The 144,179-nt window shown below is 40.8% G+C and overlaps 8 protein-coding genes and 1 long non-coding RNA gene across 12 annotated transcripts in view; 1 reads left to right on the top strand and 8 right to left on the bottom strand.

Moving 5' to 3' along the window:
* Positions 1–9,904, bottom strand: part of vaspb (vasodilator stimulated phosphoprotein b) — a 25,249-nt gene extending 15,345 nt beyond the window's left edge. For both annotated transcript variants that reach the window (XM_083913455.1, XM_083913454.1), the window contains exon 1: positions 9,463–9,904. In XM_083913455.1, the coding sequence (XP_083769581.1) occupies positions 9,463–9,467 (5 nt within the window). In that variant the 5' untranslated portion in view covers positions 9,468–9,904. The remainder of the gene's footprint in view (positions 1–9,462) is intronic.
* A 12,036-nt stretch (positions 9,905–21,940) lies between these two features.
* On the bottom strand, positions 21,941–25,730 carry snrpd2 (small nuclear ribonucleoprotein D2 polypeptide). The gene is made up of 3 exons (XM_083913527.1): positions 25,616–25,730; positions 23,657–23,836; positions 21,941–22,378 (listed from the first exon to the last, which is right to left on the bottom strand). Coding segments are annotated over exons 1-3 (357 nt in total). The 5' UTR covers positions 25,618–25,730; the 3' UTR covers positions 21,941–22,203.
* A 5,518-nt stretch (positions 25,731–31,248) lies between these two features.
* On the bottom strand, positions 31,249–32,469 carry foxg1c (forkhead box G1c; the record flags this gene model as incomplete). Its single annotated transcript, XM_083913777.1, has 1 exon — positions 31,249–32,469. The coding sequence occupies one exon, from the start codon at positions 32,467–32,469 to the stop codon at positions 31,249–31,251; it is 1,221 nt and encodes a 406-aa protein (XP_083769903.1).
* Positions 32,470–35,616: 3,147 nt separating this feature from the next.
* pglyrp5 (peptidoglycan recognition protein 5) lies at positions 35,617–37,017 on the bottom strand. Its single transcript, XM_083913364.1, has 4 exons — positions 36,971–37,017; positions 36,652–36,847; positions 36,346–36,464; positions 35,617–36,197 (listed from the first exon to the last, which is right to left on the bottom strand). The coding sequence occupies exons 1-4, from the start codon at positions 36,981–36,983 to the stop codon at positions 36,031–36,033; spliced, it is 495 nt and encodes a 164-aa protein (XP_083769490.1). The 5' UTR covers positions 36,984–37,017; the 3' UTR covers positions 35,617–36,030.
* A 688-nt stretch (positions 37,018–37,705) lies between these two features.
* polr2i (RNA polymerase II subunit I) lies at positions 37,706–41,169 on the bottom strand. The gene is made up of 6 exons (XM_083914435.1): positions 40,675–41,169; positions 39,626–39,680; positions 39,415–39,488; positions 38,775–38,849; positions 38,119–38,170; positions 37,706–37,936 (listed from the first exon to the last, which is right to left on the bottom strand). The coding sequence occupies exons 1-6, from the start codon at positions 40,734–40,736 to the stop codon at positions 37,874–37,876; spliced, it is 381 nt and encodes a 126-aa protein (XP_083770561.1). The 5' UTR covers positions 40,737–41,169; the 3' UTR covers positions 37,706–37,873.
* An 847-nt stretch (positions 41,170–42,016) lies between these two features.
* LOC310946981 lies at positions 42,017–43,587 on the bottom strand. Its single transcript, XR_014593197.1, has 3 exons — positions 43,520–43,587; positions 43,129–43,198; positions 42,017–42,457 (listed from the first exon to the last, which is right to left on the bottom strand). It is a non-coding gene; the product is annotated as an uncharacterized lncRNA (long non-coding RNA).
* Positions 43,588–57,731: 14,144 nt separating this feature from the next.
* On the top strand, positions 57,732–60,199 carry c5ar1 (complement C5a receptor 1). The gene is made up of 2 exons (XM_083913550.1): positions 57,732–57,763; positions 58,070–60,199. The coding sequence occupies exon 2, from the start codon at positions 58,082–58,084 to the stop codon at positions 59,129–59,131; it is 1,050 nt and encodes a 349-aa protein (XP_083769676.1). The 5' UTR covers positions 57,732–57,763; positions 58,070–58,081; the 3' UTR covers positions 59,132–60,199.
* LOC310946949 (dapper homolog 3-like) lies at positions 60,199–71,089 on the bottom strand. The gene is made up of 4 exons (XM_083913549.1): positions 70,690–71,089; positions 64,129–64,261; positions 63,636–63,746; positions 60,199–63,061 (listed from the first exon to the last, which is right to left on the bottom strand). Exons 1-4 carry the CDS (start codon positions 70,918–70,920, stop codon positions 61,551–61,553), a joined length of 1,986 nt encoding a protein of 661 aa, XP_083769675.1. The 5' UTR covers positions 70,921–71,089; the 3' UTR covers positions 60,199–61,550.
* Positions 71,090–75,679: 4,590 nt separating this feature from the next.
* Positions 75,680–141,551, bottom strand: gramd1bb (GRAM domain containing 1Bb; the record flags this gene model as incomplete). 3 transcript variants are annotated; one of them, XM_083913536.1, is made up of 23 exons in its annotated part: positions 75,680–76,941; positions 77,154–77,274; positions 77,904–78,011; positions 78,468–78,765; positions 79,356–79,459; positions 79,668–79,810; positions 79,922–80,040; positions 80,159–80,302; positions 80,487–80,679; positions 80,794–80,956; positions 81,387–81,502; positions 81,590–81,670; positions 81,934–82,029; positions 82,123–82,226; positions 82,770–82,854; positions 88,851–88,874; positions 89,534–89,554; positions 91,746–91,769; positions 93,309–93,329; positions 96,972–97,182; positions 131,369–131,395; positions 134,956–135,047; positions 141,144–141,551. In XM_083913536.1, 23 exons carry the CDS (start codon positions 141,549–141,551, stop codon positions 76,852–76,854), a joined length of 2,793 nt encoding a protein of 930 aa, XP_083769662.1. In that variant the 3' UTR covers positions 75,680–76,851. The 3 variants fall into 3 exon arrangements, with proteins under 3 accessions (XP_083769662.1, XP_083769660.1, XP_083769661.1); XM_083913534.1 differs by lacking the exons at positions 91,746–91,769; positions 93,309–93,329; XM_083913535.1 differs by lacking the exons at positions 91,746–91,769; positions 93,309–93,329 and having other exon boundaries at positions 134,956–135,035.
* Positions 141,552–144,179: the final 2,628 nt, after the last annotated feature.

The raw sequence follows: 144,179 nt of genomic DNA, 5'->3' as shown, positions 1-144,179 counted from the left end.
TGAGAAAGACACACGAACTGCAGACAGAAGTGAGAAAAGAAAGTGTTAGGCCTAGTACACACGCACACGGGTATTTTAGTAGACAGGGTTTCCCCTCCTTTGTTCTCACGAAGCATGCACAAAAAAACTCTGCCAAAATGAAAATGTAAAAACATATTGAAGGGCTGTCAAGAGCATGTGAAACCAACAGACGGCAATACGCTAAGCCGTGTTTGCCCACATTGCAAAGAAGAAGATGTTTACCAACCAGAAGCCTGAACAAAAGCTAATACTGGAAGGCTACCTGGATGCTAATCGATTGCTTCATAGCGTAAAATACCCACCCTCAACATATGGATGTTCAGGTTTTTTGGGGGGGGGGGGGGGGGGGGGGGGTTTAACAACACAATGCCTTTAATTAAACTGAAAGACACATGTTGCAGCCCAGTGTTTGCATTTCATCTCAGTGTGAGATGCTTTACGGCCTTTTGCTTTCATTTAGAGTCTCTTTTCTCTCTTCTTACGCTGGGGCTGCATGCACAGCCGGAAGCTGCAGGACAGCCGTTAACTTGTTGCTCTTTCTACCAATATTAGCTGGCCTGTTTCAATAATGTTAGGATTGAAAGACATGCATGCAGGCTGAAATTCACTGCGTTACTCGGAGCAATTACTACTAGACGCTAATTTATTAATGCCACTGAAAAACTGCAGTGCTGTGCTGTCCCTCTCGGCTGGGAAAGGAAATGATTTAATGAAGATAAACAAAAGAGTTTTCTGAAAGACCCGTTCTCAGTGACCATAAATGTAGTTTGCGTGTGGAAGTAAGGTTAAAACGCATAGAAAAGGCTATATTTACAAAAATACCCATGTAGACAAGGCTTTGGTTGCAAAGAGGCAACATGGGAAAACACATGTGCCAGCACGAGAACGCTCCCAGAATCAGCACATTCGCCTGTTAGTTCTTTCCATGCTGTAAGAGACCACATTTTCCTTTGAAATAAGGGTTTTGCTGCCTCATTGCACACACTGGACAGAGGTCATGATGGTGGTAAAGTACTTGACCTCCGATGCTGACTCGGACATGGAAAGTCCACACACAATAGCCTGTTGACGCTGGCATGGTCATCTGACAGTGCAGTCCTCAAACCACCCGCGGCCATGTATACGGCTGTCAGTGATGTTTTGCAGGGCCCACATGACTCTGAAATCAACCTCTCTGAACAACATACATCTCATGAAACTTGTTTGTGTCTCGTGTCAGTATTTAGGAACTATCACAGACTGTAAAAGTAGGTGCGAGATAAGCTTTCAAACGGCAAAGTGCAGTTCCTGTTGAGTTGTGAGAGCCAGCTGTCCCGTAAATGTTAATATGTAGCCCAATGCACGGACTCAGAACAAACTCCCCATTGATGAAGCTGGTTTTCTTCAAATGTAAAACACAAACAGGAACACAAACGCCAATTATTTTGAGGAAAAAGGACATTTTAAAAAGGTAATTAAAGAACAAATTCAGGGCGAAACAGGAATTTTTGGAGGTCTGAATGAAATTAATTTAAGCAGGTTTGTTCCCTATGTTGTACCCACTACAATGAAGGCTTAATAAAAATGACAAGCTTTTAAAACAAGGTTAGGGCTGGAAAAGGAGATCTTAGTCCTTCTTAGCCTTATTCCTCTGCTAAGTTCACTCTCTTTTTCTTAGTTGTTCTCCTAATGCCCGACAAACAATCACACAGGTTCTAGCACACTGCTTAAGTACACAAATAGACACACACACACATATATAGTTGCTGCAGGCTACTGCTTTCTCCCTCCACGAGTCAGTCACACTGAAACAAGGGTCCAGGCTATCTCAGCTATTCTTAAGCTCTTCCTTCTCAATATCGCTGTTTGAATGGAGTCAGACATGTTCAGCTGAAACTCCTCTACTAAGAAAACCCCTCAGCATTCTTTGAGCGCTGACTCATCCTTTGCCTGGCACAGCTTATCTAGCATTGAGGAAAAGTTGAATAGACGTTTTGGCCAAGAACTTTCATTTTGTTGTGTGACCACACCACTTCAAGAGCGGAGATGAATTCCTTCCTGCTTGTGAGGCAGTGTGGGGCGGTCCTGTGTGTGTGTCTGGGGGGAGGGGGGGGCACTAGTGGCACACTCAATGCCCATATTTGGAACCATCTCACCTCTGTCCTCCTCGCTGAGCTCAATTCCTTTTACAGGTTGGAGCACATCCTCCTCGACTCAGCACAAGGAGGAGGCAGGCCTACTTTTCTGGAGGAACAATCCACTTTTAAAAAAAACTCCCCCTTTCTCAGCTGCCCTGACTTGTACACTCTTTCCTTTGCACTAGAGAAGAAATGTCCAAAGATGAGAAAAAGTTGTTTTTTTTAAACAAGATGGCAAAACCTAATCATACTTCCTGCTTCGCATTGCCCTTGAGTGCCATGAGTGTGTAGACTTTGACCTTACATTAGTCTACTTTGCAGATAGTGGCTACTTGGATAACAGTCATGCAATCTATTACACCAACAAAGCTAAATCCTCCAACATGTACGCCAAGTTTATGACAGCAAACACACTTTAATAAAGAGCTGGAGCCCTATTGAAGAACTTTACAATATTTTTTTTAATTCTCACATGTGAAAGCATTGCTGCCAGTGAGAAATGAGGCCTGATACTAGATAACTGAACTGAACAACCCTCACCTGATTCTTTGCACTCAAAGCAGAAACCTGTAAAACATAGAAACGTACATTTCTATTTTTCTATATATATAATATACGGAATCTGTTTTTTTTCCGCTCGTATGTGACTGATATCTGATTTGCTTTTGACAGTGTGAAGAGCACAAGTCGCATTGAATCTGACATTTTAGAAACAGAATCAGGTGACTTTTAAATGTGATACCGAATCGGATACGTATCGGATTTGATCGAATTGGATTTGAGCAATGAATCGTAATTGTGCATTAAGACCTGCAGTGTGAATGTAGCCTTAGTTATGTTCATCCTCATTCAGTTACTTTCTGTCTGAAACTTTGTACAAACACAACAGCAGAAGTTACATTCAGGCCAATATCCACCCATGATTGAGCGCCTTAACTATTTTAGCGTTTTAATCTTTAACAAAATAATAGTCCTTTTTTGACCACTCAGTTGACCTAAACATCAAGTTCCTAAATGATACCAGTCAAATAGAGCAGACGGTCTCTAACTATTCTGTCAAATTGGCAGAATGGGAGCTTCGTGCAGCATCTAGGACAACAACAATCAAACAACAAGATTATGTGCACCGCTAATCATGCAACAAAAAAAGGTTGTCGCCCATGCAGAAAATATTTCAGTCTTTAACTGGAGATGTCAAAACAGGTGCTCCCTTTAAGCTAGGACTTTTTGGTTTAGTTAAAAACAACAATGCAGTGTAAGAGGTGCCTCATGATAATGTAAGGAATCTGCTGCCCAGCAAATCATCTGCTGGGTTCCTCCAATACGTTTTATCTAATGCAACCTTTGTGTATCAGCAATCCCCATCATCCCAGATAAGTGAAGTTAAGATCCGAGGACGTGAAAGATAGGAATGTTTAAGACGGCTGACAGCATAAAGCAGTTTTTATACTAACTGGCATCCATTACGCTCCATTAGGAGTGGACCTTTGATGAACCCGATGCATCTCTGTGCCCATTAGCAGTGCTGACCATACAATATATCGCTACAGCATTTCTGCCCACAACAAGCTTCGGTTTCACTACGTTGTTAGACCCAGACTCTCCATCAGCTGGGATGATGTCACTCAGTCTGGCTAATGCAAAAAGACCACATGTTTTGTAGATGTGTCTTTAACTTAATTTCAGCCACTGTAGAGCAGTTTATTCTGTTCGATTTCACATTGCTGTTGGGTAGAAGTGAAAGTCCTCCAAGCTAAAATCCAGAAATCTGCCCATATATTCTTATCCTGGTTTCAGACATCTGAAACATGAAGCATATTTTTTCAGCCAATTATACAGTATGTCTGGTGTTGTGCCTACTGAGGGAGACAATCATCCAATCAGATCTTTATAGATGAGATGAAGAATGGTGGCGTCATCTTCCTTCATTTTAAGATGGCTACCTTGCTGCGTTTATGAAAAATGGCTGGAATGAGATCAAGGCAGCTGTGCAGACTGTTTTATGTCCAACAGATACAGCCTACAACTCTTAAATCAATACCCTTCTAAGATAATCGCTCCTAAAAAAACGCTAGCACGGCTTCCCTGGTGACAGGAAATGATCTCAGCAGATTAGTTGCTCCTCATTTGTTAAAGCAAAACCAAACAAAATATTTCCCCTCCCGACAAGAAATCAGCAGACATAAACACAACGTCATGTGCAGGCGTGAGTACAAGGCCAGTATATTCTGCCTATAACTTCTATGAACAGCAACCTCAGTGTAATGGAAGGTGAAAAACACCCAACTTGGCTTTGAGATAGACAAAAGAGTTGCTTCAGGCCGTGCTTATGTTTATGTTTAAGTATTCCGCCCTGACCAGCAACAGAGAGGTTTCCATATCATTTAGAACAAGATAGTTATCCATTTAATGTATCTGGTAGTATCAAACCAGTCAATGAGGACCACTTTATGGCCATAGTGGATTCATTCACCTCAGTTTGATGAAGAACCATGATTTGTCTGGAATTTACTGTGTTAGGCATAAGCACACTCTGTCCAACCTGGTTATTTTAACCATGAAATGTTTCCAGAATATGTATATCCCAACAGGGCTGCAGCTAAGAATTATGTTCATTTTTGAACAAATGTATCAGTTATTTAATTATTTTGATTTCAGTTTCAAAACAATATGCAATGTGTGCAATATGCCTTCTGCTTTTTGCACTATTTGGACTTATTTAATAATTTTTATTCACTCCATATCACATTTTTACAAACAAACAAAACAAGAACAACTGCACTACATCATGTGAATATGTACATATGTCTATTTCTATTCCTTCCCTTTTTAAATTTAACTTTATTGATTATTTTTGCTATTTTTTTTATCTATTTTTGCTATTTTTTATCTTATTTTGTCATATTCTGTTGCTGCTGTGACAAAAGAATTTCCCCGTCTGCGGGACATTAAAGGTTTTCTGATTCTGAAAACACCAAGCTTATTAACAAGGCTACTTAATTAAGTGAGGCCACGACCAACAAGCTAGTGAGGTCAAGTTTACAACAGGCGATCACAGAAGAAACAATGCTATTAAAGAGAGAACATAACAGCACAATTACAGAAGTAAAACGGCAGCCACCACCAAGGGACCTGGATTTGTCGCCAAGTAGACAATAGTAGGTTTTGTATGTTGAGCTACTCCTGTAGCAAAGCGTCTAATCCAAGAGGCAGGCCGGCATAATGGCCTATTTATGAGAGGTGGGAGGACCCAGAGGGGTAAATTGGTTCAGGGGAGGGGGTTGCATTGATTGGGTGTTGTGGGAGACAAACTCTCAAGGCAAGACCACTTCAATAATGAAGAGCATGGAGTGATGAAGCGTACAGGCTTTTGTGATCGTTTAGACACAGTCACATCAGCTGTGCAGCGAGTCTTTTGAAGTGCATATCAACATGCAACACTTTATGATGCATGAAATAAAGCCATTATAGTTAATTCATTATAGATAAGAATTCCCACAAGCACAACCCAATTACATCAAATGGTTATTGCTTCTGGGGTGCAGGGGTAAATGTGAATATTAGGAGGTCTTTGTTTGGAAAACAAATTTAAAGACGCAATTTTTCTTCACACTAAAAATGCAATCACTTCAGGTATGCAGGATGTCCTCCGTTTATTTGGATCAGTTAACAAAAGGCAATGAAGGTGAATCAGAAATGTGTCTTCACAATGCAGTTTTACATAGCTCTGTGCTTTTAAGTGAAAATCTTAGCTACAAGTATTTCTTTGCTTGATATTTTGAATTTTAAAATAGATTTTAGGCAGTAACATTTATTGCACACAGGCTGAAAGTCTGTTTACATTCTGCCACTGAATTCAGACTTCAAGAGAAAAAAAATGGCTGTTCAAGGGAATTAGGAGAGCAAGTAGAGACACGAAAAATCAGCATCAACACACCACTACAGTGAAAATTACACAACACTGTGGCATCGCAACAACGATGAGTTTCATCTTGTTATCCTTACATGGACAAATACGCAATGATATTGCTAAATTCCTTAAATAACAACTACTGAGGCGTTGGGACATGAGGTCAAGACATTGAACGTCTTGATAAGAGGAAGTGGATGTGACAGAAAAACTGCAGAGATCACCGTTAGAGTTGCATTCCTTTCGAGTTACTGCCATGGCAGAAAAAAACAAGCTGGAGCCGACACACAAAGGAGACTGAGGGGGAGGCCATTTCCCTGCTTTTAAGGCTGATCAATAAAAATCTCATGTAAGAGCGTAAGGAGAAAAGCAGAGGAGCCCAGATTGGCATTGCTCTCAGGCATGTCTAGCTTCTAAACTGAGTGCAGGAAACTCGTTAGGTTGCAAACAGAGTGTGGTGAGCAGATGCATTACACCTGTCTGCTCGCGTCATGCGCGTTAACTCTTGAGCCTGAGGCGGCCATACTGCTGGTGTTTGAAAGGACGAGTCTTTTAGTCACAGAGACCCAGTCAGTGAGTCATGGTGGGAGGCAGGAGTCACCTCTGACAATAACAGTGAATCATTATGCAGATGGATGCACCACCTTAACAAAAGGATAAGTCTGAAAAGCTGATACGGTGCTCTCTTAGCAACAACTTTCATTTGGGAGCATCTGCTTCTTTGTACAGATGCATGAACACTGCAACACTGAATGTGGTCAGCGGAGATAACGCTGTAGCCTACGACTGGAACAGCAGGACGCTTCTAATGACTGTAAACGTAGCTTTAAGTTATGATGCATTACTGAAACATTTTCCTCAACTGGGTCAAATTGTTGAACTTTTGACCAACTGACTGCACTTCTGTCAACATTCACATACCACAGGGACAAATGACAATGAACATGAGTGGAGCTGCATTCCAGTCTTTACCTATTATACGGGGTGACATCACCGTTTAGGCCGCAGTGGAGGACCAGCAGTATCCAGATAAAGCAAGACCTACAATTTTCAAGGTGGTTGTCACCTATCAACAGCATGGAGAGACCATTCTGAAGGATTTAGACTTTAATATTTACATTGTGTGTTTTTGTGCAGTCTGATTTCTGCAGTAGTCTATGGTTGGGGAAGTATAGTTTGAGCGCAGCTAAAGCAGTTTGCTTACCTTATTGTATGATGTGTGAGAATTCAAATACGTACCATAGTGATGTAATAGTTTTATTATATACCATAGTGGCTAGACCGGTGAATTGTTGGGGTGTCGTATGTGCGTTTGTGTCTGGGAATAACTCTTACGCCGCATGAGAATACAACATTAGATGCAGCTTCTATTATTGTGTCTGCCTTGCTTCACATCGAAGTGCCTATGAGTATGTTAACAGTAATCTTTGCTGATCACTGCATTAACTTAATTAATGGCCTCGCCAGCAGGGTATTTTTGATGCATTACTGTGATTGTGGCAGGCTTTCAGGCAGCTGAGGTACCTCCTGTTCCGGTTGTAATCAAAGTTACTATGGAGAAATATGTGAAAAATAAACACGAACCCTGGACCAACCCATGTGCCGGGCTGAGATATATATCGCTACAGAAAGGGCAGCGTAATACGTTTGAGATAAAGAACTAGTCACACAGGTTATCAGCCCTGCACCAACAGTACTCAGCAGCACCTCAAGGTTCTAAGCTTAACTCCCATTTGTCAAGCTTTCCAATGACAAAAGGTGTTCCTTGACATAATTGGAGTGCTTCTCTGTTTAATGTGAAGAAGTGAGGAAAAAAGAAGAAAAGAGAGAGAGAAAAAGGCACAGCCAAAAGCGGTGGATTCAAAGCATGCAATTACAAACTGCACAGGCTGTGACAGGATGTGGAATTTGTGGACACGAGCCTGCTCCCACCGAGAAATTTGGTTCTCGGTGTAAAGCCTCTCTATTCTCAGAGGGAGAAAATAGTAGAAGAGGGATCGGTTTAATGTGTGGCCGTGGAATGCAAGACACGATATAAACAGCAAGCGTATTTGGGGCAGCAGGGTGGCTGAGTGGGTCATTGTGCTGCTGAAAGAGCCGCCTGAACAGAGGAGGATCCACCGGGCTGAAGTGCCTCTGAGCAAGACACTGAATCCCTTTCACTTGTTCTACAAACTCCCTTGACCTCTGACCTCAGTTATGAAGACACTGCTGTTTACCTGTGTTATTTCTATATCATCGTTTTTGCATGATAGTGGTTTAGTTTGGACAGTCCTGGAAAGTAACCAAACATTTACTCAAGGACTTCTCTCAGTATAATTTTGAGGCACTTCACTTGAATAATTCCTCGTTATGCTACTTTATACTTTAATTTTCTTACTTTAGAGATTCAGATAATTAATACAAAATGTTATCAACAAAACTCAAATAGAGTAAGCTACACAGCAGTTCATTAAGTAAACAAAATTAGCCCCACCTTTATGAGCTGCAACATTAAAGTGATATTTACATTAATCTATCATTATTAATAATATAATATTTTAATATGCTTCATTAGTAAAGTGGTAGCTGCAGCCATCAGAAGTAGGAAAAGTATAAAAAGCCAATATTTTGGTCTAAAAAATGGTAGTATCAATCCAATATGAAGTTTTCAGTACCGTACATGGTTAAAAACTGTAAAATCTTTGTTTTTGATCTATTTTTAGTGGTTTTGGGAGCATTTACAAATTGTTATGTTTGAACTGATCATTCTGTATAATGAGTCATTTTACTTTTTGTGCTCTAAATACATTTTAATGCTAATAGGTGTTGTAATTTGAATTAAGTACGGTTTTGGATGCAAGACTTTTATGTCTACAGTGTGGTATTACTATTTTTACTTGAGTAAAAGAGTACTTCCTCACCGCTGAGCTTAGATACATGCACAGTACAATACTGAAGTGCTGCAGCCAAATGAGCAACACAAGAGCCAACATGGAGTGTTTGACACAGATACAAAAGTGTGTTTTTGTCATCTGACCGGCTCAACAACAGCCCCAACCTGGTGGGGACTATTTTCCCACGGACAGACACACTTGAGCAGGTACTTTCTCATACGAAAACCATCAAGTTAATTCACCAACAAAGGTCACGAAAGCTGCTCCTCCGCAGCGTCATGTTGTGTGTGCCCCCGGTAGTTAAACAACACCAAAAACAGCCAGAAGCTCGACTTATTTCTGAGTGTGGGGGGAAAAAACACGACATGTTGTGTTGGAAAACAACTGCCGTGGAGATTAAACTGTTATGCGGACTCCAAAAAGAGACATTAGAGGGTCAGAAGTGAACAGTCGCCTTTGTGAAAACCAGTGGCCGAAACACAAAAAATGTAGTCTGGAAACACAATGAAGATGAAGGGATTTGAGCAGCTTTACCCACCTCATTGTCCCAGAGTGGAGATCCTCTCGAAAAGGCAAGTTTGGGCCGACTTCAGAAGTGAAGCCCGGGCTTTAAAAGTCAAACTAGTGAAATAAAAACGGGGGGGGAAATAGGCGAAAAAAGGGCGCATCTACACCCGCAAACGGGGTAGCCACTAGCGGTATAAAGAAAGCACACCTCGACGATTTCCTGGTTGTGTGGAGCGGGAGAGGGAGGAGGAGGAGGAGGGGAGTAGATACAGTAGTGAAGCGGGCTTGTCAACTCCAATCACTACCCCACACTGGAGGTGAAGCCGAGAAGAAGCCGGGCTACACCACCACAACCAGAACTTCTTCCACACTTTGCGTTGGTTTGACCGCTCTGTTTAGTGGAGATTAAACCCGTGTGTCTTCGCCAGACTTTCCTCCGCTCCCTCGGTCGGTCGCTCGGTCGGTAGCTCGGTGTGAATTCATTGGAGGCTGGCCCAACCCGCCAGCTTCAAAGTAGGCTACGATCCCACGGTGCGTTCACTGACGACTCGTAAAACTCCCACCAATTCGGGAGCGTGTGGCAGACTCAGACTTTTCTTTATTGATCCCTTTGGGAAGGAACTTGAATTTAAAGCAGTATACACAACACTTGTGTAGAAAAAAAGGGAGGTATAAAAAAATAAATACAATAAACAATAATAACAATAAACAATAAACAACAACAATCAACAAACAACAACAATAAACTCTTAGATAAATAAATATAAAAAGTAAAACAATAAACAGGAGCCAAATAACTCTTAGTTAAATATAGCATGTAAACAACAGACTCTTAGTTAAATATATAAAGTAGAGAGAAGAATACAAATCAAATCAAATGTATGGATCGGCTCCAGCCCCCCACGACCCCGACAAGGACAAGCGGTTGAAGATGAATGAATGAATTAATTAATTAATTAATGAAATTAAATCAGACAAGTTAAGTGTAGAGAAACGTATAAGATAAAATATGTATGCAGAAATTAGTAGGAAGATGAAATTATTGCACTTAAGTAGTGGATTGCGTTGTTGCACAGAAAAGCAGGAAGGTGTCCAGGTATGCATGGATTGGATGATGGACGTAGCAACAAAATAGATACATACATAAATAGAGATAAAAAATAATAATGATACTTTTTTAAAAGGGAAAAAAGTATGATACATCAGGGGACATGAGCAATGAAAATAAGATTGAATTAAAGGTATTACTGTGGGAGCAAAGATTTATAGTTTTAATTGCTTTCTTGTTATTAGCAGAGAATATTTTACTTGAAAAACACCTCCAGTTCTTTCATGAAAACACAAAACATGGGTTTTACTTTGGCTATGCATTACTTTTCAGATATCCACAATGTCATTCTTTCAAGTACAAATGACGTCACCTTTGCCATTCATGTGTATTGGGTTTTCAATTTTAGATATCCACAATTTCATGTTAGATGTCTAGAATTAACATTCTGGATAACTGTAATGTCATTCATTCATGACTAGTAACAGCTGGATTGTAGATATCTGAAATGAGAGTTCTTCCGATTAATAATTACAGATATCCAGAATGTTCATTCTAGATATGAAACATCTAATTGTGGATATCAAGAATTAAAAGCCTAATACACATGAATGTAAAAACTGTTGTCATTAGTACTAAGAAGAATGAGGTTGTGGATATCTAAAATGTTCTTTTTGACTAGGTAGAATTAAATAACAAATATATGCAATACACATCTAATCTAGCTGTCAAATGTTAAAACCGCTTGCCATAGGAGTATGAGTTATGTTTCCATTTAGAAAGATGATGAAGCAGTGTTTGGGGAAAAACATTTACTAAAGCACTGTACCTTGATAGATGTGTTCTCGTTTTACTGTCCTGTCTACGAGGACATAAGCAATGCCTACCTTTTACTAAAATGACCTCCATTTATGTTGATTTCCTTTGGTTGGATGACAGATTTTACTTGTAGAGCCAGACAGATAAGGACAAATATTTTGTTTAAGACCACGCTGTAATATAACTCTGAAATGCAATTAAAGGTAACATAATATTTGAACACTGCAACTGAAATTTTGGTGTCTTGTAAAACCCATGAGGGTTGGGCACTTGGGTACATGATACCAAAATAAAGAATCTATTAATTTAGAATATATTTATTATATTTCATGTATTATATTTTTACATTTACTGTTTTCTTTAATTATATGTTATTATATTCTATATTTGCCTTGCATCTACCTTTAACTGTTTATTTTGTATTTTGTTCTTCTATAATTGAGCCGCTCAGTATAAGAATTTCACACATTTGTTCTAACATTACATTACATTCAATTCATAAATGATCAAATAGGCGAAACGGCTTCAAGTGCTCCATTTATTTTTGACTTGTATATCCAGAGTGACAATAAACATCTTAAATCTTGAGCACATTTCCATTTTCTGCTACCAAGAGAGACATATTGTATATTTTACTCCATTACGTTCATTTGGCAGCTCTAGTTGCTCATTACCTTGATGATGAACAGTCTACATAGGCTATAAAACAGCTTATTACAGCTATAAAACCACGCTATGGTGCATTGCTAAACTGCCCAACAGTATATAAAGTAGTTCAAATGAGCATCTCCTTGACCAGCTACAAAAATATAATACTACTCAAATATTAATGTATCTAAAATGATCTGACAAGGGTCATACTTTGTGAATCTGTTGCTTTTGATACTTTGTATATTTACCGTCCAATAGGCTCCACTTGAGTGTGGATGAAGCACATTTACTTGTAATAGAGTCTTGCATTGAGGCATAGCTACTTTTTAGCAACCGATGTAAATAGCATAATACTTTGACACTTTAATAATAATACAACATTCAATTCTTTGACATCAGCTGTTAAAGCATCAGTCTTTGATGCTGCATATGTGCCAGAGGCCACACAAACCAGTGCCCCACTTTTCTCATCATTCTTAGAGGAGCTAACTTAATAGATACAGGTTGGTGGTTGGTATTATTTAAATGTCCTATAGCACTTGAAGGCAGCATCTCATCCATGCCAGGGGCCTAGCCAAGCCCTCCACCTCGCCCTACTGGCTGTCTGGGTAACTTCAGGTTTCTACTTTGGCTTCATGCCATTCACACAGTCTGTAGCATTAATATGTAATGTTCATGTAATTAATACATTTTAAAAAGATAAATAGCCACAACTTTTAGTCCAAAATAGATATTAGGACAAGAAGTAGCAGTACCAAACTATTGAAATCTTTTCTTAAAGGTTGAATAATGCTTTAATTCTGTTAAAGATGAAAGGAAAAATAAGTCAGATGCCTCACATGGCCCAGTTTTCAACACAGATATATTGTACACACTAAAAGCCCTCCTTCTTCCTAATGGGGACAGAAGTGGAAGAGAGGATGAGAAAGGAATGCATTACGTCTGCATGGCATGTGTAAACATTCAGAAAGGCAACATGCCTTTAGTCTCACTACACACACACACACACACACACTTAGACATACAAGCTGACAGCTCTGAGCAACTGGTATTTTGGTTTTAGCCATGTGTCCTCTGTTAACTCCGCTGTCTGAAGCTCAAACTGTCAAGTAAGTAAACCCCCTTTTTTTCCCTCCCATCGCTGAGTGTGCACTTTTGTAGATATTAACACCAGATCGTGTGTGTGAGCTTGTGCTCAAACATGTCTGGAGGTGTGATTTGCATTGGCTCAGTCTCAAAAAGTTGGTAACGTTCCCAGAAAGTAGCCCATAAAGAATTAGAAACAGTCATGTGGTAATTTTAGGTTCCTCCTGTGCTCCTCCCCTTTATACCACCGCTTTATTTCCACAGTTTGACGTCAGTTGGTCACCGCCGTCCACAGCCGTCCACAGCTGGCAGCCTGACAGAAGACCTGCTAGGCACTCGGGGCAAAATGGCTTCAGAGGTGAAGTTTGAACTAAATGAGAAATGAGTGTGAGATGGAGAAAGTGAAAAATGAAAAATGTGGATGTGCTTGGTCAACCAGGCTGAATTACACCTCTATCTCTCTATCCCTGTGAGTGCTATTATGTAAACAGACTGCACTTATACTATGTCTAAGTCCAGGACTTGTCGAAGCATAAGGTCCCAGGGCAGCGTCTGAAAGCCTGAGCCTCCACTGCTGGTTGAATAGCAGACGAATAAAGAGAATTACACAAGCGAATTTAAATCATGGAAACAAAACTGTCCGTCTTGATCCTGAAGTTGGCAGCAGTTAGCCAGACAGGGGTAAATAGTAACAGTATAAGCTATTCCAGATGAGACAATGTTTTTATATTCTCAAGGAAACTAGGGGAATGAGTGTTGCCGTTACTCGAGTCTCTCCATCTTTTTTTGACAGGGAAGGAATGTGACTGGAGGAGGGTAAAATCTGTGAAGAGGAGCGAGAGACAACTGTTCCCTAAGAGGTCTGGGCTGGAGGCCAGCTTAGCAAAAGGCAGCAGAAGGATTTTAGAGAAAGTCCAAATGACATGTCCTGAAATGTAGGCCCTGAACTCCTCGTAGGGCAAATCAGGACCATTACAAACCGACAAACTTAGCGGAGGAAGTATTCAGAGCCTTTACCCAAGTAAAAGTACCAATGCCACACAGTAAAATACACTGTTTCAAGTTAAAACCCTGCATTGAAAATGTTACTTTAAGTATTTAAGTATAATTGGGTAAAATATTTACTGTCGTTTGTTGAGGTGGAACTCGTTTTTTTCACTTCGGACTGCAACTAATAAATATTTCATTATGGATTTATCTGCTGAATATTTTTTCGATTAATCAATTGATTGATTGTTTATAAAAATTCTAAAAAAAAAAAAAAAAAACGGGATAAAGGCCAACCGAATGAACTAACAAAGACTAAAGTGACAGTTTCATAAAGCTTGTTTTGTCTTTTACCAAAACCTCAAAATAATTTAAAACAAAATAAACATTATTTAAACTATAAAAGAAAAGGCAGAACATCCACACATTTGAACTCATCCATTAATGTTTTCAGCTGTACTTTTATGTTGGATAGGTTCACTTTAATTTATAAGAAAACGTCATATTTTGTAAGTTTATTTTTTGTCTGTCAAAATCCTAATTTGTGAAGCAAGAAGTGACTTAAGCTGTCAAATATTTGTACTGAAGTAAAAAATACAGTATTTCCCTTTAAAATGTAGAAGTAGAAAATGATAAAAGTAAAGAAAAGTACAAATACCTAAAACACTTAAGTAGCCTACTATGAGTAAATGTACTTAGTTATTTTCTACCACTGCCAAGTATAGTGCATTCTCTCCAATGTCCAGCAGGGGGAGACTCCACTTAAAGCTGCATTCTCTCTAATGTCCATCAGGGGGAGACTCCACTTAAAGCTGCATTCTCTCTAATGTCCATCAGGGGGAGACTCCACTTAAAGCTGCATTCTCTCCAATGTCCAGCAGGGGGAAACTCCACTTAAAGCTGCATTCTCTCCAATGTCCAGCAGGGGGAGACTCCACTTAAAGCTGCATTCTCTCTAATGTCCATCAGGGGGAGACTCCACTTAAAGCTGCATTCTCTCCAATGTCCAGCAGGGGGAAACTCCACTTAAAGCTGCATTCTCTCCAATGTCCAGCAGGGGGAGACTCCACTTAAAGCTGCATTCTCCCTAATGTCCAGCAGGAGGAAACTCCACTTAAAGCTGCATTCTCTCTAATGTCCAGCAGGGGGAGACTCCACTTAAAGCTGCATTCTCTCTAATGTCCAGCAGGAGGAGACTCCACTTAAAGCTGCATTCTCTCTAATGTCCAGCAGGAGGAAGACTCCACTTAAAGCTGCATTCTCTCTAATGTCCAGCAGGGGGAGACTCCACTTAAAGCTGCATTCTCTCTAATGTCCAGCAGGGGGAGACTCCACTTAAAGCTGCATTCTCTCTAATGTCCAGCAGGGGAAGACTCCACTTAAAGCTGCATTCTCTCTAATGTCCAGCAGGGGGAGACTCCACTTAAAGCTGCATTCTCTCTAATGTCCAGCAGGGGGAGACTCCACTTAAAGCTGCATTGTCTCTAATGTCCAGCAGGGGGAGACTCCACTTAAAGCTGCATTGTCTCTAATGTCCAGCAGGGGGAGACTCCACTTAAAGCTGCATTCTCTCTAATGTCCAGCAGGGGGAGACTCCACTTAAAGCTGCATTGTCTCTAATGTCCAGCAGGGGGAGACTCCACTTAAAGCTGCATTGTCTCTAATGTCCAGCAGGGGGAGACTCCACTTAAAGCTGCATTCTCTCTAATGTCCACTTAAAGCTGCATTCCTTATTAACGTGTGCTCTGTTCCTCAGAGCGTGTGTTGGTACGTCTGTGAGCTGGAGCAGACCATCGTCTCCCTGAGACATGGGAGTTTGGGGTGCCATCGGTACGACGTACGTACCCCCCCCCCCCCCAAGGTAAAGAATACAAAATGAAATAAAGCATTTTTTCTCAATTTAGATATTAACAGTTTAAATGTTAATATCTGAGCACTGAACATGTAAATAAAATCTGTACTTAACAGACAGATTTCTATGATATGGCCCAAAAAAACACTTCCATTTCGAATCAGATATTATATCTACATCTGATAAGAAGATGCTTTCAAGATCAAGGAAATGTGTTCCAGTTTTTAGGAAACACTGTATGAATACATTCAAACGTCAGTGAAGCTAAAGCATGGTCTCTGTTGGAAAGCATTACTTTTATAATCCACTAGATGGCAGTACAACCTTAGTGCAGCACACAGTACATACAGTATAGTACAGTATGCAATAGACACTTCAGCAGTAAAAAAAACAAACCCCAGTGTGTTAAAAACTATCCTTTTTATTTATGTTTTTTAGATGTCACTAGATAGATGTAACTAACAGGTCAGAGAAATATAGATAAATAAAATCAAAACTGCAGGCCGTATGCCTTTGACGTAGGTTGTAGATTAAACATAGAAGGTCATGTCCTCTCTGGGGGTTTGCAATACATGAGAGGATTTTACATACTTCTGTTGCATATTCACACGGATTAAGCATTTTGACTTCTGTAAGCCTGACATCCTTAATCCTAAATATTTGATCAAAATCTGACTTTGACAAGCAAAACATAGAAGAAATGCTCTAATATAATATGATATATAATATATAATATAACATAACGTTAGCCTGATAACAACTGATGTCTAATCAACACAATCGGCAGAAAGAAACATTGGCATTTGGACTGAGAAGAAACAAAGAAAATAAATAAACGTGTTTATACACTGGGGATCAAAATTAGAAAACAAATGTTATTTGATTAAGATTAATACTTGATTTATTCTGAAACGCTTATTTTTTACTGTTCAGAATGTGATCAGCTGTATACCACTGCTGTTCTAGCATGTTTTTTTATTTTTATTTTAATAACCAAAGCACTTCAACAAAAACCTTAATCTTGACTCTGGGCTGGCCATTTCATTGTTTCAGTACTCTTAGACTTCGACTTAGACTTCTCTTTATTGATCCTTTTGGGATGACTCCCGCAAGGAGATTGAGTTTCCAGCAGCTTCAAGGAATTGCGTAATGCGTTTTGCAGTGTGACAGGGGGCATTGTCTTGCATGAAAATTGCAGCTGATTGGGAGACAATTGCAGTGAAGGTATTGCGTGTTGCTGAAGGAGGTTCACATAAACATTTGCATTCACCCTGCCATGTAGCTGTACCAGAGGCCCAACTCCTGCTGCAGAAAACATCCCCCAAAACATTACATGACATTGTTTAATTAATTTGGGTCTGATGGGAAACATTATGTTCGGTGTTGAACTGGGAAAGACTAAACTCATAGTATCTATAGAGAAGTTAAATTTGGAGGAGGAAATGTCAGAGTCCAGATCTAAACCTCACAGAGAATCTCTAGGAAATCGTTGGCAACAAAGTAATGTCTAAGAAACCCACTACAGTTACTGAACGGACCAAGATCAAACCAGAGCAGTGTGAGAAACTAGTGATGTCCTGTGAACGCAGATGTGCCTTGCCAAAGCAAGGGCCTCTACACTTCCTGTTCATTGTTTAAATCTTCTCTTCTTGCACAATGAACACTGTTCTCTAATTTTGCAAACTGTTTTTTTCAAAGAAGGGTTTTTGATGAAGTGCCATGGTTATTTAAAAAAACATGCTAGGACAGCAGTGGTATAGCCACAGCGGATATTCTATCAACTATTGAACAATAAAAAATAACAGTATTTCAGAATAAATCAAGTATTAATAATTTGTTATCTTATTTTGATATTTGATATTTGCATCTACTGTATTTTAGTTGTTTTGCGTTCTTCTGTTTGTAGTCATTACGTGTATGTTTTTTATCGATTTGTTCCAACCACTTAGCATATCTTCGTGCTCATTTTGCATCTCTGTGGTCATTTTGGATTGTTTGTAGTTGTTTTGTGTGTCTTTGTGGTAATTTTGCATCTATTTGTGATTGTTTTGTGGGGTTTTCAGCAACATTTTGCGCCTAAAGGCCTCTGACCCTGTGGGCCTCTGGGCCTGTGCCATTAGGCCCGTTCAGTAATCCATCCATGGCCACAGACAGAATGAAAAGCCAGTGTATGCTGACGAGTCTGCGTTACTTCATGATGTGAGTGATACTAAAAAAAACTCTTAGTAATGGATTAGAAAGTGAGTGGCTCAATGATAACAAGCTTTCAATACATTTGGGTAAAACTGAGTCAATCCTGTTTAGAACTAAGAAGAAGCTGTCACAAAGAAATGCACTGAAAGTCCCCTGTAATGGAGCTGAAATAGTATCCTCGACCAGTGTCTCATATTTAGGGCTGGTATTAGATCAGTATCTCTCTCCTGTGAATCTACTGCTGTGTAAGTGTTATTACCTAAGTGTACCGGTAAACTCTAGTTCCTGTTTCGCAGAACACGGCTTTTTGACTTTTCTGTTGAGAAACTTCTCGTGTCTTCATTTATAGAGTGCCATTTCAGTTATGCATGCTTTGCTTGGTACAGTGGGTTGTCAGCTAAACCTAGGAACAAACTGCAGGTGATGCAGAATATTGTAATCCTGTATTTATTAAATGCATCCTCTCAAACTCATTTCGGTAGTGATGCGTTTAGAAGAGAAGGACTCCTGACAGTCCAGCTCAGAGTAGAACAAGAGAAGCTGCATCATATGTACAATATTATTAAGATAATATAAGACACACTTCATTATCCTTGGAGGGAAATTGGCTGTCACATAAAGCTGCGATACATAAAATAAATAACAATAGAAATGCAGGCAATGCATACATATAGGCCACACATATCAAACAGCATACAGGAAACAGTGCAATTCACACACACACACACACACACACACACACACACACACACACACACACACACACACACACACACACACCCTCCTCGCCCGCTGTATTACACCATGGGTCATGGTCAGTAGTACTAGTGCACTATTTGTTTGGCCCTGGGGGCATTTAGGTGCCTTATTGAGGTGGGCACAAATGAATTCCTAAAGCAGTTCAGCCTGTTAGTGGGGACTCTTCTGCCTGATGGTAGAAGCTGGTACTCTGTGTGCAGAACATGTATCTAATCAGATAATATTTTCTCAGCTTGTCTGAGCACAGACTGCTCATAGATGGACTGAAAGGGTAGCTTTTCAGACCTCCCCATTACCTTCATAGCACAATGAATCAGGCGCCCAATTTTTTATTTCTGCTGGACAGAAAGGTTATCGTACCGAGCCGACATCCCATAGCTCAGAATGCTCTCAAACACTGCCTGATAAAATACAAACATGACTTTCTGATTAACCCCAAACACCCTGAATTTGCGCAAGAAGTACAGTCTTTGCTGGAGACAAGAACACAGGTAATCCACATGAACATGCCAACTGAAAAGGTTATCCAAAAGGATGCCAAGATATCTGTAGGAGTTGACTTGGTTGATTTTTACACAGTGGACTACGCTCCCCTATTGATGTTGGGCTCAGCACCATTTCCTCTGTCTTTTTAATGTTTATGGTGAGGCAATTCTCATCACACCACTTAAGAAAACTCTGTATTTCAGAAAAGTAGGATGAGGGGGCAGTGTGCTGGTACTACAGGTTAAATTTTTGTATTTGTGTGTAACACCAGGGCCAGTGTGTTCATGTAAAGTGCCTCGAGTGAATAATAATGTAGCAAGAAGTCCCTTGTTTATGTATATATATAGTGGTGCCATGTTTTACAAAGTCAGGTTAGGACTTTTTCATGGAACAAGGTTACAGTTTTGCAATGAATTCTTGAATGATATTATTCTAGCTGTCCCAGGAGTGTGCTTATTTTAGATTCTATGATCAGTGTCTTGTGATTCTTTGTGCTTTTTTGTCTTGTCTTCTAACGTCTCAGGGACCATGTTGGAATCAACCACTGAATGGGTTATTGTGCAGCTTCATAATAATAATCCTTATCATCTCCGGGTAAAATTCAATTCAATTTAGGTGTCAGTTAATCCCACTTTTCTTTGCTACTCCATAAGTCTTGTTTGTAAATAGGCCTGGGTCTACATGCAGCAGCTCGATACACCTGATCCCTCTTGTTTTGGCTGTCACTGACTGTGTCCTTGCGTGCTGTCATTCACACTTAAAGAGAGATGAGTGAAGGCAGTGTTTGTGTGTTTACAGAGCTGATACCCTCTCTTCTTCCTCACACACCACCCCCTTCATCTTCTCACTCCACCTGGCCTGCCAGCTCTGACACCCGGATCGCGGCTCTGCTTGAAAACAAACTGCGGCGGCGGCTCCGGTTACCGGGCCCCGATCGATGCTCTGCGCGGTGTCACATTGCCCGGAGGCTCGAGTATCGATGCACGGCCGATCGCTATCATAATCACACTTCCCCCCTCTTATCGCTTACCTACTGAATAAAACATCTGCCTTCCTGCTCATGGATCACTGACCCCCCCAAAAAAATCTGGAGGAAAATAGACTTCTTGAAGTGTCTTTGAGATGAGCGAAGTAACATGAGAAAAGTGCACGATGATACCCAACAAATGAGGACTCGAAGGTTGTATTTATCTCAAGAACCTCCAAATAGACCCACCACCTATTTGACAGTTTGTCCCAGGACGCTGCAACTGTGAGGGGGATTATTTTGAGATGGGATTTCATTTTCCAAAATAGCCGACAGATTGATAAACTTTACTTGAAGTGAATTTACTCAAACATTAAAAAAGAACATATGTACAATAAGATGAGGTTAAAATGAATATTTAAACTATGGAAGAAGGAAGCAATTGACTCATTTTGGGGCCTCCCGGTGGCCACAGTGCCCTAAGCAGCTGCTATTTCCTAACGCCTTAAGCTGGCAGTGCAAAAAACCCCCCAAAAAACAGTTTTCCGGCCCTTGCAACATGATCTTCTTAAACTTTTGGTTAATGTCAAGATTCGCCTGGAGCAGGAGTGCAACAGGAACCATTACATTAATCATAGAAAAGTCAAAAGTTTACTGCAATTCAAATTCAGCGCTCAGAAGGATTCACCTGGTGGTTTCGTTCTACTTCGGACCCAGCAGGCTTCACCTGAGAGCTGTAAATCAGTGAGGCCTCATTGCCCACACAGATCTACCACAGGCGCTGGCCTTAGGCACGCTAGGGTCAATAGTAAGAGTACTAATGCGCTGTGTGGTAAAGGAAAAAGTGAAAAAGATATGACAACATTATGGTGTAACAGGAAGGAAGGTTAAGGAATAGTGAAGTCGGTTTTAAAATGGGAATATAAGATGCTTTTATACACAAAAATGACGATATGTTCTAATTCTAAGCTTAACCAAAGATATTTCAACGCTGACTCAGAGATCAATGCCATTCAGCTCTCCAAAAAATGTAGAATACTTAGACAAGCTTTTTATTTACTCCCAAGATCCTGTAGACTTGACCACTAAATTTGAGAGCGCCGAAGAATGAGAGGTTAGGTGCCAACGGTTAGAGAGATGTAAGGCGAGACTATCTGTCAAGCTATTAAGACAATTAACAAAGTGGTCAGGAGGGGCTGAGCGGCAGAGTGGAACAGCCTGAAATGGGAGCGAGATGAGGGTGTGAAGTGACAGTCAGCACATCTGGTCTCATCAATAATGCAGCAGGCCTTTAAACGGCAGTTTGTCACATATTGAGCGCTGCTGACTGAAATCAAGCCCGACACCTTAGATGCTGTCAGGGGAGAGTGAAAGGGTGACAGCGGGAGGAGGAGGAGGCTGGCAAGGATACCCGGGGAAAAAACGGAGCAAAATGAACTTTTCACCGAGGCTTTCTCTGATACATCTGATGTAGTGTGCAATAGATGAGAAATACAATCTCAAAGTATTAAGTAGTGATAATATATACAGATCAATGAGATTATTAATACAAATATATTACAAAGCACCATTTAAACTAGTCTGAAAAAATGTTTAAAGGCAGGAGAAACATGGAGGCTTAAAGTAAAAAAAATCAGTCACAACACTTAAATCTATTCATCACTTTTATTATTAAAATGAAAAATACAGAGGACTGTTGACAACGCAAAACCAGATTTTCTTCTGACTAAATGGCTCTCCAAAAATTACAGACGGCATTTTGACACTGTATATTACCCAATAGTGACCGCAGTGATTCAATGACAAAACAAACAGGTTTCTACTAATGACAGTCCGCTGCCTTCAAATCATTCAACAAAAGAAAGAAAGAAAAAGACAAGAAAAGGGGCTGTGTGAGCGATTCAGCTGGGCGCTTATAAAGAGTTCATTTTCCTGTGATCAGAGGATTTCTCAGCACGATGATGACGGAGTCCCCCCTCAGGAACATTTTAGAAATGTAGCGGTCCTTATTCACTGGCTTAGACTTCTTCTTTCCCTTCCCGCTCTTGGGAACTTCTGTCCACATTTCCTTCACGTTCTCCAAGACCATGTTGCAGTGCCTGAAATGATAACGAGGACGTAAAAGATGAAACACAGTGTCACTGAAGGAAAAATAAAACTATTGTACAAACGGATTAGTTCTTAAATGGCAGGAATGTGTAATACAAGATTATTTTGTTGTGGACAAAAATCAGATCTGCTATTTGACCTTTCTCCACAGAGGAAAAGCAGTTGATTTAGGATATATAATACCTTAATCTGAGTTAATTTTGAGCTTAAATATGAAACTGAAATAAACTAAAACATACAACTCAGGCAAACTTAACGCCAATTCATATTCTGTTCACACTATCATCATATTCACGGCTTGCAAATTTTGTTTAAAAAATCTATATGTTGTGATTTTTTTCATTAGCATTCTTTGGCACAGCAACTTACAGCTCAGTCGTTGTTTTGAGAATACTCTAAATTTAACAGCTGTCTCTTGGTCTTCGGGTCTTCTCTGTTCAGTAGTATCACTCTCGAGTGTTGTACACAGTGCAACATGACATTCTGTAGGCTACAATATTATCTCGTCTAATATCTCTGTGACTGTGACATCCAGTAATCCACCTCTTATATTAGTCGTTGACCGCTTTCCTTTAGAAAGATCATTCTAGCATCCAATTTCATGCCAGACAATTAAGAACAATTATTTAATATTAATATTTTCTACCACTACTGACACTGCTGCTACACTTTTCATGTTGTCACCTGCTGATTTTTGACAGCAAGACCTGAGGCTATGAAAGCTCTCTTTTTAAGCTTTGTTAACATGTTTGTAAATGAAACGTGCCCACACAGGGAGTGACCATGTAGCCTTATGCGGAAATTAGGGGACATCATTTATGTGAATGAACAAATCTCATCCTGTGTGTCAGTCTTCAGCATACGGATAAAGCTGGGGCAGAATGAAAATGCATCAAACCTCAAAAAATTAATTTGATAATTTTCTAAAAAATCATATATTACGTAGTCTGGGCCCATATTGAGACAGAGTGTTCAGTAATAAATCAGGACATGTGCAAAAACATTCAGATAGATAAATAATAAATAAACAATAGATACCGGTAATAGACTTCATAATTTGTTACCATCATGGTTATAAAATCACAGCTAGTAAAGCTGGTGAAAGTAAGCACATGGAAATATCATAACAACATCAAAATGACCATAAAGTTTATGGTCATTGATATCAGTACAAATACCATGTTGAATTAAATGTATTAATGTTGTGAATTAACTCATATTATCCTCTCAAACTTGTCCAGTAATAGGTCAGTGACCAGGCTCAGTACCTGTCAAAAGCTTTGACTCTTCCAAGCAGCTTCTTGTTGTTGCGACAGTTGATGAGGACCTGTGTGTTGTTCTTCACAGACTGGGTGAGCACCGACAGAGGGCCAGTGTTAAACTCCTCCTCCTCTCGTTTCTGGAGCTCCTCTGGGGTCATCTCTGACTTGGGCTTTGTTAACAGACTCCTGAAAACGACAAAAAATAAAACAATTTCATTTAAATGTTGATTGGAACACATTTAATAACTGAGTGACTTTTTACTGTAGAGTTAATTGCCTTTAATAATTACATAACAAAATATACTTTAATTCAAATTAGATAGAGCGTTTCAACACAGTATGCCAGCTATCTAACAAATTCATCGACTTGGATTTAAACTATCTACCTTACTGTACGCATGAAAAAAGTAAATTACTTCACTTTACCTTGAAAACTATGTAAAGAATATATGAATTTATTCACAGTGCTCGTTTCCATGAGCACAAAGACCTAGGTGAATGGGTGTTTGACCTGTAATTTTCAGTATGTTGTTTTTAATTACTAATTTTAACTTAATTCTGTCAATTTAAACTAAGGATATGGCACTAGCATTAAGGCAATACGATTAAATGTCACCTTATATTATTTTTTCTCTCAAAACTTTATTCGCAAATTTAAGGCAGTCATTTTTCCTCTCAATGGACATTTCAATCTTACAATAAGATGACATAAGTAGATTGAAGAAGAGAGAGTACTATAATACACAATAGATAAGGAAGTAAATAAATACAAAAAAAGGATTACAAGGTAAGCTATATAATCATGTTTTCTTGAAAAAAATGATTGTAGTTTATCAGATGTTTAACTAAACCTTTTATTATAAAATAAATGATTACAAGCTGTAAGAAGGCAAGTTAACACATCCTCAGATCTTTTTACACAGTGCTTCTGATGGTTTACAAAGCACTGAATGGTTTAGGGCCAAAATACATTTCACATCCTCTGCTCAGCTACGAACCATCCAGGCCTCTCAGATCGTCTGGGACAGGTCTGCTCTGTGTCCCCAGGGTCAGGACTAAACATGGAGAGGCAGTGTTCAGTTTTTATGCTCCACAAATCTGGAACAAACTTCCAGAAAACTGCAGGTCTGCTGCAAATCTTAGGTCTTTTAAATCAAGACTGAAGACTTTTCTATTTGTTACTGCTTTACCGTAAACTGCACTGTAACTGTTACTGTTTATGCGTTTAAATGTTTTAAATGAATTTTTATGTGGTTTAAATTACCTTTTGTTTTAAAACTTTAATATGTTTCATTTGATGTTTTTTTTCTCCAGTAAACTGCATTGTAACTTTTGTAACTGTAACCATCTGTTATGCGTTTTAAATGACCGTTTATGTGTTTTAAATCTTAGGTTTTATTTGTTTTTTCAGTAAACTGCACTATAACTTCTGTAACCATCTTTTAAATGTGTTAAAATGTAAATCTTTTAAACGTTGTGTTTTAAATTTATGTTTTGCGCAATTCTACCAATGCTTTTAGCGTTTTATGTAAAGCACTTTGAGTTACCTTGTTGAATTGTGCTATAATATAAATAAACGTGCCTTGCATAGCTTAAAAGACTAACGTTAGCATAGTGATCGACTTTAGCATGTGGCTAACTAGCTTATATCAATGGTATTGTGTGTCTTCTGACTCGTAAACATTCATCTTTGAACCACGGCTGTTAAGAAAGAGTTGTGTTTTTATATTCTAACATTACCCTAGTTGTAACATAATGTAAGTGGTGAATATATATCATCGTAAAGACTTAAAAAAGGGTTTATGGAGCCCAGCTAACCGGCATTGTCTCCTTCATGACTCCCTAACATGCTAACCGTGTTAGCATTGCTACTGTTAGCTGTTAGCTTCTGTGATTCAGAGTTCAGACTCTGAGACTGAACATGTCCACTCTCCCAAAGACTCGTTGAGCACTACAGTTACTTACATGGTTGCTGGTGTATAAAAACAGTCTTCTCAGATGATATTCCGCTGTTCTCCACCGAGTGTCTTCGTATCTGCAACGATTCTGCAACAGACTCGCGTGTCTCGAGCTACTTCCGGGTCAACAAGTGCGCGCTTCAAAGTTTAGTAATAATTTCCGGGTTACAGTCCCACGACGTATTTTCCTTTCTTTATTTTTTATTGAAAATATTCAATATAAACCTTACTTTCCTTACATGTTCCAGAGACGATAACAAAAATGTATTCCTAAATGTAAAAACATTAATAACTGACATTTACTAAAACAGTAAAACAGAAAAAAGGAATACGGTAAGATATTCCTTTATTAGTTAGAAAAAAATAATAGAAGAAATAGAAACAAGATAAACAGAGTGAAATATAAAAAACATATACAGTGGGTACGGAAAGTATTCAGACCCCCTTAAATTTTTTACTCTTTGTTAAATTGCAGCCATGTGCTAAAATCATTTAAGTTCATTTTTTTTCCTTTTAATGTACACACAGCACCCCATATTGACAGAAAAACACAGAATTGTAGACATTTTTACAGATTTATTAAAAAAGAAAAACTGAAATATCACATGGACATAAGTATTCAGACCCTTTGCTGTGACACTTGTATATTTACCTCAGGTACTGTCCATTTCTTCTGATCATCCATGAGATGGTTCTACACCTTCATTGGAGTCCAACTGTGTTTAATTCTAATGATTGGACTTGATTAAGGAAGCCACACACCTGTCTATATAAGACCTTACAGCTCACAGTGCATGTCAGAGCAGATGAGAATCATGAGGTCGAAGGAACTGCCTGAAGAGCTCAGAGACAGAATTGTGGCAAGGCACAGATCTGGCCATGGATACAAAAAAATTTCTGCTGCACTTAAAGTTCCCAAGAGCACAGTGGCCTCCATAATCCTTAAATGGAAGACGTATGGGATGACAAGAACTCTTCCAAGAGCTGGCCGTCCAACCAAACTGAGCAATCGGGGGAGAAGAGCCTTGGTGAGAGAGGTAAAGAAGAACCCAAAGATCACAGTGGCTGAACTCCAGAGATGCAGTGAGGAGATGGGAGAAAGTTCAAGAAAGTCAACCATCACTGCAGCCCTCCACCAGTCAGGGCTTTATGGCAGAGTGGCCCGACGGAAGCCTCTCCTCAGAGTAAGACACATGAAAGCCCGCATAGAATTTGCCAAAAAACACATGAAGGACTCCCAGACTATGATAAATAAGATTCTCTGGTCTGATGAGACAAAGATAGAACTTTTTGGCCTTAATTCTAAGCGGTATGTGTGGAGAAAAACCAGGCACCGCTCATCACCTGCCCAACACCATCCCTACAGTCAAGTGTGGTGGTGGGAGCATCATGCTGTGGGGGTGTTTTGCAGCTGCAGGGACAGGACGACTGGTTGCAATTGAAGGAAAGATGAATGCGGCCAAGTACAGAGATATCCTGGACGAAAACCTTTTCCAGAGTGCTATGGACCTCAGACTGGGCCGACGGTTCACCTTCCAACAAGACAATGACACTAAGCACACAGCTAAAATGACGAAGGAGTGGCTTCGGAACAACTCTGTGACTGTTCTTGAATGGCCCAGCCGGAGCCCTGACTTGAACCCAATTGAGCATCTCTGGAGAGACCTCAAAATGGCTGTTCACCATCCAACCTGACAGAACTGGAGAGGATCTGCAAGGAGGAATGGCAGAGGATCCCCAAATCCAGGTGTGAAAAACTAGTTGCATCATTCCCAAGAAGACTCACGGCTGTATTAGCTCAAAAGGGTGCTTCCACTCAATACTGAGCAAAGGGTCTGAATACTTATGTCCATGTGATATTTCAGTTTTTCTTTTTTAATAAATCTGTAAAAATGTCTACAATTCTGTGTTTTTCTGTCAATATGGGGTGCTGTGTGTACATTAATGAGGAAAAAAATGAACTTAAATGATTTTAGCACATGGCTGCAATTTAACAAAGAGTAAAAAATTTAAGGGGGTCTGAATACTTTCCGTACCCACTGTATAAAGAATCATTTTAAATGTTTTAAATTTACACAAAGCCACAGAGGAAAATATTAGTATTGCACCTTGAGACTGAAATTCACCTGAGCAGTATTTCGCACTGTGAATCGAACTCACTTGGTGAACATTATAGTGCAGTTATTGTCATTATTTATACATTTATGTTTTTTTTAATATTGTATTTTATATTACTGTTTTGATGCGCCTGTGTGTTGTTACTGTGTGTAATGCTGCTGCTACACTGACATTTCACAGCTTGGGATCATTAACATATTTCTATCTATCTATCTATCTATCTATCCTATCTATCTATCCATCTACCCATCTATCCATCTATCCATCCATCCATCCATCCTGCTATCCATCCATCCATCTATTATTGTTTTGGTGTGTGTGTGTGTGTGTGTGTGTGGTGTACTGGGAGCAGTGCTGGTTGTACAGTCTGACAGCTGCATTAACGCTCCTTCACACACTTTGGGTGAAGCAGCCTGGTCACTGAAGGAGCTCTCCAGTGCTGTTATAGTTTCCTGCAGGGGTTAGGAGTCATTCTTCATAACAAAAACAAAAAGGTGTGGGATCTGCTAAAGTGAGGAAGTACATTTGAAATGCCTTTAAAAAAATGCTTTTTGCCAATTTACTATTTTTTACGGTTTAAGTTTTCAATATTGGTTCAAATATGATTCAAAATCTGAATGTTTAATGACAATACTTAAGCATTTATCGCAATAATTTTGAACGCAATAATCTTACCTGTGTGTAAAGGAGTAGTTTTACAGTTTACAGGTGTTCATCTGAATACTAGTGATAAGAGGGCGAGTCTGAAGAATTGGGTTTTTGGAAGAGAAGATTATTAAATGAAAAAAAAATAAATAATAATGATATATATATATATATATAATTAGTATGTTGTTGTTGTTTGCTGTTTCAGGGTGTGGTGTTCATGACTTACAGTGTATTTAAAGCCCTTTTAATAAATTGTCACAGGAAAAGCGATGGCAGTGGGAGCAGCCAAAGTGATACCACAGCAGACCCAAACAGATAAGTCTTTGTTTTGCTCTTTAACATTATCTACACAGCAGCAATGAGACATTGAGAGATTGGCTTTCTGGCAAGAGACGGACAGACGCCTGGGGGTGTACAACCCAACCACCTTATTTCAAAGGGTGGCAGGTCTACCTGTGGAAGCCACTTGCTGCGGATAATGGCAGCCTGTGTGCTGCTAAGAGAGGTGAGTGTGTGGGATTGATTTCCAGAGCTGTACTATATCTTCATGAAGCACATCTAGCTCAGCCAATAGACTTGCTTCTTTAACTGTGGAGAAAATGAACATTAGTCTCCATGTGATGTTGCCTAATTAGGAGAGCAGAGATTAGCAACCAGTAAATCAAAAACTGAATAATGGGTACATTTTAAATGCACTTTACATAGCATTATGGTCAAAGACATTGCTTTCTTTAGGGATTGTACAGAAACTATTGGATTTGAGAGAATCTTACGTTTTGTTAAAACAATAAAAAATAAATGCCAAGTGGGAATGAACATGTTGGCTATGTGTGATGCTGGATTAATTATATTTTAGATGACGCATTTTACTTTTCTGCTTTTGTCTGTGATGCAATGCAGTGAATGTGGGAGATGCTGCCTTGTACTCTGAGGGTATTTTACAATCTCTCAATGGAAGAAAAAAAATACTAACCTGTGAAAAATAAACACTACTCTCCTTTCATTAAATTAAAAAAGTACTACACAAATACAGTCTCTTACATAATCTTACTATAAACTGTTTCACTTTATTTCTGATTGGCAAAAATCCACAAAACTTAGTGAACACAATCGAGACCACACCATCTCATCAGCACATGATCAGCGGGAGATATCAGCACCAAACGAACTGTCTCAACTGTGTTAAACTGAAAGCACATACTCATTTATCTGCAGGGTGAATTTGAGCTCTGTAGTTATCAGTAGAGCTGTCAAAAAAAGTGGTTATTTATCACACCAGCAGTAAACAGTATCTTCTTACTCCTGCCTCGGGGTATACACCATTATTTTGCACCATAAACCTGTTGATTCACTGCTGCCCTCTGCTTTCTAGACCACAATTACTCATACCAGTAATGAAAATATTATTATCTTAACATCTATCTAGACTGTGAGTTTGCCAACAGTGAAGTTACCCGATCCAGCCCAGTCTGCTTTAACCACAGGCGACTGTGAATGTGGCTGGGCTTGGAAAGGTGACTGGCTCAGGTCTTATGATATAAAGAGTCTTTTGTCTCACGGAGGGAGGCAGACGTCCAGGAAGCTGCTCTAATCTGTATCCGCATGCATCTATTTTTCTTTATGAATTTATATGTCAGGCAGAGGTGAGGGAAAGTTGAACATGCAGTGATGTCAGCGCCTGGTGAAACACAATATCAAAGATCATTAAGATGAGCGGGACTGGAGTCTACCTGTTGAAGTTACATCACAGTCTGCACACTGTTTCAACACGATGTCTCCTCAAGGAGGCTTCAGGTGCACATTTGAACTCTTGATCTTAAACAGGAAGAAAAGTAGGAGGATTACAGTATGTCCATGAAGAGGCCTCCCCTCTGTCATTCTTGTTGTGTGGGCTCAAATCTCCAGAGTGAAACATTTAGTAACACAGCACAAATCAGAACAATCAGCATCAGTATAGGTTTTAATGAGGTGAAAAGAAAACACAATTAAAAATGCATTATTTATCGTTTAATTACCTGTAAGCTAATAATGTCATATGTTTAATTGCAACATTAACAAAATCGAAGAGGAGAAATGCAGGAAGTTTAAAGTATTTTTTCGCTTACACTACACATTTTCTAACGATTGCACCACCTTCACTAAAAATAATTTCATATATTTTTTAAAGACTTGTCCATGTAACTTCAACACAATTTGAATAGCTTACTTTAAAAAGGTCAATATGCTGACAAATTAATAACTTGCAGAGAGAATGATAATTCGGTATTTACTTTATTCCCTTATTTGTATTTAGCGGATCATTTCAGTTGATGACAGGCCTCAAATAATGGCATGCGCACAAACATCACTTCAGTTTCCCTACTGGCAAGTGCATACACGTTTGTGGATAATAATTCATGAGGATCAAGACGCCATAAATTACATTTTTATGATAAAATGATATTTCGAGCCCTTCCTGTTTTAAGAACAGTTAAGGATGTGTTTTAAAATAGCTTATGCGCAAATACATGTTTTTGCACATTTTTGAAAAAGTGTGTCAGAAGAAGCCTTTGTTTAGATGTCAATGTGTGTGAGACCCTTACTCATGGTTTTAATGTCTGAGCTATTTTTTGTTAATTGGAAACAAATTGCGCAACACGCGTTGTGGTGAAACAATACACATGCAAATTTTTTTCCCATTTCCAGTTCAGATGGATTTTCTGTAGCACAAAAACATTAATGGGGACATACGGCGGGATCCTTTTCATTGACCAGGCTTTTCATGAACTCAACAAACTCCAAACTGCAGGTATACCTTTTCAAACACCAACTTTGTTAATCTAAATTACACAGCAATATTTTAAACCTTATATATCGACCACTAGGCCTTTCTCTCTATTTTTCTATATTCCAAGACGAAGGAGGGCTTGAACTGACTTGAGGGCAGTAATTTGGTAAGTCATTATAGAACCCCCCGAGGTTTGAGTGGCCGCTCTTGGATAAAAATGGTCCCGGAGACGTCTTGGACATGGCGCACTCTTCTTGGCACGGACTAAACGTTGCGCCACATGGTATTTGGTGAGAATAAAAGTAGCTGGCTTGTCCGGAGATCATATTAAAAGAGTACGGATCCGACAGCGGCAGGGTGCATGCGGGGATGGACGTAGAGAAAGCCGTGCAAGCGGTGCCAATCTGATGGCGCCGTGATTGCGCGCAACTGAGTCCAATGTATGACATCTCCTGGTGCGTCTGCACAAACCGGTCGGCGTCTGCAACACTTGTTGCACTCAACCGGGACCGCTGTGAAAGCATCGATGTAGCGTGGTTTGGAAAGCGGGGATGAGCACTCAGATAAGTCCCTGCACCAAGGTGGGTGCGCACTGGTGTTTGGAGAGGCAGAAACGGCGGAACCGGCCAGTAAAAGGAACCTGCTGCGGCCAAGGTCACGCTGGTAGCAGCGCTGGAGGACATCAGGCGACCTCCTCCCCTTTTTAGTGCAAGCTTGGTCCTGGAGCCAGCCGCGGCCCTGCGCCGGAGTTTTCCTGATGCTCCACCTATGAAGACGTCCTCGCTGCAGGGGTCCAGCATCCAGTAGTTGCCTTTCCCCGGGTCATCATAGTGGCGCGGCACTTTAACGAAACACTTATTCAGACTCAAGTTGTGCCTGATGGAATTTTGCCATCCTTGTCTGTTCTGTCTGTAGTATGGAAAGTTGTCCATGATAAACTCATAGATGCCGTTGAGCGTGAGCCGTCGTTCCGGGCTCTGGCGGATCGCCATCATGATGAGCGCGTTATAACTGAAAGGAGGTTTCTCAGGTTTAACACTTTCTTCTGCTTCAACACTTTTCTTCGATTCTCCCTTATGTTCTTCTTGTTTTCCGTTTGCAGTCACCGGTTTGGTTCCTGCTTTAGTGCACACTTTGGCGTTTACGCAGTTCTTTACTCTATCAACGTTTTCCTCTAGACCGGATTTCTCTGGATGTGCGGCGCGCGGTTTCTGGGACGGAGAAGGAGACTCCTGGTCACCCGTCACCCCCTCTCGTCTCAACAACAGGCTGCTTATGCTGAATGGGGACTTGTGGAAAAGTCGTTCCGAAGTTTTTAAGTCATCCATCTTAAAAGATTAAAGTCAAAACTAAAAATCCTCAAAGGCGTCCGGTGATCAGAGCAGAGCGCGTCACTGAACGCACGGGGCAAAAATGCACTGATTCCAAAGTGGTGAAGAGTCAAAGGCGCACTGGCCAGACAGCATGACAACAAATGCGCATGATCACAGCGGCTCAGCACTCGTTACCTACAAAAAGTAGTGCATTACTTTGAGCCTGGATCTAAAAGTGAAACATTTGGGGAGGTCATTTGTCCATTGTTATTTTTATAAAACAGAAGAAGTAATTTAACCCAATAAAGGTATTTAATCAGTTTTCTTGATACAAAATCAAAGCAACAAGAAGAACATCATAGTGTTGCTCAATGTTTTATTGGCTTCGGTGTTTTAAGGCCGTTTAAGAAGAAGAAAAAAAAACTAAAAATAATAATGATTTAGCCCAATCCGTGCCAAGATCCGTTTGAATCCGCAATGAAATGCTGTCAATCTGTGTGTGACTGAACGGTGAACTCTGGGGTTCAATTATGACACTTCCGTGACTCCTGAAACTTAACACTTCCACACGCGCCTTGCCCTCTGGGCTGGCCTCATCACTCCTTTTCCCCTTTCTCCCCCTTTGGTGATGGTTTGGTAAAATGCCTATAAAAGTAATAAGTAGGTGTAGCCTAAATTCTTCTCTCACCTCGTCGGTAATTGTCCTAAACAAACCAAATTTGAGAAACTAGGGAAAGGTCGTTTCCTTTACAATATTTCTTAACCTGCTATTGCAAAATTCAAACCAGTCTCACACTTTGAAATCACTTGATAAACTTCTCCAAATAAAAATGCATGACCGTCCAGACAGAGAAACGCCCCGGGCCCATGTCTCCTCGGGAGCCACATTTTAACTCGGGGGTGGATTTTTGCCATGTTGCTTTGTAGTAATCTGAATTATTGTTTTGATCATCATTAAAGCACAGTTGCTGCAGACATCATGCATGCCATTCCTAAATTAATTAGAGTAGAGTTAAATGGTGTCCTCCTGCTAAGATTGTAAAACTACTGATATTTTACAACTGCAACTAAATGGTTTGACTAATAAATAACACCATTAACAGTCTATTATATAATAATAGCATATAATTAAGTAAAGCAAAATAAATGTGTGTGTCTGTGTGGGTGAAAGGAAGAGAGAGAGAGAGAGAGAGATAAGTTATTTATCTCACTTTAAAGATGGTGATTGATCCCACCATATGAATGAGGATTAAGACAGCAAGCAAGATTATGTGATATTGTCTTCATGATTGTGCAGTAGATATAAATGACAAGACAGTTTGGGGCCCACTTAATGACACAGTAGAAACTTTACACTCAGGTAGTCTTTTTTTTTTTAAAGACCCAACAAGAAGAGTGTGAAACATGATAGAGTCGAGTCAGGGTCTTGTGTGATAAAATGTTCCGTGTCAAACAGGATTGGTTTAAAGGTCACAACACACACTTATTGTTTTTGATAGTCTGATGATATTCATATAAGAACAACTCTGTCACGGACTATTCCAGCATTTGAGCACACTTTTTATTTTCCCCAGTGATGCTGAAGCTAAATGTCTTCACTTCCATTAACAGAAAGTTGAGAACTATGAAAAACAACATAGAAATCAAGCATTGCACTACTAAACAGTAAGTAAATAACTCATCCAACCATGTTCCATGTAAATCTTTTTGTGCATTTTCATTTATATGTTTTCATCATCCTGCAGCACTTGGAAGCAGAGGACAGTGTTGTTATAGTATTTCCGAACCCCAAAGACAGACATGAAAGGGCAGTCAGTGCAGTGATTTCTGTTCTTATACTCAAATTTACAAAAAAATAACCAAAAGCTCAATTTGACCATAATTGATTTGTTACCCATGGAGAACAGAATGCTCTGTAAGGGGCAGAGGGAAATTTGGTAAATTAAAAATGGCATAAACAGGCCTTTTGATTGAGATATTTTCAAAAATTCCAGTTTTGGGGAAAAAAATACAATATATATTGTTTTTCTGACTGCTCATAGAAGAAATGATTATTATTCCATTTAATCTATTATGAAAGACATATCAAAAGACAAAACCCCTCTATCGCAACACAATTTTTTTGTAATATTCAATTCAGTTCAATTTTATTCTTAGTGCCAAATCATAACAAAAGTTATCTCAGGACACTTTACAAACTAGGTATAGACCACACTCTATGACTTATTTTTGATAAACATAGACCCAACAATTCCCTCATAGAGTACGGTGGCAACGAAAACCTTCACTATAACAGGCAGGAACGTTGGACAGACCCAGCTCTGTGGAGGACGGACATCTGTCTGCACCGGTTGGGAAAGAAGAAAAGGAGAGAGAAAGAGAGAAAAGACAAAAGACGGACAGAGAGAGACAAAGACAGACACAAAGACAGAGACAGACACATTTCCAGTAACTATAATAATATCTATAGTAATGTGAATATGACTTATATGTTATGGTAGTTAATTCAGGAGAATAGTAGAAACAACCACAGCTAAGGTTATAGACTATAATATATTACAACTATTACACTAATGATTGGCCTCTACATCATAATGCCATGTGAAAATGCCAAATACCTACTGCTACTATACTGACTACTATCGAGGCAATAATGAATTACAAAACAAATCTAATTAAATCAAGTGTAATGCTGGCCATTTTACATCAGACTTGACGACCGGAACTACACATATAATCTGTTAACAATATACCTTCTCTTAGTCAATTTGATAGGGGCCTCCCTTCATAATCCCTGCGCTGCACAAGTGAGCACTTGTTGGGAATGTTTCAGACACGGCAGAAAGCATGCTCTGTTGCTTCGACACTTGTAATCACCCTGGTTCTTTTTTTTTTTTATCTCCAAAACATTTGTCTTGTGTTGTTTACAGTGATTTTACAGTGGCACCCTGAAGACATTTGCATGAACACACTTCCTCTGCAAAGACAATTTGTTCGCCCATATGCAGTAAAGCATATTTTCTGATTGTTTAAATTCTGTGTGGAGGATTCATGTGACGCAAAATGGTGAGACCCAAGCAACAAGCGCTACTTTGTTCTCGGAGAGAGAGGATGAGCAAAAAGAGAATTCTTCATCAGTAAAATTGAATCAAGTAGTTAGAATATTGCTGATAATGGTATTTATTTACACAAAAACCCATAGAATAACATTAGAACAGGTTACTTCCATGTGAATGTTTAGCTTAAACCAAGGTTCACTAACAACAATATCAAGCAAAGTATTCATGCTTAATGTGTACAGCCCAATGTACGAGAAACAAAGAATGTATTCAAGCTAAAATTACCGTGACAATTGAATTTGAATTAAAGTGCAATGACACTGGCATGTTGCACCCTTGGCAGCTAAAGGGGGTTCATTTTATCCCATGTGATGCTCCCTCTGCTGTAAGAAGAGAAAGTATGACAGGCTGTGAAACCTGCAGGAAACAAATCTTCCCTTATTTCAGAGGACAGCCACGACAGAAACAAAAAGAGAATTAGTGTTTAATCTAAGTTCTTCTTCATCCTGTCACCCTTTCACTTCAGTTGTGCTAGTGCAGCATACAGTTTTCCTCCTGGACAGTCAGTCTGTCCCAAATCTCTGTGTCCAAACAGGGCAAACGTCGGGCTCAAAATGCCCTGACAAACGCCAGATTTCAGCAGCTGTTTGACTGACGACATCGCCTCTGCGCTTGGCGCGTAATCTGAAATCAAAAGCAGCAGCATTATCATATCTGACATCCTAACGTCATTCTTAAGGCTTATAAAAACGACACATTTTTACCCCTCTCCTGTTTTTTATGGTCTTTATAACTTTAATGCACAATGCAAAAAGGCAATAAGTGCACTTACCTTTGAAATTTCCCATGAAGGCAATCCCAAGTGAGTCATGGTTGCACCCTTTGGCATGTGCCCCTACCACACCCCAACCACGGCCTTCATACACTGTACCGTCTTCTCCGACGAGAAAACTGAAACCATAGAAAGTATTGTTGATATTCATATAGCATCGAAAACCAGCAGAAACTCATTAAAAAGAAAGATTTCATTAAATGTCCTCCAATATGTTCATATAGTACAAACAGCATTATATAAATATCAAACACAAGTGACATTGGCCTGGACAGGTTGAACAGTGAAAGCAAAAGAGTTACTCACTTATATCCGATGTCATCGAAGCCTCTTTCTGTCATATGCCCTCTCTGAATGCTGACAATGCGGTCCATGCACGCTTTCTGGCCTTTGCAGCTTGGGAGGGCGGTGTGGTGTATGACGACTCTCTGGGCAGAGCCTTTCAAAGTCGACTTTTGTTTAGGGGCAACTGCTCCCCACTGCTCCCTTGAAACAATGTTCACTGAAAAGCATTTTGAATGACTATCAAAAGCATATTTGAAACAAAAAAAGCCAGCTTATGTTATTAACTGCAACAAGATTTCCAAGTGTAAAATCTGTAGTGTAAGGCTGTTTGTTCTCATACCGTTTTGGGCCATACCTCCGTACACAGATGCTTCTGACTGCAGCGGACTGCGCAGCTGCCTTATTAAGGAACGCGTTTCTGGAGGTGTGGTCACGGCAAGTACACCTTCCTTGTTCTTTGTTGTTCCATGTGGAACAGGTTGTTTGGAAAATACATTTAAAAAAAAAAAGGAGGAAGTGACAGTGACAGAAATATTAAGTTAAGTGTCATGGGGGTTTTGAGGGGAAATGAGTAGTACGTGTTTTGCAATATCAGGTATGCTCTTACATGACAAGTATACCTTCTGTGTTCTGTGTTATTCCACGTGGATGCATGAACACACAAGTTATATTCCACTTGGACACGTAGGCTGAGTAATAGTCAAGACTCTACAGTTGCCCAACAGGTTGTTTGGAATAGTTTTGAAAAAGGAGGAAGTTAAAAATGCACGGTTTACATTACACACAGTGACATGAATATTATGTTTAGTGTCATGGGAGTTTTCAGGGGAAATCAGTAGTACACGTTTCGCAATATCAGGTATGCTTTTACAGCAGGAGGAAACATGGTATAACCCTGATATGATTAAGTAGTCTGGAAATTGAAGAGGCCCATTTAGTGTTGGTCTTTTTTACATGTTTTCATTAAATACTCAGAGACATTTGAAACATTGTATTCTTTTAATCTAAAAAAAATCATATTTGACAAATGACAACTGCTATAAAAACTATTAATACATTATATTCACAAGATGGTGTCTGACAAACTGCAAGTCATCAGACGAAGATAATTTCAGGGTCTACAAACATTGGCAGCTCTGCTGTTTGACAAAACAATGCACAGTAAGAGTAAAAAAAGAACTCTAGCTACAGCTTTTTGTCAACAGCAATATGAAAATGTTAGACCTCTTCATTATCACCGGCTTTACTCTGTCCATCTGTGTCCACAGTGAGGGGCCGTGCAGACGTAGTACAGTCTCATAGCATCCTGTCAGGACAAACAGAACACATGCTCAAAATATAAGACTTTTGTAAATTTGTTTCTTAAAATCCAAACACAAGATGTGTGGAAAACAGCACCGACCACAGAAAAATAGCCAACTAATTCATAGAAGAACAATATTGAGACTACAGATCATCGATTTGGGTTTCATCATCAATGATAATTACCTCAGCCTTCATACTGTGAGACTGGAAGAACACTGCCTCCTTGTGACCACATCTGGGAAGAGACAGAGCGTGGGCACAAAATTAGAAACGATTACAAACACAGCCGCTCAATGTTTCAACGCCTCATTTCTCAACCAGGAGAGGATTTTTACTGTAAAAGCAAAAAAAAGAGTTCCAACCCCGCTGCCCGTCTCGAGCTTTGGATAGCTGGAAACTGTGCACTAGTTGTCCTGCTCATCACAAGATGGAGAAGCAATTAAGTAACTGTTTGGCTGGTAAAAACTCATACAGCAAGCTAAATATACAGTTTTATTGTAAAAGCATGGCTGGTCAAAAGTGGTGAGGCTGCCAGTAGATACTTGCCGTGTATTTGTCAGGTGGTGAGACCAATAAGACAGCAAGTTTGCTCTGTTTCTGGTACTTGTCAGTGCATAAGACTATATAAAAGCGAGTTACTGTGAATAAGGAATTTAGTTGTCAAGTTTATGCCCTCTTGAGGCCAAAGTTTTTCAGCTTTTCTCTGCTGAAATGAAACGGCACTGAATGAATGTTACACCACATTAACAACACAAGAAATGTTACCTTAATTAAACAGATGAATAATAAGGGGTCTCCAGAGAGAATGAGTGAGGATCACATATTATAGTCAAACTTACTTCGGACAGGGGTGGTCCTCTGTCCTTGGTAGTGTTGGATCCTGAGATACATCAGCGATGATTTGTGTCAACTCACTGGAGAAAGACAAGAGAAAAATGCTAGATGACCTACCAACAATTAGCCCCCAAATGACTGAAATTACACACATGAAATGCATAATGTACTGTGTACTAAACAAATGTTTAGCCTTATGTGTAGTCATTCAACATTTATTTATACCATATACCATATTTATACTTTCTGCAGTCTGGATGTGCAGAATTAAAATCCACTGATTCTCCTTTACTGATGTTAAAAAGATCCTATAAAATGTCAGGTGTGTTGTAGCTGAAAGTGCCTGAATAATGCATTTAACTTGATTGGTCAGTGACCATATTTGGTGTTAAAGGGGTAAAGTTTAATAGTTGTACAAAAACCAGGAAACAACTTCAACCAGAATGAAAAGTTTGTTTGAGACAGACAGAAATAAGCTAATCCTGTATCAGTCCCAAAGGTAAAAGAACTGGAGGGCATTAAAAATAAGGTTTTCAAAGGGTGTTAACGTATACCCTTTAAAGCTGAGATGAAACTGCAGTGAGACATTAGTTAATTCAAAGCAAATGCGAGATTTTGTCCATTTCTGTGGCTTCATTTACTTACTCAACCTCGTGGGTGATCTTGTTGACGTAGATGCAGCTGTTGTCTGCCTCTTGTTGGTAGTCACAGTTTCTGCACTGTGTGTTGAGTTGGATAAAGAGACAGGGCATTCAGCATCTTAACACAGGCTCAAGGGACATTTAAGCTCACACCTTTCCTCAGGTAAACTTAACTCGAGTGACTGGTCAAACATGGACTAAGTAAACGTACTTACCGCATAAAGCAGGATACGGTTCTCCTTGTCTTCTTTAGGGTATAACATGTTGTTACTGGAAAAGTAAGACAGCTTGTTTAGTTAGGATCCTGAAATTTCAAAGTATTTTACAAAATAAGACGCAACGTTAGCTAATGTATTCATTATGACAATGAAAAAAAATGTTTTATTGCACAATCAGAAAGGCATGCAACAAATTCAAGCTAATAAAAGTTATTTACAATATAAACAACCAAGTGTGTGACATAAACGACAGATACACAAAACAAAAATAAATAAATGACTAGACAAATAATAATAATAATAATGATAATAAATAAATACAATTAAATACTAAAATAAAATTGAATACCTTTCGGTCAAATTACAAAGTCAGTCAGGAAATAAGGTGCATAGATATTCATGCAGATGTAGGGCTTTTGCAGTTTTACATACAGTACAGGACACACCTTCTCATTCAAAGAGTTTTCTTTATTTCATCATGACTATGAAAATTGTAGATTCACACTGAAGGCATCAAAACTAGGAATTAACACATGTGGAAATGTATAGTTAAAGAAGTGTGAAACAGCTGGAAATACGCCTTATATTCTAGGTTAAAGGTGGCTACTTTAAAGAACCTAGAATATAGGGCGGATTTTCAGTTGTTTCACACTTTTTTGTTAAGTACATATTTCCACATGTGTTAATTCATAGTTTTGATGCCTTCAGTGTGAATCTACTAGTTCAATAGTCATGAAAAGAAAAGGAAACCCATTGAATGAGATGGTGTGTCCAAACTTTCCGTCTGTACTGTATGTCTTAGTTTTGATTCAACTCATTTATAAATACATCGAGTAACGACATTTGTGAATAAAGTATTGTATCAAAATAATAAGATTATCGTTACCAAACCCTGCTTTATATTTTCACATGTCAAAAAAGGAATAATTAGATTCCCTATAAATGCAAACCTGAGGTTAACGTGCGTGTAGCTTCAACAAGTAAAGGTGAGCTAACGTTAGCTCGCTTGGTTAACGTATCCGACCTCTCTTCGGCCACAAACTCACCATTCTTGACAAAACCGAATCCCAACAAACCCTGGTTCGTACGCTCCAGTTTCTAAATCCATTGGAAAACACTGTAGGTTGAAGCTAAACCTTAAAAATAATAAATGCGACGCTCGTTCACTTCACTGCCGGCGGTGTGCTTCCGGTCGTTTGAAAACAGTCCGTCTGCGCATGCGTGCACATGAGGATATGTGAGACAGCGCCTCTTGTGTTTGGGAAGACTGCAGCTCCTCCCCAGACTGGGAGAGATCTCATCTCATCTCATATTCAACCGCTTATCCGGGGTCGGGTCATGGGGGCAGCATCTTTAGCAGGGGACCCCATTAACCAGCTCTAACTGGATGATCCCGAGGCGTTTCCAGGCCAGTGTGGAGATCTAATCTCTCCACCTGGTCCTGGGTCTTCCCCGAGGCCTCCTCCCAGCTGGACGTGCCTTGAACACCTCCCTAGGGAGGCGCCCAGGGGGCATCCTTACTAGATGCCCGAACCATCTCAACTGGCTCCTTTCAACTCAAAGGAGCAGTGGCTCTACTCCGAGTTCCTCACGGATGCTGAACTTCTCACCCTATCTCTAAGGGAGACTCCAGCCACCCTCCTGAGAAAACCCATTTCGGCCGCTTGTACCCGAGATCCACATCCACAAATCTAAACGGACTGGATGCACACATAGGTTTACTGTCGAACTGAAACACTACTACACCTCAACAGAACACTTACAAAACCAAAAAAGCAATAAAAAGCGCCAATATTATAGAAGAACTTTGATTTGAGATTCTGGCAACGTGAACTGTATGGGGTGGCAGTGGCTCAGTCCATAGGGTCACAGGTTCAAGTTCCCATATGGACCAATAGAGGAGGGTGGATTGATGGGTGGAGAGGTGCCATTTCACACCCTGGGCACTGCCGAGGTGCCCTTGAGCAAGGCACCGCACCCCCAAAATTGCTCTGGGCTCTGACATCTCTCCATTAATGCATGTGTATCCTGTTTGTGCATGTGTGCATATTTGAGGCCTGTGTGTGTTTTAACAACAAAAGAGTGAAAAGTGAATTTCCCCTTGCGGGACTAATAAATGCATGCTTTTCTTATCTGACTGTATTTTGTCTTTCTGCAATGTAATTTGTGATATAATCCCTGCATAAATTAAAAAAAAAGGTGTGGTAAGACTGAGAAAAAGCTTTTCAGGCACCTTAATTTCATATGCTCAGCCATATTATATAATTATTTGTGGTTTATGCAGCAGAACCAGAGTTTACGTCAGTTGAACATTGACATTGTTGATGCAAAAGTACAAGGAAAAAATCCTATGCTAACACATTTCAACCAATAATAAACACACTGAAGTGGTTTAATGGCTCATGGGTCTGTCAAGAACTTTATTGACTTGTCATTAGCCCAAACGAACTCCAGTAAAAACAGTGTCATTATCTTCAGTTGCAAATATATCGTTTCTGCCAGGTCCCCAAATATTCGCAGAGACCTCGTCGTTTTTTGACAGTTTGATCACACTGCTCATACTGGCCACTTGGCTACACTTATCAGGCAGAGAGGTGTGATACAGAGACACTACTTTCTCTCCATTTTTGAATATACCACACTGTCCGCGCCCATACACAGACACATGTACAGTGAAGTGATAAAAGCCATCCATGGGGCAGGTGAAGACGCCTGTGTTAGGACTGTAGCCTCCTCCCTCGTTGACCAGCACAGTGGCAAACTTCAGGACTCCAGAGTGACAGGGGTAGCTGTCATCGATATTCAGCTTGGCTGTGAAGGCTACAGTGCCTGGAGTGGGCGACATCAGGATAATTAGAGCAAGGACTTTACAATGTTGTAAAACTAAAAATAGTTTGTCTCTGTTGTAACCAAACCCGAGAAATGTGCATTAATGATTGCACTCAATCAATCTTTTGTGAGGCGAAATGTTGTTTACAGCCAATACAAAATCAGTTAATGGCTTGGTAAAAATGATTGGGGATTGGATGGAAATTCAATACAACTAATTGTTAGTACAATAAATTTAGCTATTGACAGCCAATAGTGCGCAAATAATTTAAGGTAATGTACTTCAATTTTTTAACCGTATTAAGTTAATGGATAATAATTATTTCCACATGGTCACCAACTAATCAATTCAACAATATAAGTGAAATTTATTATGGTAAAAATAACAAAATCATGCAAACATTCTTTGTTTTTTACCCATCCTCTTTTGTACAGTAGCCTTCCCATACATAAGAGTAGTGCACATCATACAGTCATACAAAAAAAATATTACAATTGTGTTTAAAATATACTATCCATCCTGTTGTGTGATAATGCACATAAGCACCCAGCAGGGCGTTGGCTGTTAGAGAGTTAGTCTGAATGTTGGTGCAGCCTTTGGTGTTATGGAGGGACATGAGGCTCAAAATGCTGTTGTTTGTTTGTTGTTGTTGTTGTTGTTGTTGTTTTACCTGATGGAGGAAGGTTGTCTCCACGTCTTGATTCATAAGCCATGACTACAACCACTGATGTGATGCACGTCTGTGAAAAAACAAGAATTAAGTGAGTGCAATATCGTGATAGTTACAACATAATATCGGTAATCTAATTGTCTACATGCCACCATTTTTTAGATTCTTAAAATAAAGGTGAATGGTGGTTATACGCAAGAATACAACAGCCTCATCTCTTCAGCATTAATCTCTCCCTGCCTGACTTTCACTGCATTTGTCTAATCAATACAAAACAAATGCATATTAACACTATAAGGCAAGCTCTTTAAGAATGATTTGCAAGTGCCTTCAAATGTTTTTTGATGCTTTTATTTTTACAAATCTGACTTGGGAGAAAAGAGCTTCTTACCTGTTGTTGTCTTGCAGGAGAATGCAGCAAATGCTATAAAGACAAGCAGAGACAGAAGTTGTTCATCTGGTTTCCAGGTTCAACCTGTTCTCTCAGTTTAAAAGCTGTTCTCTCCAAAGAAGCAGCAAAGAAGCAGTGTCGACGGTTCATATTCATATAATTCTCGTCAATCAGCTGATGCAGACTCCGATTCTATGATTTGAATTTTGGTTTTCAGGCTACTTGGATGAACAATTTATACCTTTTTCTCATTGTTGGTTCTGTTACAGAGAAAACAGGGAAAGTGATGATTTCATTTAAACCAAGTAAACAAAGAAGAACACATTAGCACGATGTTCCTGGTTTTATTATCCTGGGTGTTGCATCAACATGACGCTAAATGAGATGTCTGCTTTATTCATCCACGCATGATAATTGATTTCCTTTCAATAAGATCACAAGGTATTCTGACAATTATCAAGTATATGCATGAGGGATATGCATAAAATAACAAATAAAACCTAGTGAAGTATCATTATCATGTGTAGCAAAGATGTCTTGTTGACCCTGAGCCCCTAAATTAATCCAGACCTCCTCTTTCTTAGACAGTTTGACCACGCTGCTAGTACCGGCCACTTGACTACTGTTACAGCTGAGCTTATCCGGCTCATTTGTGTGATACAGCAACACTACTTTCTCTCCATTTTTATTTAATTCACTGTCCATGTCCATATACTTTTATGTGCACCATGAAGTGATAGAGACCGTCAACCGGGCAGGTGAAGACGCCTGTGTTAGGACAGCTGCATCCTCCCTTGTTGACCATCACAGTGGCAAACTTCAGGGCTCCAAGTGGTTTTGGGTAGCTGTCGTCAACCTTCAGCATGGCTGTGAAGGCTACAGGTCTGCCTAACATGGGCAAAGACAGACATTAGGTCCAGACATTAAACAGTAGGAGTTTGTTCTATCATTTCAAGATAGAAACTTTTGTATTCCCTTTCTAAATATTTTCAGAGTAAAGTTTTGTCTGTAAAAATGCACATGCAAAATGTGTATGATGTTTCACATCATCATCAATCAATCAAACTTTATTTATAAAGCACAAGTCATACTAATAATATTTTAAAAGACAATAGGTTTAAATAGACTGAGGATGGCATGACACTGTTAAAAGGAAATGGCAAAAAAAAGAAAGATATGTGAATATATTTTCAGAAATGTAAGTTGATCAAACTTATCTATTGCAGTAGCACAAGTCATACTATAAAAAGCATTTCTCGATCCTTTTGATTATATTTGATTGCAAATTTTAATTCAAATCTAACACATTTTTGTATAAAACAAAGATATCTGTACCTGTTGCTGCCTCACGTGATGTGTTATGGTATTTTCTCAATCATCGGCTGAAAAACAGGCAGACACAAGTGAGGTTGTCTTTGGTTTTCTGTTGATGCAACATGCAAAAATGTTTTGCAAAGATTCTGGTACAAGCTATAATAATCACAAGTTTTAGAGCATTTTCTGAGCAGTTTATTGTAATTAGAGGGTGACAACACAATCTTTGAGGTGTGTTAACAATGAGGAAGGAAGGAAGGAAGTGGCATTGATGCAGATATTGTCTCACAACTTAACAGATCACAGTATGACAGAGCAGGCATGCTATCAGTGTCAGGGGAAATGTCAAATGCTGTCCAGTGATTAATATTGTTGTACGGTATTTATCCTTAATTCAGACTCAAGCAGTTGAGTAATAGTGAAAAAGACAGTTTACACTGAACGATCAGCTCAAGCATCATAGTCTGTCATATTCTTGTTAACTCTGTAATAACATAGTGTCTGCAATAATTAAAGACTTCCTGTTTGCAAAGGTGGAGTTTACTGATGGTATTCAGAATATTACATTTCACAGGGGAATTTTCCTGATTTTTGGACTCCATCATCAAAGACTCATCTAGATATGCTGTTATTGGTTTGTATTAAACATGTAAACTGGATTTCAAACACAGCCATAGCCTCACAAAGTGATAATCAGTTGTAGTGCCTCGGCTTCTGGCCTTTACACACGGTCCCAGTCAGCTCTATTGGTAGGGAAAGCAATGTTTCGAAATGTTCTTGGCAAGTAAACTGGTGTTTAAAAACAGGTATTGTTGGTTCTCTGCCATAACAAACATAAAGGTATGAGCTCACTGATTTGCATTCTGCAGTAATGTGGTACAGGTTAGGTGTCAGAACAACACTTAAACCAATTCTTGAAGTTATAACCTAGTGAAATTAGATCTGACTGGTGCTCAGGCTGGGTGAAAAATAACATACTAAAAATAACATACTAAGTGATAAATGGTGTTTGACAGGTAATGCATTTTGCTGTTTTGGCAACTGTATTTTATTATATGATGAGAAAAAAATAAAAATCAGAATTTTAAGAATAATTTTGCATTTAATACATACAAATGAACATTGTACTTTTGGCATGTGCATTCTCAAGGCAAAGAATGCCCCCTTGAATAATATAATAATGTATACTTTTTTGAACAGCTGTAAGGTTGTTGCCTTCAGGTGCAATATCCTAATTCCTTTGTCATAAGCCACAAAGATTAACCCAGAAATGTATTCAATTGTTAAATGTTCAAGAAACGTTGACACAGGCCAAATGGATATGCATAATCTCTTTAATATAATATATATTTGTAAACAGATGATTTAAGAATTGGAATTGAAAAAATAAACACAACAAAACAGATATAGCCACATAATTTATCATTACATTCAGTTAGGTGTAGGTTTATGCAGATGTTTTGACAGAAATGGAATATAATATGCATTATTATGTTTCATCAGTCCATTAGTTGATTGCAATCTCTAACCTCACCTCTAGATGCCACTAAATCCCACACACTGGTCCTTTATGATCACTTACACAGTAAATTATGATGAATTCATAGTCTCACATCACGCTTGAGCACATTTAACACAATTTAACTCCTGTATCTGACACTGTTACCCTAAATTAAACCCGACAAAGACGGTGTCATTATCTTCTGTTGCGATGATCTCATGTCGACCATGGCCCCATAAATTCACCCACACCATGTCTGCTACGGACAGCTGCACTGTGCTGCTGATACTGGCCACTTGGCTACATTTATCAGGAACACTAGTGTGATACACTGAAGCCAAACTCTCTCCATTCTTATATATGGCACACTGACCCCGTCCGCACACAGACATGTGCACAGTGAAGTGATAAAGTCCCTGCAGGGGGCAGGTGAAGATGCCCGTGTCAGGGTTGTAGGCGTCTCCCTCGTTGACCAGCACATCCACAAACTGCAGGACACCAGAGTGGTACGGGGTGCTGTGAGCGACGTTCAGCTTGGTTGTGAAGGCAACAACTTTTCCTGCGGTGGTGACAACAAAGCAGATAAGCCGTTAGAGTACATGGATTTGCTGCTCAAGTCTTTGCAGTAACATGTGGATTATTTGACTTACTAGCTGGGATGTCAGGAACTGAACTCTTTCCTTTTTTTGGTTCTTCTGGAATAGGTTTGGCTAAAACAGTAATAACAGTGACTTAGTTGTGAAATTCAGGATCAATGCTTTGAAAATGTAACAGAAAAACTGAAAAACAATATTAGTACACACATAGAGCAAACTCATGAACAGGATAAGTAAACAACTACATAAATATTACATGTCCAAAAATGCTTAAGTTAATTAAAAATTATGAAGTTTTCATTTGTCTCAAACAACTATCCCAGTACAACCCAAATATTGAATTACAGTAAGTTTAACTTTTGAAAACTCCAACAGTCGAGCTCAAAATCCCAAACTTGTCAGAGCTCTCCGAATTAAAGTGGGCACGACTTCTCTTTATCGATCCCTTTGGGATGACCCCTGCAAGGAAATTGAGTTTCCAGCAGCTTACAAAAACACAAGGGAGGTAAAACAAAATACAGTATAAGATAACCAATAAACTCTTAGCTAAATAAATATAGAAAAAACTGTAAACAATAAACTCTAATTTAAATATATATGAAGTAGATGTAAGAATACAGGTAAAATTAACTTCACGGAAAATTAAATCAGATAAGTTAAATGTAGAGGAAATGTACAAGATAAAATATGTATGACTGTATATGACAGAAATGAGCAGTAAGGTTATGGCAAATGGTGATGGACTTGTACAGCGCCTTTCTAGTCTTCTGACTACCCAAGGCGCTTCCACAGTGTTTGTCACATTCACCCATTCGGCAGTGGACATCTACATCTTATCTAATGTAACCATTCACACCACATTTACACACCCATGAGCAGCACGGGGAGCAATTCGGTGTTCAGTGTCTTGCCCAAGGACACTTCGACATGTGGACCGGGGGAGGTGGGGATCGAACCGCCAATCTCTCAAATGGAGGACGACCCACTCTGCCAGTCGCCCTCGTTATCATTATTTATATATCTTTGCATATAATTATAAAAAAATACATGTACCAGCTTCACCAGAGTGGTCCTGGCAACTGCACACACTCCCCATGACTAAAGATGAAATGATGGCCTGAAACGTTTAAAAGATTAGTTGTAATCTCTAGATTAATGTGTTTTATACAATAAAGAGTCCTTTTAGTATTTTGTAAACATGCATGCAAAATTCCTTTTTACGAGAATTCCCAAAAAGTATTGTTTGACTCATATAAAGTAATTTGAAAGAGAATAACAGAGCGGACAGAGGACACTAACAGTTGTGACTGCTAACATTATTGCCACCATATAAATTTGTCAAACCTAAAATTAAATACACTGACCATTTATTTTGACACACACAATGACATGTAATGCCTTAAACAGATATAACATGAATGAGCGAAGAGCTCCTTACCTGCTACTGCCTTGGAAAAGAGTGGTTGTTGCACATTTCTGACAGACTCACAAATGCAAAGGCGTGTGTGGTTTTTCTAGTTTGCAGTCTGCTGCCCTTTAATAAAGGTGTTTGAAAAGCATTGCTGGGTGCTGGAGCCGATCCCAGCTGACATTGGGCGTGAGGCGGGGTACACCCTGGACAGGACGCCTGTCTATCGCAGGGCACATAGAGACACACAGAGACAGACAACCATTCACACCTACGGGCAATTTAGAGTCATCAATTAACCTAACACGTGCACGTCTTTGGACTGTGGGAAGAAGCCGGAGAACCCGGAGAAAACCCACGCAGACACGGGGAGAACATGCAAACTCCACACAGAAGGGCCCCAGCTAGGAACCCTCTTTCTGTGAGGCGAAAGTGCTAACCACCACACCACCATGTCAGTATATTAAATTAAACTAAATCAAATTAATAATAATAACATAATAATACTAATAAAAATACTTTATTTATATAGCACTTTTCAATAACAAAGTTACAAAGTGTACAAAAGTGTTACAAACTATGACAAATGAATGACAAAGAGTAAAGCATTGAGAGACATGGGGAAAAGAGACAAAGTACCAGGTAGCAAAGCAAGTACTTCAGGGTACTTACAGATATGAATGTAAAAACAATTAAAAGAATTAAAACAAAACCAAAAGTCCAAATAAAAACCCAAATAAACAAGAATATAAAAGAAATGGAATAATGACATAAAAGCAGCTTTAAAACAGATGTGTTTTGAGGAGTGATTTAAAATAATATATTATAGTTACACACCGATTGATTTAAACTTTTTTTCATGTACATGGTGGAAAATTACACAGTTAGCCCAAGCATACACACATGCTAATCTTTTCTTGTAATATCCGTCCCTCCTCGCCTGCCCACTTGCATCGTTTCCGTTTTCTGCTCCTATATATCACCTGAACAACTCACACATAGCTGCAACTAATCTGTATGTAGAGAGCAACTCACAGTTACTGGTGTCTCTGCAAGGTCAGATACGACGCCGGTTCTGTCTCCTGGAGCAGATTTTCAGCACCAATTTTGAGAGCAATTGCCACAACACAAAGATCGGAGTGGAAATGTCCCCTAACACTGAATGGAAAATACACTTTCCAAAGTTTTAGATTGTGCTTGTTGTTTGGGATTTTTATCTATAATAACTTATTGATAATGTGGTTCTTAATAAAAGCTGCAATTGACTCGACTGATATATATAGAGAGAGAGAGAGAATTCATTGCATGAGGGACTTCCCAAAGTTAATAACACAATGTACACGTGGCTATTATCTGGCAGAAGAATATTCTTCAATCATAGTTCTGCAGAAACAGGATTCCTTTCATGTTGCACGAGCTTTGTCACTACCTTGTTCCATATATAACCTACTGACTTAGCCTGTAAGGGATTACACACTGCTGTTAGCAGCGTTCTGTCTGTTTAGCAATAGTTGGAGCCTGTTATATATATATAAATATATCTATCCCCTGCCCAACCCTGAGCCCTTGATCCCTGGGCTAATTCCATGAACCGTCCAAATCTAAATCCACTGATGGAGCAACAGCACAAACAGTTGGGAACAGAGAGAGAGAGAGAGAGAGAGAGAGAGAGAGAGAGAGAGAGAGAGAGAGAGAGAGAGAGAGAGAGAGAGAGAGAGAGAGAGAGAGAGAGAGAGAGAGAGAGAGAGAGAGAGAGAGAGAGAGAGAGAGAGACATGGTGGACAGACAGACCGGGCGGGGAAGATAGATCTCCTTGCCCATTTTGAAAGCAGTTATGCTCCATCTGATTTAATTTGGCTTCCATCTGTGTGCCCTTCATATGTTTCTTTACAGATGGACCAGTGACACAGTGTGCCAACTCATCAGAGGGGACGGTCAAGCTTGGCTGACGTCACCCATCCAGCCTCTGTAATCGAAAGAGACGTTAATCCTGCTCCTCTCCAAAGCCTGCAGCCTGGCAGTGGGGTGGGGTGGGACAGAGAGGGATATTGAGATAGACATGAGGAAGGAAGTTGGATACGGGACACAAGGGAACACATGTAGGCTTCGGGCTAGCAGACAGACTCAGCACGGACCTGGACAAGTGAGACAGGTGCTGTCCTAACTGACAAAAGAAAGCAGGCACACATCCACCTCCTGATCCTCTGCTAAATTTCAGGGGCACCTGAGGGTTCGGGAACCCCCTCCCATCCAGGCTTCGCCCTGGAGGCCAAAAGCCTCGCCGAGGGCTCTGCAGAGGGGGAATGCTGTGGGAGCCGCTCACCTCCTGCTGCACCCCCTCTCATGTCACCTGTCCTCACTGTGGAGGAGTCGGGCTTCACCACTTTGGAGCTGTGCCAAGATGGAGAAGATATCTGCCTGACAGGGAGTGAGGGGTAAGAGGCTGCGGATGTTTGTGTGTATAGGCACAAATATAATTCACTCTAGCAAAAACTATGGCTGAATTCCCCTTCCTGACTCAACATGCCTCTAAACTGACGACACTGGAAGTTTACTGTTGATGCAGGTGGATAGTAAAAAGTGTGAATAGGATCAGGCAAAGTCAAACAGAAAGCTGAGATTAGTTTAATTCAGCCCATGAATGAGACTCTCCATCAAAGTTGAAAATATAGTCGACAAAACAGTTTTAACACTTAGTCCATTTGGTAAATGTTCTGGAGCTTTTCGCATGTATCATACAGCTCTGCCTAATTGTCACAGAATTGAGATCTAAAGTTCATTCCTGACCTCGGAAACAGTCATTGGCAAAAACAATCTCCTTTCATGGACCATTTAGTTGCAATTTGAGGCGAGTTTTCTTTAATCTGGGGCATATGTTTAAGTTGTTCATGTAACAGCCCAGCTAAAACAGGAAATGCTCATGGCCTGCTGGGACTGTAGAATTTCTTCACAATCATATCACTCTAAGAGCAGCATGTTGCAACAGTGTTTGCGCTCATTTATCTTGCAATTTCTGCATGAATGGCTGAGAAAAGTGACTGCAGAAATATAAAAAGTCTAGTAGTTTACAAAACTGATATTATAAAGTGATAAGCAAAGTGATTCTGTGATGGAAACAGGAAAATAAATACATACCACTTGCTATTATTGCTATAATAAGCGCATATTACTCAACTCTACCTCTGTTTCCTCTTCCTGATCACACTAATCTTAGTGTGGACTTGGTTTGACACATAGAGGCGTCTTAATTTAGATGTGTAATTCACAGAACACCTGCTGTCTATGGTCATGATCTTGTTTTTGAATGAAAGTGTTCAAATGTCCCTGTGAGACTTATTCACAGAAGTTTTCTGATTTATTCTATCATGTCATTCAGCTCTGTATCTTCCCTTCATCTATCTCTGAATTATAGTTTTTTTTTTAACATCGTGTTATACTGCATGTTTGATCCTGTGGCATGCAAAAGACAGTACGCTGCACAGACAAACTGATTGTTGACTTAGCTGAAACGTGCAGGTGTTTAAAGGGAGTGTATACGAGGGGGATTACATGGAGGTTAAGCTTCTTCATCATAATAGCTGCTGAAAGTTTCCATCCCAGGTGGCACACAAACAGCTTACTGTGAGCATAAGCGTGACATAGATGTCAGCAGCATAATATCAGAAATTGAATTGCAGGAAAACGCACATTCACAAGTGGGTCAAAAATGATAGCATCCTCCCAAAGCTGATCCTATTTAGACGAGAACAGGGTGTCCTCGTTTTGATGGCTGTGCAAACTGGCTTAGTGTTTCTTCATTTGTAATATTATACAATGAACTTAAGCATGTTGATGGGAACACTAAGCCTGAAATATGTCACATTAAGGCAGTCAGAAAAGAAAAGTGTGCTCAAATCCTTTCAGATGAATTTGATGCAAAGCAGTTCAATTACAGAAAGAGAGAGAGACAGAGAGAGAGAGAGAGAGACAGAGAGAGAGAGACACAGAGAGAGAGAGTTGACATTCACTTTTGTTGAAACTTACTGTACTACTTGAATTCAAATTGGTTATTTCAGTGCAGACAAACATCAGCTATAGGGCCTCTGTTAAGCAAGACCCAAGTGTGTAGTAGCCTACTTACACATAAACAAAATAAAGATTAAACTGTAAAGAGGTTGCTGTATTTCTTAAAACAAGACTAAGAGTCTGCAGCCAAACTGGCAGCTTCACGAGGCTGCACAGAAGTGCTTTGAGGTAAATGCTAACATCGGCATGCTAACATGCTCACAATGATAACAGGTGTGTACCTATGTTCCCCGGGTCTCACAGTCACATACAAAACGCTTTTCACAGAAAGGGTCCCATGTTCCCTGGTCTGTTATTTTTTCCACAACCAGTGCCGAATTCCCCGACAAATAGGCCTATGTAGCGCCTAACACTACGCCCTAACCGTAACCTCTAGCCCTGACAAAATACTGAATTAAATCCACGAAGGCATAGGCTTATGCGACCGGGGAACATAGGACCCGGGGAACATTGGGATGACCCCATGATAACGTGTTCAGCAGATTTAAAGTTAACCATTTTCACCATCTGAGTTTAGCATGTTAGCATGCTAATTAGCATTTTCATAATAATCTCCACTCCTTTACTTCGTTAACATCTAACTATGCTTTTATGTTTTACTCTTTGTTTATGTCCATTGTGTGCAGCATATACTAGGCGGAACATAAATGAAACTGCTGTATATCTAGACCCATTCCTGAGTGACATTCTCTTGTTTCTCGACACAGCATTTGACAGGTGCTGTTCTTAGTAAATACCCAAATAAAAAAAACCCAGCAGAGTCTAAAAACAGAAAGTCTAGAGATTAGATCTGTCTCTTAACTGAAATTTCATTAAAGAGTAAGCAAGATTTAACAGACTGTGCCATTACACCAGGCCTCTGAATGACAACAAACCACAATGGGTACTTATGGGGAGAGACACTGAGACACAGTGAGAAGAAGGAGCGAGGGATAAAAAGAGGATTCGGACAGATCCTCAGTCCTTCTTAATCCCCCGTCGGCTTTTCAGGAGACCATAAACAGATTGACGTTGGATGTGGACACAAGTGACTACTTTACAGATACTGATGGTGGACCCAACGTAAAGTCTAATAAAGGCCCAAAGGATCAGGGCTTGGCTGAAAGAAAACAGAGACGACTTTGGTGCAAGTAGTGAGATTACATAGATGTCTTTTCAGGCTCAAATTGCCCTTTGTTAGAGCAAACAGCACATTTTTCCTGTCCGGAAAATAAAATATGAGTGCCGGAGGACATAATCCATTATCAAACCTTATTTGCACTAAACGGAAGTCTGTGTGTGTATGAATGTATGTGTTAGGAGACCCGCACACTCACAAATAGTCACATAATTCACATAGATCAGCTTTGGCCAATGGCATGTAGGACAGAAAATCTCTGTCCAATGAAAAGCCTAGAACGCCGGATACTGTAGTACTAGTGTATTCAGCTATGGCACTGTGACACTTGTTTTTTCATAGAAAACCGGATGGAGGGATTTTATCAAGTGCCACTGACCATCCAACTGTGGACCTCTGCTGTGCTGCAGGAGGCTTAGAAGGGTCAGACAGCCTGCAGATAGACACGTAAGAGTAAGAGTAAGAGTAAGAGTAACAAGGCCATGTAAACAGACAGTATGGGCTGGATATCCTTTGGTAGTTTTCCAAATATTTATGTGTCAATCACGGCAGATTTCTGACGTCATTTATCATTCACATGTGCAAATACTACAGGTATTTTGGTGAAGAAGATGTTTTGATTTTGACAAGCACAGGATCAATTCAGGCACACGATCAGATAGTGATTTAATTGATGGAATGAGACATTGAGTTCAAAACAATGGGGGACCTTTGTTTCTAAAAAAGTGAAATATTTACCAAGGCAGGCTTTAGATTTACAAAGGATAGAGAATCTTTCCATGGTGAATAAAAATGGTTCTGGTTCCTTTACAGTGTACCTATGTCTATTTTTCTAGTCTCTGTTCCAGTCTCATGATGGCTTTGTTTTCCTCTGCAGAAACATGGATGAGATGAGCGGAGATCCAAACTGTGAAGACATGCAAAGGAACGACCAAAGATTGCCATTCCAGGTATGTTCCATCATCACACTGTGATCAGTCAATTAACACAAACGTTGAATTAATCGCACCAAGATAACACTAAAAACAGGCTGTAGGATTAGTGAATATTAGAGTGGTCACAACTGGACTGTACTTGATTTGAATCATGATTTGAACCTTGAACATGATTTCTAACACTGAAGTATTTTCCTGTAGATTGAACTTACTTTCAATTTGACATTTCTGCCCCCTGTTCCTCCAGATCTTCCCTGACCCTGTTGAAGTTGTCCTGGGCCCAGAGACCACCTTGAACAGCCTGGACCATGACCATGCGAAGGAGCGTCTACCCTCCATCGTTGTGGAGCCAACGGAGGTGAGCGAGGTGGAGAGTGGAGAGCTGCGGTGGCCTCCGGAGAACATGGACATGGAGGAAGACGAGGAGGACCTGTTCTTAGAGCAGTGCATCCCCCCAGCCAACATCGCAGACTGGGGAGAAGAGGAGGAGGAAGAGGAGACGTCAGTTATATTAAACCAGCAGCCAGGCTTGACACTCATTGGTGAGTTGGAAATGTTATCATACTCTCTGCTTTTTCATACCTTATAACCTCTAATGTAACCAACACTTAGTTTAGTAAGTAGTGGTAGTAGCGTGTGTGTATGTGTGTGTGTGTGTGTGTGTGTGTGTGTGTGTGTGTGTGTGTGGGAATAACTAGCACTATTACAGTATATCATCACATAGTCAGCATTTCCAGGGTGCCTTTTAGCGCTCAATTTTGGCTGGAAGACTGTGTGTGATAATATTATATTATATTATATTGTAACACTCTATATCTACTGGAAAGCACCCTAGCAAAGTGCAATTGGGGTCTTTTAGTAATCACATACATACTTCATCGACTACTTTCATAATATAAGCAGCATTATCAACAATACACCATGTACCTTAGCCGACAAGCTCATCTAGATTTGTTTTAAATAAAAAAAACAAGGTTGCAGTCTTAGCAAGAAATCCAAAATGTGCTCTTCAAGCTTTTCTTTGTTGTATTTTGAAAAATATATTTATATCACATCTACAATAAAAGAGAAATAGTGACTGTGGATCTGTATGGTATCTGTATGGAGGTAATATTTGTAATATTGCTAGCTGTACACCATTGTGGAATATCCAGTGAATGACATAAGTTGGATGTAAATGGGTTGAAAACAGAAGGATAAAGACAGTGCATTTTGTTTTTCTGCAGACCTCCAATCAGATGCATTTAGAGATGACACCCCCACCCTTCCACCGAGCAGCGCTCCGGCCCTCAACTGACTCAACCTCTCTGCAACTCTGATGACCCAGTGAGGAAACATCCTGATATTCAGCATGGCAACAGCTGTGACAAAACAAAAGCATCCAGGAGTTAAACAGTGACAGATGATGCAAAGAGTGAACTGAACTGCGTTGATGAAGAAAGAAGAGGAAAACCCAAGTATCAAATATATTTTAAATGTCAAACACTGATGAACAGTGACATGCCGACTGTTAGATTTCTATTCACATCAGCGTCAGCTTGCTGACGTCTGTGAGATTTCAGCAACATGCTATCTTTTTTAAGTTTTAGGGAAACTTTTGCTGACAATATGAGTTTGTGTTCCCCTTTACTTGTCATTTCCTAATTTTGAAGGGCTCAGTGATGTCTTTGGGTTAAAATAGAACATTCTTCTATGGTAACACATTTTCTCTAGTTTTTGCTTTGTTCCTTTTTTATACTTCATCTTTGTCTCTGGTATAGATAACAACTTGTACCTTAATAAACATCTTCTCATACTGTGGATCATCATTTTGCTGTTTTTCTCTGTCCTGGAGCATTTTAAAATTTGATTTTTAATCACATCACCGACCACAATCAGTGGTATCATCAGGGTTCCCCTGTATTCTTAAACATCAAATTCAAGGACTTTCAGGGCCCAATTCCTTCAAATTCAAGGACAACCGACTTTTGAGACGCAGATCAAGGTTAATTAATGAACACTACAATTCAAAACCTTTCAGGGACACATGCCTAATTATGTCTGAGGTTGTCTTTAACGGCCATTAATGTAATACAGAAATCTTTCCCAAATTAAAAGAAGGGATTTTTTTTCTGGATACGGTCGTGAACTGATGACCAAAAGTCCTGTACCTTGGGGCGGTAACTTTAGACATAAGTTATCGGCTGTTGTCAGGGGAATTCCAGCACCTGGGATCACTTTTAAATGTAACCCTATGCAGTCTAGAGGAAGCCCAATACATGCTGTCAGTAATCTTAAATTGAATAAACGTAGTCCGAACATTACTTAATATGCGCCTTTATTAACTTCTTTTTCTGTAAATGTTATTCTGAAGTCTGTTCCCCACACAGTTTTCAATGAACAATAGTACTACTGTATATTGTGATGCTTCATGGCCCCTACCATAGCTTGAAATTATAGATGAGGGAATCGCTGCCTTTCTGAACACCAATTGGATTTTAAAGTTGTTTTCAGCAAGCTATGAATTTGCACATACTGTCAGTATTGTTGTTTGTCCAACTTAAATTCGGCATGTATTGCATTGAAGGATTTGAGGTCCTCTGTAAAGGTCATGTATATCGATTTTAAAAAAACTTCCAAGGCCTTGGTTTTCATCTCTCAAATTCACAAGCTTTCAAGAATTTCAAGGACCACTGAAGCAGTCATATCTCATATAGGATGCGTCACCATGCGTGATGCGGGTGATGAACGCTGACTATTGTTGTGAAATCAGCATTTTCCACAGGGTTACAAAAGCCACTGGTCAGTTTTTTTTTATTTTTTATTGTCAGGCATGTTGAACCAAAAAGGCAGGCAGCTCTTCATTGCTTTTCATTACAACAGTTGTAGACACCATTGAGAATTCTAGTTGTGTAATAATACTCTCATCTGTGTGTAGGCTGATTTGTGAGTTACTTGTATATATGGAAACGTTGTGTTACTGCAAAATTAACATTATGAATTTGACAATAAAGTCATTTTGTCCCACTAATGCAGGGGATGTGTAACAGCATCAGAAGTACAAGAATAGACACAATGAATAAGTAATTAGGGGAAAAATATATAATAATTATATACATTACAGAAGAATGAAAAAATAAAAGGCACTACAAACTACATTTTCAACTTTTTCCAAGGAAGACTTCGTCTACAGCTAAGCACATTTGTGTGTGTGTATGTGTGTGTGTGTGAGAGAGAGAGATAGGAGAGGAGGGTATAAAACACACTGAAAAGCAGAAGACCTCCATAACTTCCTGCGAGCAGTGTGAGTGCAACAGACATCTGAAACCGTAAGTTGAATTGTCAACAATATCTAATTTTAAGTTTTAAATGTTAGTGTTTCATTTGTAACTAGACTTTACATTTTCATATAATTCAACTTTAGTCAAGTTATATTCTTATTAGTTTATTTATTATAACAGTGTTGGGCTAATTTATGAACTTATCTAGTTTCACACACAATAATGATGAAAGCTCCTTTGTTTTACAGTAAATATTTGTCTCACAACAAATTAATCCAATGTTCATTATCTATGTTCCATGTTATTTCAGCATGATAAAAATATTATAATGTTGGACAACTTTTCCATTTACAGCTTTAACCAGCCATGGATTACTATGAGGACTATGGATTTAACTCTAATTCAACCAATTCAAGTGACTATAATTACACGCTGCCAGTGTTTCCTGACACTTTGACCCCTGAGATTCAACCGATCCAGATCGCGGCTCTGGTTTTCTACGGCCTCGTGGTCCTGCTGGGTGTCCCTGGAAATGCTCTGGTGGTGTGGGTGTCGGGGTTCTGCATGCAGCGCTCTGTCACTTCCCTCTGGTTTCTCAACCTTGCGCTGGCGGATCTTCTGTGCTGCCTCTCCCTCCCTCTGCTCATGGTCCCTCTAGCCCACGATGACCACTGGCACTTTGGCCCGCTGGCCTGCACATTACTCAAAAGCCTGTTTTACCTGGTGATGTACTGCAGTATCCTGCAGCTGGTTTTGATCAGTGTGGATCGCTGGATGCTGGTCAGCAGACCCGTCTGGTGTCAGAACAACAGACGGCCTAAGCGAGCTGTCTGTGTGTGTGTTGCTGTCTGGTGCCTGGCCCTGATAGGCAGCATCCCCCAGTTTGTCTACACCAAGGAGATCGAAGCAGGTGAAGACAAGCGAGAGTGCCTGACAGTCCACACGTTACTCAGTGCCTGGCTCGTCACATCCTACCGCTTCCTGGTAGGATTCTTCCTTCCTTTCCTGGTGATTGTATACTGTCACTGGGTGGTGTACAGGAGAGCAGAGAGCGGACTGTCCCGAGGACGGACACGCTCAACGCGCACACTAAGGGTCATCATTGCTGTGGTGCTGAGCTTCTTCCTCTGCTGGCTCCCACTACACATTGTGGACTTTCTCATACTGATGACCCCTCGAAATTCCCCTCACAGCCCAAAACTTTACCTGGCGCAGGTTTTGGCACTCTACCTGGCGTATTTCAACAGTTGCCTCAACCCACTTCTCTATGTGTGTCTGGGCAGGGGCTTCAAAGACAGCATGAACCGCTCCCTGCGCAACATGCTGCACTTCATCAGCGAGGACCCTACGACCAGGGTGAGCATCGCTAACGACACCAAGAGCTCGAGCAGTGGAAAGGATACAAGTAAAATCTGATGTTGTGTCGACTTTAATACTGAAAGGGTGACTGAGTATGCATGTGAGGATATACTAGAATGAACAGTCATGGATCTGGGAAGGGGCCCATAGAGAACGCCTATGCAAAGGGTTCAGAATTTTGTGCAACACCCCTGATTACGCCACTCTTATAAAATAGAATTTCTATGGTATACGTTCACAAGAGTGACCTCTGTTCTACGCGCTGCACTGAACACGGACCCCTGGGCAAGTGTTTGGAATTACATTTCTTGACACACATTGGTCAAACAAACACACTCTGGAGAACAAAATTCAATATTTGAGTAAGTATGAACACATCAGCCCTGCTGTTTGAGCGAGCTATTCTGAGAAGGAGTTATATTAAGACTTTCCTCAAGATTGCAAAGCAGGAAGTAGCTGCCTAGCAATATTTCCTGTGGACATTCACATCTTATGCAATAAAGCTCTTCAAACTTCTGTTTTTTGCCCTCACACCATGATGATCTCAAACTGTGTTTACTGGCATTTTTGTTATCAATAGGGATATGGGAATGGTCTGATATCTTGTAATCATAGGCATATTGTCAGAAAAATATTTTATATGATAAAGAATGTAAAGAATATATAATATAAAGAATTTGTAATTTTGTGTCCTTGTTATACTTGTAAGACACAGCGTCCGTTTGTGTAACAGCACTATGCATAGACCACAAGAGGGAGCCACACTAAATATCTTATTCTCAATTACCACAGTGCATAATACATGGACGCATAGAGCTCGTCGGCTGAAACCCACCGTTTTAGTTTGTCAGACCCTAAAGAGACTATTCAGTTTGTAGATTTGTCGAAAAATTCAGTTCAGACAAATGATCCACACAGCCTGTCTACAGAAATCTATGAAATGTAAATTCCTTATCATTCTTGCCACTTGACAAATGTATATTTATCTTAATTTATGGTGTGGCCTGTCTTGTTGTTCCAGGGCAATTTAAGAATAGACAAAACAATAAAAATGTGTTAAATTACCAAAATGAAAAGCAAAATCGCCTTTATTTACAAACTACATTCATTCCAAACAAGGCCACATGATGGTATATACAAAAGCATACATATTAACAAGCGTGTCTGAGTGTGTGTCCCTGTTTCATTGAATCTGTGCACTTATACATACTTTATGTGCATGCATGCATATACACTGGTCCCTTACTATAGTCTCTACTAAACCCCATTTCTGACTCACAGATCTGTTGATGCTCATCAGTCCCTATAACACAGTTTACATAGAGGCAGAGCTGAGTATAGGGAATGATAAAGAAAAAAAGGGATAGTCCCTGCTCAGAGATTCATACTCAGTCCCTGAATTTTGAGACTGTAGGAAAACCAAATATGAACATATCTCTGTACTATTACATGTTTGTTCATTTCTGCATAATTGAGATATTTTTAAAATTTTATATTTACCTCTGCCTCAAAGGTTATGCTTTTATTAGGTGTGTTTGTCTGTCAGCAGGATTACTGAACAACTACTGGTCCTATTTCCATGAAAGCAGGTGGAAGGGTGAAGCGTGGGCCAAGGAAGAAAACGTTACATTTTGTAGCGGATCTGAATCATGGGCAGATGCACAAATTATGTTTCACTTTCGTTCACAATGTTAGATCGTACCTTGAGCCTTGGCAGAGGTCTGCGCTCTCCGAGTGCCCTTCTTGTTTTCTATAGGATGTTGGCTAACTGCAGGACAAATCCTTGCTCTAAAGCTTCAAGTCTTACCACACATTAAAGCAATACTTTTTTTCATAGGTCTGTAGTTTCAGAATAATATCCTTATAATTTCTAAATAATTTCCAAGAGGTCTTCTAAGAAATTAGTGTGTCATTTTGTCAAATAGAGCTAATTTATCCATATCCTATTTCTTATAAAAGTCAGTATCGCAAAACACTTTAATTTCTAGAGCTTTGGTGTTTAACAAGACTTAAAGCTTTTGACAGTGTACCTTTAAGTCGTGCAGACTTGCATTTGCCCAAGTCTACAGTGTAGCAATTAATTAACCATAAATCTATGATTAATTAACTACAAGGCCAACAGACATCAAGAAAAAACTGGCAGCATATTCAGTCACTTAGCTTCTGCGGTCCATGTCAACGCAGTGTAACTTTGCATCACACCAATTATCATCAATTAGACCAGGATAATGTCCATTAGTCTAGTGTCTGATGGTTGTCAGCCACAAGATAAATTCAACCAGATGATCTTAAATAATGCCAATTAATGTCACTGTCTCCCACTAAACACATACGGTAGTTAGAGGTAGGTAGAGTACAAAGACTGGATTGGTTAGTTAACATGTGATCGGTGGACAAAAGTAGTTGCCATAGGGTTGCTCTGACAATGGCTTTACATGACAATAGTAAAGGGTTAAAAATGGGTTTGAACATTTCCTCATACAGTAGTCATGACTTTGAGGGACCCTGAGCGGAATCTGAGGATCTTCTTTTTGAGAGCATGGGAGGCTTTGATCTTGACAAAGGCTTTTGGTTGAGAGGGGGCGTTGGCAGTGGCCTGTGGTGAAGGTGAGGACGAGGAAGAGGTAGAAGCAAGACGTGGTGGCAGCTGCTGGGGCCACACAAGCCCCCCACTCTCATCTGAGTCACTGGACAGTGAGCTGGATGCCGGAGAATACACCTCGCTCATGCTGGACTCAGACTCTGCGGGGGCCGCACCGGCATAGCCCCCCTCTCCCTGACAGAGAGGTGCTCTCTCCTGGAAGTCTGGATGCCAGCGCTGGGTGTGCTGTTGATGGTGGTAGTTCTGGGGTTGGGAATGGGTACAAGGATGACCATGGCGGGCTTTTCGAGTTTGGCGTCTATGTGACTGCCCTGCTGTGGTCTCCCCTTCGTCCTGGCTGAGTTCTAGATTGGAGCACCAACGTCGGCTCTCGTTGTGGCTGTTGTTGCCCATCTGCAATCCAGTGCCTTGGCCTGGGTTCTGAGCAATATCGCCTCTGCCTTGGTGCCTCTCGGTGGTGCTGTACCTGCGCTCAGGCAGCACTCGCTGGCCCAGAAGGCTGTTTTCTGACTGAGATCGACTGGTTTTGCTGCTTGATTTCTTGGTCCTTTGTCGCTCGTTGTGGCTCTTCTTAGAAGTCCTGGACTTGGAGTTTGTGTGGTCAGGAGAGGTGACAGCTCGGTTGGGTTTAGGCTGCTCTGGGTTGTAGTGTCTGGGGGAGCGCACAGGGGCGTGGGAGGCTTGTCCAGGGATATATTGAGCACTTACTAAATTGTGCTTGTGATGAATAGCTGGATGTGGATGTAAGTAATGCTGGGGGGATGGGGGTTCACAACAAGGGTCAAGAGCCTCAAGACCACAGTTGGGGTCCAGGGAGGGCAGAGGTGATGGTAGCCTCTCAGCCAAGGAGTGTGGCCTGGACTGGGGGTAGGGCAGAGCAAAATAACAGTCCTCCTCCAAAGATGGGGCCTCTCCTCCACAGGCCTCCCCCTCCAGCAGGTCACAACCCCAGGCTTGGCTCTTAGGGTTTGCCAAAAGGTCAACATGGAGCTGGAGGTGGGGGTCAGGAAAGCGTTGCTCTGTGGTAAGAGAAGGAGTTCTCCTGTGTAGGGAGCCCTGTCCAGAGGCACTGCCGAATGGAGGGTCAGGGTTCAGGGTGGTACGTGGCTGACATGGCCGTGGGGCGAGGGTATGACGCTGGATGAGATTTAGGATGTAACCCTCTACCCTCAAGGCTTGTTGGTAATCCTCCTCTAAGGCCTGATCATCTGCAGGCTGCTGCTGCCAGGCTTGGTTGACTTCACTGGGGTCCCACAGCCAGGAGTCTCCTGCTGCGCCCTCCTCAGCGATGCCCTCCAAAGGTGGGTAAGGGGCTGAGAAAGAGCGGGGTAAGGTGGTGCGTAGGACTGGCATATCCTGTTCTTCTTTTAACATGAGGGGGTCTCCTAAAAACAGAAAACAATATAAGCCAAGGTGCCAGGACATACTTATTATACTGCAAACAAGTAAAATCTATAAATTAGACATAAGCAATAATGCATGGAAGAGAAGCTTCACTACAGAATGCAAAGTCAGTTTTCTGGAATATGTCAGGGACTTAATGCTTAATCCACCATCCAATATATGACTTGGTGCTGATTTTAAACATGGGTTTTCATTTAAAGGAATATTAAATCTTATAAAACAGTATGTTTATATGCATCTCTTTAAGCTCTTGCGGTTGCAGGTTCCTGATTTTCGGGCTTTGAGCAACTGATACAATAAAGATGAGAATAAATCCAAACTCTAAGTAAATGAATCACATCAGATGCTGCAACTAAGTTTCTTTAATGTCTATGGATTAGGTGAAGGATAATATATATTTTTCATTTTTGGAATAAAGAAAAGAAGAGGTGAATACATGCTCTGATTCAAACAGCTTATAATGCTAGCATTATATGTTTAAGTTTGTGTTGCTTCACTTACACATAGAACCATGTTATTGTGTGTATTTGTATACCTCAGGCTACTTTTTCTTACCCACAGACTTTGGCCTGTCATTGGTGTAAGCCCAGGACGAGACTGTCTCTGTGGGCTCGGTGGAACAAGATCTTCCTTTAGGCGACTGACCCTCACTGGACTCATAGAAACCTAGGACATGCAATTAGAGAAAAAAAACAGGGCATGACCATCTCATTTATTAGAGCTCACTGATTCATTCCAGCTCTCTAAAAATATGCTGCAGGCCTATTTGTCTCATTGCAGTTCACGAATAGGCCACAAAACTAACTTACAAGCAAGTGGAGCATGAACGCACAATAAGAGCAGAAATAACATTACAAACTCATTACAAGTATTTTTCAAAATGCAAAGTGAAACATGAGTTTTATGGCATAAAGCATATAGTTTATTATATACCAAAAACACACCTAGTTGCTTTATTAAAAAATTACAAAGTACACATTTAGAAATCTCTTAACTACATGCATGTCAGAGCTGTGATCCCAGAAAAGGTTTAAAAGTGTGGAAGTACCAGAACTTGGCCGACTGTCGCCTGCGTCTCCTTGGGCTCCTTCATAGCCGCCATCGTCAGTGTCGATCCTCAACTCTCCCACCTGCTGTTCCAGCGCCTGCATCAGGCCCCATGGGGAACTCTGAAGGGCACTCTGAAACATAAACACACACAAACACACACACAGTCAGACTGTTTCCGTGCTGTCTGTATTTGATTGCGCTGTTGAGAAGTAATTTTTAAGTAGATGGTAAGAGGAAAAGAATCGAAACATTCAAACTGTCCTCGCAATCAAATTACTGGTTCCCAGACACACTAATGACACAGGCACAGCTGTGAATCCTTCACTGCTTGTTTCTCCAGCTGCACACTAGCGTTCATTTTGTTTGGCACTCAGCTCTGTTGAGAAAAACTCTGAAATTTCTACACGTGTTTTATATTATGGGTAGATAAGTTATATTTAATAATCATCTGATGTGTAACATTGCTAGTTTATGTTGTATTTTGTTATCAACTGATTTAATTATAACAATTCATACATGTAGCATTCACCTTATTTTCAAAGATGGATATTTCAATCTGACAAAAGAAAGATTTGCATTTTTTTTGTGTTGTATGCACAGTAAAAAATAAACTTAATTAGTGAAAACACAAAACATGGTCATCGCAGGTCACCACTGTGCATCCGTGTACTGCATCCATATCTGTCACTGGGCTATAGCAAAAGCAAACTTACAGGGGAAGCAGTGAGTCAGAACATGAATAATTCAGGCATCTGTAAAGGGTAGGGGGATGTTCTTTCATGTGGGTGGGGGGTACACACACACACACGCTGTCAAGATATACAGACAAATGTGCTTGCTCATTCTGCTCAGATGGACACAGAAAAAAAAACACAATTTAAGAACAGAGAAATACAACACACACACAAAATGAGGACCTTGCGCTGATTTGTATACATCCCAAATCTAAAAAACTCACTTCATCATCACGCCTACAAAGACTTGACTTTGCAAAGAGTGCCCTCACTCTACATCTCGGAATTGGATGTCATAAAGATATAGGCGAAGGGGTACACGTGCACACACACACACACACACAAACACACACACTGGTAAGACAGTGAAATTGGACAAGCTAGTTCACCCAGGCAGACAATTTGTGCGGCTCTCATGTCGACATCATCTGACACGTACTGACATCTGCAGACACTTGCATCCGAGCTTGCTTACTTGCGCACGCACACACACACACACACACACACACACACACACACACACACACACACACACACACACACACACACACACACACACACACACACACACACACACACACACACACACACACACACACACACACACACACACACACACACACACACACACACACACACACACACACACACACACACACACACACACACACACACACACACACTGTTGGAGGTGAAACCATTAACACTCAAGGCTCATTAAGAGACTTCATTACCAGAAGATTGAGCAGGTCCTCGTAACAAGGTGACACTTTTTACATTAGAAACCTGCTATGATGGAGCACCTGTCAGACAGCTGCTACAGTCTTCTGCACCAGAGCAGTGTCTATGTACATTTGTGTGTCTTCGTCAATAAAACGCTGCCTAGTTAAACGTAGACAGGGCCTATTCTGTGAAAATGTGCAAAGCTGATGAGAAATGATCAGAAAGAACAGTTTGTCATACTGGTAGAGAGTCTTTTTAGCCATGATTGTGCATAGCTCTAGGGGTGGCTAGTCTGTTTGGGCTAGGGATGTCGATCTGTTGGTTGGAACACCATGTTTGTCCAGACTGAAATATCCTAACTACTATTTGATGTTTTGCCAGTATTTTTACAGACAGCCATGGTGCCCAGAGCATAAAGTCTAGTGACTTTAGTGAGCCGTTGACTCTAGTGCCAACTTAAGTTAATATTTTTGTTATTTAGTGTCATGTTTGACAACTATTGGATGTAATACCATGCAATTTATTTGTTACAGACATTCATGTACCCCTCAAGATGAACTCTAGTCACTTTGAACTGTCCACCTTTCCTTTGCGCCATCATCAGGCCAAAATATGAGATAACTAGCAAATGTTAGCATGCTAACGCACAGAACTAAGATGGTGAACATGGTAACCATTATACCTGTTATGACATCAGCACGTTAGCATTTTCATTGTGAGCATGTTAGCATGCAGACGTTAGCATTTAGCTCAGTGTAGTGCATCCTCGCAGAGCTGCTGGCACGACTGTAGACTCATTAAAAAGGTCACATTCATCACATTTCTGGACCAAATAACAAACAGAACTTTTCCTTCATAGCTCAAGCTTGAAAACATAGCATGTGTTTGTCTCTAGTGCATGTTTTATCTCCTCAAAAATGTGATGTGTCAAGAGAAAGAATCCTGGAAAACAGGACACTCAGTCTGGACTACCACTCAGAGTAATATTTTGGTCAATGCTTGAGATCTGACTCCTTTGTCCTGCAGACTAAATGCGGTCATAATGTGAATGCTGCTGAGGGCCAATTGACCCAAGCTAACCTATGCTTCCCACACAACCTCTTGACCCCAAACAATGTCATTTCTTTTGTCTCAACAAGGGCGCTTATTGTCTTACTATAAACAAAGCAATAGCATCATACATCAATATGGTTTTGTGTGGCAGAAACGAAGAGTGGGGATCTTTGTTTTGGCTTTTGGTGTGGGGTAGAGAAATAACTGGGAGGAGGGGAGACTATTGGAAATCAGCTAATCAATAAGGCTGATTCACATTATTGATTACTTGCTGGCTCTTTGTGCATAAATGCACATACATATACACACGTACACACTGTGTGTGGAGCTGGTTATTAAATTAGAATGCGTCAGAAAACAAACAAATCTTTGTGGATGAACAAACCAACCAACCAACAAAACACAACACAACAGTTAGTAGTGTGGCTTTGGAGTAGGTTCATACTGTCATAGGGACCATTTTGCAAGCAGGGCTTTTGATTGCACTCCATTATTTATGGTCTCACACTGGTTCCTTGACACTCTGCACACTGTATCATTAGTGTTTTACGGCAACCTCTGCTCAGGACCAGCGGGGGATGGGGGAGATGGAGAGCCAGCCTCACCTAGCCATTAAGACGTTACACACTGGGTGTACAACACATCAGGACCACCTGCTCTTTCAACAAAAAAGATTGACCAGCAAGTGAATCCAGGACAACACTATGCCTGATTATTGACTGATGATTTTACATGTTCAGCATCTCACGCATCTTTATTTACTGGGGAGTACAGATAAAAAACAAGAGACAGTTCGACATGAAAATTCCAAGCCAAGAAACAAATAAGCCTTTGATCGTGCGAGAGAGGGGCTGTACAGAGACTTTGCAGTTCTGCCATCCGAGAAAAAAGGCATGTAATGGACCTTGACTGTTGAAAGAAGCATTTTGATGTAGGTGAGGTGTAGAAAAGACCTCTTACCAGTCACTGCTTGAAGGGGTTTGAAACAATAACACCAGGATATAAAAATCTATGGAACAGGACACATGAGGCATGCAGCAGCACTGCTGGACCCTCTATAATTAAAGCAATGTTGTGACTGGCTCCACACAGAGAAGACTGTAGGAGGCCGGAAACACGCACACGCACACGCACACGCACGCACGCACGCACACACACACACACACACACACACACACACACACACACACACACACACACACACACACACACACACACACACACACACACACACACACACACACACACACACACACACACACACACACACACACACACACACACACACACACACACACACACACACACACACACACACACACGACCCCAGCTCCACTGCTTGACTAAAACCACTGATCCCTTCTTCCTTCAAATATACACACGCTTTAAATGCTTTATTTTAATAGAGTAAATTCAATTTTCAATGATAAATTCTAATTTAAGAGAGGTTGACACAGGCGCACACAGTGTTTACATAACCATAGTGAATGGCATTCATTAGCATGCTCTGACTCCATCGTATGTGCACAGAGGCTTGTGGGCAGGACAGCATGGTGGGTTGGCTGTGAATGGAGTCTCTTATGAGAGACATACACCAGGCTGTGCTCATGTGTGGGACCAGCACGGAGTCCATTTCATGGTGTTTCTGTTGACATAATGTTTGAAAATGTGTATCGGACAACCTAGTTTCTCTGTGTGCACGTGTATTTGCATGCACGTATATTTTCAGAAGCTTATTTGTCTGATTGCTTTTACGTAAAAATAAGCCAAATAACTCACAGACGTTTGGGTTCTGTTTTTATCTTGGTGTGCTGGCACAAAGCGGAGGAAACCATCCAGTGATCGGTCACTGCTGAATAGACTAACTGCTATATAGTCTCACTAATGATGTGCTGCCGTCTTAACACAAGGGGACCCACATACTGTACACACAACCTGATTGATGACAAGCCAGCGGTCCAGCGAAGACTCTAAACTAAAACAAACTAGTCACAACCCCACAAAGACCTTTTGCCTATAAACATATGTGCACACACGATGATAAACATTTGATTTCAGATGGAGATTATTTAGAATTTAAGGACATTCAAGGTTTCTAAAACACTCCTCCACAGATACGTGTATGTTTGTATGTATGTCACACACTCATACATTCTCCTCCACTCTTCAAACACACACAGTTGTTAGCTGAGCGGGGGTCAGAGCTCCATGCTTTCCCAGCTGCTGTCTGGCATCCAACAACTGTCAACACCTTCAAAACCACACACACACACACACACACGCACACACACACACACACACACACACACACACACACACACACACACACACACACACACACACACACACACACACACACACACACACACACACACACACACACACACACACAGTATCCAGGAAGGCCTCTGTCAGGGGCCACATTCGTGTTTAAGGCAGCTACACGCACGCGCACACACTGGCAGTCCCACGGGTGGGATGTTTCTGTGTCACACAGCGAACTGTGCATTTTGGAGACTTTAACCTAAATGTTAGATGAGATTAGGGATTTGGATTGGACGCAGATGGTGACCTGAAATCACGAGGACTCAATTTGAGACTTCAATTAAAGTCAGGGGGCAAAAAGTATTCTCCCGAGGAAAACCCCGTGTAATTACTCACACGCTTGGATAAGCATAACAGTTAATAAACATCGATCCACATGACGGGTTGCGCGGAAAATGAAAAGGGGAAATATGCAGCCCTGCGGGGAAACGCGTGTCAACCCTTCAATGGCTTTGGAGACGGCTGTTACCCGTCAGTGTGTGGATGAGACTGACACCTCCACCGGCACCGTGGGATATGAATTTATAAGCTGGTGCGTGCGCACCTTGGGAACACTTGACCCTCGTGCACTCTTTCAAATTGGCTTTTTTAATTAGCTTAATCTTTGTTTTCTATCACTATTATAAAATCAGTCCACAAGCTCAGACGTGGACTCATTAAAGCCAATATAAATCCCAGAGCCCGTACTGTGCCATACCCAACTGACGCCAGTGTACAAGGCCACCTATCCTCTCACTAGGGCCTCGGTCGGAATCATTAGTATTCTGCTCCATATGCGCCTATTGTTAGGCCCCCGGCGGAGGAAAAGGAGGGAGGAGGGAGGGAGGAGAGAAGGAGGTGTGAAGAGGAGGCGGCTGATTTAATTTCTTTTTCACCCTCTTTAATAATGGCTTCCTATTGTAGCAATGTTGAGACAGCTCGCAGGCTGCGCGAGAGCAGCGTCCAAACAGAAACAAAACTCCCAGACTCTCAAATGTTTACGCGTAAAAATGAAAAAAAAAAAAAAAAAAAAAAAAAGGGAACACAGACAACTAAAAAAAAAAACATGATTTACAGCGTCGGGCTCAGTGGTGCGTGAAAGTTTCTGTGCGAGACGCTGTAAAGCTGTCACTGAAAGTTCGGATTTGTCTCGGCTAACCCAGTTTTTAATCCGCATGTTAATCCCGGGAACATTTTTCTTTTTTTCTCCCCCCGCAACTTCGCTTGGGCTCAACACAAGAAGCCACCTCATCACTTACATGGAAGAGATTCTGACACGAAAATGTTATCCGCTACAAGAACATACGAGCTGAGTGGATAATTCATGCCTTTATGATCCGCAGACAGCACAAATAAGAGCGTGTTAAGTAGTAAAACCTACAAAAGTCCATGATGAGGGAACAATGGGCCATTAAATAGTCGGTCTGGGCTACAAACGGCGGGTGCTCCACCCCCTGATTTCGTTACCCACGGGCATAAATCTCAGCCCAACGCACAGAAACGCATTACATCCTTTCAAACAGAGAGCCTATTAATCAAGTTGAGTAACTTTTTTTTGCAGATAGAGGTCACCTTTACACAAAAGGCGCAGCCCAGACCAAGAGTCCATGCAACGGTCATGCGGATTACGACGAGGGTCGGCTGTAAAGGCTATTAGATATTCAAAGCTATGTAAATCTAAAGTGAGGTTTCAACACAGTCTGATGGAATCCAAACATGTAGTAAAAGACATTCAAACTTCTTACCAGCTGACGCCTAAGTGTCAAGTTTTCCTGCCCCCAGCTGCTGAAACAGGCCAGCTCCCCTCTGTAGCAGTCCTGGGGCAGAGGGTCTCCCAGAGCCAGCGCCCCCAGCACCAGACATTCCTGCCTCTGCTTGCGGAGCTCCAGCTCACACAGCCCGGCCAGACTAGCCTCCAGGCGCTCCTTGGTCCGACTGCGCTCCACAGTCACCGGGAACGAGAACGCTCGATGCATGGTCCCCCTAAAAAATCCCAGACTTACACGCACTACAAAAGCAAATTATTCCCTTATTAGGAAATTCGTGTTCTCCGGTTGGCCCAGCTTTATGAGGGCATCCGCAGGCTATAAAAGGCCATGCTGCATCCCATTCCTTGTGATAGTATGGTTGCCTTGGAGCAGCATGGTTTCCCAGACCATCTATGCGCTATACATTTTCTATTTCGCAGCTGTCAAACCCAGGCACGGAGTCCCTCCCTCTGCGACCAGCCACGGAGAGAAAAGTGGGAGTCATACGCCCTTTCGCAAATCCAATCTCAGCCTTCATTGGAGGCGAGAGGCTGGTGGGGTGCTGCGCGTAACGCTGTCCCATCCCCCTTGATTCATTACAGTGACGCGTCGACCTCACCCATCTTTCCATCGTGGCCTGAGACTAATGGACTCCTTCAGGGGACGGTTATTTCTGGGAGTGTAGTAAAATAACTGGGGTTTTATTATTGTGAAACAACCGAAAGCCACAATGTAGTTATAGAACAAAGAATAGAAGAAGCCAGACACACTGGTGAAAGCTGTAACTGTGGATAACATGTAGGCGGGATACATACCATAATGAGAGCAGAGTCAGTTTACCAATACAGAGGCTGCAAATGTGAGACACTATGAAACGCACTTCACATACTTTTACACATTTAATGGGATTGTGTAACATCACTGAAACAATTAAATCTATGTGTTATGAGGGTATACTTCAGTATCAGCTATTTGTATTTAGCTTTTTAGAAAATGATATATTGTTACCTCATTATCCAATCACGAGCCTCACTTCCAATTATCCAATCAAGGTCTGCTGGGGAATCAGTGCTGAGGAATGTTAAACACATTCATGGTCGAAAAAAAGAAGGAAACAGGAAAACTTGAAGTCAGTGATGTATCATATTTCAGATATTACTGTGCCATTTAGTGTCTCAATCAGATTCGCCATTGAAAAATCTGAAGAGTCACCTGATAGCACTGAAAATAAGGTATTCATTATGTATGCATGTAATATATATATAATGTACGCGTGATACAATAAAAAATAGAAAAAGGCATTGACTAATTTACAAATTGCCTGCATGAAATGTATGAAAAAAATAATTCATACATTTTCATTTAATTTCTTAATTCTTCTGTTCTGTATTCTGCTCACACCCACCCCAGATGTTTCAGTCTCATCCTCTTTAGCCTCAGTGACCTGGGCTGGCATCATAGCTTTCCCCTGCATTCACTTACTGACTTTATGCAACATACAGACTGTGGCAATTAACAGGTCATTTATGCAACAGTAATTAAAGTGAGACAACAGGGGGGGGTATAACAATCATGAGTGCTGTGAACATGTGCTGTAGGTGCAGCTCCCAAAATAACAATGCTTTCAATAGCTTACATCAATATTTTAAAGTCTTTACATTTTATTTTATTTCTTTAAAGTGCAGTAACGGATGAATATTTCATCTTGGTGCCTCATGCAATCTTCCTCTGTATTACTCCACTGTAAAGTCTCCTGAGGTCAAACATCTATATAGCTATAAGAGATTCAGTCACATATTCTATGAAATGATTGTGTTTCGTCAAAAATAAAGTCTCCAAAAATATCAACACTATTTGAATATTATATCTTTTTTATTCATACTTCCAATCTCTACTTCACATGAACCAGAAAGCCACTTTTATCTTCATTCTCTGAGGCAAAGTCATCGGCAAGTCAGAACCTACGCGCAGCGCAGGTTGGATTCTTTTGTCAGCGTGAGATAGAGTGTATATGTGTGTATATGTATGTATGTGTGTGTGTGTGTGTGTGTGTCTGTGCGCACTGCGGATATACACAACATATACTTACAGTATATTTATCTCATGTAGAAATTTCACTTAAAGTCTCCCTAGAAATCAAAACATTTTCTAAAAAAAAAAATGAAAACAAAACAAACAGTAGAAGTCTTTTTGACCAGAACTACACCGGTACATACTTTATCAAGACACACTCAAAGAAGCATTTGCTATGAGTTTGATCAGTGGTCATATCCAGCAGGTTGTGTGTGATTCCTATCATGTGTTAACCAAGGCTGTTAAGTTAGTACTGTGTTGTCGTCTGGGGGGCACCAATGTCTTGCCGGCTCTCTGACAAAGCAAGGCGAATGCCAATTAATACAGTCAACGAAGCGCACAATTCATTAGTAGTCAGTGACAAAACGCTGGCATCCAGAACTCTCAGGTCACCTTGGTTCAACAGCTGTGCAGCGATAGCAATCAAACAATCATTCGTGTGATGCAGATAACTATGAAGAAGACAGATTGAAAACACAAACAAACTCAACAACAAACAGGTGATACCCGTGAGAGTTCGTAGCTTAGATTCACTTGAGTCTAACTTGTTGGATCCAATAAGAAACCTGGAGTTTTGAAGGGAACGATGAAGCTGGTAAAAAAAAAAGATCTAATTCGCATAATTGTGGAGAGTGACTGAATGAAATTCATCTCTGCTGCGACACTTCCTTGGACGCTTGAGTGAATATCTAATTTAAACGGAAGGGGATGTGCGTTTTACAGCAGTTTCAATATAAAAATGTGTCGGTCACTATGAGCGGTTTCATTCAGCCTTGACGGTGAAATCAAATTTCACTGTCCCAAGATTAAAATCAGAGCTGGGGAGTACAACCAACTTAAATCAAGCATTTACCATGACTCAGTCAAAACGGTGTGAGAATGTCATGTCAACAACAACAACAAAAATGTAATTCAAGCATCTGAAAAAAAAAAAAAATCCATTTCATCATACACTTTGAAAAACAAACACTTTAAAGCATTTCAATAAAACCTTCATATATATGACATTTCTGTACCATCATATACACAAAGCATAACATCACTATATAATATTTCAGTGTCATCGGGATTGTGAAAAGTGATTTCTATAAAACAGAAAACATTTCCAATCACTCACATTCAGGTCTCAAGGTTCCCATGTGTCATCCTTACTCAGTGCTCTCTTCAAATGTATGCACACACAGCAGGGGTCCAATCCTGAAGCTATTCTGCTGTTCTCAATAAGTCAGTCAGTAACACGCCATGCAGGCACACAGTAAAGATACAATTCCCTCATACAAATCACTCATTCTTGCCCTGACATAGACAAGAAAGCATGTCAGTCTTAGATGGGGCTTTTGGATGTGACATTGAAAGAGATTCTCATGTTGAATAGAATATTGCACACATTTCTATTCGTCAGAAGGAATTTGTGAGCAGTAACAAACCAGCAGGATTCAAATCCAGCTATTTCTAATGAGTTTGGAAGCTGTAAATCACCAGTGTGATTGTCGAATGAACCAAAACACACCACAGAACAAAATGCACTGCCTTGCAATCACCTCCCTATTAAATCTCTGCCACTTCTTTCTTTCATTCTTTACCTGAAAAGGCCCTAAAGTGCTTCACTTTCTCTCTTTTTTCAAAACAAGGAAATTTCTCTTTTTATTTGGAAGTCTGTCGGCTGTCAGGGGTCTCTTGACAAACTCGTAAGAGATGCTTTTTACCGCACCTAACCCAGTATATATATAATACATGACATACATGATAAATACTTCATTTAAAACAACATGATCATTTGTGAAGGTACATTTCTACTTTCTTTTGGTTCAATTTAGTTGTGTAAAGTTCATTTTCATGCTTTCACTTCATCCAAGACAGACACTTGAAATGAGGGAAGGAGGAGTACAATATAGTTTGAAGTGTTTTTAAAGGAATAGTTTGACAATTTTGGATATATGCTTATTTGTTTTCTCGCCAAGAATAAGATGAGAAGATTGATACCAGTCTCTATGCATGCTAAATATGAAGCTAGTCAGGCGATGGTTAGCTTAGCATAGAAAATGGAAAAAAGAGGCAACAGCTCACCTGGCTAGTATGTATGCTAGCCAGGCTAGCTGTTAGCTGGAGCCAGGGGATGGTTGGCTTGGCATAAAGACTGGACACAGGAGGTAACGGCTTGCTAAGCTAAATCATCTGGCTGCTCACTGTAGCCTCTTATTTAGTGTACAAACGTGAGAGCGGCATCAATCTTCTCATCAAACTTTCAGCAAGAAAATGAACACCCGAATTTGAAAATTCTTACTTTTAGCAAAGAGTTGTCAGGCCACTAATGTGGTGACATGGACAAAGAGTTGTTCATAGAGGGCAAATGAAGGGTTCATCTCCAAAATGTTATATATCCATTACAATAGAAAAAGAATCAAGTTCATCTTTAAATTTGGATGATCAATTATTTTTTCTTTCTTTCGTCAACCATGGATTTAAGCTACTTAGAAGGCTATGTGTCAAACACTGCCATGAAGTGATTGTTTATCAATGACTTTGTAAAAGTAGGTGTAACTTTGTTTTAAATGTTGGATATGTCATTTTGGAACAAAACTCTTCGATTGTAAACTGTACCCTGGTGGAGCTAATGCAAGGCGGCATCCAAATGCATTAGCATTATAAAAGGCAGTCTGGCTGTAGGAACCAGAAAAGAAAAATTAAGAATCATACAAGTGTGGAATGGTAAAAATGTCACACTTTACAGCACACACTTGTGCGCACATTCACTCACACTCACACATGCGCGAATATAATCGCGCCAATGCAGAATCATACTTGCACACTGGACATGTCACAGACATATCTGGCATGCATTTTTTTTTTAGAAGAAAACACTTTTTGTTAGAAATTCTTAACTGGTCTAGAGCTCTGATAATTTCTTTATGTACATAAATTAACAATAAATATAGGTAATGTTTATATATTTTGAAATATATATATATTAAATAATGAAATATTCTTATATATTTCAAATATATTCATAGAATTCTTTCTAATTTGAAACATTTTTAAAGAGATATAGTCACAGTTTAGTAATAAAACATGTAAGAACACAGGTCTCCCTATTGTTCTGGCTGCAGCACCCCCTTTTAAAAAGTTAATAAGTTGTGATCAAAGTCTGGCCTTTTTGTCCAGACTAATACATTCTACTTCATTAGAAGGACGAGGACTAATGCAATGTAAGGTAGATAACACTGTGTAAGGTGAATTATCACTGATTATGTGAATTGTGTATAAGGTTAAAAGTACTGGCTTAGGTCTCATCAGTCTTCAGATTCTACTTATAAATATTTCAACACAACAGTCAGACAGGGAACCAGCCCTGACAGAGACCACACAGGCCAGGTTCAAACAAGGCAATAGGGACTGATCGCTGAAGCTTAGCACCCAGCTACAACACTTCTTTTCCTTTTTGGTTATGGAACGATACTGTACTTTGATCACTGGAGGTTTACTAAAGGGACGCTGCAGCGAGAACCTCTAGGGGGACGATTGGTTTGGAACAGTCAAGAGAGTGTAGACAGCCATTAAGACTCGAAAGGACCCCCCTTTCTTCGACTTGATCTCTCTTCGTCTCCTGTTCTTCTTTTTTTTTGACACACATAGACTGAAACTGGACCACATTAACACTGACTGAGTGGAGCTACTGTAGGTTGTCTAAATGCATGCAGTAGTTTTCCTTCTTTCTCTCTGCGACTCTCTGGTTGACATGGCTTACAGTAGGATGCACTTAGAAATAAGAGAGTAGAAGGAACGGTTTATTCCACAGGTGTAGAGAAGGGACACCTTCCCACAATGCCTCAGTGATGTTGGGGACACCTCAGTTCCTGTGTGATAGGGGCACTTTCTGTCCGTTATTTCCTCCTCCTAGGGGTTTTCACCTCTGTGCGCTGGAGACGACTGTTCCTCACTTTGTGTCTATTGGACCAGCTCACTGTTGGTCCCGCCCCCCTGTCCTCTCTCTCTCTGTCTTGCTGCTGCCTGTGTACTTTTTCACAAACAAAAACAGGTCCTACAGTATATTGCACAGCATGCCCTCATGGCCTTGTTGGTGGTATGTCAGTGATAACGACTTCTCTTCTCCTCAGCCTCGGAGCTGTAGTCCCTTAAACCAATGCCTCGCTGGAGGTTCAATAAAGAGTCTTTCATCTAAAGAAGAGACACAAGAGTTAGCTTGTTAAGACAATGAAATTATGCTGGTCCACATTTCTGGGTGAATCACTGTATGAGTTAAGTTACACATGCAGTGTCAACCCAGTACCCAATATATAAGCAGGCACATTCTCAGAGAGTTGTTAACATTTTCACATCACATCAAAGTTCTGCCGTGATTTTGAAAATGTCTCTTTGTGTCTGAGTACCTGGTCTAGCAGCACTACTGACGACTTGATAATCTCCCTCCACTTCTGCAGCTCGGCGTCATGGTAACGCTGCTGTGCCTCCAGGAGCTGGGCCCACTCCATCTGCGTCTGAGGCAGTTTACTGGAAAACAAACAAACACACACACAGACACACACACACACAGACACACACAGACACACACACACACACACACACACACACACACACACACACACACACACACACACACACACACACACACACACACACACACACACACACACACACACACACACACACACACACACACACACACACACACACACACACACACACACACACACACACACACACACACACATATTAATAACATCAGGGTGCAGTCACTGAAGCATGACCTCCATTTTGAGGGACTGCCAACAAACAGTTTGGTAAATTGTTTCAGCAAGCCCAGAGCTATTCAGGGGTAATTTTAGAAGCTCTGCGTTTTCCTGTCAGCCATATGGATATAGTTTAGTATGAATGTTCAACAGTGTGTGTATGTGTGCGTGCGTGTGTATGTGTGTGTGTGCATGTGTGTGTGTGTGCAGGTCTGTAACATCCAGATAGAACTCCATTCAATCTCATCCCCATAGTCACAGAAACATTTTTTTGGAATCTAAAATGCCCGTGATATCAATTAACCATGGTGAATCTCAGAAATCAATGAGTTCTGTATTAATGATGAGTGCTAAATATGTAGGTGCGTGTACACTCGTTCCTATGCGTACCTTTCATGAAGCCGAAGACCTTGCCAGGTTGTTAAGGACTGTGCAGAGTACTCCAGCATCCACAGCTTGTAGAAGAGCATCATGTTGAGGAAGACCAGCAGGACCAGGCTAAAGAAGGCAAGAGACAACAAATAAGTTCTTCCCTTTGCATTGCTTTTCAATCATGACGCCCTTAAGTAGCTAATCTGTACATGGCAATGACAAACTATGCTGGGAATCCTTTTTTAACATAACAATCTGGCTATGCTATTGCTGGCTAATCAGATGATGTACCTTAGACAGATCCTATGGATGGCAATGAGAGGAGAAGAGAGAGAGGTTACACTCAAGACACCAACAATGAGATATTTATAAGAAAACAAACAAAAGAATGTTTCATTGTAAAACAGACAAAAACTCCACAGAGCCTACTGGAAAAAAAATGAGGAAATCATGGAAACAAGACTCAGAGAAAATTCTCGAGAAAAACGTGAGATGAAAATGTGTCAAATGTATTTGCATCTACACGGCCAGATACACAAGCATCCCTATGTGAGTGAGTACATGTTGTTATGAGTTGCGTACACAAAGCTGATGATGAGCAGCAGTTTGGAGACGCTGTACAGAGCGAGGCCTCCGGGGAGGTGATGGTGTTCTGGACTCTGGTGTCTGGTTTGCGTGGAGCCTGCCACGTGTTTGATCCTCTGAATCACTTCCTCATCCGTTGGCGTGGTAACAGGGCTGAGCGCCTCGTCCAGAATCTGGCTGCGCAGGTGGGGGAGTGGCCTCTTCTTTCGCCTCACCGTGGAGTTTTTCACCACTTTGGCCTTTGGAGACAGCTGGTGAGACTCCAGTATGTCCTCCAGCTTGGACAGCTCCAACTCTGAGTGGGACACATTCATAGATTCACTTAAATGTCCCATCTTATGCTCATTTTCAGGTTAGTACTTTGTGTATTTGTGTATTTTGTGTTTCTGCTAGAACATGTTTACACTCTTAAATGTTAGAATAATATATCTTTTTTTTCATACTGTCTAAATATACCTACATTCACCCTCTGTCTGTTACGTTCTGTTTGAGTGCCTGTCTCTTTAAGCCCCCCTCCTGAAAAAGCCCAGTCCTTTCCAGATCTTCCACATCCGTGCGCTCTGCATCTCTGCACCGTCATGGCAGCCGGAGAATGACTATAACACTGCTGTAGCGACACTTCCTACTTATGTATAGTATAGTTGATAGTATAGTTGTGACATCACAACTTTACAGAAGTCCTGACAGCATGTTTAAAAGGCACAGTTTCTGAATATATAGAACCTCATGTTTATTGCTGTACTTGCTGACAATCTGTTTAATGAATTATCTTCAATCCAATATCCTATTTCTTTAATAATGGCCAAAAATGGTCTGTGATTCAAATTTCTACAAAACATATCACCACATATTGTATCTGTCAAAACAAACAACACTCAAGTTTACCTAGAAGGCGAAAGTTCTCTTCTAGCCCGCTCCAGAAGTTTTTCTCTATGAAGCCCTTCACCAGCCCCCACGGCTGTTTCCTGTAGCGCAGCTCTGTTGATACCCTGAGAGACAGACAGAAATGCATTAAAGCATATGGATAGACAGCAATAAGTCATATGAAACTGGAGATATATATATATAGTAAAATATTAAAGTCAAGCCAATTAAACTAAACCAAACAATGATCAAACTAATAAGAATTACGTTAACATAATACAATGTCTCATTCGCTAGGTGTGAGCTGCAAGTATCTGACCACGTCTTACTCACCGTAACCGACACTTGTTCTTGGCCACCCTGGTGAGCATGTAGCGGTTGATAGTGTAGAAGTAATCGTGGTAGGGCACGTCATGTGTGATGACCTCTGCGTCGATGATGTAACACTCACTTTCCTGACTGGCTTTGTACAGAGTCTGACATAAGAAGGAGCATTTGGTTTGAGTGATTGTTATTTCGAAAGCCATCTCCAACTAAGAAGGTAGAAATAATGAGAATTGTTTATGAGATATAAGAATTGACTGTACCTGCGTCTCTGTAACTGTGGCCGTTTTGGGGGCAAGGGGGTTGGACAGCGAGATGGTGTACATGATCTCTCTGGTCTGGTTCCCAGCCTCCTCTTTCTTCCATGGGTGGTACACCACATCTAAGCAGCAACATGATGGAGAGAGTGAATTAATGAAGCCTGCAGGGGAGCAAATGTTTGTATTGCATTTACTCCGGAGAGGTAAGATGTCCGCTGAAATAGCATCAGAAGTACTGACCTGAGAACCGTCTCTGGTCCATGAAGTCACTCATGAACTGGGACTCTGTGAAGAGGATGCCGTAGAGCTTGTCCACACTCAACTTGTAGATCTCATTGATGTACTGCCTGCCGTTCAGATCCTCCTGAAAGGCCTGTACTTCACCTACGCGTGTGTCCGAGACAAGATGACAGATCAGAGGTGCCTTCGTAAGATTGTTTTCAAATATTATTACTAGTATTATCTACATTATCCTGTTATGAGTGGTTAAATTAAATCAATAAGAGTTTCCACTAGCTTATGTTTTTATAAAAAAACACAAGGTGTTCGTTCTTCTTAGTGCTGTTACCCTCGTCGTGTGTTTCCGATGAGTCACTGAGCTCAGTGGGGAGGTCTTCGTTGTCGTTGAAGTCCAGAGATGGTGAGGGGACAGGACCACCAGGCCCGCTGGTGTCAATGTTTTCCTCTTCCAACAAAAGAGGCAGAGCAAGCAGCTCGCCGTCTGGTAGGCAGTCTGCATACTCTTCTGCTGGGAGGTTAAACTGGGGAAAAGAACATGAGCATCAACAAGGAAATGTCCTGTCGTTTTTTGACTCGTAGAGGTGTTGCGCTTAATTCGACAACTACAAATGTCGGTACATATGTGTGTGACTTACTGTGATGGGGGTGTCATGGTTGCCTGGGCTGGGGATGGTGCTGTTTGGGACGACCTTCTTATGCAGCGCAGGGGGGCTCCCCTCAGGTTTGGCCTCAGCGCTGCTCTTAGACAAGTTGTCATTGTTGATCTCATTTTCTTCGTTGGGAATTTCTTCACTGAACCTGAAGGCACCAGCGACAGGCAAGATCTTTATTCAGTCCTACTCATCTCACATCATGAATTAGGTTCTTGTGAAACTTGTGTCAAGCAGTGTTTGCAGGCGTTTTACAGTGTAATTTGGCTTATTTAAGTGGCCAGAGGGGCAGTATTTTACATGTGGTAAAACACAAGTGATATCAGGATGTTTGGACAACCTCAGAGGAGTTATTTGATTTGTGTGTTTGAGAGCTGGAGAGAGTGTGCATGCATGTATGTGACTGAGCATGTGAGTGTTGCTTGCGTCAGCTCATATTGGGCTCTCTAATTATTTTGAAATATGGGCAATTAGGTAATTGACTGAAATAAGAGAATTTCCCCTCGGGGATGGATAAAGTATAATTGAATTGAATGTTTATACTAGTAACCATAGTAACTGATGCTGCAGAAACTTACCCCATGGTGTTGAAGTCATCATCAGGGGGAACATAGTCCTCATCATCACTAGTTAGGCCCAGCTCGTTGCCATAACACTGATGAACAAAGTGCCACAGTTCTTTGGGACACAGGGGCTGCAAAAGGCATCAAATTGAAAACACTGAAGAGTATATTTATGAACATTTAGCAGAATCACAAACTAGCAGATCTTATTTGTTTACCTTGTCCAGCAGCGCATTCTGCCAGAGTCTGAACATCATCATGTAAGTCCTGTCTCTGGCTCCAAATGAGGTGAAAAAGTGCTGTGAAAAATATATAGGAATTATGTTCAATTCTGAAGAGCCCAGGAAGAAAAAACACTAACTATGGAAATTAAAGGACCACTTTTGAGGAGCACGGTTGAAACCCCTCTAGACTGGGATTACTTTAATTTCAGTGATTTAATTCACCAATCAGTAAGCGCTGTTATCAGCCAGACTGCGTACCTCAAGGCTTCCCTCAGGTATTCCACCACTGGTTTCTAGTATAGATACTTGTATTTAGTTGTGCATTGTGTATCATTTACCTTCTCAGTGTCTGTGCAGACCTGGATGGCATTGGGGATGAGACGGGCCGTCTTCTCTTTCGTCATTGAGCAGATGTCCTTTAGCCGCACTGTAAGCTACACACATATGCACACGATTACACATGACCCAATACTGCCAACATAAAAAGCATGGGGTGTGTGCAGAGGTCCTGACATGAACAAGCATACCAGTGTTTCCCAGCGGAAGATGTTGCTATAGAAACAGATCCAGTTCTCAGAGAGGTAGAGTCGTCCCTGCAGGAGGATGTCCCGTTGAAGAGCACAGGAGTAGTCTGGAGCAGGAAGACGTTAAATAATCAGACAAAAAATACCAGCAACACACATGTAAAGTATGATGCAAAATTATACATTACATTACAAAGTATATCCATCAATAGATCAGACATAAGAACATGCTGATATCCAATCAAAATGATTTTAAAGCTTGTTTATTAGCTGTGAACTCATGACCATGATCTCAGTTTTACCCTCAAGCTTTTTTTTTAAAGCATCTCAGACAATCACAGTATTCACTGCAGAGTTGGGAAAATCCTACAGAACAAATCAACTTAACTTGTGATGACGTGCTTATGGCACAGAGCAGTATGCAGCTTAGCCTGATGGAAAGATTACAATTCCTCTAAAATCAGTAAAGGATGGTATTTAAAAAAAAATAATTTCAGTGGTCTAGATATATTGAAATCATGTCATGATGTTCGATACCTGGAATGTCCCATATTTGTTTGAGTATCCTCTCTGTTCATTAAGGATTAATCATTTTCTAATGACGTTGCTGCACCCTGCCTGTGCCCTGTGTGTCTGTGGCATCCACTCACCAACAATGAGTCTCTCTGTGTCCGGGAGCTGCTTGAAGAGTTTCCTAAAGTCCTCATTGCGCTGCTTATATGTCGGGCTCAGCACCTGCAGCGACAGTCAGGATCAGAAACGGACACACACACGTTTTTCAAAACTCAAACACCCTTCATGCTCTCGGACTCTCTCACAAGTGTGGTCTCCGTCACGCAGCCTCAAGTTATTCGTTTCCGGGAGCATGTGAGATAACCTTGTTAAAACCACCCACGTGTTTGACCGGGATGTCTGGTTCACTCTAATCATACCGTGGGATTCACTCTGTGGGTGGTTTTGACAGGCACTGGAAATGGATGTATAGTGAAAAGGCAAGCAGAGGTATGTGGCCTGAATTATCTTCAAGGTTGTAACTTTAACGATACTCAATCACAAGGCAAACAACAAAGCGCAATTCCAAAACATCAGCCCGCTGCAGATCATTCAATACACATGCTGCCATGACTATGAGCATTTACAGTATGAGTCACATTCTCGTGTTTGCTATAGAGCAACATGTGTTTGACAATGAGGTTTTTGTCTAGTGACAAGGGGTAAGACAACTGATGACACCTAAAAGAAAAGTGGTTTTGATTAACCTGGTCAAACAAAAGCTTTTCAACACTGGGAAGGCTATCCTCTTCAACATGATCACACTTTTCTTTGCTGGCCTTCAGCAGATTTGATTATTTACAGAAAGAGTCTCTGACGTATCTCCAAATGTGTGCCAGAGTGAGGGCCCTCAGTGTCCGTGCCAGATGCTTTCCTTCAACAGGAAATCTTCAGGAAACAATAACTGCCAACAAGATGTATGCCAGGGACAAAAGAAAAATATATTCCTTTGGATCAGCGCTGGTGGGAAAAGAGCAGCTTGTTCAGATTAAAAATCACTAAATGTGCTCCGCTTGTAAAACGAAGCAGAAGGAATACTGAACCACTGTTTGGGAGTATCCGTTTCTGCTTTTACTTGCTTCTGAGAAAAGCATGGTGATGAGAAAACGTGACATCTCTGAAAGGCCTCAAGTGCACACATAAAACCTTCATCCATGACCAAAAACAACTAAAACGCACCTATACTACATCTAGTCACACACAGCGTAACCAGATGAACACTCCAACAAAAACAACAGGCCCAGAAGAGCTCTGGGAGAGTTCAAATAGCTATGACTCATACCCAAACAAGTTCTTTGCTTTCGTAGTGGGGAATTACCAGAGTGCTTACAGCAGCATACAATAAAAAGTGCTATGAAGCTTATTCACTGACAACACTCTTGAAACTATACTTTGCCTTAAAAGGAACTTGATAAATCTGTTTAAACCCCAACATTCTTTAACTTCTCTACATGTTGTCCACTCATCTCCTTGTGGTTTTCAGCTTACATATGGAGGTCAACTTACAGCAGGGATCTCCTCAGTGTCCCACTCAGAGTCCTGAAGGTCTGAGGCTGCCCAGCCCCACTCCCAACCCCACTCGCCTCTAGCTGGACCCTGCAGGAGCCACCCTGCCAACGCCTCATCCAGCTCCAGCACGGCCTCCCAGTCCGACATCGTGCAATCCTCATCCAATTCCATAATCACTGCGCCAGATCCTATTTGGCGCCTGGATGGCAGCTAATTTTCCAAAATGGGGGCCCCAGTGGGCTCTTCTGACTTTGGAGGACTTGTCAGTTTCAGTAGGTTTGGAAAATAAGAGTAGACAGAGCTTGTGAGTCCAGTGGTTTGGAAGCTGCAGTATCCGCCCCCCCTGTTTTGGGAGCTGCTCCCTTTCAGCGTTGAACGGTGGACACGGCACACTCCAGCCACATGATCCTTGTCTCGCTCTGTCGTTCTCTGGCGCTCTCTCTCTTCCTTTCACACACACAGGGAGAGGAGTTACGGCCGTTGCCCTCTAGTAACCCTGGCCAACAAGTCCTTTATTATTATGCCGGTGGCTTTTTCTTTTTTTTCCTGCTTACTCTTCCTGGTAAGTGTGTGAGCGGAGTGTGTGTGTGTGGTGCTGTCCAGGTCTGAGTGCCTTGTAATTACCTAGTTTACGACCAGGAAAGAATGAAGCGAGTTTACTTTGTGGAGAGGAGGGCTAATACAAACACAGATGTAACTGGAGAGAAAGAAGCTCTGAGGAAAGAAAACAGGACTGAATATAACAGAGAAATGAGTGTTTTCAGTTCGCCGAAGTATGTGTTGAGTCCGTCTTGCTGCCCGACCAAGTGATTGAGTTACAGAGAACAGATGTGAGCATAACCTCCAGTTACCTCCGCCTGCAAAACAACCCCATCAATCTTGACAGGGTCTGCACTGGTTTGTGGTCCATAGCTTACATCGCAGGGGTGAAGTGGCTGAACCAACAAACTGTAAATGTTTCTTTGTTTGTTTATTTAATTATTCACTGTATGTATTAAAAGCTGCTGGAATCCAAATTAAAAGGTAGCAAAACTGCAGATGTGAAGGTATTGAAGGTATGCAACGTCCCCCTCCTTTCCTTCTCCCTTGGTATTGGGGTCAGTCAGTTGCACATGATACTTGATCCCCTTCTGTTACTCTAAGCAGGCAAGAGAAATGCAGCGCTCGCAGCTCTTATTTTAGCAGCGCTTAAAAACAATCGGTGTGCATGTCCTCCCACTATTCTTAACTAAAACTATTGCAAGTCAAGAAGGTGGGCGTAGTGATGGATGGCCCAGCACCGATGAAAAAAAAAAGACAATACTACAGCTTGCGTTTCATTGACTCCTGCTGGATGAAGCAAATGTGAGGCCCACATTTGTGCGCTGGAATTCAGCCATGACTTTCCACTGCAGTTATTTCCCAATCCTCACTTTAACCAGACACAGAGGACATGCAGGAAAAATAGATGAGAAAATAATCTTCAGAAAACAGTGCGTTCAAGTCCGGCTCTAAAAAGGCCTCCAGCCTGTTGAATGCCTTTACATCATGTGGATTAAATTTCAGCGGAATGAGGGTTCATCTGCTAAAAATTGCCGCCAAAACAAATAAGTCCTCGAAATGACTTGCGGTGTCCATGCTGACAGCTGCCTTTTATTTCCTGCTCATTCAATAAATTTTCTCCAATGAATCAAGCAAAGACAGAGGCCATTGTGAGCGATGTGGCAGCCAGCGTTAACTCGACAGTATGAGATTTGGGATGAGGTGAGACTGTGGATACACAGTGTTTAGGGATGTGGTTAACTATTAACGCTGGACAAACACTAGGGGATGGAAGAGACTGGTACTGTAAACCAGGGTGGGGTTTTAGTGTTTTAAGGGGGGAGGCGGTGTGTGTGTCTGTCCTGTTAACAACAATCCCCTCCTTTTATTGCGGCTGTCATTTGAAAGGCAAATTGTGCAGGCGTGTATCGATCTGAGTGAAGCAATGTGAAAGGCTTGACGCACACTCTGCTGCATCGATACATGTAGATCTAAATAAAGTCAAATTACTCACTGTCCAAAGAACTAATCTCACTTCCTTCTTGTTGCCACAGAAGTATTGCGTCAAACTCAACGCGATGAAACAGGGGGCCATCGGCGGGCCGTGGAAGAAAGATGGCCACTGTGCGCATATCTAACAGGCTCAGAACTCACATTAGAACGGATGGGTTTTTAATCACTGTAGTTTCAGTGCCATGGGAGATCATCATTGCCATGTAGCGGTGCACACATACACACATGCACACAGTTTCCTACATGCATGTGCATCATGGGTACAGTGCCCACACATACAGTCACAGCCAACTAAAATAAAAATACCTGTGGGACATATTTTACTCGATTGATTAAACTTCAGTATTTATGGTGTGAGTAAGGATGAGTGTACAACATGTCAAGATCACAGCCCTGATACTGAGATAAACCTTCTTAAAAAGGTAAATTTAACATTGGGAAGCCATCTGGTCGGGTGTTTAGCTTTTAGACTGAAATACTGTCATGGTGGAATATTAGTTGGCAGATTTTTTTCACTTGCTTTAATAGGTAAAGCTGCCATTGCTCTTTATTTTTCTTTTTGTCAACAAATCCTACGATAGAACAAAACCAACGTTGCCTTGGTCCTACTCTATCCGTGGAACCCCAGTCCACTGGCTTTTTCTGAAGACATAAATGTCTCTAAATATGTCACACAAACTGTATATGTAGTTTATTAAAAAAAAGGCGAAGTCATTTTCAATAACTGCCGGGCACAGTAGTTTTGAGCAATTGTTACACAAATAGGGGTAAACAGTGTATCTGTTGGGGACTATTTTCAGCTACGGAATCATTTGAATTTCTGGGAGGATGGTGTACAGTCTGTAGGACTGAAGATAAACTACAGTGCCCATGTTCATGGTAATGAAGGAACAGGCCACCCATGGCAACAGTGTGGCTCATTGGTGTTTTTAATTCTTATTTTTTTGGTTTTTGAAAATCAATAGAGCTCTCAGGAAAGAAGTCTTAGCTTTGGATGTTTCATGGGATTTGTTGACAATAAAAATAAAACCATGAAAGAAAATATCATGATTATCAGTCTCAATAGTAGTAACATATGTTGAAGGTATATAAAAAGATGATTGTTTTTTTACAGTGTATTTTATGACCTGAGCAGATGGTCCTGGTATCTTGTACACTTGATGTATACTATGCTGGTAGCCAGCTGCATGCCATCTGTAAACATGACATTTTTATTTGTTAGTCCGAGCATCATCAACACTAGATTATTTGTGATACTTCTTTCTAAATAGCGGGTGAGCAGATTAAATGTGAGTGGCTTACTACAGCAGAGTGCATTAGAGAAGTATTAAAAGAGCTGTCTGGACTTTTTGGACCAAGCCTCTTTTCAACCCAGCAGCATTTATCCATTGTTCCTATCTGCAGGGAAGTCTCTGTGTTTTCTGTAGATTGTCATTCCCCACCTTAAATGTCCAAGTGTCAATGTTTTTTCTAGGACACGGACACAGAAACACACAGAGTCGGGCAGGAGGGAAACATGCCACGACCTAAAGCGCCATGCACCATTCCCCTGTTGTTTATAGGCATTCAAGGCTCGTCCAGAGGCCCTTGTGATGGTTTGTTTATTTGTTTAGTACAGTGAGAAACTCAGTGGGCTTGTTACCACCTGTTGTGGACCAGAATTAGAAGTTTGGGTGGTGACAGGCCTTCAATCACCATCTAAGGGACTGTAAACATAGTCAAGAGATTAAGCTTGACTTCTTTAAGCTTGTAAAATATATATACACTGGAAATCTTAATTAGAGAACAAATTATTAATACTTGATTTATTCTTAAATACTGTTATTTTTTATTATTCAGAATTTGATAGAATATCCGCTGTGGCTATACCACTACTGTACTAGCATATTTTTTTTTATATAACCATGGCACTGCAACAAAAATCTTTATTTTGTGAAAAAAAACCCAGCAAAATTAGAGAACAGTGACCATTGTGTCAGAAGAGAAGATTTAAACAATGTTTTCTTAGAGCTATAGGATTAAAAAAAACATGAGTAGGAGGAGTAGAGGCCCTTGCTTTGAATGACTTCAGCACATCTGCGCCCACAGGACATCACTAGTTTCTCACACTGCTCTGGTTTGATCTTGGTCTGTTCTTCTTGCAGTCTCTTCCACAGTTCGGTAACTGTAGTGGGTTTCTTAGACATTACTTTGTTGCTAACAATTTTCCAGGGATTCTCTATGAGGTTTAGATCTGGACTCTGACAATTCCTCCTCCTTTGGTTCAGTCTTTCCCTAGTCCGATGCTGAACATAATGTTTCCCATCAGACCCAAATAAATTGAACTTTAGCAAAGTCATGTCATGGTCTGGGGGATTTTTTTCTGCAGAAGGAGTTGGGCCTCTGGTACAGCTACATGGCAGGGTGAATGCAAAGATAATTTGTTCTCTAATTTTGATCTCCAGTGTATATCTATTTCAACATGTCAAAATGACTTCCTCCAAAGTGTGGCTTTGCTATTAGGTGGTAACAACACTGATCGAAGTCAATGGAATGACAAACAGGCAGGAGGCATGTTAACATTCCCCTGTTCTGACAACAGAGCACGAGAGACAGAAAGTTAACCAGGGTTGCACAAGAATACAAGTCATGCTTACTCTCAGGATGTGTTGTCTTTCATGCTGGGGAGAGAGGGGAAGAGTGTACACACAGGGAATAATAAAAAGAAAAGAAATAAAATAACATAAAATGGGAAAAAAGTCCAATAAACACATTTCTGGAGAAAGTATAGGGTTTGACACTGAGTGGTGTCAAAGCCCAACACACTCACACACTCTGTGGGCTCAACTTACACAACAGGCAGCTTTTCGGTGTCAAATTTGGTTGAAAATAATTAATAAAGGGCTGTTCAGCTACTTACCACATGGAAAACGAATTATGCTGGGGTCAGAAATAGAGCTAGCACGCCATCTTGTGGTGCAATATTAAACTGCTACACCCTAGCTTTATCATCTATAGTATGTGTCTACCTTGAAGAAGAAACTTTGGCAAAATGATCGTGTAGTCTCCCTATTCTCTTGATTCCCTGCATTGGAAGGGCCACCTGTCGCTCTTTTAAACCCATGCTAATAATCCCTGCCTGGAGGACCAGTAACCCACACTAGTGATCTGGTGCTCTAGTAAACAGGGTCAAGGACAAGAACCTTTCATCTGGTAAGCAGCACTCGCAAAAGACTTCAGGGAGTCACCCACATGACGTGAACTTGAACCAGCGCACATATACACACATAAAAGACTTTACATATATTGATAATGTAAATAATAAAAAGGTGTGACTTACGTTGTACCAGCTTTGGCTCTTCTGTGGAAAGAGAAAGAGAGAGAGAGAGAGACAGAGGATGCATTTAACTCTGGGAAACTTGTACATGCTGCAGCAGGCGTTAGGGCGCATACAGACATACAGAGGGTGTGAAACATGATCGACCTGATCCGTACAGCAGGACCTGAAGGTCATACTGTACCTCACATTATTTCCTGCCAGGAATTACAGAAAGTCAAAAGCGCTATTTAGAAGCCGACTGTTCATACGCTGAGGTAAATGCAGGGTAAAATTTTCTTTCAGTTCGCTCATCTCGTCACTCAAATAACACTGATTAAATTTTATTGATCAATCCAATACAAGAATCTTTCAAAATAAAAGGATTTCTGAGGGAAATCTGCCTCCAGTATTGGCAGAACTGAAAGTAATTTCACTTCAAACCTGCCATATACTGCATACGCACATTAGACATACCGTTTTTGTTCATTTTTTTATTTAACATACATGTACTGCAATATCTCCGTCTTCAGTCACCAATAACTTATCTGAAAGTTGTTCCATCAGACACTGTAATTAATCCAAGAATGTTCTAGGAGAGTTTTTAATGCAACATTTTACAACCATCAGATCTAATTCTTCATTAACAACCAATAGATTCTGTTGCAAGCTTTATAACAGCAGAGGGCAGCAGAGCTGTATCTTAATCATGACTATGACATTAAAACATTTTTCAGCCACATAAAAAACACTTTCCGCTCCAGCAGTCTAAGAGCAAACGTCTCAGAGGGGAAACATGCAGGTGATCATTCAGAGGGTGAAACAAGAAGAGAGGAGAAGAGGGAGAATAGAGGGGTAAAAAGTGATATCCAGTGTCTAATTCCGGTAGTACAATAAATCAAAGTACCACAAAGAGACAAAAATAAGAAAATAGCTAGAAACAAAATCTTATTTTTTCCTATTTTAAAGAGCTTTTCATGATGAGATGGAACTTGATTGTTTGATTATAGTGATTATTACAATATAACTGAAGATTTAGAGAGAATATGTTACACCTTTTTCTTATTTTGACCAGGCGGACAATGGCCGCACAAATTCGCCTAACAAGCTAAATGTAGCAAAGTTCATTGTACATTTAAAAAAAACAAAAAAAAAACATTCAATTTCTCTTTTGTGTCTGGGGCCGACGGAGTTATCTCTGTGTCTGACAGGGTTTGGTGGTTATCTGCGGTGTGTGGTGTAAGCGCGCATTGAGCTGCAGTAGGAGGCCCGAAGACTGGCTGTGATGATAGCTGGGCTAATGTGGGCTAATCTGATTTGAAGGTGACAGAGACACGAGAGAGGAATTACTTTGAGGCCACTGTCTGGATAAGTTGTGTGCGCGTGTGCCATTGTGTTTGACTTTGTATGACTGCACGCAAGTGGGTTTGTGACATTTGTGTCAGCATTGTTGTGTGCACGGAGAGAGATTAGTTATTGTGACTGTATACGTGGAGAGAGAGAGAGAGAGAGAGAGAGAGAGAGTGTGTGTGTGACAGAGAGAGAGAGAGAATGAGAGAGAGAGTGTGAGAGAGAGTGTGTGAGAGAGAGGGAGAGAGAGAGAGAGAGAGAGTGAGAGAGAGAGAGTGAGAGAGAGAGAGAGAGAGAGAGTGTGTGTGTGTGAGAGAGAGAGAGAGATGTTTTGAGAGTTTTGCCCGGGAATCCTCTGTGATTTACAGTGGTTACAGTGGTACAGGGGTCTGTTTGAACTACACTTGGTTCAAATGTCTCCACATATGGGGGGCTGTAGATCACAAAAATGGGAAATTTCAAGCTGCATCTTTGTTTGGACATTTGGTATAAAATGAAAATTTGGGGGAATAAATCAGCTTAGAATAAGAAACATGAAAAAATGTCTTTACCACACTGGTAAGTAGGATACACCATCACTACCATCAAATTTATATTAAAAAGATAAATCTGCCGTGAATTTCAGATTACAACGGGCTTTAAATAATCCAGAATATTCACTATAAAGACATTTTGAAATAAGCTAATTTACACAGTCCACAAATCACTGTGCTCTCACATTAATTTAGGGGATGGAAAGCATGAGCAAAGGACACGGGGGACTGAAACTATCAAGAGGTGATCCTAAAGTCGCACAGCTACAGAGGAAGTGAAGGGGCCGGGGGGGTTTAATGGGGGCCAGCAGGGATTGTCAATGGGTCAAATGAAAACAAGAAGAAATGCTTACTTTAATCAGGTTTAGTCTGTCATACTGAAAGAAAATTAAAGAGAAAACAAAATGTTAACCAAAGCAGTGAGCAACATGAACACAGAAAGAAATAGGAAATGAGAGAGAAGAAGAAGCTAAAGTCCAATCAGTGAACATCTCCCACGTACAGAACTACTGTTACAATGCGATAGTTTCAGAGGTCCGACGTTGCTACTGAATTTGACTCTCCTAGCTTGTATGTGACATGAGAAGCCTTATTGATTGTTGTTGAGTCATCATCTCTATTATCGTCATATGGCCTTTGTCGCAGAGAGGCATGGAACCCATTTCGCTGAAAGCACTCTTTTATTTGGATTGCATTAGGGCTAGCGTGATCAAGCTCACGTTGCTGGGACAACCTCACTCCATGTTTGGGGTCATGTGACCAGCTTATGTGACGGCGGGGGGGTGGTGACTGTGGCACAGAAATGAAAAGTGATGTAATCAATTGTGTGTGTGTGTGTGTGTGTATGTGTGAGACAGATTGCCCACATAGAGCATCACGAAGCTGCTATTCACACCAACCTCCCATTTATTGTCTGCCTGTGATTGTCTCATTTCTGCCTCTTTGTGTCTATTGGGACACAAATTAAATCGCTATATACTGTCTCCCCATATACTCTGCGATCATTTTAATGAGCGATAAAAAATAAAAGCGCAATGAAGTCTGACAAGTAGAAAATCGAATGTATGAAGTGACAATATGGGCGATGCACTAAAACGTAGCACCGGCCTGCGGTCCATAAAGGAAGGAGAGAGCGACTTTTGGGTTTGTGGTACGAGAAAACTAGCAGCAGGGATCCTCTCATGTGGCAACAGAGCTGTGTTTCTCAAATAATGATGTAGTCCTGAAGCTCTGGACTGGGATGCTGGCAGGATTTTTAAGAGTTTATCCCTTTGCAAGCCGGATGACAGATACAAAGCTCTCATTACCAAAATGTAACAATGGGATAAGTTTCTAAAGACAGGGACAGGGCTCAGGCCAAAGCGGAGAAAAGGAAAAAGAAACAATTAGATTAGTTAGATAATTCATTGTGGTAGTGATTATGAGCACTTTTTGAAATCGGACAATACTCAAAAATAAGGATCCATTTCTCCATCATGTCTGTGTATTTGCTTTTCCAAATCATTTTTCTTTAATTTCACTACATTTGAATTGCAAAAAATATGAATATCTCGAGCCTGACAATATTTATATGGAGTATGTATACAAAGCTTAACACAAATATTTGAAAATGTAATCAGGAATTTTCTACATTGCATATCACCAGAGAGGAAGAAGAAAGGACAGGAGTGGAGAGGAGAGGGAGTGAGTGAAGTTGTGTGGGGTTGTCTGTTTAAGAAATGTCCATCTGCTATGATGGTGGGTGCAGATGGGGCTTGTAACAGTTGCAGTGTGCACAGGAACAAGCTGGGTTCGGGGTGAAGCATTGCAAACAGGGTTTTGGACATTTCCACAGAGCAGCTCACAAGACAAGAGGTTGGGCAGAGGGAGGGTGGGCACAGAGATATTTGAAGAACAGAAAAAAGAGTAATGCTTACTTTGGAAAGTCGCTTGTGAGACTAGCATGCAATCAGGAGAAGAACAAAGAAAAATCAGATAGAAAAATGAAACGAAAAAGAAATCAACTGCAAGAAGAAACAGCTGAAAGTACCAACAGAAGAGCTGAACAGTCATTATCAGATGGCACACGTTATCATATGGTATGTAGCAGCAGCAGCAGAAGAAGAGAGAGAAGGCGTGCACACTGTGTTGTGGAGACAAAAAATGATTAAAAGCAAAAGACAAAAACAACAGGTGTTTGAAAACAGCAGATGAGGACAGAATGAGAAGGTAAATGAAGACGGGAGTGACATGGCTTGTTTCTAACATTTTGGAAGCTCACATGAGTGCTGAGCGTACAAAACATTAGAGCCACATGCTCCTTCTGTGAAACAACCTGAAAGATTCAATCCATCACTGAGTTCAGTTGTGACGGGGGGATGCAGATGAAGGAGAGGACAGCAAATACAACACCTGCACATTTCTCTTGTTCACCTTTTTCTATCAATTTCTATTGTTTCTTCAGTAAGAGCTTGGGATGTCAACAGGACTCTATTCGTGTTCTTAGCTTATCAATTAGAACAAAGAGCTAAAACAGACACATCTGAAATGCAACAATCAAAGATGTCTCTATTCACTAACCACTTACAACACAGCAAACCTCAGCCAACAACAAAAAGCTCTCCAACTTGCTCTTAAAGGATATGTTCACATTTTTTCAAAGTCTGTCTTTTCCTCCTACTTCGGTTCTACTCCTCCTGTTCATTCTGGCCATCAAGAGATACTTTCCGAATAGAGTGTTGCAGGGATGACGTATAGATAAACCCGGACGTTTGCATTGCCCTGGTTCCCTCGACAAAAAGCCAATGGCACATTTCCATTGGATTTTGGATTACTGCAGAAATATACCACGGTCGCATGACTTCAACGTCACCAACACTAAGCTGACGGTGACGTTTAATGTCCCCGGCGACCTCTGAAAATCTCTTAAGTTTGTGTTAACCACAGCCATTATTTCAGGCATTTAAACAAAAACCTGTTGACTTTGAGACCAGGGAATTGGAAGTATAAAATTGCTAACTCCTTTCTGGGTTTTAGGACTCATTCCTGCAGCACTCTATTCACTTCCAATGTAAGCAATGGGGACAAAATCCACTCAGACTACTGAATTAACTGTTGATTTGTCCCCCATCACAAACACTGGTATCACATTAAGAAAGGACCTCTCGATGGCCAGTATTAGCAGGAGGAAGAATGATACTATTTAAAACCTGTTCAAATGTTCACATGGGAGCTCAACTATTGTTTTAAGACAAACTTAAAAAAAATGTGACCCTTTTTAAAAAACACACCATAATTCAACTGAATTTTAGGCTCGAGTTATCTCTTGAATGTGCAAACACAATCTTAGAATCAGTAGAGAAAATTTCGATAGAGTGTTGGAAACATCATAACTCTTCTGTGTGTTTGCATAGTGTCCACCTAACAGGTAAACAACCTAAAAAGGTTCCACAACAACAGAACTATCTTGAATGAGGCAACGAATACACAAGTGGTAATGTAAGTACGTTTCTAATAAGGTGCAGAAACTAACCTTTCATTTGTCATTTTGATGTTGCACTACTCTGAAGAAGACATGCTGTTTTAGTTGCTGCACCTTATTTAAAGCAGGGCACCAGACCGCATCCCTAAGGAACCTTATTTAATTGTCCTGTGTGTTGGAGCACTGATTTGAGCTCAATCATGCAGACGTTTTTTGACCTCCAAGTCTAGCGTCCCTTTACACTAAGCATGAAAAATCCCAATAGTCAGTAAATGAGCCAAGATCAAGTAACTTAACTAAACGTAACTCGTTTCAATTGTAGTTTTAGGAGAGGAAAGAAAGAGTAAAAGACTAGGGAGTATATGGAATGTCAAAATTAAAGTCTGGAATGGAGAAGAGGGTGCAATCTCTCCTGCGGGGGGAGAGTGAGAGTTACAGTTCACTAGTTACATATCAGTATGTACAAGTCAATAACCAATCAACAAGTCTGCGTCACTAGGGAAAAGGAACGCAGCTGGGCCGACTTTGATGTGCTTATGCGGTCACAGTTCATGAATGTGACAGCAAGAGTCACCATATCATCTCGACTGTGCAGTATCATAAAGTTGCTGTGGTGTCACTATGATCGCTAAAAAAAATCATCATAAGCACTCAGCTTCTAACCTCCTTTCACTGTTGTCTATCTGATGTGTGTCACAAGAAAGAGAAAACATGTCATATTATTACTGGGAGTAAACATGTAGGTTGTGTAACTGTTTCATGTGCACTTTCATATCTATGGTCTTCTTATGCGTTACAGAGATGTAACATGAGCTTTAAAGTCCCACTTCAGACACTTTTTAAAGTCTGTCAAAACTACTCTGATATGATTAATGTTTTCTTTAACATGGATTTCCACAAAGAAAGTAAAAATCACTCAGAGAAGAGTCTGAAAGCACATCTACGCTTTCTCCCTCACTGAGAAATTTTGATCTGGCCTTGCCTTGCTGCTCCCTAGTACATGTGCTAGATTGAGTGAAACTGGCTGGTGAAATAGCAGCGTGAATCATGATGGCTAGACGACCAACTCCCTGAGCCCCACGGATGGATGGCCGGATGGGCCGCCAGCTGTTCACACACGATCTGCTATAGTTTCAGCGTCAGACTCAGATCAGGAGTCTTTTGTGCACTGAAATTGGCAACTAGATGTGTCAGAATGGTAAGTGTAGTTAGCATCTTAGTTTCTGTTGTTTGTTAGCTTTCAACTGTGGCTGACAGGTGATGATGGCTGTGTGTTTTCTCTCTGAAACGACAGTCCGTTCCACGCTGGAGGTTTCTTTGCCGGTGTTTCATTGAAGTTGTTCCTCCGTTGAATACTGTTTCACATATTGGCGTACGGATTAGTGACGTACCAACTGAAGGTTGTCTGGAATACATTTGAATCTTAAATATCTGAAAAGTGCACATCTCCTTCAGGAAAGGAATGTGAAAACACCTCTCTTGTGACAAACTTTGCTCAGACACAAGTCAATATGGTCAATGTTTTTTTGAGTGGAGGGGGACTTTAACTTAAAGACATACAGGTATGGTATGAGTTTGTGTTACAGTAGCATTTGCATGGTGTTGAAGTATACTGTGCTATTACACTGGTGAAGGAAAGTGATAAAAAGCACGTTTTGTTTTAATAAATAAATTATATCTGCCTAGACATCACATACAATAAGTGTAATGAGTCGTAATGTTTATGTTTTTGGTCAGAGATAACTCATAGTCTCATAGAAGTGACTGAAGCCTAATCCTGACCAGTCTAACCTTGTGTGTGAAATTGTCTCTTTGTGTCTCACAGTGAAACCTTTCACAATAGCTATGTGTATACAGTAAGAGCAGCTTTCTGAGGCACAAAATATCATAAGGGTGTTCTCTACCAGGTATCTCTATTCAGTGAAAAGGACGCACTGTTGAGCATTCTTGACAGAGCTGAGTGTACTTTAAGGGCTGAGAGTTAAATATACAAAATATGTTTTAAACTCTGTTTAAAGTGAACCACACTTCAAACGGCGAGGCTGCCCTTCTTTTCTATTAAATGGATATAAAGGAAATGTGTCAAAAAGGTAAAAAGGAACATCTCTTAGTCACTCACCTTTGAGTTCTTTCCCCCACTTCTTGCTGACTGCAAGGAGTACGTTCTCTGGACAACCTGCTCGGGCGTGGAGGGGGATTTGTCAGAGGAGTGGTCTGAACCCTTCTCCACCATGTTCTCACCCTCCTGGCTCTGTGGTGTGGGAGAGCGCGAGCGTTTACGCAGGACTGGTGAGCAGGCGGGCGTGCTCTTGTTTGAGTTACTGGCAGTGCTAAAAGAGAAGAGACAGAAAGAAAGAGGGATGAGAAAATCTGAACTATTACCTACAACCAATGTTAAGATACAACCGAGTCTTCAAAATCAAAAGTGCATCATGGAAATCATAAAAATACTCCTTGACTATATCAATGTAAACACCATGCAAGGTAGTGTCATTAGTTTACACATCAGTGTGGACAGCACAGACATTGTTTGCTCATGCTTACGTCATCTGAGGTTTAACAAGCTTGAAGCACAGTGTGCCGGCCTGACTAATGACAGCTAATACGGGAAGCAAACAACAACAACAGCCGTAGCAGCAGCCAGGGAAACAATGTAGTAAGACACCAACACACATGACCTGAGGATTGTCTCACTAATGCCACACTTCAAACGCAACAAGGTAATCTATATGTTTTTGAACCCATCTGTAACTTGATTAAGATATGTACTGTGTCTGGAAAAACATCTGTTAAATAAAGTCTCGACCCTGGCATTTATTGAGCAGTTTATTTCAAACCCTGCACAATATGAGGCCTCATGAAAATGAAGGATCTTTTTTCCCCGAAAGACAAGAAGTGTTTCCATGGCTGCAGAAAAGCCGCTCTGGAAGACACAACAAGGATTAAATGACCAGAGATAAAATGCTAGCTGGAGAGCATTATTCTAGCTATTAAAGTGGAGTGTGAAGTGCAACATGATTCTATCATCTCAAACTCAGTTGCATGTTGACTTTAAAGTTCTTCCAGTCTGTCCCCTATATGTTACCCTCTTAAATCCCATAGACACACACACACATGTTCCTATTACACTTCTGCCCTTACTACAAGCCTGAAGTTGAGGTCCCAATTTCAGATTACAAGTGAACTAAGCATAACTGTTGATCTGGGCCGGCAGACCAACTGTTTCTCAGCAGCGTCACTAAGATGGCAGCGTATTTACATCTAGGGAGGGAATGTCGCCACAAACACTCAGATTATACTGTAATACTTGGCAAAAAGGCAAGTAGAAGTGCTTTCATTAGTGGGTCATATGATTAATCACCATTGTTTTAACTAACAGCTCTCCAGCCAAATGGAAGGGCTGTTGTCTTGAGAGAGGTAGTCCCTTTCCTTCCTTCAATCGTACATTGCTATCAGGTGGCCTCTGTGATCCAGCACTAGACACTCTCTTTTCTTATACACCCCCCTCCCAGTGGCTCAGCAAGAAGCCTTCTCCTCCCACAATGACAGAAGCAAACAAAGGGCCCTGTAAATGATCTGAGTGGCAGTGCGTCCGCCAGCCCCGGCTACTTGACATGGCGTTATGCAAGCACTGCTATTATGTCACTGCTAGCCAATGGCCGCCGTTGGTGTCCATGAATTACTGATCTTCTGTTACATTCGGGACTTTAGTGTAGCTTGGAGCACTGAATCATAGAGGCGGCGTCGACAGGTTCTGTCTCACTATCAAGGTCTGCTGTACTAGTAGATGGTTGATTTTAAAAGGCAACGGCAACAAAGAGCCTTCACATCTGTTTACTGCCTGGGGAAAGATAATGCACGCCTGGTGAATTATGGTACCTTTGACATCAATTTATATGATTAAAATGGTCTGCTGTTCAGTGGATCAGCGTGTTGTCTGTACTGTACATTGTGTACTCTGCACTGACTCCTGATCAGTCCCTACTGACCTGATTATGAGTATATTTTCAGGGAAATCTCTCTTTGAAGGATGTTAATTGTTCAACATGTATTATTTGAAGTACACATCTACTGCTGCCATAGCTCTGAGGCAGGTGAATGTCGGATGACTCCATAGTGCAGAGCTGTAGATTAAAATTTAAGCCTCACGATTGGTTATTCTTCCTTATTCATCGATTATATAAAAATCTATGGTTTATCAGGTAGTGTATGTCATCCACCAGGGTATGAAGTCAGATTACAAAGGCTCACTATGATAGGAGAAAGCAGAGTACATTGATATTCAGAATGCATGATAATCTGTCTGAGCCAGGAGACTGTCTGGGTTACACACACAAGCAGTACTGACGGTGTATGTAAAAACATCAATATCCCTCTGTGATACATTTCATGTGCTTGGTGCGTGGCAGAGGCTCATGGTAAAAGTTTCCCTGTGAAATTATTAAGCAGATGTAATTAGCCTTTCAGATTCTGTTGCATTGTTTTAAAAGGCACAGTTTCTGAATACGGGCTGTATTGTGAGAGTATTATAATGTATTTGAATTTGACTGTACTGATGTGAAAAGTGTTGTAGGGGGATGTGGCAATAACAATCTGTCTTCATACGGTCAAAAATCACACGTTCTGTCTTAGCTGCTTCCACACTCAGTATAAATGGCTATAATGTGAGTAACTTTCATCCGATAGTGGTCAACGTGCGGCATGATGTAAGAGAGGGAATTGTGGCCTTATCCTCTACATGCCAGGTAATGGCAGGCAGAAGCTATCTGGCTATCACTGAACCATTTCTCCTCGGTCAGAGCAACACATTAATGAAATGTCTTCTCCCAGGATCATTTTTGTTATATGCTTTGGTGTCTTATTGACACGCGGTAGAGTTGCTTGAATTTCTTATTCAAAGTCAGTTTACTGGGAGCAGTTTTTTGGCTGTTCTTGATCATGTCAAATGAAATAAGTACTAGAAACTACACACTGGGGGTACATTTTCAGTTTTTTTGAAGATGTAACAGGTTCATATAGGGTCCAAAACAGACCCAAACTGAATCTGCGTATTTCTCATACAATTTTCAGCAGTGACCAGTAGAGAGAGAGGGATGAAAGACAATATGTTTCTTTTAATCCAGCATAGAGATGCAACTTTGTCCCAGCATTATTGCTTGATCTTCCTATAATGAGTCCTGTCAACACTCTTCTCAGACAGTCAACAGACAGAGTTAACATCAACACGGACTGCAGTGTGAATAACAAGAAAAAAAGGGTAATAACTGCATAATTTAAGATACCACTAAAGCTCACGACTTGAAGCTACATTTTGGTCACTATGGGTTCATCATAATAGTACAAATTTGATGATTATGATAATATTCCCTTAGGGTATTAAAAAAAAAAAGTAAGTTTATTGGTATCCAACGGTCCTGCACAAGTCGGGTCAATTTAAAATGAACTGCCTCTGCCTCTGAACTTGATTTGGAGACTACACATGATGTGAGGATTAGGTCCAAATAATCGGTTATGTTCTTGGCAATTGGCATTGTCTACCGGGAAGAGTACAACCTGACAAGAGGATCAATATTTCTCAGTAGCATTAGTGTCTCAAACCATAGGGGGTGAGCAAATAAAGCAGATGGAAGTATCAGTAACACATCTATTAAACTATTATAGTTTCCAGCTTTAAGAAATGAGCCGAAAATGATCTATTTAGAGAATAGCAACAGTTCCAACTGAGTTTGCATTTGACATTGCGCTTGCCTGATCTCACAGTAAATGCTTAAGGTCTTTTACAACCTCCTATCTATGCCAGGAGCATTTGAACGAGCCACCCAACAATAATCTGGTGATAACGCCATCATGGATAGAAACACTTGGAAGATAACACAGACAACTGAATCTTCCACCACATAATCTTCTTCTGCAAACGGTGTATGAGCACCGCAGAAACATTTAACAAGCACATTACTCAGTTTCAAAGAGACACGGATAGCATCTTCATACAGTGGGCCAGTGGTGCTTTTTTCCATGTCGTATCCTGGCTTTGGTAATGATGTCGCAGTCAGCACACACACATTCACTCTCCCTACCTCACACACTGCAGGTCAGGGAAGATATAGGTGCAAGACTTGGTGGGGTTGAGGTTTAGTGTGGGGCTCTCAATACTTTCCCTCCATGCAGAAAGAGACAGGATTTCCTCGGCACAGGATCTCCCACTCGTTGTTTTTAGCAGATGTGGAATTTACGGATCCCTTCACCTTCCCAGATACACAGCCATAAACAATGGGAACACAGATCCATCATCAGCATGTGAATGACTAGGCCTGATATCAGTCACTCGCACAACAGTTTGCTTTTTGGACCAGCGTGGTGGTGTGGATAGAGTGAACATGCAGCTGACACTAGCCTGCAGAGAAGCAGACAAAAGCATTTATCACAGATGCTTTGTCAGTAATGGCTTCATGAAACAAAACAGTTTTTTGAAATAAAGTGAGAGTACCTGCCGGAGCATTATCTCTGGTCTGTGATGCTCAGGGAATGAAATGAGTTGTTCAGCTCTAGAATAATAGACACAGCTGTTCACCGCTCTATAACTTCAAACGTATGACATACTATTTTTGATGCCACGAAGGAACACCTGCCCGAGGGTGTAACAACAACAAAACAACAACACGCTATTCTCTCAAATATAGCGATGAAACAAAGCTTGAGTGCTACACTTATGAAAACTGCTGTTTTCAGCATATGAGCTACTGAGTTTTACTGATTAAGGGATCAAAACACCGCATTTCCACATTCACCTTTAATGAGTCACTGTTGACAAACAATTTAACAATTACAAAGATGTATTTCTAAGGGCACCGCCCACATGAAGCTCACGCTGAGCTCAGCTTAGAATGAATATTGCTATAGCAACAGTGACCAGAAAGAGTAGTTTAAATATTCAGAGTGTGACTAAATATACTTTATACCAGCTCTGCTGTTAGAACAGGAAATACATCAGGGCGGCAAAGTGGCCAACTTCTGACCTTTTTGATACTGTACCATACATAAGTCAAATTTATATAATTCATTAATATATTATACTGTTTTCTGTAGTTGCACATTGGTACATGCATCATATGTTACTGAACTGAATTAGGCCACATTAATTCAGGTTTCTCCAGCGTCAAAAAAGGCTGCAATAACAAATTCAATGAAAAATAAAAAAAAACACATAATTGAAGAAAACTTGATATTGCTTATTTAAGATTTGGGTTATATAGCGGTGACTTCAAATAAATGAAACTGACAGAAAACAATATAGCTGAAGATCCTTTTTGTTAACCAATGTAACAATTTAATAAAACAATAGGGCAGCTTATTGATCCAAACTTACTGCATCTAGCATTGTCAAAGGCTTAGTGAGCAGCTTATTTTTGGCAGTATTAGGAAAAAACCTCCATAATAACCTTAGCATAATAATAATAACATAATAATGTAAATGAAGTGATGAGAGAGAAGATCAGACCTCTGCATCTCTCCTAGGCTCTGTTTTCAGCCTGCAAAGAAACTATGTCGTGACGGAAGATTTTAACCGAGCAGCTGAGAGAGCGAGACCCGGAAATTGGCTGTTCTACTAAAGCAGATGCATGTTCTTGTCTCTTCGGTGGAAACCCAGTCTGCAGCAGTGGGTGACCGAACAGGAAAGATTGCGATTCCACGGTTGGAAACACCCGCGCTCAGTGCAAGAAGAAGACGGATTCCTCAAAAAGGGAATCTAAAAGTGTCTGACAACAAACGCAATAAAACGTGTATCAATATTGCCGTTGCCTTTCAAAGATGGAAGAAAGTTCGGCATTGGTTTAAACTTGGACTCGGAATGACAGTAAATTCCCTTCTAACATTTGAACAATGGCAATCCTGATTAGGACGATTGAAATGAGTGGCACGTAAGCATACTCATACAGGTGAACATATGAGTAAAGTTAGTTAAATAAGGATGGAGGATGTTGGGTGCGTGTATGAAGCGCGTGCATCAGATCAGATGTTGTGCTTGTCTGGAGGGAAGAGCTTGGGTCAGAGCTGAGGAGATGAGACATGTGTAGACTCAAAAATCACATGCCGTTTCCTGCCTGGTGAGCCTTTAACATCGTACCTGATTATTAAAGACTAAAATTTTAAATTTTGTGCAGCACAACATGTTAATTTGCAAGAGAGATCTGTTCCAGAGGCTTGAAAACAGAATTCATCTGCATCATGGAGCTCTACACAGACAGACAGACAGACAACACTTTAAGGTTGGACAGGGCTCCTACATGTCCTACAAGTTCTTACATACAGAATGAAACAAAAAAAAAAAGGGAAACAAGCATGCTGCTTGCACCACTTTGTTACAGTCTATTCTTTAAATAAGCTGTAAAGCTCTAAATCCAACCGGCTCAAGCTGTCCGATCATTCAGCTTCACAATAGAACAGAGTTCCGGGCCTTTCTGAGGGCCCCACTTGTTTTCACAGTTTTGCTGACCCTGGAAAATACCCATCTGGCAGTGGCCCTTCAGCTCCACTTGGTTTGAAAAGGCCATGAGGAACACCACGCTCACAAGCGAGCACTGCGCATGCACACAAAGGAATGCATATACAGTACACAGAAGCATGTGTGTAGAGTATTTATGCTCACATACTGCAGACATACATTTATCAACACACACCTAATCTACCAAATACTACAAACTCAATCACCTCCATATTAAACACACCTAGGAACTGTACATATTATATAATCAAACCCATTGCACCCCACCCATCCATTCTTTCTGGCACCAACACACACACACGCACACGCACACACACACACACACACACACACACACACACACACACACACACACACACACACACACACACACACACACACACACACACACACACACACACACACACACACACACACACACACACACACACACACACACACACACACACACACACACACACACTCTCTCCTGGACCATGCGTCACAGAGCCTGCCATACCCTTGCTGAAAGACACAGTCCCTCAACACCTCGCCGTAGCAGCCCTCGAGGCAGTGGCAGCCCTCGTTGGCCACCGTCACACTCTCAAACACCACCATGTCCTCGTAGGCAGCCCCAAGTAATGAGCTGTTCATCCAGCGGATCATCCTGAGAACTGTGCACTGCACTTTCCTTTCTCTCTCAGTAGAAAAGAAGAAAGGTAGCTGAACTGATACATGTAGAAAGAGAGCGAGAGAGATAGAGAGAGTGTGCGAAAGAGAGAGATGGAAGAGGCAGGCAGGGAGATTTTCTTTAGCAGGCTTAGGGCCACTGATCTTCCCTGGCCAGCTCTGATCTCCTAATAACCAGCTTACATCGCCCTTAACACCACCTGCCAAAGAAGAGGCATTGGTGGTCCAAGGTGGACTCTCCTTCTAAATAGCACATGTTGATCTTGCCAAGCAGGGAAACTAATCATTAAGCAGGCTCTGCCTGAATGCAGCCAGGTAGGCAGGCTGTTGTTCCCAGCACTAACCTGGTAGTAGCCATGTAGAGAGCCGCTCCGCAGCGATCAACCCTTCTCAAATGGCTTCATTCATGCAGAAGGAGCGGTGGATGATGCATAGGTGGAAGAAACGAGGCGGTGGAGGAGGGGGCATAAGCAGAGAAGAGAGAGGGATGAGGGATTAAGGGGAGGAGGGTGGACGAGTTCTGGAGCATGCCAGGAGGATGGGAGGAAAAAGGAGGAGTAAGCCGACGCAGCCGAGGGAGATAAAAGGAACGTATTTTCCAAGCAGACAGAGAGAACACCGGCTTCCCTCTGGAGATCAGGCTCTGTCTTTTTTTTCTCTTCCTATCGTTCCCTCTCTCCTCCTTTGTCTAAGTGAGGCTGATGAGCTCTCTCTCTTTAGCATCCACTTTTCCGTTCACCATTTTTTCTTCCTCTGCTCTCCCAGCCGTTGGATCATCAGCCTGACTACAGCATCCGCTAGCATCCAAGCAAGGCTCTTTGCCCGCGATTTCTGCTCCTTGTTTGCAGTATTTCACGGCTGTAGAGCGACAATAGTCGGGAAAATATTGAGGGAGAATGTGCGAACGGACGGAGAGAGAGAGCGAGAGAGGGGGGTGGTGGTGGAGGAGAGAGACAGAGTAAATGAGGAAAGAGATGGCTTTCACTTTGCATTCCACCTCTACTTGGTGCTGGTGCACTGAGCCTGCTGCTTCCTCAATTATTCATGCGTTTCATGAATGGAGGGGCTGACATCACCGGCATTCAGGTCACTTTACATGTGAAGCTCCTCTAAATCACACAATAAGCCCGACCAGGGTTTGAAGTAAACACATTTCATGGTTTTACACAGACACACATAGTCGGACATAAATCAACATGTTTCCTTTAAAAACAAGAAATTAACAAGCAGCCCAAAGTCGTCACACGCAAATAAACTATTTAGGTTTGCAATTAAATACATGTTACAGAAACGCAAGACTGACATATTTAACATATATATGCGGCATGAGTCAAAGCAATATTTTAAACGTGGCGGCACATGGACTCTAAGGTGTCAAAATGGTGTTCTCTAAATTCAAGACTTTAGATGCTTGTTGTATCCAGCCAATATCCAACAAATAATTGCAGTGAGAACCCCATTACAAATATGATTTCACTGTCCCTTGAGACTAATGCTTTTCAATTCAGTGGCAAGTTCCAATAAATACAGATACGTATAAGAAAATATGAAATATCCATTGTGCATCATTACCCTCTGTGGTAAAGTGTGTGTCGTGCAGACCCGGAGGCAATCAAATTGTGTTTTAACGCATCCCCCAAGTGCAACTTTGGTCATAAGTGTAAAGTGCTTACTTCAGTAGATTTTTACTTATATTAGTTTTGTATTTGCAGCATTAACTGAATAATTTCCGAAATACACACAGGAATGGTGTTTTAAACATCTGACAAACCCACTTAACATACTTTAGTTTAGTTTATGATGGTTACATATATATATGCGCTAGCCCTGGCACATTTGAAAAATTAACACAACACAGTTAATAATAAAATGAATGATGGCTGAATTCCATTTAGCTGCTTCAGTTTAAGGGGGCTGGTATTGGGCCTTCTGTCTCACTGTCACACTTATCAGGTTTCCATCCAAATGCAGCGCAAAGTTTAACCACATTTCCAGAAAACAAGCACCAAAAAACGTGAATGCGTGTTTCTATTCATAGTCTCCTCATCACATATCTGATTACTTTTTTCCCACTCTTTGGGTTTTTTTATGCAATCGCTCATATTGTAGTAGTAACACCTCTGCTTTACCTGGTAAAACAAGGCAAAATGTCTGCTGCAAATTATATAGATTAGAAAGTTGAGGAAAGAAATCTGAGAATCATTTTTTACACACACACACACACACACACACACACACACACACACACACACACACACACACACACACACACACACACACACACACACACACACACACACACACACACACACACACACACACACACACACACACACACACACACACACACACACACACACACACACACACACACACACACACACACACACACACACACACACAAACACACACAATATTTTACCTGGTTGTTTTAAAAAAGCTGATACGGAAGTTTGATGAGTCCTAATTCTAACATCAACATCCACACAAGTCACAAGTAAATATAACTGTCATCCATACCCCGGCATGTAGTCAAGAAACATTTCACATTAAAAAATTACATTTACTGTACGGTACTATTTACTTAATGACAAATCAAACTATCACATAGACTGTTTTACTAACAAAGGGGGTAATCCTATGGTCATCCATCCACACATACATATGTTCACAGTCAGTAATCACCTGTGTATGTCCATAAAGAAGCAAACAGAGCCTGGAGCTGTGATGCTGGAAAGACTTGACCCCGGGGCTGCAGCAATGCTGGCTGCCTCTGTGGGAGCGCTAAGCGGAGCCATGCTGTGGAACAAAGGGAGCTGGTCCAGTGAGCTGGACCACTGTGTGCCCAGATAAGCCTGCCCAGCCTCACACCAACAACTGACCTACTTAGAGGACCTCTGTTCTCTTTGTTGTTGCACCCAGGGGACACGCATATGGTCAACTTGACCACAAACTCAGAGATATGGTATGTAATGCACAGCCGTGGGCATTAAGCTGTTGATTCATTCATCATACTCACTGATGACTGACAGACTCGACAGGCTTGAGTAGGTTATATTTTTTTCCTAATCAGTGTGGTGTAGATATAAGCCAAACACACCACGAATAAAGACTCTGACACATTTCTCCATCTTTATGAGAGGAAGGCGTGCTGTTTACCGAGTTGTCATGGGAACATCAATGTGGCGACGCCTGGCTCGGTCGGAAATGTCTGTTAGCCTGACTGTGTCTCGGCCGTGCAGTTGCCATGGCAGCCCGTCAAGCCATTCATGTGCACCACCACTTGAAGTGTTTCCAACTAGGGAGAAAAAGAGCCGTAGGACTGCGTGTGTGTGCGTGTGTGTGTGTGTGTGTGTGTGCGTGTGTGTGTGTGTGTGTGTGTTAGGGGGCAATGCTGCTTCATAAAGCATTAACACACACAATTAGTTAGCTACAAAGCCCTGGAGTTGAAGTGAACTTTACCGTGAACATGTTTGGAGTGACAGGAGCAATGGATGGGTCCCTGACAGCTGATATCTCCTTTTACTCATAGCACAACGATAGTTTTAAAGATCAGGTTAGGGCACTTCTTGTGTTGTTAGTTCAGTATAATACAAGAAAAAACAAGAAAATACTGAGTGAAACCACTGTATGTCATTACCTTTCCTAAAACTATTTAAATCCAATCCCACGAGCACAACTTTAGCAGTTAGTCCCAGGCTTAATTAAACTGCCTAATTATCCTCTATGTGTGGCAACCTAACATAGGAAGGCCTGTAACAATTTTTGGGTTCTCATTGGAGCAACGACCTACTGTGCCTCTGGGTCCAAGAAACTGTTTTAATAGCAGCTATAATTAAACACACTGATTTAAATTCAACAGCACTACTCGGCCCGGTGAGGTAATTCAAGGACTCGGTGGAGATGTCAGATAGGGGCAGGAGGGGACAGGAAACTGGCAACCAGATTAAGCTTCTGTGGGACATGTTGTCCCAGTGGGACGGTACACAGCCACAGTCATCTGCAGGGGATATACAGGCGGAAGGAAGCAGGCTGGGTGACAAAGAGGGGTGGGCAGAGAGAGGGTGGAGAGAAAGAGTGTGCACATGTGATCATAGTGCCAAGGTGGAGAAACAAGGTAAAGTAAGGAGCAGAATCCCTGAATTTTTATTTTTCGAACTCAAATTTTGTAGCACTTGTTACACCAAGATATACATGTTTTTTTCGTTTTCTTTCCAATATATAAATGTGAAGAGACACAACCTTTTCTGTGCTTTATTCTAAAGGGAATTGTAAGATGTATCATAACAAAAAAATAAAAAATTAAATTTAAGTTTGCGTTATATACTTTGTCTAAAATGCATAAATTAATGATAGATCCACCTTCCCTGGAGAATATTTCTGTCACCGCTGATATTACTTGTGTGTACCAGAATGTATGCCACATAGATCTCAAGTTCTCAAAGGGATATATATGCTTCACTTCAACATCCGATAATTATGGACCTCGGTTCTTATGTGTTGACACATACGTAACTGTTTCTGTTTTGATAAAGAGCCTCATTTTTACCCTCTGATACCTGTATGAGCTCCATTTGTGCACCTACTATCATGCTGTGTCTCTAACAAATGCTTTTCTTTTACATTATATCATCTATGATATTCGTCATAGACAAAAATAGTAATTGACTAATCGATTGATCATGAAAGATGAATTGATAATGAGGTAGATGGATTCCTTAAGTGCCACAGCCAGAGAGCAAATAAACACAAATAACTAATAAATTATATGAAAAACAATTACCAGTATGTGACCTCTATGTACATAGAAACACATACACGATTACAAGACAAAAAGCTTATCGCTAATGTGAAACCTTTTCATCAGACATCTATCGTCAAGAGGTACATGACTGTCTGTCCCTGAACACAGATTCCAGTCCATTAATGATGAGGCTGAGGGAAACGGGAACATTCCCCCCACAGTGCCGCATGACTGATGTTTTAAAAGTTATCTGCATCTGTCTGCCTGCAAGTTGCCTGTATTTAAAAAAATATATGTACACACCATTTTTTCTTAAATATTGTAAGATTAATGCAAATGCAACTAGCCTTCCAAGTCCTAGCTAATGCCTAATTCCACTTTAGACACAATTCCTTCATCATTAAGTGCTACGCAAGCCCCATGACATCAATCACTGCAAACCATATCCCCTTACAGCCCAACGTTATAAAAAAGTTGGTTATAATGAAAGGAGGCAGAAGAGTGTGGTGGGGAACAATATAGAGCATAATCAGCAATGACAAATGGCTTGTGGGAAGGATGCTGTAATAAAAAAAGGAAAAATGTGAGAGGGGACGAGCGAGAAAGCGACTTAATAAGCTGTGACCAGGAGGGAAACAATTCTGCAGTTTCTCTTCACTGCAGAGCCCCTGCTGTGAACTTGGAAGTCCACTGTGGCCCAGTCTGATGGTGCAGTGCTTTATCTGCAAGGCTGCAGTTGGTTCCAAGCCTCCCAGTCCATTCCTGACAGCTGTGGACATTTCATGATTTTGTTTTCAAAGGGGTTTTTGCTGAAGGGAAGGGGCTTCTGATGACCAGCCGATCGAGAAGCAGTTCACCTACACTTAATGCAGAAGGCCTTTCCTCCCTCTCTAATGCTTCACATGTTGAAATGAATCCTCTTGATGCAGGGGCCGGGCTGCTACAATTTTCAAGCCAGTTTAAAATAGCCCAGAGAGACATTAGTGGCTCAGCACTGGGTAGTACACGCCTGGGGGTTTGGTTTGCATGTGGGTATATGAGGATTTGAAGCATCCCTGCATATGTTGGTGGATGCACCAAGTTTCCAAAAGTCTTTGATGCTCCGTTTGTCTGCATGACAGCATGCAAGAGCTAAATGCTGCAGTCTCAAAGGAATTTAAAAGCAGAAATCGGATGGAAAATTTCTCTTTAGAGTTCTTCTCCTTTGCTCCACTGATCTGTGACCTCGGCGTGAAGACTGCAGTCGCATGCTCTGATTGGCAACGATCAATAAGATAAAGGAGCTGAACAATTGACCAGACAGGTTTAGGACACACACACACACACACACACACACACACACACACACACACACACACACACACACACACACACACACACACACACACACACACACACACACACACACACACACACACACACACACACACACACACACACACACACACACACACACACACACACACACACACACAAACACACGTTTGTATGCCCGTCCGCACTCAAGTCTGTCCAACTGTCCTGCAGCAACAACAGGCTTGTCCATGGTGCCACGTGCAGAGAGTAAGCTCCAGCTCAAGCCTGCTGTCAGTGCCTTACTGTTGCTACAGCTGCTGCTGTTGGCTGTGTGTGCACATCTGTGACTGGGTGCATGTGTGTTTGTGTGCAGATTTAAGTCACACCAAATGTCGAATCAACAGCAAACATCCCCACACTGGGGCCACTGCCAAATCCTGAGCAATCTCACATTCACACACATGCATGTACACACACATGGTCTCTCCCTCTCTTCTTATCTCTGCCTTGTCTTAAGCCTGTGAATGTTGTCTTCTGACAAGTAAGTATTGCTGCAAAAATAATAGTTTCCAATCTGAAAACTTGTTGAAACTGGCTTCTCCTGACATCAACTTAAACTATTATTACCGACATCAATATTTCTTTTACAATCAGTTCAACCAAGTCTGGAGAGAGCTAATCTAATAAATGTTTGCATCCAGTGCAGTCAAATAAGTTGCTATGACCATTGGCAGCTACAGCTTAATAGCACAGAACAACCCAATGCACTGATTGAGGTATTGACTGATGGAATGACCTCTAGGTCACGGCATTTTGCCTATGTAGCAGATTTTCCCTGGGAGAACAGAATGCAGCTCTGCGAGACACTAACAACAGGGATACGATTTCAGCTCATTGATGGATCTACAAGGGGAACTGATACCTTATCATTATCACTTGTTCCTTGATTGATTTTTTTCTTTCAAAGTGGATTGAAGCACAGCTTAAAGTATTTGGACCATTTCCCATGCCAAAACTCCTTCTTACAAACACATTCTGAATTTAAAGGCAAAAACAGTATCAGTCGGAGAGGATGGAGATGCATCCTGTTGAATACAGTACAAATGCATATGTATGTCGAGTTATACAACATCACAACATGGCAAACCATACCCAGCTAGAGAGGTCATCTCCATGCATATGGGATGCTAACAGATGGCTGTTCAGTGGTAAAGTAACCTGTGTCTGTGCCTGGTGCTGAAAACAGATTAGGTGACTCGGATTTAATAGTGTTTCTATGCTAGAGAATAATAAAAAGGACCTGGACGCCTGAGACACATACACACACAAACAAACAAACAGGAAGACACATTGGCTGACACACACATTTAGTATGCACTCAATCTGATTAATCTATTGAAACCCTGAGAGGATATGTTCAAAGCTATAGTCCACAGCTAAAACGTGTGATAGACTGAAAGTGATAGATTTGAGAGGTATAAAAAGCTAAGTAAAGAGCAGAGAAGAGAAGAGATGGATTTAAATGAGAGGACGCAGACAAATATAGAGAGAATGAAAGTGAGACAGAGACATTAGGGAAAAGAACGGGGTCCTGAAGGGAATAGAAAAGGTCTTCATAAAAGTGAGAAGGAAGGAAGCGGGACGCACGTTGCCGAAACTGCTCCCTCTGTTTTGTTTTTTTTCTGCAGTGCTCTGTAATTCGTCTCTAAAAATATAAAGCAAGAGGAGGAGGAGGAGGAGCATAAATAAAAACACAAGGGGAGGAGAGGATTGACGGAGGGACGATGGAAAAGTGCATACACATCGTGGCAAAACAGGTTCAAAAAGAAAGTGAGAGCAGGGCCACCTGGATGTGGATCTGTTTGTCCTCGTGAGGTAACAAGGGAACAGGAAAACAAGCGAGGAAGATGGTGAGAGAGAAAAGCTGGGAGAGACAGAGGGAGCATGTGCCTGCTCTTTTCCAGGCAGCCACGTGAGTGCTTCTCCTCAGCTGCTCCGCTCACACTGAGCCCGCCAGAGGGGAGCAGAGCGAGGTCGCCACAGTCACAGTGAAAAAAAACACACTAGCCCACACTGGCTGCACTGGATACACACACTGGTCACAGCTTAGTGATGTCCTGATCTTGCCCTTATTACATACTGGTACATTTTCTGGAGATTTACATAACCATATAGAAATGCATGAGTGAAGATGGACAGATAAACATAAATATATTTAATGTGCTCTCTTTTTAAAAATATTTATTTGACAATGGATCCAGCCATGTCAAGAGATAATGTAGTCTTAGAGTGACATATGTCAATACAGCCACATAATACCAGAAAATGGTCACAGACATCTAACACCTGGATGGGTTGTGCTTTGCATACACAACAGCCTTAAAGCTATACAGAAAAACTGGTTACACTGGGAATACACAACCACACACAAAGAGAACATCTCTGCTCTCTGTTCAGCCTTACCAGGCGAGCTTGAAGCCTTTCATTAGTACAGCGAGGAGTGTCTGACGTCCATAGCGTGTTTTGGGCACTGGGCTGCCCGTTCACACCGCCGCATGCTGACCGACAGCCTGCCAAAGCCTCACCTCCCATACACAAAGCAGGAGAGATGCACGGAGGGAAGAAGGGGGACGAGTGGATGCAGAGACAGATGGATGGTTGGGGACCAAAGACTTGAAGGATGATCCTCAGCTTTGCCCACCTTTCTGCTACATTCCTTCGCTTGTATCGTGATGCCGCAGTGCTGAGCACTTGTGCCAGAAATTCACACCTCCCTGAGGTTCTTCAGTTTTCCCAAAAGAGAAGGAGGTGACCTGCACCACAATATTCACAACGCAAACTGCAGCATGCCGCAGAAGCAGAGAGGACTAGCAATTGCAAATAAATGCCAACATGGCCGGTTGCTGTTCCTTTCTGTGTCTTTTCTACCAAGCTCTCACACTGTTCCCTCACAGCGTTTGTTTGCTCGCTCAAACTCTCTCTATCTCTCCCTCAGTCTCCGCTGCGGATGAAAGCTGCACTTGCTGTGCTCACAGTGAGCAGGCGCAGGATGTCTACCCTCCCCCTCTCTCCCTCCTGTTCTCTCTGTCCTCTTCCCTAGATGGCTCTCTTTCTCTATTTCTCTCCAAGATAAGCCTAGCTGGTCCAGTGTGGATGACTAGAGCAGAACAGTGGCCTCTAGTCATAACATCCCCTGTGTAATGACCCCCTGCCCCCCACCTCTAAACCATGTATGAGAAGGGTATTAAGTGGGGGGAGACCCTGCTGCAATTCTTTCCTCTTGTGTTGGACTCCAGTGCTGATCAGTGTCAGCAGCTAACCCTGTTAATCTCTTAATGCATTGAGTGTGGTGAGGTACTCCCCGTGTTCATAGCTGTTAGCTGTGTACATGTTCTGCATACATGATGAATCAATCGGACATCATGGTGACTCAGCTTGCTTAGTAGGCTACTGAATGTTCTATAACTGCAATAACCTGAGTTTGAATCTAACTGTTAATCGCCTCATTTGTCTAATTGAATGTCGAGCTCTGGATTAAGTCATACTACAGGTATGTATGTCAAGAGTTAGGATTTTTTCTGTTTTTCTAAATCCAAAAACATAAGAGCAAAAGTGTAGGTAAGGGATTGATCTGTGTGCTTTTCTGTTCTAATGTAAGCTGCCTATGTTAGCATGCCCAGCTAACTAGTTTACCAACAGCAGAAACCTTGCCTTATTTCTCTTCTAACTACAATATTTAGCGGGGTTACAGGTTATCTTAGAAAAAAACCTGGTCCACCCCGTTTTATAAAAAAATGAGAAGTACTGAATCTGCCTGCTCAGTCATTGGTTAGAAGAAGTTTACGCTCCAGAACGTCTGGCCAAACCTGCATTACATTTAAGACTGTCAGCTCTCTGATTTCACAAAATGAAAAACAATGAGAACAAAAATCAAACACCGTGTAAACTCATCTCAACTATATTTCTAATGGATTAACCTTCACACTATTGCACTCCACTGACTGACTGTAGCGGTTAGTTAATCTCTTCCATATCCACAGGGGTCAGAGAGCAACAGATCTTTTCAATAGAAGCTGTCATCAAAAACAATGGCCGACTTGACCACAGGCACTGGGTCAGGTTGCAGCACATTCTTCCTGCTTAATCTTCCTAAGGCCCTGCAAATTACAAATCACACCTCATTAGGGGTGGCTAATACTACAGCTAACGCAAACCATCAGAACTGACATTCTGGTTGGTCTGCTCACACACAAATACAGCGATGATACAGATATTTCTGTTACCTTATTTCTTCAATTTCGTCTCGAATAATGGCTGGGAACGTAGTCGGAACAAACAAATAACAGCCGGGGAAAAATGTGTTTATAATTCTACTTATCAAACAGAGGGAATAAGAAATAAAGACCTGTTACATTTTGTAGTTGAAGTAAATAACAGCCCTGGACACTATTTGAGGAAATACGGAATGTTGTTTATGGATCGATTTAAAATGATTTAACTGTTGTTATCTGTTGCTCATTGATTCCTATACTTGCTATGCTATTTGTTGTTTGATTGTAATTGCTTTGTGATGAGTAAAACATAACTACAATATTACGTTTTTTATTCTTATTTAGTCACTGGGCTTCCTTCACTCACTCTGCTACTTTTTTCCAATGCAGATGGTGCCAAGAGAGAGTAAGTTCATGACTTACTGAACCAAAAAAAGATAATGGCATGCACATGATGCAGTTGCACTTGGGATCTTAGTCTGGGAGGACACATGTTCCCATCACAGAACGTGGGCCCCACGTCAGGTTCAGGATGTCCTTTAGAACTCAGATCAGTGAGTCGACACCTAACTTCTGTGATGTGTACAGTGATATGCTCTTATGACGTTATCTGTTCTACATGCATTTTCCAGAGAATTTGTGTGTGTGTGTGTGTGTTTTCATTGCAAATTTGCAAAACTGTAACTTGGTCTGTCGAGGGCTCCATAAAACATTCTATACTAGCATTCAATAGATGGTAGCTGCTGATTTTTAAAAAGCACCTCCGACCATATTATGATTGCTTCCATGGGAAGAGGATCAGTGAATGGATCTTTCATTTCTGCGCCATAGGGCAGGCAAGAGCACATAGCAGGACACACACTCTCTGTTGTTAGCCGTCATTGTCTCTCTCTCCATGGGCTACTGCGAATGCGATGGGACTGCAGGGAGAGAAAAGGTGAGGATAGGAAAAGAGGCAAAGATATGAGAGCGATCTAATCCCTTCCCAGGTAAGCAGTGAGTTCTGTAGCCTGGACTTCAGTCAAGCAAGAGGATAAGTCATCTCACACAGAGTCCATCTGGTGCCCACCTAGTCATAGATTGCTAACAATTTCATGGAAAAACAAAAGAAAAAAATACCTGCATCCATGGGGCACCTTATTAATGTTGGTATAGATCAAATTAGACATTATTGGTATTTGATTTCTGGGAACATCCAGGAAGGCTGCAGAGTTGAGGCAGCCTGCTGAGAATCTCACTCTGTAATGGACAAGCAGTTCATCTTGACCCAGCTTTCCCTACGAATGTGACCGATGCATCATTGATCATTTCCATCCATATTTATTCATAAAAGGAATGCATCAAAGCAGGCACAGGGTTGTGACATTTCATTACTTCTGTATCTAAAGAAAAGTACTGCTGAAAGTAATTATTGGAAAAAAGATTTGTTAACCTAAATTACTTATTTTCTTCTCATCCTGACACATTAGAGTAGACCTTCTGTTATGCCACATAATTCAATCAGAAGTTGTTTACCTTAGTTTTAACATGTAGAGCCTGCCTTGCACTTTGATTAGCCAAACTAACCCCCTCCATCAGGAAGCAGATATTTGTATATGACACCATGCCTGATTACTGATGGATGGCTTTTATGCAACAGGCCTCTGAAGCCTGCCCTAACTGATTTTTTTGTACACTAATCTGTCTTGCTCTGTGTGGTTGTAGTTTAGTGCACTCTGTGCTGAGCTACAGTGGTGCTGAATGGACAGCTCCACGAGAGAAGAGTCAACCACTGAGTCACAGATGTTCCCTCTCACTGACGCCCCCTGCTGACCAGACCACAGCTGAGTTCAGATATGGTAAAATACTTCTTAAGGTCAAACAATCATGAAAAAGGTGTTTCCACTGGCATGAGGCAGAAACAGAATGCAACATTTACACTGAATGTATGCTATGATCAATCTGCCCTTTATAGGAAGGATTCCAAAAGACTCTGGGTTGCTTTGTTTTACAGTTTGTTTGAAGAAAAGATGAAAAGACCAGAGGTTCCAACTCAAATGTCATTATGTGTCATGCCTTAACAGAGAGTAGTAATTAATTATTAGTCAGCAAAACAGCCGTCATGTGATTTCTGCATTAGCTTCTGTTTTAGCATTCCATGAACGCTAATCTGGCCCATAGATTTTTCATTAGTTTCTAAGAATAGCACCGGAAGATAATCTGGATTAATCCTCTACACTGCTTCGTGGGTTTGGATGCTGTGGTGATTTTGACTCAGCCCATTCTGCTGAGGGCGTTCCTTTCTTTGTAACACACTATGGATTATACTCTTACCGTTTTCCTACTTGTGTTGAATAAACCCCCATAGATTGATCTCTACTATCTGATCAGAGAGGAAAATGGGGGACCATGTGACTTGATGGCTGTTTGTTTATTGTTGAACTGAGTGTGTTGGATAATGTGAGCACTCAAGGCCACGGTGGGGAGACAGAGAGCAGAGATGCATTCACGGAATGCAGAGACACGCATATACAGTATGCACTATACAAAACATACTGTTTATGTATGAGAAATGATAAATATTTTTCTTGCATGATATGATATGTTGAAAAACAGAAGAAAAAAGACAATCAGAATGATCAATTTACTTTAATAGAAAAAAGTAAGCACAGCAATTAATCTATAAGGAGAACATGTTTTTGAATGAGAAGGAGGTGGTAGTCATTGTGGAAGTAGTAGTAAAAATAATAGTAAAAATGTTATTTATTTATACATATATACACAATTAAAATACAAGGGAATCTCCAGGTGCTTAACAGTATGACAAAACAAGCATACGGTAACATTAAATAGGTCAATTTTTATATACTCAAAGTACAAACACAGATGGTGTTGTAGTACAGGCTTACATGATTGATTAACAGGGTCTCAGGCAACAGATAAGAATAAGGTTAAACAGATGCAAACATGGGACAGCAAGTGCACAACAGAAAGCGGCTCAGTAGGATGCCAGAGTACACGTAATGTTATGCAGAAAACACACTAGCAGCACTCGACATCCCACTGAGGACAGAACAGACACTTTGCAGACAGCCAGCATTGACTAAAACATAAAAGCAGCCCAGGGAGGGAGAGGGGAAGACAGGACGATGACAGTGACGATGAATGACATAACGTGTTCAACCGCAAGAAAACTAGCAACACCGCGAGGGATAGATATCCTGTTCAATATCAGGTCAACCCAAAAAATGATAAAGTGAAACACAGATGGCCTTCTGAGTGGCTGTCACATGTTCCATGAATAAAAGAACAAAGTACGACACGTGCTGACATTAAAGCACTCATTTAAAAAAGCCTAACATTTCCTGTTTCTGCTGCAGCAAGCTGAATGAAAATAGGCCGAGGTTTCTTTTTCAACAAACCTCAAACACACACACACACACACTTATAATTACTAAACAAAGCAGAGCGATAGAGAGAAGAGAGGAAGAGAGAGGTGGTGAAAATGGAGTTTGGGATTATCTCTATTAACCTGACCAAATGGTTGAGGCTTGAAGGACAAAAGACCTCCACTGATGTGAATAAAGTGAGTGAGTATTCCCACCTCCACCTGCAGAATGTATAGTTTCTTCCTAAATGATCCTCTTCTATTTATGTGTAAATCTTGTTTTTACCTTTAAATCTTAGACATGAAAAGGAAAGTGAAATATGGGAATAGTTAAATAAATCAAATTATTGCACTTGGAAAATGACCCTGTTTGTAGTGTTTACATACTCGGGATAAAGTGATGAGTTTCAATACAGATGAACTTCAGTGTTTGTAAATATACAGTAACTGTTATAATTTATATATGTATGAATATTCGTCTTGTGATAACTCACGCAAAGATTATATAAAAAATTATGGTAAGACACTCTCTGTCTCCCACTCTTTTCATATTTACTGAGTCTCAAGATTATGTATAGGGTGCACTAATAGATGTCGGTATCTGCACCAACACTGATAAACAGATTCTGCGCAGGAATGTCGAATATGCAGCACCGGGACGAAGATTTGGGGAGTGGAAGAGGTCTGAGTTCTGTTTGTAGTCCGAGTAGTATTTACCAACAACATTTGAGCATGCTTTGGTTGCATGCATACAATCAGAAAACTCAGTAGTTACTCTTCACTCACTCATTTGATACAGTGGACTAGTATCATTACAAAAATAGTTAACTAGCTTCTACTTTATGTTACCTGACACAGAATAATTATCTCAAGCAGTCACATGCAGTGAGGGGAAAAAAGCATCTGATCTGTATCAGGTGAAACCCAAAGAGGCAAAACGATTGGTGCATCCCCAAACGTATCTGAAGTAACACCAGTGGTTGTTTACCAAGTACAACTGACACACAACTATAAAGCCCCGAAACTGACAAAATGTAGGGTTATCAAAGTAAAAAAACAACTGGATACATCACTAAATAATACTCTTAATTTAATTGAATCTTCTATTTAACCAGCCTACATTAGCTTTCAACTTTTTAAGAGAGCTAGTTTAACTGACAATGCCAGTAGTTAAACACAAAAACAGTCAGTTGGAACTCTTCAACAGGAGTTACAGCTAGCAGTTGCAGAGGGCAACTTTAAGGAGACTGTGAATTGTCTTTTTAAAGGGACAATAAACAGGGACAGATCTTAAATGATTACTGTTTTAGTATCATTATAGAAACATATGAATATAGGATTCTAGACTAACAAGAACCCAGTCACTGTGTTTGTAGTCTTTGTTTTTTCAATCTTTAAACCAACCACAATTGTTTTGGGCAGCATCAAAGCCTGATAGTGGAGATAGCTAAAGAGGAGGAGTAAGCCCGGCCCGGCATTATCCCACTGTACATCCGGTAAGCCATATGACTGTGTTTAAAACTGATGTTTAATTCAGATTCGTCAGAATTTGATCAGTATTTATAAACTGATAATCATAACAGTATATATCTATTGGCTACCTCCCAAAAATACGAAAAAAGTCTTTGTGTGTCTCCATCTAAACTGGAGCTGGAGCTATTATGCAGTGCATCAATGAATCGTCACATCCATGACCCTGAGCTCCTCAAATGCACAGCTGCTCTGTTCAGAAAAATGATGTCACAACACAGAGAGATCAGGTTCTGCTGATCTCCCCACATCTAGTCCACATCCAGTAGTGTAGGGTATACATATCGCTGCACTGCTGACACCCCTGTCCAGGGACAGAAATGTCAACGAGTCATTTGAGAGAAGCCCTTTCACCAATATAAATATTTTAAAGGTATTTAGTCTTTTTAGTCGTATTTTTACAATTAAAGTTAAGAGACAAAATTCACAAAAAACAATGTTTTTACTGTTTAGATTTAGAATTTGAGGCTCATCCCTGTGCCGTTTGAATTTTCCTCTTATTTCATCATCAAGCCCCATTCCTCATTGTTTATAATTACATAACTACACAACGCCAGCTCAGTCGTCACACAATTATGATCTATCTCCACATGACCTCATCATCAGTGAGCGTGAGATACTGTGGTGCGGAAGCCAACATGGTCAGATGTGCTGTCGCTGAGGGGGTGTTCACTGTTGGTAACACTCCCAAGAATAACCCCATGTGTTCTCTCTTTCTCTGTCCTCAAAGGAACCATTGTTTAACCTTTATTCAAACAGCCGATCTGATTAGGAACCACAGCGACTGGCTGGATGATGCTGTCTTAATGAAGTCCATGTTCATTCTGTATGAACTTTTCTGACACTGACATGCACACACTTATGTGCTCTGAAGCAAAGACAAAGGCTTGGAGGTAGAGTCGGGAAAGCTATTTTTATACTAAAGGACTCTGCTTGTGGACGGTGATGGGATAAAGGATTGGGGTGGAGAGATATTGACTGACCCCTCCCATACAATCCTTCCATCTCGTCAGACAGGGCTGTTGCCACAGAGACGACCCTGCCATCATTGAAGCCGGGAGTGGTCCAGCCTGCCGCCTCAGGGCCACATATAGACACACACACATTTGCTTACCACTGGTTGCTATGCCATTATCACACACAAGGCCTTCAAGGGTAGCATCTGAGCTATTTCAAGCTTTACAAATGACGCACGTCACTCATGGTGACAAAGCAACAATCACCGAGCAAGGCCTCAGACTTTCAAAACACCTTAAGTTTAATCTGCAAAGGTAATGTCATGAATCACAAACAAGACCCACTGCCCACTGTGGATGACATCCTGGATTACATTAGCAAGGTCAAATATTGTCTTAAGATAACAAAAGACAGCTCTGTCATACATAACACCTCAGGGAGTCCAGTAGATAATATTAAGGTTTATCATATTTACCAACATGGCATTACAGGACACACATGTAAAACTTTGTAACAAATATATCTGCCATTTAATATTTTATTCTCCACTAGATCCTTAGTACCTGACAGCATGGCCAGTAACTAAAATACTGTGGTATTGATTGATTGATTGATTCCTGTCACTAAGATTTAGAAGGGTTCAGATGAGCTTTATTCACTGCGCAGTGGAGACAGGGGTTCAAGGCTGTAGAATCCTTTCTGACCAGAGCGGGTTTCTGGTTACGATAATAAAGATATTTTATACATAAAACAGGCTAGCCAAAAGATGTGGGCTCGACCAAAGAAATTCTAATACAGGTCTGTTTCACAAAGCAAAAGGTAGTTTGAATAGTGTGACTTCTCCCAATATAACAAAATGATTCAAGCAAAATTGTTCCTCTCAGCACAAAGTGAGACCCTTAATTAAATTAAGATATAGTGTATACTAAGAATCTGTTAGTCGAAGTAAAACTTATTCCTCTCAGCACAAAGCTAAATGTCATACAGAAGAGAAGGAAAGACAATATTAGGATAAAAAATAAAACTATTGGGTAAAACATTTTCTTCCATGAATCTCTGCTCAGTACCCACCATCACTACCAAAGTGCCTTGGAGCAATAAACTTGTTGCTAAATGAGTTACTTCCTTGTGGGAAGTGACAGCATATACCCATGTTATATTAGTTAGCATTCCAGAGATGACGACAACCAATCCAGTTTATATGAAAACATGTCTGAATGCTAGTTGTGTGTTTTTATCAACTGCACCATTTTCACACCATGCTCCAGACTTTACATAGACATGTTTGACCCCCCCCACACCTTTAAAACTCCAGTTTATATCAGTCACTAAAATCACTTTTATTAAGCAGTGCACTCTTACTATCCACCCAAAAATAAACTTGATGTGAATAACCCAAGTTCAAAAATGCAGATACATCTTAGTCTTCTCAGCTGTTACCCTGCAGTCTCAGCAAAAATCAGGCTACGTACACGGTACATGCTGCCTTATCCTGCTGACATGCTGTATGCATAATTGCATCTCCAATTGATTTATTTCCATAGTTTTTTTTCTTGTAGTGCTAGCACATTATTAAAAACATAAATTAAAACAAGTAACACAATGGTGTCTTAAAAATACACATACTGCAAATGAAATGCATATACTTGTATCACTAATATGTACTTAGCAGTGTCAATCAGAAAAGACTAAAACTCATAAAACACTAAAATGTAATATGTGAGGACTGTTTACATATACACATTTTACATATACACAAGTTATTAGCAGTAGTTCTTATAAACTGGACAAGAAATAATCCTATTCAACTTTTTATAGGAGAACTCCAGCAATTTAATACTGCAGTTTCATCACATTGACTCACTAGAGACAGATTCAAACAAGAACTGTCAAAATCGATGCAGTAGAGGGTGGGATAAAATGACTTCTTCTCCCAAGTATGTGCCAAGCTTCAGAAACACTGGATCCTACATTTCCCATGCAACTTGATAGTATAATCTGTTAGACCCCCCTGACTTGGGTTATGTTGTCATCAGTCTACTGATGTTATAAAATCAGCTGATACCGTTTACCTACAGTTGGCCCTTTCAGCAAAGCTTTGAGTACGTATACAGTATTTTTAACTAACCAAAAATTATGAAGTGGCCCCACCTCTAACCCTGTGGTGCACCTGCAGAGGACAATGCTGACAGTGTTTCAGTAAATGATACTACAGCAGTTCTTTTCCTGGAGCTCACACACTGTGAAATCTGAGGACCAGAAGAAGTGAAGAGGAAATAGATGAAATTGTGGGATTAAACAGCTCCCTCCTATGGTGTGTGTTGAGTATGACATACTTGAAGACCATGAATATACATTTATTTATTTTTTAAAATGGGTGAGAATATACAGAGGATGAGAGATGGTATGATATGTCACAACCTATTAGTTATCTTTAGTTTAATGACACCTACTATATAATGTCAATGCTCATGTGTGGAGTGTCTTTTGCTTGTTGAGTTATAGCCTACCTTTGGGGTTTCCATATCAGTTTCTTCCACTTCTTTTGCTTGGCCTATCAGTGAAGGTAGAGAAAAGTGAATGAGAGGTTTTGGTAGATTCTCTTTTCTTTTTCATGACGAGACTGTCCTGATGACAGTTGATGCTAACTAAAATGCACTGGTATTGATGCCTCGCATCGGCTAGTTTCAGGAACTAGACTTAAAGAACACAAAGAAACAGAAAAATCATAAATTAGTGTACTTATTATATCCATTATCTCTGATCTCCACAAAAGGTACGTTCATTTGATTTGGATTATCCTGAACAGTAGTTGGTCCAGATAATCTTTTTTACGGGTAAGAAAAGTACAATTTCACTTTGCTAGGATCAAAAACCACGCTTTAAGTCATCTTCATATTCAAATGACAAGGCCAAATGTGGTCGTAAATATGCTCTGACATTTGCTTTTAGTCGAATACCAATCCAGTAAATTCAAAAGCAACAATCATTGTTTCTGAGATTTGTTTGTCTGCGTGCATGTATAAAGTACAGCAGTGTGTTATTGTGCTTGCAGAGTGCAGTCCTTTCACTCCAGTTGCTGCTGTGACTCAATACAGAGCACCCACATGTACCATGAATCACTGTGATCAGAGGCCCTCAACCACTCCTCCATCTATTCAATCAATTCAATTTTTGCTGCGGCACCTGATAATACATTTGCCTCTCCAGTCAGAGCAATTTTTTCCCAATCCTTTACCCCTGACGGAGCTTCCCAGCACCCATTGAGATGTTTCTTATGGCTATACAATAACTAATACAGATTTTATACCGGTCAGTGAGGTATAAAGTTTCACTGAGAGAAATTGATTAACTGAGGAATTTCCTGTTGAGATTAGACACACAGGCATTAACATTTTAGCAAAATGTTATGCTGCTGCTTGACATATGGAAAATATGCACAGAGTGCCTTCAATATTCAAAAAGTGGATGTATAAAATGACCCTGGGTGCTTCGTTCTCTTGCAAACGTAGGATGCAGAGGAACAGAAGAAGTCCTAAGTAAGAATAATCCATGGCCCCTTTTGAAACAGCTAGAGGGGAAATCAATCATGTCTGCCAGGTGGAAGGCAATTCAGAGGAGACCGATTACAGGTTACAACACTTGATTTATAAAACCTGAAAAACAGACCGTCTATTAAAGATGGATATGTTTCAGAAAGGCAATCTGGCACAAAGAATTTAATTTGACTGTTAAGGTCTTTAGAGTTTAGTGTTAATCTTCCACAGCTCTGCAGAGCTAAACCCCTGCATGGACCTGCAGGGGTTTACATGACAGATGGATCTCCACCTCCAACATATTGAAGGTTCATCCCTGTGGATATGCATCTGGATGAGAGTGCATATTTGCAGAATAAAATACATTAAATGTTGGCCTGCTGGGGTCGAAATATAGACATACAGCGTGATCAGCGAGATTGATTTACTGATGCACATATGTGAATTAAACTGTGAGTCACCAGAGGGCCCGTGATTAGTCAGCAGTAAAGTCCTGCTGAATGCAGACGCACTTAAATAGATACAGTTTACCCTGTTCCATAGTACTTGTCTCCTTATCCTTGCCTACATACTGTAACTGTCCTAATTTACTACTTGGAGTGGAACAATGGATTGAATGAACTCCAGCTTCATTATCTTACTGACCTCAAATTTCGCCGTGCAACCAATACCTCATTAATAAGACAGTAGACAATAAGTACATTAAAAGGGCTTGATGACAAATGGATTGGTATCAATTTCAGCTCCAACTGTTCAGTGGACGGATATGAAACAACGTCTCCAAATGAAGAAGGCGGGTCTAAATTTAGTTTACTTCTTACCACTAAATGACATACGTGCATGGCATATCTCCTTGTGCATCTCTACAGTGAGGCAGATGTCCACCTAGCATGAAAACAAGGCCTTTCACAAAAGCGGTAAGTGGGTGTGCCAGTGACAGACAGATTGTCTACAGACAGGGGTACTTAATGAATCACCTACAGTGCTTGACGTTAACAGCTGGCCCAAAATACAGGCCATGATGTGATAATAAGTCAAATTGGTGAAAATCTCTGTGGAAGTGTTTTGGGCTAGATTTTTTTTAATGGAAATCGAGAAATAGCCAGAGACACCCTTTTTGAAATAGTTCCAATCAACCCATCCAAAAATTGAGGACCCATGTGTTCTGTTTTGAGATTTATTTCTTAAATTCAGTATCTAAAGCAGGGCTGCTGCAAGATTGATTCTCTCATTATTTGATCCCTCCTAAATAATGTTTTATCATCTTAACACTTGGTTAAGTGTATATCAACAACTACTTATATTACACATTATTGAAAATGTAAAAAAAACCCACACAAATACACTGTGAAATGCACTGCTTAATTTGCATACATAAAGTTAATTGAATTATTTTACCCATAAACCTCATATTTTAGAGCCATGATACAAATTCAGTGGTTAAATGAAGAGTGCTGTCAGAGGTGGTGTTCATCTCACTGACCAACATTAGGCTACAGGAAACAGTACCATTAAAGTTAATTTTTTGTGTGGCCGACTTCACAGGTGTTTTGCATCAAAGCTGAGGACAGTGGAGCAGGGCACACCAGGTACTAGTGTTGAAAAAAACTGGTCACAGTATTCTTATATAAGACGGTCATTTGTAGCTCAGACATACTGGGCGTCGGGTGATGTGTTTTTAAAAGAAACACAGTTTGAGAGGAAAAAGTTTGAGAAATTCTGATTTGAAAACCAACAATTGAAAAAGGGATGTGTAAAATAGCTTGAAAATTTGGCAAAACTATTTTTTTCAGTTGCCTTTTCCTTACTGTGTCTTGCGAATAGTGAAAGGAAGGTGGGAGCACATCAGAAATTAACATTTTCATTTTAGGAGAATGGTTATATTTACTAGCCGTGACAGCGACGCTGGTGTTGTTTTCACCATGAGAACCGTGAGTCTGTGTGTGTGTGTGTGTGTGTGTGTGTGTGTCATCACGTAGTCAGAGACACCTACTCTTGCAGAGATGGTTTTGAGTACTTCGCTAGGTGGGTATATGTCTGTGGCAAGATTTTGTCACCAAAACCGTGCAACTGTGCATGATAGTCTAAAACATTACAGGTCTGTAGGCAGGTAGGAAATAGGGAATTCCCTACTTGTGTCTAGTAATGATGAGTGATGTCCCTGGCAATATTGTTGCATTGAATGTCTTTAGGTTAAACATCACACAGAAAACTGGAATAAACTACTAAGTATTGGGGTTTTCAATTATGTAAAAACCGACTTATATAGATTGCAGACAGAAACATATTCATATTAAAGAAAAAAATTCTACACATTACGTCTTTGTGTATGAATGGCATGACACTATTTGCATCACCATTTTACAAAAAGATGTGGAGCAGTGAGTCCATTTTATAGTAGAAATCGGAGACTCTTTAGCCAGCAGCCGCTTTTTTCCATTAAGGCAATTTAGCTATTTTTTCCATTGTCTTATAACAGAAATAATGAATCAAAGTGTGCTTGAGCTACTAGCACTTTATTAACATCTTAATCACTATCATTTGTGATTCACTTAAGGGCTGTATAGATGGTTATGTGAGGGTAACACAGGAATACCTGCCAGGAGTATTTATCACAGAGTGGTAACCTAAAGCAGAGCTAGGACTGCCCTGTATCCCCATTGACAGGGACAGTAAATCTAACCAAATTGCCCCTAATGGACCTGGGGAGCAGAGATCACAGCGGATATTTAGGAGGCCTTGAAGCCAACTGGAAAATCCCTTCTACACAAACACGTGTGTGTGTGTGTGCGCGCGTGTGTGGGTGTGTGGGCTGTGATTTATTCCACTGCACCCTGCATTCATCAGGTTAAGGTAAATGTATGTATCATTTTTGATACATTCTCCTGTCAAAGGCGTATAATATTTGAATAAAATGCTGAAGAAAATAAAAGCTGACAATAAAGAAGATTTTTACACTGAATTTGCTGAGCCGGTCTGAAACAAATATAAGCCCTGCCACACCTACGATAATACATACTGTATCTGGAATAGTTACTGCAGTCACAGTCACAGCTTTTTGTATTGACAGTCCACTGTGAAGCACTGAATGTATAAAACAGCTAAACATGCATATTGACATTATTCTTATCGTGTAAAAGGCTTGTTTAATTTCTTAAGCAAGTCAGAATAATGTGCAGTATTTGACATTTAAAAGTCTGCTGTGGACAGAGAGAAAGCGGGTGCATTTTCGCAGCAAAGGTCAAACAGAAAAGGGTACAGCTGCAGAACAATAGCAGGGCCGTCTAGGCCATGTGATTCAGTCAGTGGAAACTACATTAGCACTTAGTTCAGGATGATTGTCAGCCAGCCAGAGGACCGATTCTATATAGTTTATAATAGATTATAGAAGAGTAGTACATGTGAAAATAACTAGGGCTTTCTTATAAGAGTGGACATCAGATAGTATTAGAGACATATGTCAATTCAATGTTTAGTACTCGCCTGTTCTTAGGTATCTGGAATCTATCCTGTATCCTATCTCTTACATATAAATATTAAGGAATACTATTGTACCAATACTACACATTGTATTTTTTCACCATATATCAAAGGTTATTAATGGCATACATTAAGTTTCATATTAACTTCAAGCGCCTTATCCGTTATGCATGTGCTGTTTTGACCGAACATAATTAAACTACATAATAAGAAATTGCCGAAGCTACAGAAAGGTAACAGAAATCAGACCTGACCTTATGTTTGTGCATGGTGAACAGGCAGACACCATCCTGGCCTCTCTCCTGGCTCTCATGGCCTCTCTTCACTCTCTGTCCCGCTGTTTCGTTGTCAGATTGTCACTTGTCCAGCATGCCTTATCACCAACGCCAAGCCTCATAAAATCCCCCTTGTCCTCCTCTCTTACGCGGCACATAAAAAAAAAAAATCAGTCAGAGGAAAAATAATGTCACCGGCTCCGAAACTGAAAGTTGCAAACAGAGGTGATATAGAAAACACTTGTTAAGCTCAAATGCCTGTTCAGAAGCTGCAGGATGTCCAGACTGACTGGATGCTGCTATCCTGATACAAATGTATCTAAACCAGTGTTCACCTCTCCTTGCTCACAATTACCCACAGCTATTATCAAATTACCGTCTTTCCTCCCTGTATATCAAAAACACAGTGACTTTCAATTTTCTATCCAGGTGGTTCGCAGCCTCGGCTCCTACCGCATCATCTCACATCTGCTTCGCTGAGCCATGGATGAGCAGTTGTACGAGGGAGGATGGATCAGTGATGTGAGCGCTCTGATTGGCTGGCTGGCCATGGTGTGTGTGTGGGAAGGTCTCTTTGGTAGGCTCTGTGCAAACGGCTATGCTTGATAAGGGTGGTCCTTCACCTCCTTTCCTCCTCTCCCTGCTTCATCAGCCTCCCTCCCCTGCTTTGCTCCCCTTCACTTTCTCTGTCTCTCATCCTCCTGTGTCTGCAATAGCTGCAGGCATACATCCGTGGTCCTCGACCAAAGCATCGCCCCGTCTTTGTGAGAAGCACAATCAGTAATGCGGGGGCTGCACGCACACAAACGCACACATGAATATGGAGAAGGGATAGCAACTACGTCATGAATTCTTAGCATCTTGCAGACATAGCTACCCTGGCAAAGCCCATGACCCAAATTCACTAAGAAGCACTTACATCATTGTCAGCATATGCCAGATATGATATTGTGTGCAGCTAAAGCTAGACAGGTGTGCAACTACAGGCATCAACAGGGATGACTGCCTGGAGGAATCAGATAGCACTAACAAATCTGGAATTAATGTAAACATAAATGCTGTAGATGTAATAAAGGGAAACAAGTGAAGATGATTAGATAAATAGATAAGCACTCAAACGAAAACAACTAATGGAGCAAACAAAAAACAAGTAAAGAAAAAAAATGACATTATTACATGAACTACACTAGATTAGAACAAGGACCATTTTAGTAGTTTTTGATTGAATTTCAGCCTGGATTGGATAATAATTAAATACAATATGTTATGTGTGCCCGGCTTGGGTATATTACGCTCAACTGTACTGATTTATCCTTTCCGTTCTTGAAAGTCATCTGGAACAAGAAACTCGTCGATTTGTGAATATCATTTTCTCAATATGTTGGATCCTTGCTTTTCTGAGGCTACTACACAAGGTAAAGAGAAAGATCAGATTATGCTGACCTCCATCACAGGATGCTAATGTCTCAAACCACAGACGATGATCGATAACCTTGCAATTGAGATGGCGGAAGAGCAATGCACACATCAGAACAAAGGCAGAAAAGGTAGAAAGTACATTGCAGGACTGTTGAGGACAATATCAGCAGTGGCACTCTATGATATGTCATTATAGGGACAAGATCAGCTCCTGTCACATTATCCAACTCAGCAGCCACTTCTTTTGTCAGCCACAGAATACACCAGAGCATCACACTGACAACAACTGAATACAACTCTTCTTTTAAACATGCAAACTGCAGAGTTTCCAAATGCACGTCCATCCTGCTAACTTTATCAAGCCAGAAGGCTTTTTGCATGCATTATTTACAGTTTACAGCTTTATAACAAACTCAGTATTGATCTTTTGCAGTTTGTGTGACTCATGACCACTTAGGAAATACCTGCAGTGGGGAGTACAGATTGAACTTATCTGGCTTGTAGATCCAGGAGACAATATATTCTGTTGTACGTCATATGTGATGGATATGATCTTAAATGTCATTTTCATGTATATTCTGAGGGCGTTTTAACGCTGAATCATTAATTTCTCTGATTTTCTTTCACTACACTTCTCCAATTTGATTACATACTGATGATCTTAATCCTACCACCCTCTAATAGAAGTGTTAACTCAAAAGGCAAAATGTGTAATTCAAACATTATTTAAAATAATGCGGATGGGATCCTATGTTTTCTTTATTTGCCAAGAGGAGAGCAGATACTTTGATTAAAAATAATATCTACTCCTCCCTCATTGACAAACCCAGAATCTATGAATAAGCAAATATTGTTTCTCTTCAAACGTTTAGCTGTTGGACACAATATGTGTTCACTGTAAAGTCCATTCTCAATGTATGTGCACTGGAGCCTTCAAGTTTCGACATTACACTTACATATTTAAGTTAAATATAAATGTGATCACAAAATCATGCTTGTAGGCAGTCCATGCTTAAACTCAGATTAAAGGCAAGAAAATGTCTCCCAACAGCAGATCAATGGGTCTCCCAACAGTCTTCTAGTGTCAAACTCTACACATACTTGACACAAGTTGCCCAGTGAAGGTCAGGAAAAGCAAACACATCTTTGAGTGGACAGGGACTTCAAATATTGCCAAATGCGTAAATGATGACAACACTCACTGTTGTAAGAAAGCTTTTTTTTTTTTTACAAACTGTGCAGTCCATATGCAAAGTAATATATATGTTCAGCTTACTTCAACGGTAATTAAAACAGCTGGAATTTAAGAACTTAATTTCCCTCAATTTCCATTAAAATGCACAACTACTGGCTTGAAAGATACACAGACAACACACGCTTTCAAAATAGCATCTGCTGGTTGTGTGTTGGAGTACAGAGACTCCTAGTGGTTTAAACCTGGCTCGACCTTCTAGTCACCCAACTCGCATGACTGAACACTCAAAGCATACCAAACCAGACACACTCATACCAGAGTGTGCACACACACAAATGCACCAAAATAACAGTGTCAACTCAGCTCAGAAAACAGGCCACACAAACACCACTTCAACTGACTGATCACTCCATGCAGAGTACACCCCACAACATACACACACACTGCCAAGCTTTCATGATTGCCTCATACAAAGCCTTGAATATGACTTCCCACAGTACTCCTTACAGCACAATATGTAGTCAGTGCTGAGTTACCAGACAAATGGGGCCAGGGGATGCCACTCATGTACAAATGAAGTAAACACGAGCGAACCCATGAGTAATACATCTGGATATCATTAGGGAAGCTACCTCTGACACAATTAAAATGTGGATTATGTAACATTTAACGAAACCATGTTTTGTAAAGTCAGAGTATGAACGGTGATGCTATATCACTGCATTATCAAGTTAACCATGGAGGACCAGCTACTCGTAGAATTCCCTGTTCCAACACTTTTCCTGTGGTGCCCCACAAGACCAAAAACATCATTACCTATCACTTACCTTTTCAGCTTGTGCCTTGAACCCTTTTCGTGTCAGGACTCGCACAGTGTCTCTTGTGACAGCAAAGCCTTCACACCCTGGAAAATCAAGTGTCTGTGCCCACAGTGTGTGTCCACAGAGCTGACCTGCCACTTGCTGGCTAGCTAAAAGACTATAAGCTCCACAATAGTGTCCAACTCACAAAGCCCTGTTTGTGTCTGGTGTTGTTTGTCCAATAAAAGCAAACAATGGCATTCCATGGCTTGCAACTGTATTCACTGCAGGCCTCTCCAAATGTAAAGCGCATTCAGACACCTTGGTTGGCGGACAGAGCCGTGAATCTGTGTCACATGTGGGGTGGGCGGGCCAGGGCAAATGGGGTGACAGTGAGGCCAGTCCCACTGCATCTGTGCTCTGTGAGCCCATCGGCACACAATGCCAGACAAAGTCAGACAAAGTCAGACTTACCTGATTTTGTCCGCTGCACTGTCAGACCTGCAGAGGAAAAGAGAGGAGTATAGTCTTAGACAATGTATTACTACTTTTGAAATCATTAATAATAGTAATGAAAATAAAAAGACACTAGAAACCAGAGACCATCTTGCGATTGGATAACATCAGCCACAACGTAAAATCTGGCCAGGGGAGTAAAGCGGTGGGGCAATGGCCCCTACCCTCAGATCACACTCATTTTCAAACCCTACCTTCATTTTGATCTAAACTAAACATCTGTAAAGTATTATTACTGTATCTTGCAAGGTTGGGATGCTTACGTGGGGAAAGAAATCTGTGCACGCACACACGCACGCACGCACGCACGCACGCACACACACACGAAACGAAACAATGCCAGCGTTGCGATCGTGGCTGGTATAAATATTAAGTAATTATTTTCCATTTTAAGCAGCATATAAACACTGAATAAATGGTTTAATATTACACATTACACTATACTATTAAGTTAGTTTAAGCGGAACGCAATTTTATCATTCTCACACACGTAGCATCTTTTACTGGTATATTACTACTATTACTATATAAATAGTAATGTATGTTTAATAAAATTAACCTGGTTCGTACATATGCATTAACAGTTCATACTCTTTCAAATGCACTGTTTCATTATATATCAATACAGACACGTTATATACTGTAGTATTTTCACACATTCAATAACAAGTTCTTAATCCAGTTGCAGATGATTGAAAAGAGTGAGAAATTATAATAATTGACAAATCCATGATTTAACATATCTGGGATCAGATCATCAACAAGTTTGCTTACTGTGCCTAGAGTCAGAACTGACCACAGTTTCACAGTTCAGTCTTTATGGGAGAAACTCTAGAAAACTTGCCACTGAATTTTATTAAAATAAAGCTTTAAACTATTTAATAATATCTTGCACTGCATTATAACTGCACAGTGCTTCTACATTGTATTTATTTTATATTTTATCTCACTTTTTAGCAATTTTTTTTTAACTCGGGGGGGGGGGGGGGTATAGTAGTTATATAATATATACTCTACACTGCGATGACATTTCTCAGGGTGTAATCCTGATCCACAACTCATAATCATGTGCTATTTCATTCATTCATTCATTTCAAGTCATATTACACTGTCTTAGCAAAGTCACACTGTGATATTACATAACCCTATCTGCAGATATAGTGGAGGAGTTGAACTTGGCAGAAGCCACAAATGTAAATACATGAAAATGACAGCAAATAAGCAAACTTATCCTCATCATCTGAATCCCTCTCCCTGAACCATGGATGCCCTAATAATCTTGTAGAAGCGGCTAAAATCACAGCTAGTGGCACATAATTAACCAGCAGCCTTCTGTCACTTCACCAGAAAATGCAGCTGCACATAGCACACTGAGCAAACTGCAGCACATAAGACAAACAGACACAGACGCAGTAAGAGCAAACAAAACTGGCGGACATGGATACAGCGAGACGGGTTTGAGTTGTGGAGAGGCAGCGGTGCAGCATCCAGGCAGGGATGCCACTGTTTTTACCTGCAGAGGAGACATGACATTCCGTGCCCTCTAAAGCCGGCTACAGAACGCTGCTCTCCCTGCAGCTGCTGCAGACGCCCCTCACTAGCTATCACCAGCACAGCAAAAAGAAGAGCAGCTAGAAATCCCATAGGTTTGACAGGTACTGTTCCTTATTCGAGCAAGTGGAGACACTGAGCGAGAAGAGTGCGCGGGAGGGAGAGCCAGAGAGGGATTCAAGCAGAAGAGTGCAGGACGCAGAGACAGAGTGGAGGTGGAGTGAACCGTAGACAGAGCTGAAGGCAGCGAAGTGGGTGGATATTACGAGGCTAGACGAAGAGGATTCCTACACATTTTCTCTTTTTATCAGAACATTCCTACACCATTTTTTGTGTGTGGATAAATGAGGTATTTCTGTATTATGTATACGCCCACGGATGACAAAATCAGCAGCAGCCTCTCTCCAGTAACTATTTAACCACATGTTTTGCAGATGCTGTAGAAAGCTATTTTTTTTGTTAGAAGGCTGTGGTTATCTGATATGACTTTTAAATCCCCTGTTAGTTCGACAGATTTAGAAATTGTCAAGCTCAATACCTTTGCCAAGAGCTGAAAGGTGTTAGATTTGACTCAGAGTATGGGTTCTCCTTAGTCCAACATTCTGTTTAAAGCTGGAGTGCGGGGCTTTACATTAATGCACATTCGTTACAGTACATTCAACCACTTGCCAAACGAGTTCAAACAATGCTGATTAAGCCTGTCATTGCCAGGGAAAGCTCTCTATTTCACATTTGATCCTTTCACATTTTTTGGTGTCTGTGGCGAATTTCATGTGCTGGCGTGACGGACGTGATGCATTTTATGTCAACCAGCCAGAGCTAGAGAGGGTTAAGAGCTAAAGTGTCCCAGAAAATCTTCTGGAGTGGATACTCCAGATGAAAAAGAAACTCTGTGTTCAAATAAAGGATTTAAGTGAAAAAAAGCACTGCTCTTATTTTAGGCCAAAAAGACAACATAAAAAGTTCAGCAATGCAGACAGTTCTAGTTTCCTGACACATCGTCTGCCTTATCTCCTCACGAGTTCCCTCCTGGCTGCATTGCTTTACTTACGGAATAAAATAGGAAACTGCATTTCACACACACACACACACACACACACACACACACACACACACACACACACACACACACACACACACACGCACACACGCACACACGCACACACGCACACGCACACACGCACACGCACACACGCACACCAGATTGAGTAACTGATTTAATGTCCAGGTCAGACACCTGTTCTCCTGTGACAACTGCAGCATATTTCAAGGAGATAAAGAGCCAATGATACTGTCTGTGTCTCAACTCAAACTGAGCTATGGAAAAGCAGAGACACCAATTACTGCAGGCGTAGTTACACATGGGCTCCATTACGTGACTATTTAATAGGCTGATATGGACAAAAAAGGGCCTTTTGGTCAATATACCTTGAAAACCAAGTGCACAGAATCCATCCATTCATGTAAGCTAGTTGAAGACTTGAATTTGTATTTTGAAGGGAAAAAAAGGAGAAAAATAAGGTAAAGCCACAATGTAACTGTCTGTTTCATTATATTATATATATTATATATATATATTTATTATATAGCAATTTCTTTGTGCACCAGTATGAAAGGATCCTTCCTAGTAGAGAATGCATGCAAGAAACAGACTGATATGAAGTCAGGGAATACCTTGACATGTTGAGTTGATTATTCATCCCAACTGCATGAATCTACACGTGATAGATAAGGTAGACACAAAAAACTGCACTGTGTGCCCAGACTTGCCCTTGAATTCAAAGGTAATAAAACTGTGAAATAAGAATCAAACTTTCAATGTATATCTTTCTAGTATTCAATTAACTGAATGAAAATGGTAAAAATGTTTCCTGGATCTAATCCTGTGATTTTGAGTAAGTAAGATTTTCATTAAATCATAATTAAATATTCTGAAAAGTCCATATAGTACAGTAGCAACACATGCGCGTCAACAAACACAAACACACTCTCACCTCTCCTCTCGGATGAATGGAGTCAGGAAGCGAGTGTTGTCATCTTCATGGCTGCTCTGCTGGCTGCTCTGCTGGCTGCTCTGCTGGCTGCTCTGCTGGCTGCTCTGCTGGCTGCTGCGTGGCACATGAAAAAGAAATGAGGCTGCAAATCATTACCGCATTCTTCTATGAAACTAAAATGTGATGGTGTACATGGATTTCATCTTGTGGTATTGTAGAGAAAAGATTATTGGGAGTAATCTCACGAATCAGGGTTTTTTCTTAATGTATTAGTTAAGTACGTTATGTAAATTGCCATAGTCGTCACCATTTTGCCCCTACACACACAAGGGGTACAAAAACGTGAAAAAAACATGAAAGAAAACAAAGCATAGCATAAATAGACCCTATTATAAAAACACAACAGTTGTTCTTTGACATTACATTTACTTTCAGCTGTCTTGCTCTACGTTAACCAGGCAAAGATCCGTTTTTCACATAAAACTTTTGCAACTGTTTTTTTTGTCCTTGTTTTCTTTTTCATTTTTTCTTTATTATTTTTATTCTTTTATTTTATTCTAATTTCCCATTTGTTTCGTCATTTGCATCATTGTAGTATTTAATTGTATTTAATATATTTATTTCACAAACATGTATTTCTGTAACTTTTTTTTCTCACTATTTGTAAGCTGGCTGTTTGGGGATTAGCTGGGGTGTGAGTGTGCGTGTGTGTGTGTGTGTGTGTGTGTGTGTGTGTGTGTGTGTGTGTGTGTGTGTGTGCATGTATAAGTCCTGCATTGTGATTCACTGTATTTATTTTTTGACTTTGTATTATGTATATCATTATAATGAAGGACCCCCTCGAAAAGGAAACGATTCATCTCAAGGGGCTATACTGAATAAATAAATTCTAAAATTCTACTGGCTGTGACATCAGCTGTCCAAGATCCTGCAAAATAAGTGTGAAATATATACAAATATACAGTATATGGCAACTTGGTCCTGTCCTGTACATGTACATATCCAACGATGACACTAGAGGGGGCTGTATGACATAGGCTATGAAAAAGATAAGGCTCCTGATAATAAGGGAGATTGTTGCAGATTTGTAAATGAATATATTCATGAGATAACCATGAACACATAAAACAGCAAAAGTAGCGAGACCTCTGACTGGCTCTTCTTTAAAAGTTCAAGTTAAGATATTTGTGATCTAGTTAGTTGTCAATAGGTTTAAGTTGCACATATGAAGAGCATCACACAGGCGTTGTTGTCACTGTCAGGATGACTCTTCTACTTTAAGATTCTGCTGTCATTCCGTCCACACTTTGACATTTAAGAATAAAGCCGGTCTGTTGGGAAAGGACTTCATTAATTCACACTCTAACCCCGAGGGTGAGTTAATCCGATTCCAACAGTAGCAGCGCTCTACACAAAGCGGGAGGGTAACCTGGAATGCATGAAAAGCAGATTTTGAGAGTTGGGATACTTTCCGTACACTGTAGAAGCACGCTGAAAAGTCTTTCCACCTCTGTAGTAGCCATTACCCAATAATTTATCCCTGTATTTCATCTTTAATGCTATTTTTGATCAAAAGAAGTGAAATAATAAACTGAATATTTATTCACATTTACTCAGTAAACCGCATAACATGAACTCGTCCAACTGAAGGTTGGGCTGTATGTCTTTAAGTAAAAGACAGCTTTAAAAAAGTATTTTATATGGTAAATAATAATGTGCATTGAGATATAGCTGCATTAAAGAGGAAACATTGCAGCATACAGCACCATTCGTGCATTTGAGCAGTTGGGATGGATAGATGTGACACGGATACTGTATGTTGATAGTCCGGAGATAGGATCAGTTGATTGCTTCAGAAATGTATTTCTTTTTACCATCACATATCAGCCTAAATGAGGTGAAAAATACTTATACTGTGTTTTTCTTGTGGAATATCACTTGAGCTCCACTCCTTCAGCTCTGAGCTCCTGCTTTCTCTGCAGCAGATGCCGTGTGTCTACATCTGTTCTCTTAGAGGGACGACATGTGCTGTGAAAGCGGATGTGTTTATAAGGGTTTATGCAAGTGTTAACAAGTGTATCCTTTGCCTTTACTGCGTGTTCTTTTGAAATCGCAAGGACAGACAAGTGACGTAGGATTGGTCCCCACTGAATTATTCATCACTAATAAACAATTGAAGGAATATGCTTTGAGCAGGACAGCAAGAAGGCGTGACAAAATCCTGTCAATCTTAAGACAGACATCTAGAATGCAGGAAACCACAAAAAATGTTTTTCATCAATATAGAATGTCCAACACATCTGCTCTGGTCTTTTGTATGTTGCTTGTTGTTATGGTAAACAGGAAGGGAGCGAGTCGCTCTTCCTGATCGTTTCTATCTCTAATTAATTTTCTAAATAAATCTATTTGTCTTTGACACCTGTTTGAGTAAACACGTGCGTCATGTAGAATTTTTTTGCACTACTCTTAATACTAGGCGAATTCATGGTAAATTGTGTGTATTGCCTTCAACATACACACATTTCTCTCTCTCTCTCTCCCCCTCAAGCGCACACACACACACATCTCTCTCTCTCCCCCTCAAGCGCGCGCGCGCGCGCTCACACACACACACACACACACACACACACACACACACACACACACACACACACACACACACACACACACACACACACACACACACACACACACACACACACACACACACACACACACACACACACACACACACACACACACACACACACACACACACACACACACACACACACACACACACACACACACACACACACACACACACAGGTTCAGTTACCACATTAAATAGGCCTACCACTGATATAATTTTTTCCCCCACAAAATAACGCAAATTATAATACATTTTAGGCAAAATTATACTTTTTGTTATGCGATTACGCAATTAATCAATGGAATAAACGGGAGAATACTCTATTACTAAAAGATTTGATAGCTGCAGCTCTAACTACTAGCTAACCTGGTAGAGTGGGTGCCTCATATACAGAGGCTAAGTACTGGCAGATTTATTAACGTTTCTTCAAATTGATAACAGTAACTCATCTAATTACTTGTTTTCCTAAGTCGCTTTGTGAGAGGTTGTGTCTGAAATATTTAAATGCTTGGACGAGGGGGAAGCAGTGAAGCCTGGAGGAGGATACTGCATCACCTCCTCAAAATAGCCCTGCTGTTATCAGCCGGCAGATTCCACTAGGTCTGCAAACTTCCACTGCTCCTAGACGGACAATCTTGTTGACACACACACGCACACACACACACACACGCACACACACACACACGCACACGCACACGCACACGCACACACTAACCAATCAAAACGCTAGAATGACAAGAATAATATGCTAGATTGACAGACTAACGGTGGTTACTATGAACATTTAAAGAAGGATTTACTGACCACACACCAGGTTTCACTTTAAAGGAAACACCGTAACAAAAGCTTCAAGGGTTCATTCAAACCAACCAGAGTGAAAACTAAACATAAAATTCCATCACATTTAAGGAAAGCTGGAGCTGAACTTTTAAGTATTTATTTTTTCACTTTTAATCATTACTGTGCACTTCTCCCTTGTCATGTAACACTGCGGGAAATCGACCAAAAGAAGGTTTGAATCATTTAATTACCAGCAGCGACTGCTCACCTTGTGATCCTGTAGACACCTTCTGTAGAGGGAACTATACCGCAGAGACAGTCTTTATATTTTGCCAGGTGTTTGATGTCTGTCTTTCTGTAGCCAGATTTTGTCACCACAATAGTGTTCCAACCACGCAAGATTACAAATTTTTAACCCCCTACTTCCATCGCCCTTGCTCTGACCACACCCATGTTTATACCTGTAAGGTTTTGTGACTGTATCTTGCACAGTTGCAGCATAACATGACAATATCTGACCACAGACTTACAGACATGCAGACATCTAGAAAAATACCCGCCTCTGTGGTAGTTCCTGCTACAACCTGAGTTTGAACTTGTGAGTACACTGTGACTGAGACAAGGGCTGGGAAGCCATGAGTACCATCCTTGCCGGAGGAAAAGGGTCCAGCGTGAATATATCTCAGCAAGTTCACCAGCTTGTGAAAGTGTTGGACCACATTTAATGTTTTTGTGTGCCAGAAATCTCAGTGTAGTTACATTAAGACGATTACAAAATCTACTGTTATATCACCTTAAAGATATCTTTTTACTTATGGTGCCAGTTTTTGATAATTTGTGTAACTTTATGAAACTGACAGTCTGATATTCACATCCACACCATGATTGGCCAGCTGTGCAAAGGCGAGAAAGAAAGCAGGTTTTGAACTTTACTCTGGGCAACAGTATAAATTCTTTCCAGGAGAGACCATCTGAAAATGTGCACCATTATTCCCATGTTTAAAAATTAGCGCGTCTGTATGGAATTTCACCCTGCATATATGTTAATGTAGACTGTTGCTGCACCACATTTCTTATACTCCTGTTCATTCTGTTTCTTGCCATTTTAGCTGTGTAGCATTTAGTTTTAGGGCAAGCGCTTTAAATTGCTGTTGAGGTGCCATACAAAAAAACTTGTCGTGCACTACTGCAGGTGCAGCTCATTTTGTAACAACAGGAGCTGAATCTCATATACAACATCATTGGTGAACATCCTCATGTTTACTTGTGTTCACAGATAATACCAGAGCCAACATACATTCATGAAGTGCCTCCATTAAATAAGGTAGCCTGAAGCTGCCATTTTATTTTTTTACAATGGGGCTATTTTAGAACAGTCTTGCATTAAATATTAGGTTGTCAAAAACTGCCCACAAAGCAGCAAAAAATAATAAATTAATGTGGCGACAAATTTCCGGGGGAACAATGCTGAGACAACAAATACCATGGGAAGATGGTGTATAGCACACTGTGTCCTCGCAACTTAGCATGACAAAACTTCAATAATTAAATGAAGATAAGCATTAAAATCTGGATTATTCATGTCATTCCCACACTGCTTTAAGCCTGCATATTTGTCCAGACTACATGCAGCCAGTAACAAGCAGCAGATTGAGGAATAGCCATGTTATCTTAACACCACAGTGTGGTATTAAGCTGAGGAAGGCTTGTTAGAACAGTCCACATTACACCTAAGGGAGCTGGGCTGCACACATGCCTCTGGAGACATGATGTCTTCCATTCAGATAAAGATAACACACATTGATGGAGTTTCAAGTCAGTGTGTCTTAACCCATTCCCAAATGTACACACGCACAAAAGTAAAGTTACTCTAAAAAGTTGTATCTATATTTTGTACCAGAACTTTTAATCTGTCTCATATTGTGTCTTTTCCCGATTTCAATTACACTCAACTGAAAATACTGCATAACTATCAATATTACTGTCTATCTTGCATTTTTATTAACTACTAGCTTTAAATCTGTACATATAACGTTTCAATGAGGGAGGTTTCTTAATTTAAATTGTTAAAATACTTTATTTGTGAAGAGGTACATTTTCTTCTGGACCCTTTGAGCTTTACTCTGCGCCACCGTCACATACACTCAGGTGTCAGTACAGTATGTCTCCTCTATATATCCGATAAGAACAAACCTATTGATTTTGTAAACCTTCTGACCTTTCCTGCAGTACTGCTGTCAGATGACCCTACGGTGTCCCCTTCGCCCTTTGTTTTAACACATAGTGTGTACATTTAGTATCCCAAGAGGAAGCACCCTGTTAATTTTGGTGAGGTCTTGACTCTGATGAGTCCATCCTTGGAGTGTAACGATCTTTGCCAATAATTATCATTTAAGAAGCTCAAATATTTGAACTATACATTTCTTGTTATTGTAACCTAAACCTAACCCTCAAACCTGCACAATTCTCTTTGAATGCAAGAATATTTAGAAAAGCTCTGAAAAAACAGCGCTTGTGTGTAGTCATTCAGGTGCTTGCTATTGATGCTATTCAAAAATCAATCTCTGACAGATGAAAAGAAAGCTTAAACTATACAGAAGTCCAAATGTTACATCTTCTAAAATTCACATGACAACAGCTTAACTCACTTTCAGTTAGTGGTACAATACATATGTGCGGGTAGCAACTAGCCTTGAAGCAGCATGGAAGTATTAGGAAAGATGAGGGGAGAAGAGGGGGATGAGGAGAGGTGAGTAGGGAGGGCCCATACCAACCTGCTCTCACTGCCTTGTTCCTTCTTCTGTCTGACCTTCAGCCACTTCCTCAACAGGAATCGCTTGCGTCGCGGAGAGGCACTGGGCGTGGAGCAGCGTGACCAGGAAGAGATGGCGTCTTCATCGCTGGATGGTGTGATCTCAATAGAAGGCAGCTGGAGGTATTCCTTGGAGCCGGAGTGAGATCGGGCCGTGAGATGCCCAACGGTTAGTCGGCCCCTTTCGAGGTCCCTCTCACTGGGCACGTTCCTCATGCGGCGCATCTTGAACCGCTTGCGTCGGAGTGTCGGGGTTGAGGAGCTGGATCGCACGGAGCCATCCGACACTGCGTTGCGTCCTCCGTCTGAGTATCCTGGCGCATCGTTTGGGACGCTCACCTGGAGCGAAGGGGGTCTAAGTGTGTCACTCATGGTCCTGACTAGCTTACCAAAGTGCAAATACAACACCTAAAGCACTTCTTTTTTTGAGATCTGTGGTTACAAAAACTGCAAATACTGCAGCTGGAGCTCAACAGATGAGGCACAGTTTAGATTCTTGACAATCTTTGGTGGACCTCGTACAGCCCCCTCAGTCCAGTTTGTTTATTTTAAAGCCCTCTCCACGTGCCAGCCAATGGACTTTAAGACTGGCTGAGAAGTCCTGATAGCAGATATCCTGGGCCTAACCAAGTCCTTTTGCTGCTCTTCAGCTGTTGGCTGATATATATCAGCTCAGTAGATGGCTGACAGACTTTGAAGAGTAGTCTTGTGGCAGTAAACTCAGTCTATCAGGCTGCAGAGGAGAGGGCTGGATTAGATAACAAAGGGGGCTTCTGTTCTGAGAGCAGCAGATGAAACATGTATAAGGTCTGTCAGGGAGTGTAACACAACTCCTTTGCTGGTCCTCCCGAGAGACTGGCAGGCCAAGTTACACAATCTCACTCACACGTTGGCCAAGCTGCCAAAGCTGTTACCTCAGCTGCTGTTGCTAATGCTAAAAAGTAAGACACCAACTGTAAGCCCTCAAATATTGATGCTGATGTTGTGAAAAGGCTGGGAGGTTGTTTGTTGTCACTTTGTGCGTTTTTAAAGATGCTGCAGCAGATGAATACAGCTGACCCGGGGAAAATCCATGCTGGAAGGTGAGGTCCGTCTCCACGCAGTTAATACCTACAGGTTAGAGGGAGGTGATAGGACTGCAAGGTACAAGGCAAGGCAGAGGGTGATGATGACCAAGTCACTCTCACACACACACACACACACACACACACACACACACACACACACACACACACACACACACACACACACACACACACACACACACACACACACACACACACACACACACACACACACACACACACACACACACACACACACACACACACACACACACACACACACACACACACACACACACACACACACACACACACACACGATAACCAATCACAGAAATGAGGCAGCCCCTCTGATGGGATTCACAAACACACCCACTCATTCTTATCTACTTAACATACAGTACAGTGCCTGTTCACCATCATCACCACCAGGTTTATCAACAAATGTCTTCTTTAAAAAAATGGCATTTAGTGTTTTTTACAGACCTTTAAACAATCTGTCAATTTCGACAAACCACATCAGAGATAAAAGACAACCTCTATAGATCACAGCCACCCTACACAATAGCTATCAACTGCTTTATAGGTTAAAGGGCATCCACTACAATCATGAGAGTACACCACAGTGAGGACATCTGCACTGACTGCCTGTTTAATGAGAAACCCTTGAGTTTTGTTGAATGGGGGCAAAGACAAAACCTTGCAGGTGCAACTGTCGAGCAAAAAGAAGAAGAAATAAAAATAAATCAAGGCAAACCATCACATAAGAAGCACTAGAATAACTGCTCTGCACATATGGCTTTCTCAGCTGGGCATCTATGAGGTGAGAAACAAGGGGAACTGTTATATGCTTACTAAGACAGAAGAGAGGCCATGCCTCGTACAAAAATAATATACAACCGTACCACTTACTACAATTACCACCAATAATAGACATATATTTTCTAATGAAATGGATCAAACTAAAACTGGTAGATAAAATGTATATTAAGTAATTTAAAGGTGAGTTTTACAGGTCCCATATTGTAATGGTCCATGAATATACAGCATGTCAAGGTGTTGTATATAAATACAATGAAAGTATCAAGGAGTTCAATCCACAGAGAAATGCACACAGCAAGTATTCAGGGACCAGGAAATACTGACCAATCAGAGGAGACAGGATGCTTAAATGGGCCATATCAGACAAAGGGTGAACACACACATATTCAGGCAAACAGTGTGAATTATAAGGTGTCCTTTTAACATTAAAGCATGTAAATATGTTGTAGTTAAAAGCATGAATGTGAAAATGAGCATAATATGGGACCTAGCCATGGAGTCTGTCCTAAAGGTTTAGCTAGGATGTTGTAGTGTCAAAGTGCCTTTACAGAAGAGGCATACGTACATGTTCTGTAGAAGCTGGTACAGATTAGAAAGCAATGAGGAAGTGGCTAGTGTGTAACTGATTTGGAATCTGAACAAACGTTGACTCTACTATTTACTATAAATCTAAGCTTTGTTGGCGCTCTGACTCTGAGAGGAACACGACCATGCAATAATCTAGCCTACAGGGAGTGAAAGCATGAAAAGGCCTTTTCTGAAATGGGACAAGTAAGACAAGGCCTGATTTTAGAGTTGATCCAAGAGACTTAATAGAGCTGGGATTTGATGACTACACTACGAAAGATACGTTAAGGCTAAGACAAAAAAAATACTCCAAAGTTTTCTGGCAGAGGGTTTTTAAAGGAACAGCCAAGTAGCTTAAGTGATTATACAACTTATAAACTTGGACTTCAAAAATGGATTTTGAGGATGGCTGAGATATAAAAAGACAAAAATGTTCATTCAGATGGAATAAATTGTGACTGTCATATGAGGTAACACAACATTTAACCTAAGATTGTGGTCACACAGACAGATATTACTGTCTGTCTACAACTATTACCAGCACAGC

Source organism: Echiichthys vipera (genome assembly GCF_963691815.1).
Source record: "Echiichthys vipera genome assembly, chromosome: 5".
NCBI classification, from domain to species: Eukaryota; Metazoa; Chordata; class Actinopteri; order Perciformes; family Trachinidae; genus Echiichthys; species Echiichthys vipera.
The sequence above is the reverse complement of the archived record's forward strand: the minus strand, read 5'-3'. Positions and strand labels throughout refer to the sequence as shown.

Bases quoted from the DNA above. Each gene is read 5' to 3' on its own strand.
- snrpd2 (XM_083913527.1), bottom strand. The intron at 22,379-23,656 runs GTACTGAGCCTG...TTATCATTTCAG, and splicing joins AGAGTCAAAGCTTTTGACAG to GCACTGCAACATGGTCTTGG.
- pglyrp5 (XM_083913364.1), bottom strand. The intron at 36,465-36,651 runs GTGAGTAACTCT...CTATGGTTTCAG, and splicing joins TTCGATGACATCGGATATAA to TTTTCTCGTCGGAGAAGACG. The intron at 36,198-36,345 runs GTAAGTGCACTT...TTTTGATTTCAG, and splicing joins CTTCATGGGAAATTTCAAAG to ATTACGCGCCAAGCGCAGAG.
- polr2i (XM_083914435.1), bottom strand. From the start codon at position 40,736: ATGGATTTAGAAACTGGAGCGTACGAACCAGGGTTTGTTGGGATTCGG. The intron at 39,489-39,625 runs GTAAGTACGTTT...CTCAACACACAG, and splicing joins ACCGTATCCTGCTTTATGCG to TGCAGAAACTGTGACTACCA. The intron at 38,171-38,774 runs GTAAGTTTGACT...GTCTCTTCCCAG, and splicing joins GAGGACCACCCCTGTCCGAA to ATGTGGTCACAAGGAGGCAG.
- c5ar1 (XM_083913550.1), top strand. From the start codon at position 58,082: ATGGATTACTATGAGGACTATGGATTTAACTCTAATTCAACCAATTCA.
- LOC310946949 (XM_083913549.1), bottom strand. From the start codon at position 70,920: ATGCATCGAGCGTTCTCGTTCCCGGTGACTGTGGAGCGCAGTCGGACC. The intron at 63,747-64,128 runs GTACTTCCACAC...TGCATGTCCTAG, and splicing joins CGACAGTCGGCCAAGTTCTG to GTTTCTATGAGTCCAGTGAG. The intron at 63,062-63,635 runs GTAAGAAAAAGT...TTCTGTTTTTAG, and splicing joins TGACAGGCCAAAGTCTGTGG to GAGACCCCCTCATGTTAAAA.